The sequence below is a fragment of the Lissotriton vulgaris genome, chromosome 3_1, assembly GCF_964263255.1.
Source record: "Lissotriton vulgaris chromosome 3_1, aLisVul1.2, whole genome shotgun sequence".
Taxonomy (NCBI): domain Eukaryota; kingdom Metazoa; phylum Chordata; class Amphibia; order Caudata; family Salamandridae; genus Lissotriton; species Lissotriton vulgaris.
The window spans coordinates 60,630,702-60,774,880 of record NC_141689.1 but is presented as its reverse complement, the minus strand read 5'-3'; the positions used below and the strand labels follow the sequence as shown (position 1 = coordinate 60,774,880).

Sequence of the window (144,179 nt, the reverse complement as noted above, 5' to 3'; positions counted from 1 at the left end):
GAAAACAATGATGTGTTTGCCACCAAATAACACATCATATTCAGTTTTAAGTACTTCTTGCATTCTCAAATGCACAAAGGCAAGCATGACATTGGAAACCATGCTTACTTCGTCAATGATAAGTAGCTTCATTTTCCTCAAGACTCTTGAAACTTCACAGCAAGCATCCCCAGATAACTTGTTGTATTGTAATTTGTTGTCATGCTCCACCGGCAGCATCAGTAGACGATGCAAAGTAATACCTTTAATGTTATGTGCTGCAAGTCCAGTAGGAGCGGTGACAACACAAGACAGCGATGACTCAGTCCTTTCCTGCAGATAGCATGAAATTGCTTTAATGAGGAAACTTTTTCCAGTTCCCGCTTCTCCACTCACATACAGTCGGACAGGCTTCAACGATGTACATGAGCACTCTTTCTTCTCATGACTTAATCCATGCTCAATTTGCTTGGTAACTTCATCATATATTTTCCTCTGCTCAACGTTGAGTTGTTTTTCCAAGTCTTCTAACTTAACTGAATCCTCCTGAGCATGTGCCATGGCTCTTTCCACTTCATTCATAGCAGTGGCAGCTTCATTTTCGATAATAGGTCCTCCAAGTGGATCTTGACTCAATGAAACAGAACTCTGACTGTCCTGAGAACTATCTCTGGCAATCTCGGCTGCAATCGTTGCTTCCTGCTCAATTTCCAAAGTTAGCATTTCTTGATATTTGTGAAAAGCAGGACATTCTATGGTCTCCTTAGCAGCAGTGAAAGAGTCTTCGTAACAGAGGAAATCTCCAAGCAGTTCCTCTTCTGCACGCCAAGGCTTGAAAAGTTGCAAAAGTGCTAAATAGAAAAACTCCTTTTTTTCTGGAGATTCGCCACTCAATTTTCGATGGTTTACTAATTGGCATTTTCTTTGCTTGACCAGGCATCCCTCACTTCCAATTACAGCATACACTCCTTTCTCAATATCTTCTTTGATGTTCCTCTTGAATATATAATTTTGTAGAACCTCATATAGACAAACATTCTCAAGGTGACTGCTTCGATTTGGAAAATATGTATCCAACATGTTGGTCTTCAAAATGTCGGTACTGTTTGGTTCCTTTTCTGCCAAATATTCAATTTCCCGGACAGGTTTTAGAACCCGATTTCGCGTTGCAGCAAGACCAAGACTCGCCCAAACAATACTCCTGGATTTGGCATAGAGACTTGCTGAAGACAATCGATCTGAACATTCGTAAGCTCCGATTTCTCGATGCGACAACATCTTCAGACTGAAACTGTACAACTTCTTGCTGAGGCTCTTTTCATGGGAAATGTCCTCCCACATATCCTTCAGTTCTGTCTTTTCTTTTTTGGTGATGTAAGATGTCACATACCGAGCCACAGCCATACAGTTGTCACCCACAAACTGTATATCCATGTTAGCATTCCACATGGACAAAATCACTGGGTTATAGTCGTTGATGTACTTGGACTCTTCGTTCCTTTTCAAATTGTATGTATTTTTGGGTGATTTCCTCGTCACATTATGTCGTAGTGAAGACATCAAACTGTTCACTTTTCCTTTAGAAATCACCGGTCGTGGAAAGTTGAAACGACATTTGGTGTAGAACTTGTCCTTGTTTCTGAATTTACGACGACCGTACTTTCCACAACGATGGCTTTGGAAACGTAGAACTTGTTCTCTTAGGCTTTTCTTCTCCGTTGCGTTTGGAACAGCACACGTAGAATACTGTTCTATGAAATTCATCACTAAGTGATCCGGATCTGTTCCAAATTTAGGTGCATCCTTGATCCACAACAACATATGTATATGAGGAGCACCTCTTGCTTGGTACTCCTTTCTCCAGAAGAAATCCAACACCTCTCCAAGAGGTGGATTCTTCTTATTTGTGATGAAAGACATCATAGCTTCAAATTTATGATTGAAGTACCTGCATACATTCACAGGATCCAAAGAACACAGTTCTCCAGGTGTCTTGAATTCAATGTTTTCAATATTTCCATTTGCTTCTCGTAGAAATTCAAGTAAGTCTTCCCAGCCATACTTGGCACAGCTCAGAGTGAGGAACCATGTCGGAGTTCCTAAGTTCCTCAGCATACATTTTAAATCACCATGACGACGGTACCAGTACTCATTAGTACCACGCTGACACGCCATGAGATTAATTAAGTGAGAATCCAAAATACTATCTTGGACATTGACTTTATGCATAAAGTCCCTTGCCGAGATATTTCGCATCTGTATACCACTTTTTAAGATGTGGTTCACTGCATATGACAGTCCAGACAGATCGCTTTCAAACAGGAGATGAAACAAATAGGGAATGCATTGACGAAACCTAGGATCTTCTGCATACAATCGTAAAGTCCGGTATTCAGACGCAGGAATTTGATGAGATCGCTCATCATATCTTCCTCCTCGACCTGTGGGAAATAGCTGTGGGAAACACCGAGCTTCCAAACTTTCCTCCCAAACACTAATGGGACTCCCTTTGGCTTGTTTCATTTGAAACAACTCAATAGCATTCCCCATGACTTCCTTGGAATGCAAAGGATGAACACTATAATGTTCATATATTTCTTCACTTTTAGAGGCCTCTACTTTCTCAATTTGGCCAGCACACAAATCGCTATCCTCTTCATCACTTACTTCCTCTTCTGCAACATACACATTCTTATAATACTTATTATTTTTCTTCAAATACACTGTTGCCTTTTTCACTTTCCTAACATCCACTAAATCTTGCCATATTTTCTTATTCTTTGTCGGAACCCCATTAACCAAGATAACCAGAGGTTCCTCTTCCACTTCTTCTACTCCAATTGTGTTAATGTTTTTATTCAAATCTAGAGGCAAATAAACAACTCTTCCCTTTAATCCTCTCTGTAAATCTGCTGGAGGCAACTTCCCTGTCTTTGGCTCCATTCTTACAATAGCCTGAAAGGGATGGATACTTTGAATCAAAATAGATTCATAAGTATTTAAATCCTTCAATTCAGAAGGAATCTCAACCAATTCCAGATTATTATGAACTGCCCTAGCAGGCATCTGGTTTTGGTTTAATTTATTACAACAATAAGTACACACACGTTGATCCGATCCCAAATCAAAATAATTTTCTACCATCAAGTATGTGGCAAAATCCTTCCATTCACTATTATTTTCCCTTTCACTTTTTGCATATAAATCCACTACCTTAGTCTGATTCTTATAGTAAGTGCGTCGACAACATACACAAGTGAAATTAGGCCTCTCACTTGATTTCATCTGAAACGTGGCAATTTCTTTCTGAAAATTATCTGTACTGTAAACCTGTACATTATCTTCAACATTACTCTCTACTTCAGGGTCAATTTGAACATTCTCATCTTTACTACTAAAGTAACAAAACTCAATTTCTTCACAAATATTCTTCACATCTATTTCAGAACCATGCAAAAGAGCAGCACATAATTGTTTAAGCATAATTGCTGGACTCTTTGCATAATACAACATTCTCACTAATTTTCTCACTTTATTATGATGCACTGCTAGCATCCTGAAATGATGAAAAACACTCTGGCATACTCTCCTGGAAAGACAAGCCAGTGAATGACCACGCAAACCTGTCATTTGTCTCACTCTGCAAGGATCTAAATCTTGCAACAACTTCATTTTCTGCTTCAAACTTTTCTTATTAAATGTCCGTATAAAATCGCAAAGCAAATTGATGGAAACCTGTCGCACACTGCAAATAGAACTACACTTCCAAATGTACACAGGACCCTTAGGACGTCTTCCTAAAACCTCATCACTTAGCGCCTCTTCTGTCTCTGTTGTCACAAGTTTTTCTTTTTCAACTGCACAACCATCCTTAACTTCATAAGCTCGACCACTGGTGTCAACTGCATGCACCAAATCATTATCCTGAAAATAACTCTCCTCATTAAAAAATGCCTCAGAACTTGAACTATGCATCCATTCTCCGGAAAAAACTTCACAAAAGTTGCTACGATTTACTACTCTCTTCCATCTACTGTTTGTTTTGAAATCAGAAATTACCTTGCTTAGTTTCCTAATTCTATTGATTACCAAAATAAACAACTTTCGCTTAATTTCAAAAGCATGATCAATAATTTTCTCTACATTTTTCTTCTTCTTATAAAATGCCGCTTTCTGTTTGCATTTCTTAATATTTTTTATTAAATTAACTATTATCCTATTACGGAACATTCGTTTTCGAATCTCCCTAAACTGTTCTTTCCTTCTACTATCATGCACAGAGTTATCTCTTCCTCTACCAGTAACATTTTTCATGGGTCTTTCCTTTGCATTTAAATTACTCTTCTTTTTCTGAACTGAAACATTTTGGCGATAAATACTTTTTTTACTACAAATATTTTTTAAGAAAGATTTTGTGCTCTTACCCGGAGCTTTCTTGGTGTTTTGATAAGTATTTAGGGAAGAGGACTGCTGAAATAAAACATCACCGTGCTGTCTTTGACGTTTTCTAGCCTTTCTAATTCTATTTTTTGTAGGCATTTTCCAAACTATGAAAGAATCTGCAGTTGAATCTGTTGAAAAATATAATAAAAAATGTTAATAACCACTATTACCAAACAGTAAATGAATAACAGTCATCAAAAACTTAATACCCTACTTATTATTTAACATAGCAAATCTTTTGCACCAGCACTGCATCACAAAAATGACACACAGTGCTACAAAACAGGCATACAACAGTCATAAATCTCTCCCTAATATTTTAAATGATTAATTCAGAATAACGATAAGGTGTGGCCTATCTACAGGTTTATTTAGGCCCAGATCTTTTGACTGGGGTGAAAGTGTATCATTGATCCTCATTCAGTCCATCGCCTGTTTTGTTTATTTGAGGTAAGGCCAACACATGGTTGCAGATAAGATTTTCACTTAAGAAAACAAAGGAAATAATACATGTGAAGGCCTATCAATGAAGTAAGTCATTATTTGAAATCAATTACATTTCTGGATATGTACTGCTAAAGCTTCTTAGGTTGTTTTTGGTCATATTTATAAGGCATATGAGTGTGTATGATGTTATTTTTCTTTTTTAAATGGAAAGCGTTCTTCATGGTGCAAGTTTCTTGTAAATACGCTCCCACCTGCGAAACGGAACTTTGCAATGCGAAGCTGATTGGGTCCCCGGTGTCTGTCAACATTCTGAACAGTCCGGAGCGGCCGCCATCTTATCTCTCGGTAGGATCGAGAGAGAAGAAGAGGTGAAAAACGAAGGGGGAATTTAATGAAAGGGGGCAAGGTATACCCCTGTTGACCCCCTAGGAATGTTGTTGGGATTTTTAAAGGGTCCCCTGGGGAAAATAAAAAAAATATATTTTTCACGGTAGAAGCGCTTCCCAAACACCGAACTGGGCCGCAAACTGCACGGGAATACGCCATTTTGTGCTTCGTTTTAATTAAATTACTAGGTATAAGGAGGTGCGGGAGACGTATCCTAATCCCTTATATTTTCTGAGGGTGGCTGAGGAGTCTCATATATGTTGATACATGTGTTCCAGCGGCTGTGCGTGAGCTTTTTTTTTTTTTTGCTGCGTGACGTCTGTTAACGTTCGATTCGAAGGAAATCAGGAAGTGTTGACCACCAATTTCTCAGTGCGATAAAATATTTTGGGGCATATTATCAAGCCTGTGCGCTAAAATTATCGCCGCTTTATCGGCCGAAAACGGCCGATAAAGCGGCGATAATGGGCTTGATAATATGCTCTGTGGAATTCCAATCGAAGCCCATTTTAGATGTCTTCACATCTAGCATGTGCTTCGATTGGAAATCCATAGAGCATATTATCAAGCCCATTATCGCCGCTTTATCGGCCGTTTTCGGCCGATAAAGCGGCGATAATTTTAGCGCACAGGCTTGATAATATGCCCCATTGTTATAAATGAATCCTTATTGATAAACAATGTCTGCGCCAACTTGCCTTTTTTACAATGCCACAATTTTGTCGTGCACGGCAGCCATTTTACATGCCAGGCTGGTCCCAGCCTATCACCTAGCCCAGCGAATGTAGGGAAATATTATCAAGCCTGTGCACTAAAATTATCGTCCCTTTATCGGCCGAAAAACGGCCGATAAAGCGGCGATAATGGGCTTCATAATATGCTCTGTGGAATTCCAATCGAAGCCCATGTTAGATGTCTTCACATCTAACATGGGCTTCGATTGGAATTCCACAGACCATATTATGAAGCCCATTATCGCCGCTTTATCAGCCGTTTTCGGCCGATAAAGCGACGATAATTTTAGTGCACAGGCTTGATAATATGCCCCGTAGTTTATGGCCCTAGCTGTAGAGAATCAAGACATGCCAACCCTCCCGATTCAGGCGTCAGACTACTGATTTCAGTGCTACTCTCCCGCATCCCGATTCCTGCAAACAAAAACCCGGGGCATATTACCAACAACTAGCGATAACTTGTTTAGAGACAAAATTTATCGCCGCACATCTGCGATTTTTATCGTAGATAAACATTGCTATTAGCAAGGTTTATCGCAAATGCGATAAAAAACGGCCACAATGCATGAATATCGCTGAAAAGTCAGCGATATTCATGCATTATCCAGCAAATGCTCTTAACCATGTTATCCACCTCCCATTGGATAACATGGCTAAGAACTCCTCAGCACCATTTTTTGGACATTATTAACATGGCTATGTAACTCCCATAATCAAAATCTAAATTTGCCAAGCACACTTGTGTTACTGCATGCCAGAATGCTACACCGAATATGCAATTACAATTTCGCAAAGTAACAAAATCTATTTCTATATCACTACAGACAAAGCCACAGTTTAAAAACACAGCTTTCTTCATCATTTTCTCCTTAGCAAAGTTTATCGCAAATGCGATAAAAAACGGCCGCAATGGATGAATATCACGCTGAAAAGTCAGCGATATTCATGCATTATCCAGCAAATGCTCTTAGCCATGTTATCCACCTCCCATTGGATAACATAGCTAAGAACTGCTCGCAAATGCGAAAAAAAACGGCCGCAATGCATGAATATCGCTGAAAAGTCAACGATATTCATGCATTATGCAGCAAATGCTCTTAGCCATGTTATCCACCTCCCATTAAATAACATGACTAAGAACTGCTCAGGGCCCCATGAGGAACGCTTTCCATTTAAAAAGGAAAAAATAACATCATAGAAAAGAATCGATTTTAAACACAGCATATAAATCAATTGTATACCTGCATTCAAGAGGAAATGACTGAAAATGTCCTTGAGAGACATGAAAGCGTTTTCTGGAATGCCCTAGCACCATTTTTTCGACATTATTAACATGGCTATGTAACTCCCATAATCAAAATCTAAATTTGCCAAGCGCAGGTGGGAGCGTATTTACAAGACACTTGCCCCATGAGGAATGCTTTCCATTTAAAAAGGAAAAAATAACATCAAAGACACTCAAATGCCTTATAAATATGACCCAAAACAACCTATGAAGCTCTAGCAGTACATATCCAGAAATGTAATTGATTTCAAAAATGGTTTTTAAAAACAACATATCTGTTTCAGCTTACATAAGAGACCATGGAATGGGCTTCATATACAACAATAACTTGAGTTACTGCATACCAGAATGCTACACCGAATATGCAATTACAATTTCTCAAAGTAACAAAATCTATTTCTATATCACTACAGACAAAGCCACAGTTTTAAAACACAGCTTTCTTCATCATTTTCTCCTTAAATCATACTATTCTCTATCTAAAATAAATAAATCTTTTCTCACCTTAGCAAATACTTTTTGAGTTTTGAAAACAGTCTCAGAAATACACCAAATTGTCTTCAGCAGAAGAAAAAGGATGCACTCCAGAGGCTGCAGCTATTGAAAGCACAGAAATACAGATATTCATTTCACATATCTCTCATATTAGCCAATCATAACTCTTCCCTCACTTTTTTTCAAATCAAAACCCTTCCCCCCTCTGCCCTCTCTGCCTTTTTTCCATAGCAACGACCTCCTGGAAGACCTCTCATGTTTGCAAATTCACACAACAATGTTTCAATTGAACTCTGAACTCTCAGTGCACCTGCGTATCCAGTGCAATCTTTCATTAAAAGTTTCTTCCTTGACCATTCAAATTACATCTTTCAAAGAACACATCCATGCACCCTAACTTTCTGTTTTCAGAAATGGAAATGCACCAATCACTGCTAATTAATCATTAGCATTGGAAATCCACAGTTTTTTTTCTTTACAAACTCCTACTGTTTCAACTGCCCTTTCATTACCACACTTCATCTGACTGCAGCCCAACCTTCTCCCACCATGTTTAAGGTCTGGATTGTTGGACATAGTTACATCCACTGGGCTCAAAGGTATGCTAATCAAAAAAATGACCCAGTCCTCAAGGCAACACAAAAATAAGTGAGGCTGTAAACAGTTCTAGATCGTCCATAGAGCACTCTAATTATATCTCTATTCATAGAGATTATAACACTGTTTCAGTCAATTGCCAACGTTAAAAAATGAGCCCATCTCTGATAAACAAAAAACCGTCCAACACAGTACAGACATTCACTAGAGGGACAACATTTAGAAAAAAGTGTGAATAGCTAGATGACACCTCACGGGCGCACCACCAATGGGGCCCCTGGTTGGTACTCACCAGGTCGGCCCTGTTCTCATCATCGGTGTCAAATAGCTTAACGAAAACGTGTCCAAACCCAAAGTAAGGAAAGTAACAGTGAATGGTGCAGTGTACAAACAACATATATGTGACACGGACTAACAACGTTCAACATATAACACACACAGAACTGCGCAACAAGATATTACTCTTACTTTATTTATATCTTCTTGTTGCATTGCAGTTTAACATGTAATATAAAAGGGTGAGTTATGAATACTACCTATCGCTTCATACTCAGCCCACAGCCAAAGGTATGCTGACAACAGAAATTTACACAACCTCAATTTACAAGATGTGGAAATTAAATGGTTGGGCCAAAGAGGATTAAAATGTCACCAATTGATACCATTGGTGAAAACCTTTATGCATTTGCCAAAACCTGACCTGTTAATAGTGCATTGTGGAGGTAATGATTTGGGCACTTTAACAGGAGTAGGTCTGGAAATGCTTTTAAAGGACACCTTTGAGCAATTAATGGCACTTTTTCCTCAAACTGCCTTGGTATATTCCAATATATGCCAAAGACAGAAATGGAGGTGGTCCAACCAATTTTGTCCACAAATTGAGAAAGCGAGGAAGCATGTAAACAAATCTGTTTCAGCTTTCATGAGAGACCATGGAATGGGCTCCCTGTACAATAATAACTTGCGTTACTACATGCAAGATATCTACAGAGGAGATGGAGTTCACTTCTCAGATGAGGGCAACAGAATTTTCATTCTGAATTTAAGACTGTGCATTGGTACCTACTTATAAGTACCTAAATGTACCATAAACCCAAAAGCTCTTCTCAGAGCTACCCTTCATCTGATCACTCACAATTAATACTTTTCTCTAACTTATTTCTGTAATTTTCAACAAACTACGCTCAAAGAGCGCTACCCGGTACGCGAACTGGAAGCTAACCGCCCAAAATTATTTAAAAAATGTTTTTTCTCCGCACATATGGTCCTCCTCAGCCACCCTCAGAAAACCTGGGGGGTCAAAATACTTGTACCGTGTCCCCTTCTACCCTTTCTGAACATTATTTAACCTCCATTTTATATCTTAATTCGACCGAAACACAAAATGGTGGACTCCCGTTACGCTTCTAGTTCGCGGACTAAACCGCTTCCCGGGAAGCGGTCCAAAAAAAAGGTGGGAAAGTAATTCACAGAAAAAGGACCGGAGACACTCTCACCAAATATAGATTAGCTTATACTACATAACAATCCCTTTCATTTTCACAAATTTGATTGAAATTCCATTTAGCCATTAAGCCTGTAGACCTCTCTAAATACCTTGAGGTAAATTACTTCACAAAACACATCTGAAGTGTTGGAATTGACAACCAATGAAAATGTTACTTTCATTTTCTACTTTTATTACCTGATATTTGATTGGTTATATACCTGAATATATATAAAGGAAGAGAAGAAAACACAGCCATTTTGACTACTACTTCTTGTTGTACATCACATTTCAATACTTACCTAAGACTTCAACTTGTTTCTGAAGGTAAGTTGTTATTTTTAAAACTGAAGTATATTGTGTACTATAACTTGATATGGTAGACTTTTTCTGATAGATATACACTATCCCTCTGTAGTAGTTATGGATTTAGATAGACTTCTCTGTTATAGTTATGAATGGAATTAGGCTTCTCTTCGTTAAATTACATACACTTTTTTATAGTCATATTTCCACTCTGATACTATACACTGCCAAAAGAAAAATTCACTGATAAAAACTGCCTATCTAAAATTAATCCCAACAGTACCCAATCTCTACTAATATATATTTTTTTATTCAAAATTTCAGGCAAAATGGAAGGCGAACAACAAGTTACATTTTCAATTGAACTGAAGGAGAGCAGCCAAGACAAAATTGATGACTTTATGGATGAAAGTAGAGACTACAAACTTCTACAATGTGTTGAAGCAGTGGACAACCTGCTTCAAAATGAAAAAAAGTTACACCCTATATTCAATTTTGACATTTCTGACAATGAAATATTAGAAAGTTTAATAAAGTATGAAACACAATCATAATAAAAAAAAATTACAAATAAAGAAAACAAAAAAAAACCAACAAAAACAACAAATAATTAACATACAGTATTAGAAAAGTCTATCATTCTTTTATCCTTATAGTACGCTGCCCAGAACGCTTCCCGGTTCGCGTACTAGGCGCTCACCACGCAAAAATATATATCTATATTTTTTTTTTTTTGCCCTGCAGGGACCTTTTACAACCTCCACATAAAACCTAGGGGGTCAGGGAGGATCTACTATGCCCCCTTATCGAAATTTCCCCCTTTGTTTTGGCCTCCTCTTGTCTCTCGATCCTACCGAGAGACAAGATGGTGGCCGCACCGGACTGTTTAGAATGTTGACAGACACCGAAAAGCCAATCAGCTTTCCGTGCGCAAAGTTCCGAAACGCGAAAAGTACGCGAACCGGATCGCTGCCCGGAGCGCTGTTACAGATATATATCTTGATTTAAACGTTAATTTCTCAAAATCCACTGAAGCACATATATTGAGACCTAGCAAAGGCACATCGGGCTAACAGTCCCTACAATTTTGCCAAGTTTCGTGGAAATCCATTCAGCCGTTCGGGCTAAAAGTGAGTCCAACCGCCCTATGGAAATTAACATGAGAAAAACGCGTTTTGGGACCCCCCTTTTTTCTCGGCCCCCCCTTGACGAACCCCCCCCAAATTTCCAGGAGCTGCTCAGAAACAAAATGTGCCATTTTCCTGAAAATTTCAGCCGATTCCGTCCACAAACGCCAAAGTTATTAGACATAGAATTTTAAGAAATCCCATAGGGAAAAAATCCTAACTATATATACCTACTGGCGACCGCCAGTAGGTAATATATATATATATATATATATATATATATATATATATATATATATATATATATATATATATATATATATATATATATATATATATATATATATATATATATATATTTTTTTTTTTCAACATTTGACAGTGTCTCAAGAACATACGATTATATCGTTTCACTGAGTGACAATTATTAAAAGTAATCAAGTACATCGATGGGCTGCGGATCACACAGTTTGGTCAAGTAGAAGCCGGGATATGAGTTCAGTACAGCATATTGTGCAGTTCAGAGACTGTAGGGTTAAATCCTTCTCGCTTACAGTGAGTGCAGAGTGAGTGCAGAGTGACAGTGAGTGCAGAGTGACAGTGAGTGCAGAGTGAGTGCAGAGTGACAGTGAGTGCAGAGTGAGTGCAGAGTGACAGTGAGTGCAGAGTGAGTTCTGAGACAGTGACTGCAGAGTGAGTGCAGAGTGACAGTGACTGCAGAGTGAGTGCAGAGACAGTGAGTGCAGAGTGAGTGCAGAGACAGTGAGTGCAGAGTGGGTGCAGAGTGACAGTGTGTGCAGAGTGAGTGCAGAGTGAGTGCAGAGTGACAGTGAATGGAGAGTGAGTGCAAAGTGACAGTGAATGCAGAGTGACAGTGAGTGCAGAGTGAGTGCAGAGTGACAGTGAGTGCAGAGTGACAGTGAGTGCAGAGTGAGTGCAGAGTGACAGTGAGTGCAGAGTGAGTGCAGAGTGACAGTCAGGGCCGGACTGGCCATAGCGGGCACCGGGCGTTTCCCCGGTAGGCCGCTAGGGTGGGGGCCAGTTTTCGGCCCCTGGGGGGCCGTTTTTGTTACCGGGGTCGGCAATGTCGGCCCCCGGTAACAAAATCGGCCGAAACCGGCCGTCGCAAACTGCTCGCCTGCACTCCCCCTGACCCCAGGGGGCCCAGCTAAGCAGTTTGCCAAGGCCGGTTTCTGTTCTCAGTCCGGCCCTGGTGACAGTGAGTGCAGAGTGAGTGCAGAGTGACAGTGAGTGCAGAGTGAGTGCAGAGACAGTGAGTGCAGAGTGAGTGCAGAGTGACAGTGAGTGCAGAGTGACAGTGAGTGCAGAGTGAGTGCAGAGTGACAGTGAGTGCAGAGTGAGTTCTGAGACAGTGAGTGAAGAGTGAGTGCAGAGTGACAGTGAGTGCAGAGTGAGTGCAGAGTAACAGTGAGTGCAGAGTGACAGTGAGTGCAGAGTGAGTGCAGAGACAGTGCAGAGTGAGTTCTGAGACAGTGAGTGCAGAGTGACAGTGAGTGGCAGTGAATGCAGAGACAGTGAGTGCAGAGACAGTGAGTGCAGAGTGAGTGCAGAGTGACAGTGAGTGCAGAGTGAGTGCAGAGTGACAGTGAGTGCAGATGAACAGTGAGTGCAGAGTGAGTGCAGAGTGACAGTGAGTGCAGATGAACAGTGAGTGCAGAGTGAGTGCAGAGTGACAGTGAGTGCAGAGTGAGTGCAAAGTGACAGTGAGTGCAGAGTGAGTGCAGAGTGACAGTGAGTGCAGAGTGACAGTGAGTGCAGAGTGAGTGCAGAGTGACAGTGAGTGCAGAGTGACAGTGAGTGCAGAGTGACAGTGAGTGCAGAGTGACAGCAAGTGACAGTGAGTGCAGAGTGAGTGCAGAGTGACAGTGAGTGCAGAGTGAGTGCAGAGTGACAGTGAGTGCAGAGTGAGTGCAGAGTGACAGTGAGTGCAGAGTGACAGTGAGTGTGGAGTGACAGTGAGTGCAGAGTGACTGCAGAGACAGTGTGTAAGGGTGCAGGTTGCACATTGTGTGAGTGTGCAGAATGAGTGCCCAATCCCTGGGATTACCCACCTGTGTACCCATGATGTGGACACTGGAGACAGCCTCCCTGTCAAGTCCAAGTCTTACAGGCTGTCAGACAAGGTGAAGGCCAGCATCCAGAGTGAAGTCACTAAGATGCTGGAGTTGCAGGTGATAGAGCCCTCCAACAGCCCCTGGTCCAGTCCGGTCGTTCTGGTACCAAAAGCTGCCCTACCGGGCACCACCCCTGAACTTAGGGTCTGTGTGGACTAAAGAGGGCTGAATTCTGTGACCAAGACTGATGCTCATCCCATCCCTAAGGCGGGTGAGCTCATTGACCAGCTGGGGGCTGCCCAATACCCGAGTACCTTTGACCTCTCATCAGGGTACTGGCAGATCGCCCTAACGGATGGAGCCAAGGAAAGGTCCGCCTTTTCGACCCCAGAGGGCCACTACCAATTTAGAGTTATACCTTTTGGACAGAAAGATGCTCCTGCCACCTTCCAGCGGCTGGTGAACCCGGACCTCTCCGGTTTAGAGGCCTTCTCTGCTGCCTACCTGGACGACACAGCTGACTTCAGTAGCAGCTGGGAGGACCATCTGTGTCACCTCCGGGAAGTGCTTCAAGCCCTGCAGCAGGCAGGCCTCAATATCAAAGCCAGCAAATGCCAGATAGGGCAAGGGTCGGTAGTCTACCTAGGACACTTGGTGGGCGGGGGTAAGGTGCAGCCCCTACAGGCCAAGATAGAAACCATCCTGGCTTGGGAGCCCCCCCCAAATCACAAACTGAGGTCAGGGCTTTCCTTGGACTCACAGGACACCACCACAGATATGTCAAGGGTTATGGCACCATTGTGGCCCCCTTAACTGAGCTAACCTCTAAGAAACACCCTAGAAAAGTGATTTGGACAGAGGCTTGCCAAAAAGCCTTTGACTCTCTAAAGCAGGCCATGTTCACAGCTCATGTGCTCAGGGCCCCTGACTTCTCCAAAGAGTTCATTGTCCAAACGCACGCCTCAGAGCATGGCATAGGGGCAGTACTTTCGCAACTCAATGAGGAGGGCCTGGACCAACCAGTGGCTTTCATCTTCCGGAGGTTACTCCCCCAGGAACAGCGGTGGAGTGCTATAGAGAGAGAAGCTTTCGCGGTGGTCTGGGCTGTTAAGAAGCTGAGGCCATACTTGTTTGGCTTCCACTTCCTAATTCAGACTGACCACCAGCCCCTCAGATGGCTTATGCAAATGAGGGGCGAAAATCCCAAATTGTTAAGGCGGCCCATTTCTCTACAGGGGATGGACTTCAGGGTGGAACACAGACCCGGAATAGACCACGCCAATGCTGACGGTCTCTCTACGTTTTTCCGCCTTAGTGATGAGAACTCCCTGGAAGTTGGGTAGTTCTCCCCACTTTCAGCTGGGGGGGACACATGTTGGACCTGTCAGCTTTAGGGTGGTCTTCCCCTACATTTTTGCCCTTTTGCCTCCCATTTTTACCTTACAATTCTGTTGGACTTAAGACTCTGGGCGCCTTACCACTGCTAAATAGTGCTGAGGTGCAGGTGCTCTCCCCTAAAACATTGTGACATTGGCACACCTGCCACAGGCCCCTGCTACCGCAGTGAGGCCTAACCCTCTATAGGTTAACATTAGGGACCCCCTTATGGGATAATTTCTTACTGTGACCTAATAAGTATGTCATGTTTGGTCGTGTTGGAATGGGGGCGGGGAGCCCTTTCCAATGATATATGGGGTTTGGGCACTACTACTTTAAAAAATACCACTTTTAGAAAGTGGACCTTTTCCTGCCTACACTTAGTCTGGGCACTGTAGACTCCATCCCTCCCCTCTGCATACTGATAGCCTGCCTGGGTTGGGAGATAGGAGTGGTAATACACACCTTCTCCCCTAGAATGGGCTGTGACCAGCTGCCCACTGTAGCCTTAACGGACCTGTTTTTCGCCACTGTGACAGCCAGGTCAGGGAAGGCACGGAACATCCCAGAACTCTTCCAGAAGCCCCTGCCCCCAGACCGTCCCAGAGACTTCTGGACACTTCAAGCAACTGGACTGTAGGGTATATGAGGGAGGGTCCTGGCCTCACATCCTTGGTACAGTGCTGGACCATGAGGGAACTCTGCTGGAGTGAAGACTGCTGCGCCGAGAGGATTGCCACTTTTGCTGGGACTGACTGCTCCAAGGAACTGCTGCCCCAGCTTGCTGCGGTGCCCTTCTGCCTGCTGATCTTGCCCTGCTAAGAGAGGACCTGTAAAACATCTCCAGAGTGTCTCCATAGGAGGAAGGACTGATCCCCTGGGCACTGGGATCACCAGGACAGTAAAAACACCAAGGACTGTCCCTGCAGCGTTGTGGAACTGCTCGGCTGCAGAACGGGACAAGAAGGATAATAACAACCTTTACTCCTTTTATAAATCACCCTGCAGCCCTGGAAATCACAGCCGCCGCCTGGGGACCCCAATTGAACTGTGAGGCACTGTGAGAGACAAGCGCTGTGACAAGGAAGGACTGGGCGGCTGTGGAATCACCGCCACCGGCCGGACTGTGTACCTTATTCAAATCACATTATTTCCTAACCTAGTAACCATCGGGTGTAATTTACTGTTATGTTAGCGAATATGAAATACGGAAGTGGTGTTTTAGTATCTTTCATATATTATGATTCATCATTATTTTGTTAACCTTCCATGTAGCTTAACACGGTCATCTATCAATTGCCATTGACCTGACTTTGGTTGTCTTTGATGTAATTATATCACATCATAGATGGGCATAGACCCGTTATTAACTGGAGGCATTATTAATTCATCCTCTTGTTTCATGTGATTCTGACAGACCATGGTCATCATTTACCATCTGGTCAGTGTGGCTAGATGTCCATGTCCCACATGTCTGTGTCATCACGTAATATGTCCACCTGTTATTTAATTATCTCTTGCTCGATCAGCCCAGAAACTACACTCCAATTGATTGTTTGACGATTTGTACGCTTTAGGAACATATTCAGTTTGGTGACCTTTGTATCCATTGATTGCTCAAGAGACTGATCGCTTCCCCAGTTTATACAGTTTGGGCCATTTTACAGAGAATAGTGAGTATATATGTATTTAAAAGTGTATGAATTGAATAAATGTATACATATAAAGGGAACAGTCCCTATTACCATCATGATTGTATGTTTACTGTATATTGTATTCTCTCATACAAAGAATCCTTTATCAGCTTCTTTTGATTTCATGAATTGGGGTAATATGTTTCTAAGTGCTTTGTAAATACGTCTGTTTACTCTTGAAACGACAACATATATAAAAAATTCCTTTTCACCCCACCTAATTCTTGAGTACGGCACAATCTTGTCTATTATTATATCAAATTGTTGTGGCAACAATATTACATTTTCTTTTGACAGTGACTACTTAGGTTTAAGATTCAACGTGGGATTGTTTTTGATGTTTTTATATACTTTTTATATGAAGAAATAAGAGGTATAATAAATCGTCTTGATAATTTTCAATGTATGTTTCAGATATCATCACTTTTGTGTGGCTCCTGAAGAAGGCGTCTTTACGCCGAAACGCGTCGCCACAGTGTGATTTTTATAAATGTAATGATGTTGATTTTCATATGTATGTTTATAGACTAATGAAATGTATGTTTTTTAAGCCTTATGTTTATATTGTATGGTTATGACTATGTCATCTTTGTATATGATTTTTAACTGTCCACATTAAAGTTCTGATTAATTTTAAAAGTTTTTTCTTTACCTATAGTTCTTACTGTCAATTGATATTACTTGTTTTGCCACTGCCATTGACTGCCTAGGGTGTTTGTTCACACCTTATTCAAATCACCCCATGGGGGTGAGTGGGAGCGTCTGCACTTCCTTGGGGCATCAGGAACACTGTGCCCATCACCGCTGCGAGCCCGAGTGGGCAAACTCAACTGAAGTGCTCCTGAAGTCACCGCCGCAGCCCGGGCAGAAAGTGCACAAGGACCGCTTTTAAAACTTCCCCCGATAACACAGCCGTGAGCCTCTGAAACCCAGCACACGTCACCGCGGACGTTGGAGGTAAAGCAGCCCTGGGATTGGCCCCGGCGCCCGGTTGCTCTGCAACAAGGGGCGTCCTAAGCAAGGCTGTGCCCAACACCGGAAGGACTTTTCCGCTCCTCCGCCATGCCGCCGCACCTGGAACCGAGTGCCCAGGGGACAGAGGAGCTCCCCGACAGTGCCTGCCTCACCCCAACCCCAGGTAACACATAGTAGTGTGCGCTAGGCCGCTGTGTGCTTTGGCACCTCAGGCGGGTTGCAGGCTAGCCGGGCGGTGGTGTGAGGACGGGGACTGTGTGTTGATTTTGTCTGCTGGGAAGTGGCCTACCGGTGACCGAGACTGATTGACTGCAGACTGGGGACTGCGTAGAGCCACACACGGAGTGCGGGGTCTGCTCAGAAAGAGCTTGTTGTGGCTGGAGCAGGTGCCAAGGTATAATTGCTGGGGTTGGCCCTGCGCAAGGCTGTTTTCCCGTCCATTGGAAACGGAACCATCTTCTTCTTGGCAACCCTGCTGTTCAAAGCGTTGCCTCCTTCTACCGTAAAGTGCTCACATGGGCATGCTTTCTTTGTAGTCGGCCTTGGGAAGAGTTTGGTGGCTGCCGAGGGAGCACCATTCACAGTATTAAGGCGACACGCATTCCTAGCCGAGGTATCGTTCGCCAGTGTGAAAGTGACACTCTAATCTGGCATCCCTTGCGCTTTGAACTGGGCATACTGCCGCCTGAGGTTTGAGGAATTGTTTTGCCCTGATTGCTAGCTAGAAGTCAGCCCCCACTAGAAACTGTGTATCCATCACACAAAAGGACATCTGATTGACGCCTGTTTATTACGGATGGTGAATTCTTACTATTTTTTTAACCTTGCACAATTTCTACATAAAGATAAATTTACTTTCTTTATATGAAACTGGATTTATCTGATTGTTGATATTGCCTGGAGACTGGATTTATCTGCTTTTGGATCTTGCACAATTTTAGATAAAGATTCTTTTATTTTTATATAAAACCGGTGTGGTGTCCCTTTTGTATGGGTTTTATTGTGTTACTATTGGTGTGTGTTGCACAGATACTTTACACATTGCCTCTGAAGTCAAGCCTTCGTGCTCTGCGCCAAGCTACCCTGTCGGAAGAGGTGGTCCCAACTTGGACTAGGGGGCATACCCGGCCAACTAGAGACCCCGGTTCTAACACAGGGGAACTGTTCCCTTGGGAAGCCTGGGAGCAAGCCAACCACCCCATGACATCTCAGCATCTTCATTTTGGTGCCCCCATTGTTTCTGGGTTTCGTCTCCTCCCACTTCTCTCTAGCTAGGTCTAACTTCCTCTTTTTCTGAATTATAGAAGCTAACTGAGCCTCAAGCTTTTTCTCTGGATGTGAGTGCTCTGGTTCCAGTGTATTGGAGCCTCCCCTTCCCTCCACTAACTGGAAGTATGAACCTGGTGTTTGAAGAAATGGACGAGTTGTCATCATCCTCCAACTGGAGGTTGTTGAAGGGATCATTGTCCCCTTCCCTTCACTCCGTGGAGCTGTCTTTTTGTGCAGAATCTCACAGATTACCATAGAATGCAAGGGCTATTGGAGTTTGAAGAGTTGCAGTATGGCAATCCTTATAATTTTATATTGTTTTGACAACTGTAATTTTGCAGGTATTTGCATTTTATTACAGCCTGATGGTTGCCATGTGGGAAAGCTTATACCCAACACTGTAGCATCTATATTGGGTATGGTGACAAGCCAATGGTAGGGGTTATGTACTGATAATGAAAAGTTACACTAAAGGCACTAAGCCTGACATATTGATTCTGTAAGCGTATGTTAAAGTTAATAGGCATTTCAGGGTTGATGGTCCTGACTCCGTATAAATGCCTACAGATAGGTATTTTACTAAATGGAATCTCACAGATTACCATAGAGGCAAGTGGTTTGGTTTTGGTTACACTTTCTGACAAACCTTGCATTATAGAAGATTTCTACTTAGAGATTGTTAGATCCTCTTAGGGGATATAGTATTTTGCTTTCCCAAACATAATTTTGGATTTTGATGCCAAATCTCACTCGCACTCACCAGCTCACATTTCTGGAGACTTGTGGGATACAAATTCCACCATGCAGTGATTGGTGGAATTTGGCTGTAGTCACCAAAGTCCATAAGTGGATTGCAATGGTTGGTTATGGCACAATGATGATAAAAAAATCATTAAATAATGCACACATCAATTTGTATATGTATGTATATATATACAACACAACCAAAGGTGCAACAATGAATACTATGAACTGGTCAAAAAAATTAAAAAGGATGGAAACATGATAGTCAGACAATCTGACCAAGGTGGAAATGTCGTGCTCTGGCCTAGGAATCTTTACATGGAGGAGGCGCTCTTGCAACTGAATGATTTAAACTGTTACAAACACTGTGATGTAGGTGTGATGAGAAAAGAGCAATCTTATTTTTATTCCATGTTGATGGGTTGGCGGTCGAGTGGGCTCATCAGCATGGATGAGTTGAAATTTTTAAAAAATGACCACCCAATCACGCCTGTTTTGTATCTCATCCCCAAAGTGCTTAAGAATGCAGTCAAACCGCCTGGAAGACCTATATTTTCTGCGTGTGGGGGGTTGTTATAGAATGCTACGACCTACATTGACTCATTTCTACAGGAATATGTTGCAGCACTCCCATCGTACATCCAGGATTCAAGTGACTTTTTGAGAAAAATCAATGATGTAAAATGGGAAAAAGAATACTGGTTAATAACACTTGATGTAACATCACTTTACACCAGTATTATGCACACAGACGGAATGAGAGCTATTCAATTTTACCTGGGCCAGCGCCCGATTGAGTTTGTTGAACATAATAAGATGTTGTTAACCATGACCAGTTTCTGTTTAAACCATAATTATTTTATGTTCCTCAAACAACATTATCAGCAGGTCAGGGGTGTAGCCATGGGGGCCTGTTTCTCTCCTAGTTATGCCTGTCTGCACATGGGCTACTGGGAGAGACAGGTCCTCCATGGTGATCACCATGAAATCTGCTCCCGCCATATCATAAGATGGTACAGGTACATCGATGATGTCCTGATGATTTGGCGAGGGTCATATGAGGAGGCAACCAAATTCATTGAAACCTTGAATTGCAATACTTTTAACCTGGCATTCACATCGCATCTTAGTCAGTCTCAGGCACATTTTCTGGACATTACGATTGAGTTTAGAGACTCACAGAAGCCAAGGTATCTCAACCAACAAGACTCATCTGGACCTACAATAGACAACACGGTGCACTAAGGAAGATAGTTAATAAACACTGGAACCTGATTAGGTTAGATCCAGTGATAGGTGAACAAATGCCTAGCAAACCAGCGATCACTTTCAGGAAGGCGTATTCCATGCAGGATGCCTTGGTCAAATCAAGTCCTGAGGTGATCCCCCCTAAAAATTGGATGGCCGCTAGTAAAGGGTTCAGAAAATGTTCCAGCTGCAAGGCATGTTTGCACAGAATCAATAAAACCGAGTTCCTAACTGCATTTTCCATGGTGCCCCGTAAAATCAATAAACAACTTACGTGCAAGAGTGAGTACGTGCTATATGTGCTGGAGTGTCCGTGTGGCCTGCAATACATTGGATGTACCAAATTGCAGGTCCACAAGAGGATACTCCAGCACATAAGGGCCATCAACACAAATGATGCCCCGTACCCAGTTGCCTGGCATTTTAAGGAGCACCACAATAACAACAGTGGACTCCTCAGGTATTATGCCATAGATACGGTAGGTCCCTTGAGGAGAGGTGACAATAGGGAAGGCATTTTAAGAGCTTTGGAGACTAGATACATTTTAGAAATGGACAGCAAGACCCCTCATGACCTCAATTCCACAGAGGATTTCTACACTTGTCTCTAGTAAATATCAAATATCTCCGAATGAGTTGCTACCTCTCACAATGTATGAGATATCCTTCATAGTCGCTTACTACGAGAATATTTGTATCTTTCCACTTTTACAACTATATTTGTATCAACAGCTAGGTTGGTTAGTGGGGTACAAATCAAATGAATATGCCTGGTTCTTATTTGTCGGAATATGTATCACTTAGTAGAGGTTACGCATTACCTAAATGTAAGATTTTACCATATTTGATTTCTTCTATATATATAATTTCACAATATTTCTGTTTTTTCAATCACATACCTACAAACAATTGGCTATTGGGGTTAAATAAACGTGGCAGTCAAACCCTATGTTTAATATGGGGTCTATATATATATATATATATATATATATATATATATATATATATATATATATATATATAAACGAGCAAACGCACAAGTGCTTTCAGAGAGGCTCACCATCGGCACTCCTACCATCCGGTTTTGCTTGGCCCCCATGCAGCTTCACAGCCTCCCATCTAATTTCTTAAAACAAAGTCCGACGCGTTTCGGGGCCACAGCGCCCCTTCTTCATGGACTGACATAGAGGCAGGTAAGGCTCGCTTTCGTTGTTCAAAAACATTTTATTCCTTTTGAACTGATCCGCCCTAACTGGGTGTGGCTTCATTATATTTTCACTGCCAGGATTGCTGGTAGTTGTAGTCCGTGAAAGCGAGTGAGAATTATAACCTTAAGTAGGTAACATGCCTCTTGTCACCGTTTGTCAATTGTACATTAAACACCTTGAGTAGGCGATGAAAGCAGGTTTAGAAGCCGCTCTTTCTCATGGAGTGTCGCGCTGTTTAGGCAAGAAAGGGTAGTCTCGCCACAGTCTTCTCCCACGAAGTGCATGCTGACAGCCAGATTACTGCGTGCAGAAGCGGAGCTCCCTCCCATGGTCTTAGCAAGCCGTGTAATGAATAAACGAGCAAACGCACAAGTGCTTTCAGAGAGGCTCACCATCGGCACTCCTACCATCCGGTTTTGCTTGGCCCCCATGCAGCTTCACAGCCTCCCATCTAATTTCTTAAAACAAAGTCCGACGCGTTTCGGGGCCACAGCGCCCCTTCTTCATGGACTGACATAGAGGCAGGTAAGGCTCGCTTTCGTTGTTCAAAAACATTTTATTCCTTTTGAACTGATCCGCCCTAACTGGGTGTGGCTTCATTATATTTTCACTGCCAGGATTGCTGGTAGTTGTAGTCTGTGAAAGCGAGTGAGAATTATAACCTTAAGTAGGTAACATGCCTCTTGTCACCGTTTGTCAATTGTACATTAAACACCTTGAGTAGGCGATGAAAGCAGGCCTTTTATGCATATATATATATATATATATATATATATATATATATATATATATATATATGCATAAAAGGCCTTTGGGTCAGCCTCTACTGTAATTAGGCTGTCTGAGTCTCATTTACACTCTGATTTCACCCATGACAGCGCACTGGATATGGTAGTGGTTCAGTCAAGATCAGTATTGGCACTTGTGCAGTGGGAATGACAGAATTTTCGAAAATAAGTGTGTTACAGCGTCTGGGCTAGAGGCCAGTCCATACATTTTCAGCTTTCTCCTTTTATAGTTCCCCTTTAATGTATTTACTTTTTATTTAAACTTTTTTTAAGAGCATACTATAGCTCAGACAGTGCTAACCGGCTGCTTGATTGCCATTCATTTCATATGCAGTGTACCACCTACCGCCCGGCCACTTCCCGGTGACCATTATGGAATGCTGTTGTCCATTGTGTATCATTGTTCTGGCTCTCCATGATGGTTCTAAACATGGCAGCCATGCTTGAAATTAAAGAAATTATATAGGTTCAATACCACAAAGACAGACAACCGCTGCTATGTTTAGTTTTGTTATTAAGCAAGTATTTGCTCACTGTGTTTAAGCATTCTTTTTATTTACCTTCAATATGTGTGTTTCTTTGTTGTTGGGTCAGAGAGGGGATGCAAGAATGAGCCAGTGGATGGATGACTGGATGCCTGAGTGGAAAAAAGAGTGACAGAGTGCATGTGTAATGACTTATTGAGTGCTTAAGTTCTTCAGTGACACAAAATACTTCCAATACATCTGCCAGCCTGAATCCATACCACACCTACTTCTATCTGTATCACATCTGCTAGCCAGCATGCATACCTACCTCTCTCTTTATCAGTGCTTTTCCATACATCTACCAGTCAGCATGCATACCTACCTCTGTCTTTATCAATCCTTTTCCATACATATGCCAGTCTGCATCCACCCCACACCTACTTCTGCCTGCATCACTCCTTTCCCATACATCTGCCAGCCTGCCTCTACCCCTACCTCTGTGTGCACCTCTCCCTAGCTGTACATTTCTCAGCCTGCACCTGTTTCAGTCCACAGTTAACTCTACTCATTCCGCTTCCTGCCCTCCCCCAGCTCTCCACAACTGCACCCCTCCTTGCCCTCACCGTCTCTGTATTTCTCTCTGGATACACCTCAACCTGCCCACACTACTATGTGCACACACTTCTCCCAGCCTGCTCCATTTCTGTACCTCTGTCTGCAGAACTTCTCCCTACCCAACATCCTCCCAAAAACAATCTACTTGAAGCTCTAAGTCACTCCCCATGTAGTAACAAGAGCAGCCTATTTGCCAAGTTCGAGGCATGTGGGCTGCTGAATTCATATCTGTGCATAGATGTGTTGGGTCCGGATGATTGCACATTGTTGTCCTGGAAGAGTCTTCGAAGTATCACAAGATGGGTGGCTCCTCCCCTGGACTACAGTGCGCATGGGCATCGACTCCATCCTCAGATTGTTTTTTTCCGCCATTGGGTTCGGATGCATATTTGTTAACTCAAGTTCGGAATCGATAAGAAACTTTCTTTTTGGCCAAAAGGCCTTTAGTTATCGTCGGTATTGTCTTACGATCGGTGCCCAGTTCTGTTCCAGCTCAGTTCCCGAGCCGTACATCCAGAGGAGCCGCGTGGCTTTCGGCACTGAAGGCCCGGTCGACGCCAGAGGCCTTATCGACGAACCATCACGGAACAGAGCCCGTTCAAGCGATGTCCCGTGTGCAACTCGAAATATCCTCACATCGACGACCACCCGGTGTGCAACAAGTGCCTGTCGCCGGATCACGATGAAGCCAGCTGTATGGCTTGTTCTCGTTTCTGCTCCAAGAAGACAATTCGACTTCGACGCGCAGCGCGCAAGGAGGCCCAGCAGACGGCACCTGACCCGGTGAATATTTTCAATACCGAGGAGGATGAGGGAGTCGAGCAGGAAGTTCGAGAGAACCTGTCTGATCCTGCATCGGAGATCGACTCCAGCTACGACGCTGATGTTGAAATGGTTGATAATGAAGAAGTCGTCAACGAGGTAGTAGACGATGATGGGGCCTTTGGGGCCGTGGAAGATAGCTCGAGCGAGGAGCTAGGCCCAACCGTTGGTACGGGGGCCCAGACCGAGACACTTAATAAGGCTCAGGTCGAGGGATCGCCACATGGCCTTACCCAAGATCTTACACTTAGTTCATCAGCCTCGCCTCAGGGCCCGGCTTCGGACACTTCTAAAAAGCCACAGGTTGACCGATCGAAAACAAAAGTGAAAGCATCGGTGTCTACGCAACCAAAAGCACTGGAGGAGAAATCGAAACCAAAAGTGCGTATTGCTTTGGTCGGCTCGAAGTCCTCTGAACTATCGGCGCCGACGAAGGATAAAGGTGTTATCGACCTGGTGAAGTCGCTAAAGGCTGTCGAGCCGAAGACTGGGACACCTAAAAAACTGGTCAAGGACGTCGACCGGAAAAAAATCGGGAGCTGAAGGCCGTAGACCCAGACAAAGGACTCGGAGCTCAGAAGGTTCTCGATCCTACGCGTCGACCAGACAAGGCTAAGAGCGGTACGAACCTCGAGTCCACGCCTGGCGGTGGCTCAAAGGAACCCGTCGAGTCGACGCAGCCGTCCGCCTCCTTTTCGAAGCAGGTGTCGGAATCGCTGAAATGAATTAAGGAGAAGGCGTCAACTGACGGACCGAAGGATCCTCCACCAACGAAGCCTACCAGTAAACCTCACAAATCGTCGGCGCCCATCCAGTTCACGCTGCCGCCGAAAGTGGTACCTAAGGCCTTCGCCCCTAAACCGGCCGTCGAAGCGTCCAAGAAAGTGTCCACCGGGCCGAAGCCCACAACTGCAGTAGTGGTCACAAAGCATCGACAACCTCCGCGTGAAGAGCAGTCGGAACAATTCATCGACGCCAACACGGGTAGACTTTCAATTTACAAACGAAAGATCGCCCCGGAACAGCCTATGGAGTCATACAAAATTCCATTAAAAAAGAAGAAGGATTCGACTACATCACCCAGTCTTGCCGAACCTATATCACCACAGGGACAGGACACTGCTCCTATCTCGCCCACTTACTCAGATGTGGAGACAGGGGAAGGTGACAATGAGGAGTATAATTACCCTATAGACACTGATCCTGAAGATCACAATGAACCCTGGGCAGACGCTGCTGACCCAGGAGATCCACACACTGCCCCAGACAGTCATGTGTATGCTGTAAAAACCTCGCCTACTGAAGATTCAGCGGCATTTAATGCACTTATTGAAAGGGCAGCCAAAAATCATGATGTCCAGCTCCAGTCAATTCAGTTTTCACCCCTGACATCTTTCCAGACAAAAAATCCCCACAGCCCACTAATAATAGCCCAGTCAATTCAGTCTCCACCCCTGTTTTTACTAATTTTGCAGAAATCTCCCATGAACGTTCTCTGACAGAACTATCAAAATGTAAGTCAGGGTCACCCACAGACCCTTGGCCGGCCAAACATTACAAATCCCTGGCCCCGCTTCTTAATCCATTTCTTAATGAGATTTGGAATGACTCCTTCCGGACAGGTATCTTCCCCGATTCCCGGAAGCACGCCCGTCTGGTCCCTATTCTTAAAAAACCCAATGCTGACCCCAATGAACCATCTAATTATAGGCCAATCTCGCTGCTACCTGCACCAGCAAAGGTACTTGAAAAACTAGCCCATCAACAACTTGCGGACTTCCTTGAATCCAACGGCTCTTTTCACAACTCCCAACATGGGTTCAGAACCGGTCATAGTACCGAGTCGGCATTAATAGAAATGGCTGACTCTATAAGATGGAGACTGGATGAAGGATCTAGAGCGGTGTTGGTGCTGCTCGACTTGTCGGCAGCATTCGACACCGTCTCCCACCCAGTCCTCCTTGACCGACTTCAATCTAAGGGCATTCAAGGTAAGGCACTGGAATGGCTTACCTCCTTTTTAAAAAACCGAACTCAAGCGGTTTTCGCCCCTCCTTATACCTCGGCTAATCATCCTCTGAAGTGGGGAGTCCCACAGGGCTCCTCACTTAGCCCTCTTTTATTTAATGTTTACTTCTCTCCATTGGCTGAGATCATTGCCCAATCAGGTATAAAATCTACCTCCTACGCTGATGACATTCAGCTACTGTTTGCTTACAATAACCCTAATCAGTCCACCTTTGACCCTTTAAAGAACTGCCTTAACAACATAGCCAGTTGGATGGATAACAATTTCCTACAGCTTAATGCCGGTAAAACTGAGGTCCTCTTCTTCTACCAATCCTCCCCCCTCGACTCCAATCTTTGGTGGCCCCACAAATTAAACACACCCCCCTTACCCAAAGAATATTTGAAGAATCTTGGAGTCAGATGGGATACCAGTCTCATTTCATAAACAAATCCAAATGGTATCGGCTGCATGCTTTTCGAAAATCAGAATGAAAAAAATGTATTAATTTTTTACCCAACAACACCAGAAGAACAATCATTCAGGCATTGATTACGTCCCATTTGGATTATGCCAACGGCCTCTATATCGGACTCTTCTCTGGCCTCTGCCATCGTCTTCAGATGGTTCAAAATGCCGCAGTCCGCCTGGTCTGTGGCATCTCCTTGCGTGATCACATCTCCCCTCACAGACGACGCCTCCATTGGCTCCCGATCAAACAAAGAGCAGAATTCATGGCCTTGACTTTGACGCACCGAGCTGTAAGGGGCAAGGGCTCTGCATATTTCTCCTCCTCCCTCCGCCCCTACAGCAACACCAGACTCCTCCGCTCCAGTTCAAAAAAATTCCGCGTCATCCCTAAATTCAAAAAAGTACGTTCAGGTGGAAGAACGTTTCCTCATTTTAAAAGTTTGTTTTTAAAACTGTTGAGTGTGTTATAACTGTATTCCCCTAAAGCCTAACCACTGCCCCCTGACAATCGACCCCTCGCGCAGCTGAGCTAGGCGCTGAGGAGGGTTGAGGACAGCCGCCGTGAAACCACAGGGACACGCCCACCGAGGTTAGGCCACGCCCCCCGCTACCCTCGCTATAAAAGCGCGCGCTCTCCTGTCAGCGCTTGATAAAAGATAGAGCTCTTGAGGCGGAAGCCGAGAGCAGGGAAACGCAATTTTTTAAGACTACTTGTAATTACTGTGTGTGTGAATACTGTTGGCTCCTCATTTTAAAAGTTTGTTTTTAAAACTGTTGAGTGTGTTATAACTGTATTCCCCTAAAGCCTAACCACTGCCCCCTGACAATCGACCCCTCGCGCAGCTGAGCTAGGCGCTGAGGAGGGTTGAGGACAGCCGCCGTGAAACCACAGGGACACGCCCACCGAGTTAGGCCACGCCCCCTGCTACCCTCGCTATAAAAGCGCGCGCTCTCCTGTCAGCGCTTGATAAAAGATAGAGCTCTTGAGGCGGAAGCCGAGAGCAGGGAAACGCGATTTTTTAAGACTACTTGTAATTACTGTGTGTGTGAATACTGTTGGCTCCTCATTTTAAAAGTTTGTTTTAAAACTGTTGAGTGTGTTATAACTGTATTCCCCTAAAGCCTAACCACTGCCCCCTGACAATTGACCCCTCGCGCAGCTGAGCTAGGCGCTGAGGAGGGTTGAGGACAGCCGCCGTGAAACCACAGGGACACGCCCACCGAGTTAGGCCACGCCCCCGCTACCCTCGCTATAAAAGCGCGCGCTCTCCTGTCAGCGCTTGATAAAAGATAGAGCTCTTGAGGCGGAAGCCGAGAGCAGGGAAACGCAATTTTTTAAGACTACTTGTAATTACTGTGTGTGTGAATACTGTTGGCTCCTCATTTTAAAAGTTTGTTTTTAAAACTGTTGAGTGTGTTATAACTGTATTCCCCTAAAGCCTAACCACTGCCCCCTGACAATCGACCCCTCGCGCAGCTGAGCTAGGCGCTGAGGAGGGTTGAGGACAGCCGCCGTGAAACCACAGGGACACGCCCACCGAGTTAGGCCACGCCCCCCGCTACCCTCGCTATAAAAGCGCGCGCTCTCCTGTCAGCGCTTGATAAAAGATAGAGCTCTTGAGGCGGAAGCCGAGAGCAGGGAAACGCAATTTTTTTAAGACTACTTGTAATTACTGTGTGTGTGAATACTGTTGGCTCCTCATTTTAAAAGTTTGTTTTAAAACTGTTGAGTGTGTTATAACTGTATTCCCCTAAAGCCTAACCACTGCCCCCTGACAATCGACCCCTCGCGCAGCTGAGCTAGGCGCTGAGGAGGGTTGAGGACAGCCGCCGTGAAACCACAGGGACACGCCCACTGAGTTAGGCCACGCCCGCTACCCTCGCTATAAAAGCGCGCGCTCTCCTGTCAGCGCTTGATAAAAGATAGAGCTCTTGAGGCGGAAGCCGAGAGCAGGGAAACGCAATTTTTTAAGACTACTTGTAATTACTGTGTGTGTGAATACTGTTGGCTCCTCATTTTAAAAGTTTGTTTTTAAAACTGTTGAGTGTGTTATAACTGTATTCCCCTAAAGCCTAACCACTGCCCCTGACAATCGACCCCTCGCGCAGCTGAGCTAGGCGCTGAGGAGGGTTGAGGACAGCCGCCGTGAAACCACAGGGACACGCCCACCGAGTTAGGCCACACCCCCCCCTTCCCCCTCATTTAAGAATGTGCTGTTTCCGGAGGCGCAGCGGACGGGCGCAGCGGGCGCGCCGGCGGTGCGCCGAAGGCGCGCCAAAGGCAAGCCCGTCTGCGCCCGTCCGCGACCTGACGGGGCCAGGGGCCACAACCCCTGCCCCCCACACCATCCAGGTCAGGACATACAGCCCAGCCGCCTTAAAAAAGATAAGACCTTCTATTATGGCGCAATGCTCGCACTCCTTCCCTCCAGCCGACCTCCCTATTCAATGCCCTGGCTGCAAACACTCCTTTGACACCAGCGAGGCACCAGCCACGCCACAGTACCACCAGATGTACCTGTTAAACTGCCGATCTCTTCCTCGGCATAGCACACAGATATGCCTACTCTTAGAGAATCACAACCCGGATGCCATCTTCTTGACGGATTTACAAAAGGGGGTGGTGATGAACAGAGTGTCTGAATTGAGCAGACCACTCTTACCCAGTCCAAAGATCAGGGCTTGATCCATCACCGTTATTTATCTCACTGCCCCATCCCAGCTCAGAACCTGGCTATATGCAAATCAGTCTGTCCCTGGCCCAGTGCATCATGGGAACAGGGCAGACTAAAGTACCAAGCCAATTCTTTACCAGAAAGGAGACAAGCTACCGGGGACCGGTTTCTGGCATTTCAGCCTCTTCGGCCCGGCTTGCTTGAATCCTGATGGAGCAGTGAGAAAGGGACTCATGTCTGAGTATACCCTGCCACACCTATAGTGGCCAAAATCGATTTACAAAAGGGGGTGGTGATGAACAGAGTGTCTGAATTGAGCAGACCACTCTTACCCAGTCCAAAGATCAGGGCTTGATCCATCACCGTTATTTATCTCACTGCCCCATCCCAGCTCAGAACCTGGCTATATGCAAATCAGTCTGTCCCTGGCCCAGTGCATCATGGGAACAGGGCAGACTAAACTACCAAGCCAATTCTTTACCAGAAAGGAGACAAGCTACCGGGGACCGGTTTCTGGCATTTCAGCCTCTTCGGCCCGGCTTGCTTGAATCCTGATGGAGCAGTGAGAAAGGGACTCATGTCTGAGTATACCCTGCCACACCTATAGTGGCCAAAATTGATTTACAAAAGGGGGTGGTGATGAACAGAGTGTCTGAATTGAGCAGACCACTCTTACCCAGTCCAAAGATCAGGGCTTGATCCATCACCGTTATTTATCTCACTGCCCCATCCCAGCTCAGAACCTGGCTATATGCAAATCAGTCTGTCCCTGGCCCAGTGCATCATGGGAACAGGGCAGACTAAACTACCAAGCCAATTCTTTACCAGAAAGGAGACAAGCTACCGGGGACCGGTTTCTGGCATTTCAGCCTCTTCGGCCCGGCTTGCTTGAATCCTGATGGAGCAGTGAGAAAGGGACTCATGTCTGAGTATACCCTGCCACACCTATAGTGGCCAAAATCGATTTACAAAAGGGGGTGGTGATGAACAGAGTGTCTGAATTGAGCAGACCACTCTTACCCAGTCCAAAGATCAGGGCTTGATCCATCACCGTTATTTATCTCACTGCCCCATCCCAGCTCAGAACCTGGCTATATGCAAATCAGTCAGGAACAGACTAATTTGCATACAGCCAGGTTCTGAAACTGGGATGGTGCAGTGAGCTAAAAAACGGTGTTGGATCTAGCCCTGATCTCTTGACTGGGTGAGAGCTTTCTGCTTAATTCAGAGACTCTGTCCCTCACCACCCCGTTTTGTAAATATTTTTGTCCACCCTAAGCGTGGAAGGGTATTCTCAGATGTGAGACCCTTGCTCATTGCACCATCAGGATTCAAGCAAACCGGGCCGAAGACGGCTGTAATGCCAGAAACCGGTCCCCGGGAGCTTGTTTCCTTCCCAGTGTAAGAATTGGCTTTTGTAGTTTGGTTTGCCCTGTTCCCATCATGCACTGGGACAGGAACAGACTAATTTGCATACAGCCAGGTTCTGAAACTGGGATGGTGCAGTGAGCTAAAAAACGGTGTTGGATCTAGCCCTGATCTCTTGACTGGGTGAGAGCTTTCTGCTTAATTCAGAGACTCTGTCCCTCACCACCCCGTTTTGTAAATATTTTTGTCCACCCTAAGCGTGGAAGGGTATTCTCAGATGTGAGACCCTTGCTCATTGCACCATCAGGATTCAAGCAAACCGGGCCGAAGACGGCTGTAATGCCAGAAACCGGTCCCCGGGAGCTTGTTTCCTTCCCAGTGTAAGAATTGGCTTTTGTAGTTTGGTTTGCCCTGTTCCCATCATGCACTGGGACAGGAACAGACTAATTTGCATACAGCCAGGTTCTGAAACTGGGATGGTGCAGTGAGCTAAAAAACGGTGTTGGATCTAGCCCTGATCTCTTGACTGGGTGAGAGCTTTCTGCTTAATTCAGAGACTCTGTCCCTCACCACCCCGTTTTGTAAATATTTTTGTCCACCTTAAGCGTGGAAGGGTATTCTCAGATGTGAGACCCTTGCTCATTGCACCATCAGGATTCAAGCAAACCGGGCCGAAGACGGCTGTAATGCCAGAAACCGGTCCCCGGGAGCTTGTTTCCTTCCCAGTGTAAGAATTGGCTTTTTTAGTTTGGTTTGCCCTGTTCCCATCATGCACTGGGACAGGAACAGACTAATTTGCATACAGCCAGGTTCTGAAACTGGGATGGTGCAGTGAGCTAAAAAACGGTGTTGGATCTAGCCCTGATCTCTTGACTGGGTGAGAGCTTTCTGCTTAATTCAGAGACTCTGTCCCTCACCACCCCGTTTTGTAAATATTTGTGTCCACCCTAAGCGTGGAAGGGTATTCTCAGATGTGAGACCCTTGCTCATTGCACCATCAGGATTCAAGCAAACCGGGCCGAAGACGGCTGTAATGCCAGAAACCGGTCCCCGGGAGCTTGTTTCCTTCCCAGTGTAAGAATTGGCTTTTGTAGTTTGGTTTGCCCTGTTCCCATCATGCACTGGGACAGGAACAGACTAATTTGCATACAGCCAGGTTCTGAAACTGGGATGGTGCAGTGAGCTAAAAAACGGTGTTGGATCTAGCCCTGATCTCTTGACTGGGTGAGAGCTTTCTGCTTAATTCAGAGACTCTGTCCCTCACCACCCCGTTTTGTAAATATTTTTGTCCACCCTAAGCGTGGAAGGGTATTCTCAGATGTGAGACCCTTGCTCATTGCACCATCAGGATTCAAGCAAACCGGGCCGAAGACGGCTGTAATGCCAGAAACCGGTCCCCGGGAGCTTGTTTCCTTCCCAGTGTAAGAATTGGCTTTTGTAGTTTGGTTTGCCCTGTTCCCATCATGCACTGGGACAGGAACAGACTAATTTGCATACAGCCAGGTTCTGAAACTGGGATGGTGCAGTGAGCTAAAAAACGGTGTTGGATCTAGCCCTGATCTCTTGACTGGGTGAGAGCTTTCTGCTTAATTCAGAGACTCTGTCCCTCACCACCCCGTTTTGTAAATATTTTTGTCCACCCTAAGCGTGGAAGGGTATTCTCAGATGTGAGACCCTTGCTCATTGCACAATCAGGATTCAAGCAAACCGGGCCGAAGACGGCTGTAATGCCAGAAACCGGTCCCCGGGAGCTTGTTTCCTTCCCAGTGTAAGAATTGGCTTTTGTAGTTTGGTTTGCCCTGTTCCCATCATGCACTGGGACAGAAACAGACTAATTTGCATACAGCCAGGTTCTGAAACTGGGATGGTGCAGTGAGCTAAAAAACGGTGTTGGATCTAGCCCTGATCTCTTGACTGGGTGAGAGCTTTCTGCTTAATTCAGAGACTCTGTCCCTCACCACCCCGTTTTGTAAATATTTTTGTCCACCCTAAGCGTGGAAGGGTATTCTCAGATGTGAGACCCTTGCTCATTGCACCATCAGGATTCAAGCAAACCGGGCCGAAGACGGCTGTAATGCCAGAAACCGGTCCCCGGGAGCTTGTTTCCTTCCCAGTGTTAGAATTGGCTTTTGTAGTTTGGTTTGCCCTGTTCCCATCATGCACTGGGACAGGAACAGACTAATTTGCATACAGCCAGGTTCTGAAACTGGGATGGTGCAGTGAGCTAAAAAACGGTGTTGGATCTAGCCCTGATCTCTTGACTGGGTGAGAGCTTTCTGCTTAATTCAGAGACTCTGTCCCTCACCACCCCGTTTTGTAAATATTTTTGTCCACCCTAAGCGTGGAAGGGTATTCTCAGATGTGAGACCCTTGCTCATTGCACCATCAGGATTCAAGCAAACCGGGCCGAAGACGGCTGTAATGCCAGAAACCGGTCCCCGGGAGCTTGTTTCCTTCCCAGTGTAAGAATTGGCTTTTGTAGTTTGGTTTGCCCTGTTCCCATCATGCACTGGGACAGGAACAGACTAATTTGCATACAGCCAGGTTCTGAAACTGGGATGGTGCAGTGAGCTAAAAAACGGTGTTGGATCTAGCCCTGATCTCTTGACTGGGTGAGAGCTTTCTGCTTAATTCAGAGACTCTGTCCCTCACCACCCCGTTTTGTAAATATTTTTGTCCACCCTAAGCGTGGAAGGGTATTCTCAGATGTGAGACCCTTGCTCATTGCACCATCAGGATTCAAGCAAACCGGGCCGAAGACGGCTGTAATGCCAGAAACCGGTCCCCGGGAGCTTGTTTCCTTCCCAGTGTAAGAATTGGCTTTTGTAGTTTGGTTTGCTCTGTTCCCATCATGCACTGGGACAGGAACAGACTAATTTGCATACAGCCAGGTTCTGAAACTGGGATGGTGCAGTGAGCTAAAAAACGGTGTTGGATCTAGCCCTGATCTCTTGACTGGGTGAGAGCTTTCTGCTTAATTCAGAGACTCTGTCCCTCACCACCCCGTTTTGTAAATATTTTTGTCCACCCTAAGCGTGGAAGGGTATTCTCAGATGTGAGACCCTTGCTCATTGCACCATCAGGATTCAAGCAAACCGGGCCGAAGACGGCTGTAATGCCAGAAACCGGTCCCCGGGAGCTTGTTTCCTTCCCAGTGTAAGAATTGGCTTTTGTAGTTTGGTTTGCCCTGTTCCCATCATGCACTGGGACAGGAACAGACTAATTTGCATACAGCCAGGTTCTGAAACTGGGATGGTGCAGTGAGCTAAAAAACGGTGTTGGATCTAGCCCTGATCTCTTGACTGGGTGAGAGCTTTCTGCTTAATTCAGAGACTCTGTCCCTCACCACCCCGTTTTGTAAATATCTTCTTGACGGAGACATGGCTCACGCCCCATTCAGAGCCAGACATAGTCACCGCCCTTCTCCCTGGGTTCCAAATCCATAGAATGGACCGGACCAAGGGAAGAGGGGGAGGCCTGGCTATCATTCTAAAAGAGAAATACTGCTGCCGCATTTCGACCGAAGCCATTCCCGAATGCGAAAGCATTGTAAATGTAAATGTAAATGTATTGGCATTTATATAGCGCACTACTTACCCATAGGGTCCCAAGGCGCTTCGACCGCTGCGAAACCCTTCCTGGCTTCCCTGAGAGATGGTCCCTTAATGGGTATCTCCAGGGTGAGACCAGGCATCCCCGGCGGTCTGGTGGGGCCGTTAGTGAAGATGAGGCAAGCTAATGCCCAGAGTTGCCGAGTGTGATCGCTGATCAGAGTGGGCACCGAGGCGAGAGAATTATCGAGTCCGCTGACCCTGGTCCAGAAACCTGCCGCGCCCGGAATCGAACCCTGGTCCCGGGCCGTCCTCTGCTCTCGGGTCTGCCGCCTCTAACCAGTGAGCCACACTACTTCATTGCATTCAGAATAGACTTCTCTGCGAACAGCTCCCTTTCTGGTACCCTGATATACCGCCCCCCAGATTCAGGAAAACTGTTCATTAGGTCTTTACCAGATATCATCGCGAATCGGCTTCTAACCCCGGCTAACTATACAGTTCTAGGAGATTTTAACTTCCAATTTTGACTCCCCTACAGACCTTGTTGCTAGGGAACTAACAGAGGACCTGTCAGCTCTGCAATTGACTCAGTTGGTTAGGTCCCCCACCCATGAAAAGGGAAACCTGCTCGACCCAATCTTTAGTAACTGCACCAGACTAACGGTCGGGCAACCCACTCGCCTCCCATGGACAGACCATTTTCTTATCCCATTTACCTGGTCTACCATCAAACTTCCCTCTTTGCCTCCCCGTTCTATAACTAGGAGGAATTGGAAAAAACTTTCCATAGAGTCATGGACAACTATCCTTGAAGACTCCCGTCCACCTCCCTGTACTAACCCCAACCAAGCAAATAACAACTATGAGGGTTGGATCAGGAAATCACTGGACACGATCCTTCCTCTACGGAAATCCGCTCCCAAGAGAGTACACAAGTCTGCTCCCTGGTTTTCAGATTCCTTGAGAGACCTGAAACGCCTCTGCAGGAAAAAAGAGAGAGCCTGGAGAATAGATTTCCTTCCAGAAAACAAAAAACACTACAAAGAAGCTATTAAGGCCTACAGAAATGGGGTGAGAACAGCTCAGTCCGCCTATTTTGCAGACCAAATAATGGCAGCAAAATCAAAACCCAAGGAGATCTTCCATCTGGTAAAAAAATGCATTACTGTCAATACTGCCCCCCCAGTCCCGAAATCACTAGAGCAATGCAATGAACTTGCAGACTTTTTCCACAATAAAGTCACGCAGATTTATTCTGCTTTCCCGGTAACAGCCAACAATTCAATTAATCAAAGCCCCCTGAATAATTCCCCCCTGCAAGGACAACCTATGCTGGATCATTTTTCCCCACTAAACCTGGAGACACTGCAACAACTGGCAGCCCAAGTTAAATCGGGGTCCCCCCTTGACCCTGCCCCACCAGAAATACTGCTCCAGGCAGGCCAAGCCATCTTTCCAGTGGTGCTAGAGCTCCTTAATTCATCCATTTCCTCCTGTACAGTACCAACTGGGTGGAAGAGAGCCATGGTACGGGCTCTGCTAAAGAAACCCACCCTCAATCCAGAAGATCACTCTAGCTACCGACCAATTTCATTACTCCCCTGGGTAAGTAAAGTGCTAGAGAAACACATAAATACCCAGTTGACACAATTTCTGGAAAGCCATGCACTCCTGGACCCATCCCAGACAGGTTTCAGGCCAAAACATGGTACTGAAACTGCGTTGCTGGCAGTCGTCGAAGAGTCTCGAAGGATACTGGATCAAGGGGGATCAGTGGCAGTGATCCTCCTTGATCTAAGTGCAGCCTTCGACACGGTCAGCCATGTCACTCTGCTGAACCGTCTGTATAACATCGGTGTCGGAGGCGACGCTTTAAAATGGCTGGAATCATTCCTGCATAACAGATCCTTCCAGATCTTTGATGGGGACATAACATCAGTCAGAAAACCCCTAGACTGTGGAGTACCACAGGGCTCCTCTCTGAGCCCTGTGCTCTTCAATATCTATATGAAACCATTGGCTGGGCTCGTCGAACCATCAGGCATAAAAATTGTATCATATGCCGACGATACCCAGCTAGTGGTTTCACTGACGCAGGAAAGCACCGGCTACACCTCAGGAAACCTGATGAACTGCCTAGAGGATATAAAAAAGTGGATGACAGGCTCTTCATTAAAGCTGAATGGAGACAAAACGGAGCTCATGCTCCTAGGCTCTGTTTCACCCACTTTACTTCCTTCCTTGTGGCCTGGATGTTTGGGCACACCTCCCATCCCCAAAGAGAGTGTAAAAAGCCTGGGAGTATGGCTGGATAAAAACCTCTCCTTCTCCACCCAGGCCACTAAACTCTCCGCCATCTGTTTTGGCTTACTTAGAACACTAAGGAAGGTCCTCCCCCTCCTCCCAATGGAAGCAAAACAAGTGGCAGTTAAGGCCCTGATCCAGTCCCGGCTGGACTCAAATAACGCCCTGTATGTGGGGGCCCCAGAGCTGTCCATGCGAAAACTGCAGGTCGTCCAAAACTGCGCAGCCCGCACGTTGCTGCAGATTCAGAGGACGCAGTCTGCAAAACCCGCCCTGGTCGCCCTACACTGGCTCCCAGTAAAGCAGAGAGTGGCATTTAAGGCACTATGCATCGCCCATCGAGCTTTCTGGGGGTCTGGCCCAAGGATCCTCAACAAACTGGTTACTCAATACCATCCCAACAGAAACCTCCGATCTACGGAAGCCTTTCTAGCCGTAGTCCCAAGAGTGCGGAGAGCCAGGACCGGAGGAAGGATGTTCTCCTTAAACGCTGCGAAGATGTGGAACACACTCCCGCTACAAATCAGGTCCAATCCCAACTTACTCTCATTCCGAAAGCAGCTGAAAACGTACTTGTTTACTAGATCCACCTAAGCTCGTCTCCATCACTCATCAGTTCTGTTTTTTATGCCTCAGTGCTTGGACGCCCATTGGGCAGCAATCGCGCTTTACAAATCACAATACAATACAATACAAGTTGGTGCCACCACTCTCTGGAATAACCTCCCCCAACCCATTCGACTTATCCAAGAAGAACTACCGTTCCAAAAAGCTGTAAAATCATTCTTATTCTGTTAAACTCCATCAAGAGCCAGTAAATCTATATACTCACATACAACGAGCGCCAGGACACCCCGTTGGGGTAGCGGTGCGCTATATAAGATACACTAAATAAATAAATAAAATGCTGACCCTATTGAAGTGGACTTTTTATTTGACACCTTTTCCACCTCAGAAAGAACTGTCAAGACTCTGCCAATGCTAAAGGGTGTCTTAAAACATGCTGGAGACATTTTTCAAGAGACCACAAGGGCCAGGGTAATAAACCCCAGAATTGAGAAAAAGTACAAACGGGCGCCTGGGGACCCTGCCTACATCAGGGGGCAGTTGCCGTTGGACTCTCTGGTTGTCTCCAATGCCCGGAAGAGGACAAACTCGCAAACAACGGGTGATGCTCCTCCCCCTGACAAAGAATCTAAGGTGCTAGAAGCATCGGGGAAAAGGGTGGCAGCTCAAGCGGCCAATATCTGGCGCATTTCCAACACTCAGGCACTCCTAGCCAGATATGATAGGGCCCATTATGATACACTTGAGGCCCTGTTACAACACTTGCCAGATGAATATAAGGAGGCAGCGGAGATGCTCATACAGGAAGGGAAGCTTATATCAAATGCATCTATCAAGTGTGCACTGGACGCAGCGGACACCGCGGCAAGAGCCATTAACACAAGTGTGATGTTACGGCGACATGCCTGGCTACGAATCTCTGGTTTCAAGCCAGAGATACAAACCGCCATACTGTAAACCCTGATCACCTATTTGGACCAGAGATGGACACCACCTTGGAAAAGATCAAAAAGGACACTGAGACTGCAAAGGCTATGGGGGCTCTCCAGTCCCAGCAGTTCAGGGGTGGTTCTTTTTGTCGTTCAAACAATAGAGGAGTTTCCAGAGGCCAGCTGTCCCAGCAAACACAGTACAGTAAAGGTGGCGCGCAAACCACCTACACCAAACGAAGTAGAGGTGGCTATCGTGGAAACGGCGCCAAGGGCAGAGGTCGTGGAAACAACAGCTCCCGATCCTCCGCCACTAACAAACAGTGACGCCTTGTCACTGCCCCCCGACCATACAACACCGGTCGGGGGGAGACTACAGCGGTTCCTGCCAGTCTGGAAATCCATCACTACAGACAGGTGGGTCAGGAAGCTTATCCAGTACGGTTATTGTCTGGAGTTAACATCCATTCCACCCAACATACCCCCAAAACACCGTCCTATGTCCACAGAGCATTTGCACTTATTGCAGCAGGAGGTAGTCCTCATGCTGCAAAAAGGAGCAATCGAGCTCGTACCTGTGGAAAAAAGAGGTACAGGAGTGTACTTGCTGTACTTCTTGATCCCAAAGAAGGACGGGTCCCTCAGACCTATACTGGACCTCAGACCCCTAAACCAGTACATTCTATCAGAACACTTTCACATGCTAACATTGCAGCAGGTTCTGCCGTTACTCAGTCAGGGAGATTTCCTCGCAACATTAGATCTAAAGGATGCATATTTTCATATTCCGTTACACCCGTCACACAGAAAATACCTCAGGTTCACCATTCAGAATCAGCATCATCAATTCAAGGTCTTCCCTTTCGGAGTGACAACGGCACCCAGGGTGTTTACAAAGTGCCTGGCAACAGTGGCTGCACACCTACGGAGACAAAATGTTCACGTCTACCCTTACCTGGACGACTGGCTTATCCAAGCAAAGTTGGCCAAGCAGTGTGCCGTCCACATGTCCCACACCATTCACCTTCTTCACGATCTGGGATTCTCACTGAATTATCCAAAGTCCCACCTTCAGCCCGCCCAAGTATGGCAGTATCTGGGCGCGACAATAGATACTCTGGCAGCCAAAGCACAGCCAAATTCAGTGAGGATAAACAGCATTCAATCGCTGATACAAAAATTCAGACCGCAGCACTCGCTTCCAGCACGAGTGTTCATGCAGTTGATAGGCATGATGGCCCCCTGCATCTTCATAGTCCCTCACGCGGGACTACATATGCGTCCGCTTCAGGAGTGCTTGGACGTCAGTGGAATCAGGCTCACGGACAGTTGAAAGATCTAGTGTTGGTGACCGGTCGTGCATACAACTCTCTGCATTGGTGGAATCCACAAAACCTTTGCAGGGGCTGACCGTTCCAGGAGCCTGTGCCACAGATCATTCTGACAACGGACGCATCTCTCCAGGGATGGGGGGGTCATGTACTCCACTACACAGTGCAGGGACTATGGACAACGCAGCAAAAGAAGATGCACATCAACCTTCTAGAACTGATGGCTATCTTCATGGCGATGAAAGCATTCAAAGTACATCTGTGCAACAAGGTCGTGTTGATCCGGACGGACAACATGACGGCCATGTACTACATTCAGAAGCAGGGAGGTACACACTCTCCACAGTTGTCTCATCTGGCTCAGAGCATGTGGAAGTGGGCCATTCAGAGGAACATCTTCCTCATGGCGGAACACCTCCCGGGCAAGGACAATCAGATGGCAGACCTGCTCAGCAGGTAGAGCCACCAAATGCACGAGTGGGAGATACATCCATCAGTACTCCACCCGTACTTCCAGCAGTGGGGTCATCCAGAGATAGACCTGTTCGCCACAAAGGAAAATGCCAAATGCCAAAGCTTTGCCGCCAGGTTTCCACACCCACAGTCGCAGGGCAATGCGATATGGATGAACTGGTCAGGCAGATTTGCGTACGCTTTTCCCCCAGCACCTCTAATACCGCTGGTGGCACGCAAGCTGAAGCAACACTCGATGACACTCATCCTGGTTGCTCCGGCGTGGGCACGCCAACCATGGTACACCACGTTTCTAGAACTATCCGTGGTACCGCATCAAAGGCTGCACCTCACACCCAGGCTTTTGACGCAGAGCCATGGCGACATTCAGCATCCAGATCCGCAACAGCTCAATCTGGCGATCTGGCTCCTGAGGTCTTAGAATTTGGCTACCTCAACTTGCCTCCCGACTGTATGGATATCATAAGAGAGGCAAGAAAGCCCACCACCAGAGCATGCTATGCGGCAAAATGGAAGCGGTTTGTCATTTATTGTGCAGACCACATCAACCCGCTAGACGCATCTACTCAAAACATCATTTGTTATCTGTTACATCTATACAAATACAATCTGGCCTATGCGTCCATTTGTATACATTTGTCCGCAATAGCAGCTTATCTACAAAACAGACAGCACCTCTCACTTTTCAGAGTGCCTGCCATCAAAGCTTTTCTGGAGGGACTCAAACGAGTTATTCCTCCACGACACCCACCAGCACCTGTATGGAACCTGAATGTGGTCCTCACCAGACTGATGGGTCCACCTTTTGAACCTCTACACTCATGCGAGATACAATTCTTGACATGGAAAGTGGCTTTCCTAATAGCAATCACATCACTGCGACGCGTTAGTGAACTTCAGGCACTAACTATCCAGGAGCCATTCATACAGATTCACTCCAACAGGGTGGTACTCCGCACTAACCCTAAGTTTCTGCCTAAAGTGGTTTCACAGTTCCATATCAATCAGACGATAGCACTGCCAGTGTTCTTCCAAAATCCTGAGTCAGTGGCGGAGAGAATGCTCCACACACTAGACGTCAAAAGAGCTCTAATGTACTACATAGATAGGACCAAAGATTTTCGGAAGACAAAACAACTATTCTTTGCCTTTCGCCACAACAAAAAGGCAACCCCATTTCCAAGGCAGGTATAGCCAGGTGGATCGTTAAGTGCATTCAGATTTGCTATCAAAAAGCCAAGCGCACATTAACCGTTCCCCCAAGGGCCCACTCCACACGAAAGTTGGGGCCTCCATGGCTTTCCTTGGAAATATTCCTTTAGAAGACATATGGTCTACCACACACACATTTACAAAACACTACTGCGTAGATGTGCACTCCAAACAGCAAGCAGCTGTAGGGCAGGCTGTTCTAAAAACACTTTTTCAAACTGCTGCAGCTGGCACAGGCAGCCGCCGCTAATGGAGGGACTGCTATGTATTCTATGCACAGATATGAATTCAGCAGCCCACATGCCTCGAACCGAATATGCTACTTACCAGTATGCATCTGTTCTTGGCATGTAGAGCTGCTGACATTCATACCGCCCGGCGCCTGTAGCGGCTGCATCACTTAGAATTACTCTTAGCATGGTCATCACTTACGGTGTTACACTCCATCCTCGCCAAAATGGCTAAAAACAATCTGAGGATGGAGTCGATGCCCATGCGCACTGTAGTTCAGGGGAGGATCCACCTATCACGTGATACTTCGAAGACTCTTCCAGGACAACAATGTGCAATCATCCGGACCCAACACTAGGCGGCGATCTATGCACAGATATGAATGTCAGCAGCCCTACATGCCAAGAACAGATGCATACTAGTAAGTAGCATATTCGTTAGTAGATAATCTTTCCAACATTGATTGAGTGAGCACCTTTGAGTTTGGGGAATAACATGAACTAGAACATGTTGAGAGCTTGATTGAAGGCAATGAAGTGGCTCAGGGCTAGTAATGGCTAGAGCAGACCTCCTGCTCCACATTGCAATGGTTGCCCCAGTGGGTGTGATCGCATAGCCTTATAGCCCTTCTGCCTCCTGCTACAACAGTTGTTAAAGGCCATCACCCACGTTATTGGTCCTTGCCGGTGGATAAGACCTGTACCTCCGGCTCTGGACCTTTAACAACGTTAATGCCTCCGCAAAAGTCTGCATTTCTTAAGTATACAACATACAGCTGACCCGACACCTCGAAGACAACAACATCCTAGACCCTTCTCAGTCTGGATTCAGAAGAAACCACAGCACTGAGACAGCCCTTATGGCCGCCACAGACGACATCAGGTGCCAACTAGACAACGGCGAAACCTCAGCCCTCATCCTACTGGACCTGTCAGCCGCCTTTGACACCGTCTGCCACCGAACTCTAAGAACACGCCTCCAAGAAGCAGGAATCCAGAAGAAGGCCCTGGACTGGACCACGTCCTTCCTCTCCGGCAGAACCCAGCGAGTCCGCCTCCCACCCTTCCGATCCGAAGCCACCCACATCATCTGCGGCGAACCCCAGGGCTCATCCTTCAGCCCGACCCTGTTCAACGTCTACATGGCCCCCCTCGCACAAGTGGCCTGCCAGCACAACCTGAACATCATCTCTTACGCCGACGACACCCAACTCATCCTCTTCCTCACCAAAGACCCTCACACCGCCATACAGGAACTCTTTGAACGACCAGCCCAGTCGAATCGTTTTTTAGGCAACCGCAGAGGGAATTTTCGCCCGAGAAACCGGAACCCCCATCAGGGGAATTACCATCAGGTTCAGGGCCAACCCCAAATGTATATCCAGACCAGACAACATCAATACTGGAAAACATAAAAAACATCCCGGTTTTCAATCTTTCTCAGGCGGACATTGATCCTGGGACGGTCTGTCTGCTATCTAGGGGATTATCATTTGTCCCCACTACCAATTTTAATAAGTTTGAGTTTTAGAGAGACCTATACTTATTTTTCCGCAAAATAAGGTTAAATAAATGATTCCTTAATAGGTCTGCAATTGAAACCCTGGAAAATAGATCGGGTCTTAAACCCCTTCTGATTTCACCCCGTCCTTGGATGATATTGGAAGTGAAGTTGGTATTTTTGAGAAGGCTGTTACTTCCAAAATCAACAAGATTCTCAAATATGTTCCAAAACCTCCTTCAAATCTTCCTAGAAGTGAAGAGATGACCCTAACCTCATTGAAATCTAACAAACTTTTAACCATCAAGCCCTGTGACAAAGGCGGGTGTATCGGGATTTTCGACACCCCCACCTATGTGGAAAAAATGAATGAATTGTTATCATCTACCGACCATTACAAAAGAATTTAATCTAACCCAGAACCTGCCTTGAAACGGCGCATTCTGCAGTTGTTTGAGGATGCAGTTGATATGGGTTATATATGCCAAAAGGAAGCAGAGTTCTTAACCCCTAGCTTCACGCGGATGCCCATAATCTATGGGGTCCCCAAGACCCATACAAACATCTCAAATCCACCTCTGATGCCCATTGTGTCAACCATAGGATCGGCCACTGAACCCCTCTCCAAATATGTTTACCAATTTTTAAAACCCTTGGTCACTGATTTGGAATCCTTTGTGAAAGACACTGGCCATTTTATCGCCAACATTGAGGGAACCACTTACCTGGAAGATGGAGAACTCCTGGTCACCCTAGACCTGGAATCTCTATATACTAATATACCGCAGGAAGGAGCCCTCAGGTTGGTGGAGGATGTCTTATCATCCAAACCTGAGATTAGTAATGCGCTGTTCATCGTTCAATGTCTTGAAGTGGTTCTTGGCGAGAACTACTTCGAATTCAATCATGATTTTTTCCAACAAATCCGGGGCGTTAGCATGGGGGCAGCGTGTGCACCCAGTATAGCGTGTCTATACATGGGGCACTTTGAACGCGTTAACATCTTTCATGAGATGGCCCCCTTCCATGAAAATTTCCGGGCCTGGTCCCGGTTCATTGATGACATCTTCTTCATATGGGAGGGGGACCAGGAGTCTCTTAATGAGTTCCTTTTATGGATTAATGCTGCAGATAACAATCTGAAGTTTACTGCCTATTCCAGCAATAACAGGATTGAATTTCTTGATATTTGGATTGAACATCGCAACCATGAGATTTATGTATCCCTCTTCACCAAACCTACTGCCAAGAATACCCTTTTGCAGTATGGCAGTTTCCACCTTCGCTGCCAGAGGGATAGTATCCCCTTTAGCCAATTCCTCCTAATCCGGAGGAATTGTTCGGATATCGAGGATTTCCTTCTTCACGCCGATATCCTTAAAGAGAAACTGACACTTCGCGGCTATCCCTACAAACTGATAAAAGATTCTTTCAAACGTACTAGATATTTTAACAGAGAGTCCATGTTTGAGCCCAAAGTAAAAAAAAACGTTGGACCAAATTGTCTGTGCCACTCGACATTCCAATTTGAACCACAAGATAAGACAGGCGGTTAATTCATGTTGGTACCTCCTGAACTTAGATAATGATAAAGAACATCTTCAAAGACCAATCTTTGCCTTCAGGAGAAATAAGAACTTGAAGAACCATTTGGTGAGAGGAAAACTCCAGGAACCCTGCAAACTGTCTCAGAAGTCCATTTGCGGTGCTGGCCCTGTCCGGGGCAACCATTGCTGTGGCAATTGTCAGTCGTGCCCATATGCCCTTATCGGGGAAACCATCATTACCCCGGCGCGCACCATCACCCTGACTAAAATGACCAACTGCTGCACTGCCTAAGTGGTTTACATAATTCTATGTCCATGCGATCTTCCATATGTTGGTGAAACCGGGCGAGAGGTTCACCTCAGAATAGGGGAGCACAGATCGAATATTCAAATGAATAGATTTGGGGCCCCTCTAGTGGCCCATTGGCAGGAAAAGAAATATGTGGAAAAAGACCTCAAATGGTCTATATTGGAGAAGATCCAAGCCTACCCAGGTACTAACCCCACCTCTGTAAGCAAGAAAAGAGAGGTTTTCTGGATCTATCTTCTCAATTCTGTTCAAAGTGGCCTTAATGTAGAGTGCCCGTGGGCCAATGCGATCCTGTAATGGGACCCCCGGCTGGGGGGATATGGCCCCTTCCGTCATCAGCCACGGTTGGGCTGTGCTCATGACGGAGCGGTTCCGTCATGGCCCTGCCTGCTCAATAGAACGCCCAGCGCAGGCGCGGAATTTGCGCCGCGCAGGCGCGGCGGCAGGGCCATGACGGAACCGCTCCGTCATCAGCACAGCGCCACCGCAGCTGATGATGGAGCGGTTCCGTCATCAGCATAGAAAAGGTTAATGGTCCTATTCGCAGTACATCCTTTGACCATATTTAACGTTATAAGATGGCCGCCCGTCTTTTACAATATTTCCATGCAGACTCCTGCCGCGAGTCCCTTTTCACTTTTTATGCCACGCACGCTCCGTGACGCCGTAGTACGAATCCCTTGGATATTTACATCTGATGCAAATGTGTTTCCGCCATTTGCTCCTGAGTCGCGAACATCCCTGTGATTAATACGGCCGCTGGCTGGAATTCGTGTCAACCGCAGCAGACTTAATGGGCTAGTAGTAAGCGAATATCTTTATGTATGTGTACGGACGTCATGGGGGCATGCCCTTTGAGAACTTTGACATGTCCATCTTTGCGGCCGCGTTCTGCTGAGTTTTTAGAGGAGTTTTAAAGAAACAAGGGAACCCTCTAGGTAGTCAAGGACCAGGGGTGACAGTAGTATAAGGCAACAAGGGTCCTTAACTTAATTAGATACTTCAGAACTAGTTAATAATTTATAGACAACAATGTGTACTATAAGTCAAAAGGTATCCAGCCGGATACTAATTTAATCAATGTAAGAAAATCAAAAGGAATAAGGTGAACAAATATACAGTGCGATACAACCTGTATCCAATACATATCCATCCATTTTCCATATTCCATACTAATATAATAAAGAGAGAGCCCAAACCTTTGAGGCGGGTAATCGCGGGAACCACAGCACCAATCACAACACCCAATACAGCGTTAGAAAGGGCAGTTGCAGCAGAAGGACATAGGCTATGCAGACGCCCACCATATACATTTAAAAGGTAAAAGAACAGTGCCAGCAAAGTAGTCCCTTGTGGGTGTGTCTGCGTTGGGCTGTGGGCGTGTGCTAGGGGCGTGACAAACGCTGGGGCCGTGTGGTACGTTCCGCCCTTCATGCCATATCTCATATTGTGTGCTAATCCCACCCTGCTCCCTTTAAATACCCCTGCACCCCATAATCATAACCCACCCATACTCCTTAAAATACCCAACACCCTTAAACACTAACCCATCTTAACCCTATAAATATACCCTGTACCCCAAAACCCAAACCTATCCCTAAACCCTAAAAATACCCCAAAACCCAAACCTTGCCCTGAACCCTATAAATACCCCTGTACCTCAAAACCCACACATACCCCTGAACCCTAAAGATACCCATGTACCCCAAAACCCAAACCTAGCCCTGAACCCTAAAAATACCACTGTACCCCAAAACCCAAACCTACCACTGAACCCTAAAAATACCCCTATTCCCCAAAACCCAAACCTAGCCCTGAACCCTAAAAATGCCCCTGTACCCCAAAACCCATACCTATCCCTAAACCCTAAAACTACCCCTGTACCCCATAACCCAAAACTATATCTGAACCCTTAAAATACCCAAACACCCCAACACATATACCTCAGTACCCCAAAACATATACCCCTATACCCATACTTACCTTATCCAAACATTACAGAGAAAACATGCTTTTACCATTCATGCATTTACAACGAATTTCGTTGTAAATGTATGCGCGGTAAAAGCATATAAAATGTAATGCCATGCGTTATAATGGCATTGCGGAGTCATGGTACTTTCATAATGAAAGTATGAGGAGTGATGGTATGCAGAAAGAAAGTTGCGGAATAATGGGTGTTTACCCTCACCTGGTAAGTACATTGGTGGCACGGCGGCCCACATCTCCAGCAACATACTCATATTTTTTCACCACCCATTTGAAAAATGCACAGGTTTCTCTCATTGATGGCCAGCACCGACATACACTTTTAGACACACCACCCGCCACAAGTTCTAGAGTTGCGAACTTTAGAGCTGGGGAGCTACGTTTGATTCTCGACATCAGCTCAACATCCTGTGATTCCAGGCAAATCGCTTTGTCTCCCCGTGCCTACCACAAATGAATGTGTTCTTCTGTAATGTAAATTGTGCTCATGCCATATTGTCGAGTTCGCGCTATATAATAATGCAAGGAAAAATAAAGTAGGGATACTCGAGTTCACACACTACTGAACGCGCACTCTTAAGTGCATCAGCAGTGCACTGTGAATCGGAGCATTTCACAGGCCTGTCACAGATAAGAAATGCTATCAAAACGAAATCCTACAAAACAATATACTACTGGCCGGCAGCAATTCATACCCGGACAACGTTCGGGACGGGCTGCTAGTATAACATAAAGAACAAGCATTTGCAATGCAATAGGTCTCGCATTAGGAAAGTTTGAGCTGTCTTGTAAATGAAATTTTTTTTATTTATGTGTTGGTTTTGAAAATAGCGAAAGTAATAGCTTTGTCATTTCCAATGCCAATACTTTTAACTTTTGCAAATGTGACACCTATAGCATTTGTAATACAACCTGTTTTGTATTTACGTGACTTAGATGTATTGATATTACAAATAACAATGGCTTTTAATTTTTTTAAATAATTAATACTTAAATAAAAGTTATTGTAATTTATAATGGCAATAGCTTAAACTTTTGGAAATAACTTTTGTGAAGATTATGTTCAGTGTATTTTATTGTGACGAAAATCCAAGAACAGAAGTGAAATATTAAAATTTTTTGTGACATTTGTGATAAAGCTTGAAACATTGAGAGAACATATTTGAACCAGTTGTTGTTGAATGGCTCCACAGATTGATGCTGTGGTGGCGCTGAGTGATGTTGTGGTGGCGACGAGTGAGGCTGTGGCGTTCAGTGATGCTGTGGTAGCGCATAGAGATGTTGTTGTGCCCCTGAGTGCGGTGGTGGTGCGATAGGTAGAGTGAGGGCGATAGATAGCTAGAGGGAGGACGAAAGGTAGATAGAGTGAGGGCGATAGATAGATAGATAAATAGAGTGAGGGCGGTAGATAGATAGCGAGATAGATAGCTAGATAGCGATAGATAGATAGATAGCGATAGATAGCTAGATAGCAATAGATAGATAGATAGCTAGATAGCAATAGATAGATAGCGATAGATAGATAGTGATCGGTAGATAGCGATAGATAGATAGATGGCGATAGATAGATAGATGGTGATAGATAGATGGAGGGCAATAGATAGATAGAGGGCGATAGATAGATAGAGGGCGATAGATAGATAGATGCTGACTGGCTCAAGGCACTGCATTGGATTGCCATGGGATAAATCACGGAAGGAGCTACGTTGGGGCTAAAAAGGCAATGCTAACTAAGGGAAGGAATTAAGAAAGAGTAAGCAGAATATAGGACAGAAAGGTTTGTGAAGGGGCAATTAAGCAAAGGCAAAACTGGAGTAAAGCAGCTTGGGCAAGAGAAAAGGAACTGCAATGGGCATGGTTGAGCAGCAAAAGGGTGAAAGTGAAGATCGCATTACTTTCACTGGAGCACAGCAAAGAGCGGCAGGGTATCAGTAATGGTGCAGCAGACAAGAGAGGCTCCGAAGCTGTCTTACGTTCCAGCACAAGCCCATCTCCATCAGGCTGCTGAAACATGAGGTCATAAGATTATGATGAAACACTCTGGATGGACCCTTGGGGCTCACAAGAGCACGTAGCCACCAAGCCTTGGCCTGCTATATGCAATAATGAGCTCTCGGTGTGGGCAACTCCTAGTGGTGGTTGTTTTCACGGGCATTCATTAACAAAGCTGAAACAAGGCCAGCTCAGCAGGCCACGAGGATATTGGAGCACCACAAAACAAAATAACACAACAGGCAGGCTGCAAACTCTGACTATCATGGACGTGGTGCCTTCTATTGTTTTCAGGGCCTGTATTGTTGATTAGCACTGTCTGGCAGCAAACTGTATTTCCTGCTGCTGCGCCCACCTAAACGACCCCTTAACACTCCAATGCTTGCTGACTGTGTGGCTGTCCACTGCAACAACGGTACAAGACGTTTTCACCATTGCGGAATTTGCTTCCCATCTAGATTACCAACGGCCAGCCCAATGGACAGTTTGGGTGATGCAGAGTCATTTTTGACTCGAGTGTCAGTTCTCAAAGCGCCCCACCCTGCCCTCTAGTTAAGAGAACCACACCTATGTGGGTAGAATGCCCCATTTGGTCCGGCATATTTCATAGCTGCACATGTAACAAGCGGTGTCCTCTCGTTCTCCATCTATTACTCTGGCAGCTTGGTGATAAACTCGAAATAGCTCCCATTTACGATGCGATTCTAAAGCCTTTGGTTGCTGCTTGGACTGGAAAGCAGACAACGTGCAGGCACTGCTGAATGCGTCCCAGTGTTAAATCATTCCTACCGTTATGAAGCCTTGCAGACTGCGCAACCGAACATCAATACCCAGAATGGAGTGCGGGGTTGCGCCGGTGAATGCGGAAGTAAGAGGCGGTCTTTGAAATAGACCTGTTTATGTAAATAGCTTCCTAACTATAATCCCTAAGAGGAACTAAGGAAGGAGGGTTAGAGATAGACAGGGCATTGAGAGGCAGTGACCTAGAGGAGAGTGAGTCGGGGGAGAGACTGACAGCGAGAGGAAGGGCTGAGAGAAGAGAGGGCAAGGGGGATAGAATTAGATGAAAGACACAGGAGAAGGGCGTGGAAGTGCTGGGGAGGGAGGGGGAAGAGAAGGTAGACTAGAAAAGAGTGGCAGAGGTTAAAGGAGCAGTACGGGCAAGCGTAATAATTGAAAAGTGATTGACAGGATAATACGAACACTCTGAAGACTAACGGTAGAAATTTAACGGTGGAAGCACTGGCAGTGGGAATACGTGCAGGCATGGCAGCGAGCTAGGAAGAGACAGGGACTGCCAAGGAGGAATAGAGATGCCCCGACTCGAGTTCCTTGGACTCATCGGTGACAGCAAGAGAAACTGTGAGATCAGATCAGCGCTTCAAAGGAAATAAGGTGAACACCATGTCCTTCTAATCGGGAACACTTCCTTGCAAACACACACTCTGCACTACCACTCGCACTCTCAATCTGCACTCTGCACTACCACTCTGCACTACCAATCTGCACTCTGCACAACCAATCTGCACTCTGCACTGTCAATCTGAACTCTCAATCTGCACTCTGCACTACCACTCTGCACTCTGCAATACCACTCTGCACTACCACTCTGCAATACCACTCTGCACTCTGCACTACCACTCTGCACTACCACTCTGCACTCTTCACTACCACTCTGCACTACGACTCTGCACTACCACTCTGCACTACCATTCTGCACTCTGCACTACCAATCTGCACTCTGCATTCTCAATCTGCACTCTGCACTACCACTCGCACTCTCAATCTGCACTCTGCACTCTCACTCTGCACTACCACTCTGCACTCTGCACTACCACTCTGCACTCTGCACTACCACTCTGCACTACCACTCTGCACTCTGCACTACCACTCTGCACTCTGCACTACCACTCTGCACTACCACTCTGCACTACCAATCTGCACTCTGCACTACCAATCTGCACTCTGCACTACCACTCGCACTCTCAATCTGCACTCTGCACTACTACTCTGCACTCTGCACTACCACTCTGCACTCTGCACTACCACTCTGCACTCTGCACTACCACTCTGCACTCTGCACTACCACTCTGCACTCTGCACTACCACTCAGCACTCTGCACTACCACTCTGCACTTTGCACTACCACTCTGCACTCTGCACTACCAAACTGCACTCTGCACTCTGCACTACCACTCTGCACTCTGCACTACCACTCTGCACTCTGCACTACCACTCTGCACTCTGCACTACCACTCAGCACTCTGCACTACCACTCTGCACTTTGCACTACCACTCTGCACTCTGCACTCTCAATCTACACTACCACTCTGCACTACCAATCTGCACTCTGCACTCTCAATCTGCACTCTGCACTACCACTCTGCACTCTGCACTACCAATCTGCACTACCACTCTGCACTCTGCACTACCACTCTGCACTCTGCACTACCACTCTGCACTCTGCACTACCACTCTGCACTCTGCTTACCACTCTGCACTACCACTCTGCACTCTGCACTACCACTCTGCACTCTGCACTACCACTCCGCACTCTGCACTACCACTCTGCACTCTGCACTACCACTCTGCACTCTGCACTACCACTCTGCACTCTGCACTACCACTCTGCACTACCACTCTGCACTACCAATCTGCACTCTGCACTACCACTCTGCACTACCACTCTGCACTACCACTCTGCACTACCAATCTGCACTCTGCACTACCACTCTGCACTACCACTCTGCACTACCAATCTGCACTCTGCACTCTCAATCTGCACTCTGCACTACCACTCTGCACTACCACTCTGCACTACCACTCTGCACTACCACTCTGCACTACCACTCTGCACTCTGCACTCTCAATCTGCACTCTGCACTCTCAATCTGCACTCTGCACTAGCACTCTGCACTACCACTCTGCACTACCACTCTGCACTCTGCACTACCACTCTGCACTACCACTCTGCACTCTGCACTACCACTCTGCACTCTGCACTACCACTCTGCACTCTGCACTACCACTCTGCACTACCACTCTGCACTCTGCACTACCACTCTGCACTCTCACTCTGCACTACCACTCTGCACTACCACTCTGCACTCTGCACTACCAATCTGCACTCTGCACTACCAATCTGTACTCCGCACTACCACTCTGCACTACCACTCTGCACTACCACTCTGCACTACCATTCTGCACTACCACTCTGCACTACCACTCTGCACTCTGCACTACCACTCTGCACTCTGCACTACAACTCTGCACTCTGCACTACCAATCTGCAATCTGCACTACCACTCTGCACTACCACTCTGCACTCTGCACTACCACTCTGCACTACCACTCTGCACTCTGCACTACTACTCTGCACTACCACTCTGCACTCTGCACTACCACTCGGCACTCTGCACTACCACTCTGCACTACCACTCTGCACTCTGCACTACCACTCTGCACTACCAATCTGCACTCTGCACTACCAATCTGCACTCTGCACTACCACTCTGCACTACCACTCTGCACTCTGCACTACCACTCTGCACTACCACTCTGCACTACCACTCTGCACTACCACTCTGCACTACCACTCTGCACTCTGCACTACCAATCTGCACTCTGCACTACCACTCTGCACTACCACTCTGCACTACCACTCTCTACTACCACTCTGCACTACCACTCTGCACTACCAATCTGCACTCTGCACTACCAAACTGCACTCTGCACTCACACTCTGCACTACCACTCTGCACTCTGCACTACCACTCGCACTCTGCACTACCACTCGCACTCTCACTCTGCACTACCACTCTGCACTCTGCACTACCACTAGCACTCTCACTCTGCACTACCACTCTGCACTCTGCACTACCACTCTGCACTCTGCACTACCACTCTGCACTCTGCACTACCAATCTGCACTCTGCAATCTCAATCTGCACTCTCAACTACCACTCTGCACTACCACTCTGCACTCTGCACTACCAATCTGCCACTGCACTACCACTCTGCACTCTGCACTACCACTCTGCACTCTCAACTACCACTCTGCACTCTGCACTACCACTCTGAACTCTGCACTCTGCACTACCACTCTGCATCCTGCACTACCACTCTGCACTACCACTCTGCACTACCACTCTGCACTCTGCACTACCAATCTGCACTCTCAATCTGCACTCTGCACTACCACTCTGCACTACCACTCTGCACTACCACTCTACACTCTGCACTACCACTCTGCACTCTGCACTAGCACTCTGCACTCTGCACTACCACTCTGCACTACCACTCTGCACTCTGCACTATCACTCTGCACTCTGCACTACCACTCTGCACTCTCCACTACCACTCTGCACTCTGCACTACCACTCTGAACTCTGCACTACCACTCTGCACTACCACTCTGCACTACCACTCTCCACTACCACTCTGCACTACCACTCTGCACTCTGCACTACCACTATGCACTCTGCACTACCACTCTCCACTCTGCACTACCACTCTGCACTCTGCACTACCACTCTGCACTCTGCACTACCACTCTGCACTACCACTCTGCACTCTGCACTACCACTCTGCACTCTGCACTACCACTCTGCACTCTGCACTACCACTCTGCACTACCATTTTGCACTCTGCACTACCACTCTGCACTCTGCACTCTGCACTACCATTCTGCACTCTGCACTACCAATCTGCACTCTGCACTACCACTCTGCACTACCACTCTGCACTACCAATCTGCACTCTGCACTACCACTCTGCACTCCCAATCTGCACTACCAAACTGCACTCTGCACTCGCACTCGCACTCTGCACTTTGCACTACCACACTGCACTCTGCACTACCACTCGCACTCTGCACTACCACTCACACTCTCACTCTGCACTACCACTCTGCACTCTGCACTACCATTAGCACTCTCACTCTAAACTACCACTCTGCACTCTGCACTACCACACTGCACTCTGCACTACCACTCGCACTCTGCACTCTGCACTACCACTCACACTCTCACTCTGCACTACCACTCTGCACTCTGCACTACCACTAGCACTCTCACTTTGCACTACCACTCTGCACTCTGCACTACCACTCTGCACTCTGAACTACCACTCTGCACTACCACTCTGCACTACCACTCTGCACTACCACTCTGCACTCTGCACTACCACTCTGCACTCTGCACTACCACTCTGCACTACCACTCTGCACTACCACTCTGCGCTACCAATCTGCACTACCAATCTGCACTCTGCACTACCACTCTGCACTACCACTCTGCACTCTGCACTACCACTCTGCACTCTCCACTACCACTCTGCACTCTGCACTACCACTAGCACTCTCACTCTGCACTACCACTCTGCACTCTGCACTACCACACTGCACTCTGCACTACCACTCGCACTCTGCACTCTGCACTACCACTCACACTCTCACTCTGCATTACCACTCTGCACTCTGCACTACCACTCTGCACTACCACTCTGCACTCTGCACTACCACTCTGCACTACTACTCTGCACTCTGCACTACCACTCTTCACTCTGCACTACCACTCTGCACTCTGCACTACCACTCTGCACTACCACTCTGCACTACCACTCTGCACTACCACTCTGCACTCTGCACTACCACTCTGCACTACCACTCTGCACTCTGCACTACCACTCTGCACTACCACTCTGCACTACCAATCTGCACTCTGCACTACCAATCTGCACTCTGCACTACCACTCACACTCTCAATCTGCACTCTGCACTCTCCACTCTCACTCTGCACTACCACTCTACACTACCACTCTGCACTCTGCACTACCACTCTGCACTCTGCACTACCACTCTGCACTACCACTCTGCACTACCACTCTGCACTACCAATCTGCACTCTGCACTACCACTCACACTCTCAATCTGCACTCTGCACTCTCCACTCTCCACTCTCACTCTGCACTACCACTCTACACTACCACTCTGCACTCTGCACTACCACTCTGCACTACCACTCTGCACTCTGCACTACCACTCTGCACTACCACTCTGCACTACCACTCTGCACTCTGCACTCTCAATCTGCACTACCACTCTGCACTCTCAATCTGCACTCTCAATCTGCACTCTGCACTACCACTCTGCACTCTGCACTACCAATCTGCATTACCACTCTGCACTCTGCACTACCACTCTGCACTCTGCACTAGCACTCTGCACTAGCACTCTGCACTCTGCACTACCACTCTGCACTCTGCACTACCACTCTGCACTACCACTCTGCACTACCAATCTGCACTCTGCACTCTCAATCTGCACTACCACTCTGCACTACCACTCTGCACTTTCACACAAGTAGCCAACATGTTTCGTCGTCATATTCTCCACGGACTTCCTCATGGCTACAAACCGAAAACAAATGCCACATATCACAAATCCAGCTCATAATCATGTATATAAAAACAATTAATAATACTCAACTGAGAATAATAAATTCACCACCCAATTACAAGAAAGGTGCGAGAATCAACATATTTAAATTAACTGTGCAGCCCACATATTGCAGTGAAATCGGAGTGCATTTAGACAACATCATGCTACCAAGCCACCGTGTAACGTGAGGCACACTAAATAAGGAAAGGACGGGTTACAAATATAGACAATCAATAGGGCATCTGATTCCTGTCAACATGCTCATGTCAAGCCTGTGACACGCCTGAGGGAAAACGTCCCCCTCTCTGGATACCGTGCGCAGACTACTCATGCTAATACAAAGTGATTCCCTGCAGTTACAGCCGAGCACAATCATTGTGTAACTCATTCAGTAATCTGTATTTAAATACTGCCTCTTTTTCAGCCCCAAACACGCTGCAGACGAACGCGCGCCCTATACATGCAATGCAGAATGGTGAACGCGCTCCCACCATCTGGATTGCATTACAAGGGCACCCTGACAGCTCCTAATTAAAATTAATGGACTGCAGTGCGCGAAACCGCACAGAAAATGCCAAAAATGGCGGGCGAAAATTACATATAGCCTATCGCGTCAAGGCTACTAAAAAGACAGCACAGCGAAGACGAATCACTATGCAGATGCCATAAAAAAAGCTCGCGCACTAAGGAATGTTTCTGGCCCGAGCCCTAAAGAAACTTTTTTTTTTTGTTAACAATAGGAGCTCCTAGCTCCGCCCCACTTCGTGGTGACGTAGGCCGAGCCCTAATAATTCCAGGCAATTTTAAGCGGGGGGACGCTTACTTAAAGAAATTGAGAATAGTCTAGCTATCCCCATGTAGTAAACACACGTTAGTGACACAATGGAAAGACTAGTGTACAACTACATAAACAGTCGACGGCGTTTCGATCCTGTAAAAATGAAGGATCATCATCAGGACTAACGTTACATTGCCTGAGTCTTGGTTATGCAAGCCTGTGGAAAAGTAAAAAGGAAGGCAAAAGGAGAGGAATAAGGGTTAAAAAGTAAGGAATTTGCATACCAGCATAGTTTTGTCGTCCTGATGGCAAACCATGCTTAAGGTGAAAACCTTCCATACGTGAGTGAAACTGTGTGTGGTGTCACTCAGTCAAAATGGGTAAGTGACAGTTGTGATCGGTGGTATAAAGGCCAGGGAGGTAGGGTGAACCTGCCTAGGAGCAGGGGGAGGATCGGGCAACAGTGCCTTCCATTGAACTAATATAGGGGATGGGCGCCTAAACAAGGTGGCATACCTTGCGAGTAGGCAGGGCTGGGACCCATGGTGAGTCACAGTGGCTGTGGCCACAAGATCAGGGTGGGGAAGGTCCTGGAGTCCCAGGTAACCAGCGGTTAAGTGAATGAGCCGGTGTTCAGCGGTGGATGGACCGGGTCTGTGGAGAGAACCGGTAGTTAAGGCATTGCGGAGGTGAGAGACAAGGTGGGCTACAAATCAGAGGGCTTACCAATGCCCGTGGCAGGTCCTGCCAATGGAGTGCGAGTTCCGCCGAGGAACGGCGGGAATTCCGTTTTCCTTGGTATCGATCTCTGGACAAAGGGGAAAGGGATAAGAACCGGTCATAAGAGGAAGCGCGCAGAGGGGGCTCTTTAACAGCATATCCTCCGGGAAGTAATGGTGGGCCTGCGGGCATGTGATTCTCTTGGTTTTATAACGTAAGCCTTCAACAAACGATCGCTTATACCGAGATTGTTCACATTTAATGTTATCATGTTTGCGGGGATCGAGCTCTGATATGTGCCTGTCCCTTGTGGCTCATCCATCTCGACCACTCCTTCATCATCTTCGGGGTCTATATCTTCTTTGAACCCATCTAAGCATCCACTAAGGTCATCTTGATGTAATTGGCAGATGACATCCTGTTACTTTGGCCCTCCATACCCCGTATTTCTTCTTGAGCAGGTTGTTGTTTTTTAACTATCTGAATGGGTAGACTGGACTGCCTCTATCTCGCTAATATTCTTAGATGGGATGAAGTGGATGTTTTGTCATCATCTGCCACTCTGCCACCTATCTTACAGTTAGTCCCCTCAGAGGCTGGTTTCAGAAAGGGCTTGAAAACCTGGCTTTTTACCCATTAGATCAGAGCCATGGACTTCCCCTCACTACTTCCATCTCTCGTACTGCACGCTTAGCGCCGGGACACTTCCGGTTGAGGTAACCGCAGGCGCTTTACAAAACTCTGTATTATTATTATTATCTTTGTTTGAATTGCGTGTGAGTGTACATGTTATTTTCTTCTAGAGACTCTACATTGTGATGCGGGCCCGACATATTACGGGCAAGTGCCCCTAGCCCCTCGCTCTCCGCTTTCAAGCTCTATTACCAGATAACCAAGTGCGTGATATATCCTCCTAACACGGCCATTGGATTTGAAACCTTGGTAGGTATTAATAATCCTGACCATGGATTCTATGAAACGGACTTCTATAGTCCCCTATGCTCGTAGGGAGCTTGGCCTATTTTAATTTCTCCCCAGTTTCTTATAGAATTACCCTGAAGTACCACCTGAAGGGCCACTAGTTAGGTGACACCTTGGGGGCTCATTCCTTCCTGATAAGTGACCCATCACTTTTCTGAAGTGGTAAGAAACCCCTTCCCTGACCTAGTGATAACTTTTGTTATGGGCTGTGGTCACATGGTTAAAAAATTCCTTGTAACGTTTAATATAGTGCAATTTTTCTTACTAAAGTAACTTTATAGGCACACTTTTTTTGTCTTAAGTCTCGTTCTGTTTTCTCACTATTTTCCCCTATACTGTATATTCCAGGTTGTTTTGTTTGTCTGTGATCATTTGATTTATGTCTTCCTTGTCCCCCTGACAGCTTTGTATCCCAAATCCATTGCTAAATTTTAAAATATGTCTTTGTTCGCAGATTCTGTGTCCCACATGATTTGTACATCTCTGTTTATTCACTGAGGATATTGCGACTGATCTTCTTTCCACCTCCCCAATGATTTGTTTTCATTTGTCATCTTGTGATCAGTCCAAGGCTGTTATGTATATTTTTTGACATGTAGTGTGTATTTGATATGGTGTGTATCTTACTCCTTTGTATGAATGATAGTATGATAGTTGACATTTCATGTGTGGGACTGTTTTTGACTATCTCTCTGATATTTCGATCTTTATAACTCAGCATGTGATGGATATTTATGTATTTAAAAAAAAAAAGAGATCAATATGACTTAATAAAATGTTTATATATTGTTAAATGAAAGATTCCTTGTCTGTCTTGGGGGCTGTTGTTTTGTTTATTAATTGACCTCTGAGTGAGCAATATGATTAAATGTCTATAGGCAGGTATCTTTTCTGATTTAGTACTATATATTTTCCCTGCTTACCTGCCTGTTAAACAATTGGGGTTCCCCCTTCTTTCTAGTATTTGTCCTCACACCGCCAAAACCAACCTTCACGAGGGAATGAAGGCCGCCGCCTGCTGGATGAGGAACAGCCGCCAGAAGCTGAACTCGGACAAGACGGAGGTCCTAATCCTCGGCCCCAACCCCTTTGCGTGGGACGACTCCTGGTGGCCGACCACACTGGGAGCAGCTCCAACATCCACGGACCATGCACGCAACCTAGGATTCATCCTCGACTCCTCCCTCTCCATGTCAAAACAGGTCAACGCCTTCTCCTCCTCCTGCTACAACACCCTCCGCATGCTCCGCAGGATCTACAAGTGGATCCCGACCGAAACCAGAAGAACGGTGACCCAAGCCCTCGTCAGCAGCAGGCTGGACTATGGCAACGCTCTCTACTCAGGAATCCCGGCCAAACACCTGCAATGACTACAACGCATCCAAAACTTCTCCGCCCGACTGATCCTCAACGTTCCCCGCCACAGCCACATCACCTCCCACCTGAGAGACCTTCACTGGCTCCCCGTCAACAAGAGGATCACCTTCAAATTCCTCACCCACGCACACAAAGCACTCCACAATACCGGACCAGCCTAGCTGAATAACATACTCAACCTCTATACCCCCCCGCCAGCTCCGCTCCGCCAGCCTCGCCCTTGCCGCCGTCCCACGTATCCAACGAACATCTTCCGGTGGCAGATCCTTCTCCTTCCTCGCCCCCAAGACCTGGAACACCCTCCCTACCCATCTGCGGCAGACCCAAGACCTGCTCACCTTCAGAAGGCTCCTCAAGACCTGGCTTTTCGAGCAGTAGCAGCACCCCTCCCAACCCCCCTCCCAGCGCCTTGGGACCCTCACGGGTAGGTATTGCGCTTAACAAGTTCAGTGATTGATTGATTGATTGATTATTATTCACAAGCTCTTGAAGGTTCAACCTTCCGAAAGTTAATGCAATAAAACAATGAAATAAATAAACTGACATTATCTTACATAGATGCTTATCTCAAATACATGTTAAAACAGTAAAGAATAGAATACCTGTGAGCATTTAAGATCATTTTTATTTTGCATCAGTTAATCTGGGTACACGTGTTGTAAGCAGTTAATTTCACTTCCAACCATCTCCTTTTGACAATCTGGTTTCCATTGCAGTTGCTTCACTTTAAGGTGACGTGTATCCATGGGTACAAGGCATGCTGCATACACATGGATGTTGTAGGTGTATCTAGGCATCTTCTTGCCTAATTTGGATGTCAAACAAACAGGCCCCCTTCCAAGTGCCCGATATTGTGGTCTCACAACCGAAGATGGTGATGATGTTGGCGCGGTATGGAACATCAACCGTGGCTTTCGTGGCCTTGGCGATTTGACGGACAGCCTTTCCCGGCTCTACTTCAAACTCAGATTTGAGAACGAAATGTGTCTGCAAAACAAAGTGATGGAGCAAAAGTGACCTTCAGTGGAAAGACCTAAACACAGCACATTTCACATCATGGCATATGCAGTGCAGGTAGAAACTACTCCATGATCCCCTTTCCTAGGTACCCGAAGAACATTGTTACACAGTCAATTTGTTGATGTGACCAAAGTGAAATCGAGTATTTCAATCATTTTACAAAGCTATTGTTCAATATATATTTTTTAATATTATTATTATTGTTGGAACATAATGTTGTTTTTGCACTTGTGGAAAAACAGCATTTTATCTTTCTATAGTTACGTTATTGTAAAAACATCTATTGCCTTTTACAAATCATAGGATTTGTGATATAAAGTTCTTAGCAAAGATACTTTGGTAAATTAAAAATTGAATTATCCTTCCTTGCCTTTCTAGTTCTTTCTTACTTGCTGCCTTCCTTGCTGGGTTCCATATTTTCTTCCTTGCAGTTATTTTCTTTCATTTATTCTTTCTTTCTTTTTTTTCAGACTCGGGGAGGTGGACATTAGGCGTCTTGCTTTATCATGGAGACTGCGCTTTAGTTCAGATAGTTTTCATTCGGTCGAACAGAGAGCTATCCAAGCTCCCCTTCTGGATGAGTCCATCAAGGAACCCACATGGTCTCACTTCTCTTGCACATAAGTCACTTCACCAAAAATCAGACCAGGCTTAACTTAGGGTGCCTTCATGATGTTATAGCGCAAGCAGATACTGGGGGTGAACTCTGGGAATTGTTATCCCTGGATGTCAATAAGGCATTTGATTTGGTTAAATGGCCTTATCTGTTTCTGCTTCTTCCAAGAATGGGATTTGGGCCCTCTTGCATTAATTGGATTAGACTGCTATTGCAGAACCCTTGTGCCAGAATAAAGAATAATGTCGGCATGTCCGGGAGTTTCCCTATTGGGAGGAGAACCAGACAGGCATTCATTCTCTTCTCGATGCTCTTCGCCCTTGCAATAGAGCCATTGGTGCACCTCATGAGGATAGATGCCCGAATATGGGGCTGGACGTGAACCACGGGATAGGAAGAACGTATATCCCTATATGCAGATGACATCCTACTTTACCTGACCTGCACGGATCAATAGCTCGCCCAAGTTAGTGAAATATTCCAAATATTTGTAGAGATCTCAGACTTTTCCATTAATTGGGAAAAGTCACTCCTGTTTCCCATGGGGGGATGGAGACGAATGGGCCCGATGTTCCTACCAGTATGGGTGGAACACCATACTTGTAAGTTCCTGGGCACATCGATAACTAAAATCGCAGACTCTCGGATTCGACCTAATCTTAAATTGCTGCTTCAAAGTCTAGAAAGGGACGTCAGACACTGGGGCACTCTGCCCTGTTGCTGATGGGCAGTGCTGTTGCAGTACGGTCTGCAGAATTGCACTTATAAATTACTGAAGACATTTGTGCTGCACATAGATAAACTTACAGAGAATGCAGCTCTTGGTGGGGGACAACCCTGTATTGCACTACAGACCCTGCAATGAGCAAAATGTGACCGAGGTATTGCATTACCAAACCTGCAGAAATTATGAGGCAGCGCAGGTTGCAGTGATAAATGACTGGGTGTATTTGTAAAGAGAAGATCCAGCAGTGCAGATAGACAGATGGCGAGTGGGAGATCATAGCCATATGCATGTGTTGTATGACGGCCGTCTACATGAGCGAGCATGTCTGGCTACAATTACGATGCTGGACACATGGAACAGGCTCTGTAGAGAGATGAAGTGGTACAAGAGACTCAAACCAGATATGCCCCACTGGGAGGGAATTAGACTGAGATGGATGTCTAGTCTTCAGGGCTTCTCAGGGAGGGACAGAATAAGCCTCTGTACACTGGCCAAGGTATGGGATGCTAATGACACTCTGCTCATCACCTTCCCCAATGATGAGAACACCAGAAGAACTAACTTCCCCTCCTGCATGACCAACATGGCCAAATTAGTGACGAAAAACTGCCTGAATCTCAAAAAGAACAAAATTGAGCTCCTGATCTTCAGAAACAAGAGCTCCCCATTTATTATTTTTATTTGTGGGATATGAAAAGCGCACAGCAAACCCCTGCGGGGGTGTCCCTGCGCTGAGGCTAAACTGAAGGTGGCAGAACTAGTAGGGGCAGAAAATGTCAGATAGGACTAGGTGCTCATGGGACTTCTCCAGGTGGCCATCCAAACTAGTACCCACATCCACCCCACAGACCACACCTGAAACTTCAGCATCATCCTAGACGACAAACTGTGACGCATCCTTCTGCCTCATTCTTAGAATGCTTTGCCAGATTTTCAACGGATTCGCCATGCACATGAGACACACATTCACCCAGGCCCTTATAACTCGCAGTCCTGACTACAGCAACACACTCTATGTTAGCATCTCCAACCAGGTCAAGCAATGACTGTAGACCATCCAAAACACAGCTGCTAGACTCTTCTTAGATGTGCCTAGGAGCACTCCCCTCCCTACCTCACTGAGCTACACTGGCCACCCATCCAGAAACGTTGCCAATTCAAACTGATCGCCAACACCTACAAAGAACTCCATATTGCAGAACCGCAATACCTCAGCGGCCAAATTCAAATGTTCCATCCATCTAGAAAGCTACGCTAAACCTCGATCACCTTTCCATGGGTCCTCGCATCTGCAGAAGGACCTAGGACCTAGGAACTAGGAGTTCCGCCTTGCCTACGTTCCAGCACCTGGATATCCTCACGGGTGATAAGTCATGCCATACAAATCGACCTAGCATAACAATGTGTATTGATACAGTGTAATTTTGAGATATGAAATTGTCACTCACGCATTGCAATGCAAGTACTTAGTAGGAGGCAGAATGGAGAAACAAATAGATTATGGCATGAGTTGACTGCAACAAAGTATATCGGTAAGTGGCAAAACCGCAAAAGAAATACACAAAGACACAAATATCTTACCTCAGTTGTATTAACCCCAGTAAAACTCCAACGATTAGTTGTGGTGGCGGTTGCAGCCATACGGATGCTTCCTCTGCCCACAATGGGGAGACCAGATTCAAAAGTTGTTTCAGCTTCAACACTGAAGTCAAAACCATGTTCATGGGTAAATGAGCTCTCCACACATTCTACCTTGTTAACCCTAAAAAGATAAAAGGGAAGCATGGACTTTTAGTTCATGTACGGAGGGCGATTCAGAACTTCAGATGTACGTATTGGAAGGCATAGGGCAAGATATACATTTTACATTTAATTTGATGTCAATTGGGTAGTAGAGAACTTTAGAAAATATACAATGCAAAAACAAGTAGATAACTGATAACATTCCTAAAAGTCTTACACACATTATTGTATACTGTGGGATTGAGACTGACAAACCTGATGGCGGGATAACATTATCCTTCAGTGACATCTCTATAACTTTTCAATCAAATTCTACTCACGAATTCTTTCCACCAGCCAACAACAGCAGCCAGTTGACCCTCATAACCAGAGTCCTGCAATTGACACACGCTGGTTTATCAAGGTGGTCTCAGACTCTGTGAAAGCTCACACAATATGTGAATACCTGATCTACACAAGAGCTTCATTAGGGCTAGGCTAGCAAAGTAAGGCAAGGCCAGGCAAGGGGCCCGGTGCAGCATGCACCTTTGCAATCACCATGGCTTTTCACACTCCTGTAGTTCTCACTCCTATCCCCAAGCCACTCAGTAGCAAAAATATAAGGCTGAGGATTAGATTTGTGCTGGCATCAGGGGGCACAATCAGGGCTTGAAAAAGCAGCACATTTCCACACACCTGAGGTCAAAATATACAAGAGCCTTTCGGAAGTGATCCGAGATGCTTGTCTCCACAAGACATTGACTCATAACTAGTTCTACTAAGATATGCCCCATGCATCTCTACTAAGAATTCCTGCCCTATAAGATATCCCTACCATGCCTCTGCACTGGTGCACTAGTGCCTGTCAAGCACAAGTGCTGGGACCCTTGCACCATGTTGCAGGGACACCTTCCTGCACAAAATGTATCCTCTGAGGCTTTTTTCTCCTTGTAACGGCTCCTCTGGAAAGGTGCAGCATTTTGAAGAATTCCCAGGGTTACTACTGGTAGTAAATCTGGGCATGCACCAAAAACCAAGGGTGGATGCGGGAGAAAATCCACACTCCACCCTTGGAATGCCATCCCAATGCAGAGTAATGCCAAGCAGCAACTTGCTCTGCCGTGGGTTACTCCAGATTTACAGTGTCGCGCAGAGCCATGACCGCCGACTCTGCATGGTAAAGCTAATTTCACTTAACCCCTTCAATGCTTGTGACGGAACCATTCCGTCATGCCTCACGGTTCAGCTGTGCGGATGACGGAATGGTTCTGTCACGACCACACCCACGAATGGAATGGAATGTTCAGCACCGGGGGGGAATCGGCGCCGCACGCAAGGTGTTAAGGGCTTGCGCTGCCCTTGCATTACCTTGCGTGATGCAAGGGCTATGCAAGCCCTTAGTGATTCTTAGCCTTAGTTTCTATTCATGGACAGATTAAATGCATTGATATCACAAGCAGAAGAGGCTGGCACAGGTCACTGATCGTTTGCTCTTCACATCTGCAGGCCTGCAGTTTCCAAAAGTTCACAAGGACATAATTACTGGCCAAGTAGTTTACTTACCACTTGGGTTTAGAGAAGAAATCAGGCAAACTAGACTCTGACTAGACTCTGACGAATTTCTAGTAACAAATACGAGACGGTGAGGAGAAATCTTCAGGATTTAAAGGGCACTCTTTCACTTTCACTACCCAGGGCGTATTGGTGAATCGTCCATGCAGTAGGCTTATGTATTTGCATATTCAGGACACACTTGCTTTACCTATTATCCATCTTGATTGTTTTTGAACAATAGACGTTATAGAACTCACCTTTTGGTTAGCTTATTTTGAACTTCAAATTGGTGGGTCCTGAAGGAATTTTGTTTTTTTGGATGTTTCGGGTCCATTCAAAGCGGCAGTTTATGTATTTTGGTTGGGATACTCCCTCAATTTGAAACCCTTTTCAATGCACAAGCCTCTTTTTAGGTATGGCCTAAAGACACAGTTAGCTGTCGTGTTTCCCAAAAATATCATACAAAAACACATACATATATGGGGCTCTCAGTCAATAGTCTTACACCATTGGTCTTTTCATTCTTACACAAAAAAGGTTCCTTTCCAACAGAGGCTCAAATAAAGGTCAATGGACCAGCTTACTCTAGTCATTGAATATCCTCACCTTGAGGGGCTGAATTGTCTACCTAAACCTAAACCTTAGGGTAAACCTAAAAAAGAGTTACCCATGAATAAAACATTTTAGACACACACTCCCCAGTAAATGCTAGTCTGATTTGAAGCCATGCCCCTCACTTTCTGATTTACAAATGGTTGACCACAAATTCAACTTTTTAAACACTTGTTTACCTCAGTGACTGCTAGTCCTATTGTGAAGGACGGTGTCATCAACTATTTCCATAGCACTCAACACATTTATTGTAAGCTGCAATGTTGATTCATCAGTGTCAACCAGCTTTGTATTATCTATTGATCCTTTTCAGAAACAAACACAAGACATTAGAGTGGCAAGATTCTATATGCAAATTTCTCGGTTGCAGCCACACCCCTTTCCATCACTATTGCACTCTTCTGTGACGATCTTTTTTGGCACAATAGAACAACTACAGCTTTCCATTTTCAGTGAGGGCTTCTGTTGGTAGTAGAGTATAACAACTTTTCTATTTACTTTGTACTCTTGAGTGAGGACATCTGCTGGCGGAATTGTGCAACAAGCTTTCATTGCAGTCTTTTCTGAAGACCTCAATTGTTAGTATAGCATAACTGCAGCTTTCAATCTTTATTGTGCTCTTCTGTGGGACCTCTATTGGTAGTATAACACAACTGCAGCTTTCGATCTTTATTGTACTCTTCTGTGGGACCTCTATTGGTGGTATAGTACTACTGCAGCTTTCAATCTTTATTGTGCTCTTCTGTGGGACCTCTATTGGTGGTATAGCACAATTGCAGCTTTCTATTTCTATTGTGCTAGTCTTTGAGCTCTTCTGTTGGTAGTATATCAATTCAAATACTTTATTCGATTTTCACCAAGTAAAAAATCATAAAAGCAGTACATAGTAAACAAATTACACATTATAGATACACACAATAAATAGTTATAAAAACAGCATTAAATCCAAGTATGGTGATAAATCGATAATTAATAATTTCATAATAGATTCCGTGATTTTACGACGCTTTTTAAAAACATCGACATAGAACTAATACATAGGGGGTTTCCTAATTGTTGGAGATGTAAATAAGCTGGCCTACATTGCCTCCAAGCCCCATCTCTAAGATAAGATTTCAACCATCTCGCCCGTTCTTTTTTATACAGTTTACAAAATAGTACCAAATGGAAGGTAGACTGGATATATATGTTGTCGCATGGGCATGGGGCCAGAGTTCTATTCCAGTCATTTTTCTCCGGATATGAGACCAGACGGTGAAATATATTGAACCTGAATCTGGTCAGGACAAAGCGCTCAAATCCCAAAGTGATCAGAGTTAGGTAGGGTTGCATTTTGAAGGTAATCAGCAGCGGCTGATGTTCAAGAACAGTTCTTTTGCTGACTTCATTCCCAAGCCTTAAGGTATTAAAATGTTCCATACACAGGTTTTTTTAAGGCTTTTTTAGGAATTTTCCCAATTGATTCAGGTTTATCATACCATTCTGGCTTGTCTATGTCCGTCAGGGCTTTCCTCACACACTCAAGCCATTTGATTCTTTTTGCGTTGGCTAATTTCTTAACATCCAGGATAATTTCTCGATTGAGAGCCAGTTCTTGCGTTGCCCAAATTCTCCTCCAGAGTAGGATTGGCTGGATTTTAATCAGATCTGTCAAATAGTCCATGCCTAGTTCTACATGGCAATTATAATTTGACATGCTTTTCGGAAGGGACAAAAGGTAGCGAAAAAAATCATTTTCAATAATCTGGAGCATCGTCACATCATGATATCCCCATATCCCTGCCCCATACAGGGCGATGCTTCTACATTTGGCCACATATATGTTAAGCATTATACCAGGTTGTTTTCTGCCCAATTTACTGGCAAAATGCTTTATCGCCGCAACTGAGCGTTTAAATGCTAGCGCTCTGTTTTTTACTTCGGGGCCCCATCCCCCTGTTGCCTCGATTGTGACTCCTAAATATGGAAATGTTTTTGTGGCTTGTAGTAGGGTGCCTGCCGCCTTAAGTTGTTTACATCTGGCTCCTCCTTTGCCAGAAGCCATCACATAGGACTTTTTTGCATTCAGTTGGAGGCCCCTCTCTTCCATGTATGTTATATATCTATGCAATACTTTTTGCGCGCCAACCTTTGTTCTTGCCATCAACACAGCGTCATCCGCATACAAAAGGGAGCTGATCTGCGTATTCCCGGCCTTAGGAGAGTCAATGTTGCTGGCACCCAATTCCCTCTCCAAGCTGTTAGTGTAAAGAGAGAAAAGGAATAGGGCCAGCACACACCCTTGCCTCACCCCCTTCTGTATGCGAAAAGACCCTGTGCATTCCCCCCCCAGCCCATACCTTACTCTGGCAGAGGCATTCGAATATAATTGTCTTAGGAAGAGGACTATCGAAGAATCCACTTTCATCTCTTCTAATGTCAACCACAGTTTATCATGTATAACACAATCAAACGCCGACGAAAGGTCGACGAAGATTGCGTAGAAACACCCCTCTTTTGCACTGGTATATTTCCCCTGTAAAAGAACAAAGTTTAGCACTTGTTCCACAGTACCCATCCCTAGGCGGAAACCATATTGTACTGGGGTCAAGATATTTTGATCTTCAGCCCAGTCCTGGAGTCTAGTCAGGATAACTCTTCCTGCAATTTTTACTATTGAGTCCAGTAGTGATATTGGTCTATAGTTGGATGGGCTGTCCCTATAGCCCTTTTTGTATATAGGGATAATCAGTGATTCTGCCCAGGTTTTAATGAACCCAATATCACAACATGCCCCCATTACACGTAAACATACAGGTGCCCAGAGATCTATGTTCATTTTGTAAAGATCACTTGGGATCCCATCTGGGCCCGGGGCTTTATTGTTTTGAGAAGATTTAATCGCAACCTTGACCTCCTCTAATTCGAACTCTAGTGGGATTGGGTGATGCTTACTTGTTAATTGTGGCTCGGTTAACGTGTCACAATACAATTTAGAGAAAAACTCTACCCATGCATTTTCATCGATAGCTATATCTATTTTAGCTGTCGCCTTGTTATTAATAAATGGTGAATTAACTACCTGCCAAAATAGCTTAGGGTCTCTACTTTCCGCTGCCTCCAATAAATCTTGCCAAGCCTTCTCCTTGATTGCTTTCTTCCTTTGATCTCTTGTTACCTTATACGCTTTCCTTAATACTCTGATGGTCTCGGGATCCCTTACTGGGTCTTTTAGGGCCTTTTTTAGCGCATTGTGTGCCTTAGTGCATTCAGTGTTAAACCACCCCGTAGGAGTGTTTTGCTTTTTTAGGCACTTTCTGGTCAGAGCACCCTTTATAGTTTCCGTAATGTTAAGAAAGGCCTCCAGTATTTCTCCACTTGTGGGATTATCCTCTAAACATACAAGTAGCGATGGGAGAGCCTCATGGACTATTCTTTGCATAATTTTTTCCGGGTCTGCCATGCTCCATTTTAAAGCAATACCATTTCGGCGTGCTACCTCTAAGTTCTGGGTCCATGTTAAAATCTCAGTTAGTGTATTTATATTAACATCCTGTATGTTAAGTACCATCTTTAACGGCAGGTGATCGCTCAGACCCATAGCAAGGGTTTCAAAATTCATAACACTATTTGGTAGAATTATGAAATCAATAGTTGACTGTAGTCCTCTTGCCATAAAGGTTGAAGTAAATTCAACCTTAGGGTAACATAGCCTATTTGCAAACCCTAGATCAAGCTTGGCCATAATATCATTTAGGATTTCCCCTTTAGAATGATGAGCGAAATGACTGCTCTCCCCTTGATCCCCCCCCCCCCATATTCTGCAAAACCTCATGTGTCGCTAGTACATATATTTACGTTAAAATCACCAGCCCATATCCAGATTAATTCCTTCCCTTTCAAGGGTTTTACCTCCCTCATTTCTTTGTACACTTCCATTAGTACTTCCCTGAAGTGTGCATTTTCGATGTTGTTATAGAAATTAATAACTATCAGCACACTCCTACCATTTAAATCAATTGTGACAAATTGGAAGTAGGGTGACGTGGATCTACCTATACTAGTACTAGTGTTTAAACGATTGGACACGTAGACACATCGACCCCCTTTATTCCTGCCATGGTTGGAAATTACTGCGGGAACATAAAAAGTTTTAAAACCCTCTATATGCACCTCCTTTAAAGCCCAGGTTTCCTGGACACAGAGTATGTCTATGCTGGTTACAAACTCACCCCAAAGAGTTTCTGTCACTTTGTTGGCAATCCCACACACATTCCACGTTACTACGTTTATTAACTGTTCTTTTGTTCTAGTTATCAGATTTGCCTCTCCCCCAGCATTCTTCCTAGCTTCCCTTTCTGTTGAGATTTCATTGCCCTTATCCTTTATACTGTTTGCCTTTGTAATTTTATTCATCATCCCTATTTCAGTGTCTAGGGTCGTGTTTCTTTTTCTTCCTGAACCTTTGTCAGATGTTGGACTCTTATGCGTAGTTTCCTTATCCCTCACCTTATTTTCTTTTGTTTTAATTTTTGATTTAGTAAGTCAATCATTTGAATCTAGGCCCGAAAGTGGTTCAAAGAGATTATGAAGAGGAATATTCCAATAAGAATTTGGGTTAGTATGGTGATATTTATTACCTAAACCATACTCAAACTCATTGGAATGATGAGGCAAGAAGGTGGATGGGAGATCTTGGTACCTGTAATGGTTATTACCTGGGCCATACTCAAACGTGTTGGGATATTGCGGCAAGGGGGTAAGTGGCCGATCGTAGTACCTGTCCCTACTTAGGCTGTGTCCAAGTCTATTGGGGTGATGTGGTAAAAAGCCAGGTGGCGGCTCATAGTACCTGTGCCTATCTAGGCTGGGTTGTTGTCTATAGTTAGCTGGTGCACGGGAGTTATGGTGACTCCATTTTGGGGGATGGGTACGGGGCTTCATCATACCTTGAGGATAAAAATAACTCAAATTTCGGGTGGTTACAGAGCCATCCTGCCTTCCCGAGAACCAATCAGAGATATGGTTGACTACCCTGTGATCCCTGAAATTTATGATGATTACATCACCTTCGATTTCTTTTGGTCTCACGCCCACCCAGTGACAGCGTCTAACAGATATAATCTCCCCATTTAAATGTGGTGGGAGTGGTCTGTTAGCCCTCAGCCAGTAGTTTACTTTGTTTTTTAGGGATGTGTCAGGCTCTATACTACCCTCTGTTAACTTGGGGACCCCAGTCAATATAATGACGTAGTTTAGTGACTCAGGGGGTAGATCTACATTTTTAATATGTTTTGTTTTGTATAGAGTTTGAGGTGGGTTAGTTACTTCCCTTGTCTCTACCACTGCGGGGACCTTTTTTGTCATAGTCATAGCTTTTCCCACCTGGGGTGCCAGAGTTCCCGTCGGTGTCACCCTTTTGTCATTATGAGTTAAGGTTGTTTGTGGCTGAGCCTTAGTGTGCGTCACTGTGTTCTGTGTTAAATGCGTGTTTGCTTGACCATTTTCTCCCCCTTTGCTCTGTCCCCTTGCTTCGGTTGTTTGGATCTCCAATATACGATCCACGGTTTTACCCAGCATTTTTACCCTCTCCAAGATAGGGAGCATAAAGGATCTAAGAAGATGTTCAATGTCCTCTATAAGCCCTCCGTGCGTCTTGCTAAATGAAGGCGCACACTCCCCTGTTTGTGTCTTACTTGGTACTTCTTTCACAGTGGCCTTGGGAGTTTTATTATTGGAGTTCTTTGAAGGCAGTGGCGCTTTTATAGATTCAGGCTTTTTTCTGTTCCCAGCCTTTCGCGCCTTTTTCCTTGGCGGGGAATGACATACTTCGCGACTTCTCTTACTCTGTATAGTTCCAGCTGCTGGTTTATCTGTGTGTTTATTCCCTTGTTTCCCATCTTCAAAAGGGGATGTGGCTACGGGCAAGGTATGACATGCCGCATCTGCATCCAGATCTATTAATGAGTGCGATACAATAACCTCGGCTGAAGTCCGTGAATTTTGGGTGATAATAATTGGGCTAACATGCTCCTTTTGTGTTATCTCAGGTGGACCTTCTTTAAAAATTAGAGGGATGTCATTTGTATTGAATAGGTCTAAATCTGTCTCACCCACTATAGAGTTATTTGGCGTTGAAGTAACCTCAGTTACGACGGATTGTAAGGGTGTCTGTTTAAGTAGTTCGATAGAAAGGCGTCGCTCTGCTCTCCGCTCAGCCAACTCTAACTCTCTATCTATATCCCTTTTTGTCCGTGCAAAAAACTTATCAAGAGGGCCCAATATACTCATTCCTAGAGTAGCAGGTAGCGAGGAGTTCAATAAATTGCCAGCCATTATACCACTCCTATTTGAGTGTTTTACAGTAAAGTGACTTCTAATACCCCTATCCACCAGGTTAGTCCAATGTACAGCCCGTGTGGCTAAACAGTCAATACTCGATTACCGGGGCAGTGAATAAATACCTGTAGACAATTTTCAGGTCCGACGTAAGAGGGAGGGCCCTGCCCTGCCTCCTCCTGCCCCGGATGGCCACAGACGGCCCGCCCTTTGCCCGGGCTTCGCCCGGCGTCCCGCGAGGGAGGGTGGGCGCGCCTCTTATGCGCCTCCTGTCGCTCCTCCAAGGTGTTGTGGCGCAGGGGTTCTTGGGGATTGTAGTTTGCCGGCCCCCGCTCTCCGCTCGGCGGCAGTCTCCTCAGCCAGCGGGAGTCGTGCAGCGGGAGGCGGGGGTAGTCCTGTGTCGCAATAAGGGCAAAACAGCATGCAGGGTCAGCTTTTCGGCAAGAAAGATTTTCCCCGCTCTGCAGGGTGGGCGCGCCTCTTATGCGCCTCCTGTCGCTCCTCCAAGGTGTTGCTGGCACAGGGGTTCTTGGGGATTGTAGTTTGCCGGCCCCCGCTCTCCGCTCGGCGGCAGTCTCCTCAGCCAGCGGGAGTCGTGCAGCGGGAGGCGGGGGTAGTCCTGTGTCGCAATAAGGGCAAAACAGCATGCAGGGTCAGCTTTTCGGCAAGAAAGATTTCCCCCGCTCTGCAGGGTGGGCGCGCCTCTTATGCGCCTCCTGTCGCTCCTCCAAGGTGTTGCTGGCGCAGGGGTTCTTGGGGATTGTAGTTTGCCGGCCCCCGCTCTCCGCTCGGCGGCAGTCTCCTCAGCCAGTAGGCAGTCTATAAGGAGCACTCACCAGCAGACGCCTAACAATTCCCTGCTAGAGAAAAAAGAAAAAAAAAAAAAATAATAATTTCCCCCCACAGCTGGTGATATGGCTCTATCGCAAGGAGTTATGGGATACATAGTCCACCTCACATGGAAGAGCTAGAAATGCTGGAAATGCTGTCTCCACTTATTATCAGCCAAAGTTTTCGCCGTTTTGGAGAAAAGGTATGCGCACGGCCTCATGGAAATGTGAAAAACGTTGTCCTTTCCAGCTTACATCCACATAAGGCAAGCTGAGCAAACATGAACTGCTGCTGATACATACACCTCGGAGGAGCCAAACCAAGCTTAATTAGGGCAGTGAGACACCATTGTATCAAGTCTTCAAGCAGAGAGTGGTTTGGCAGAGGCAGGCTGACAAAGAAAAAAGAACCAGAAGCGGCTCCAGTGCCTCAGAAGCGGGCCGCCACCACAGCGGAACACCCGCGAGAGGAAAGAGAAAACTGCAGAAAAAAACACTGCTTCAGAGCTACAACGACTCCGAGCTCTCAGCTCCCAGTTACCACCGAATGTCAGCCTGTAACTGTCACCGCCGGTTTAGATGCTGCAGTTCTCCGATTCACAGACTTCAGAGCTCGGAGAGGCCAGTGCAGGAACCGCCCAGGAGAGGAACCATTAGAAGCCGTCGACTTTCACCAAACAGGGACTGGTAGTATATCACTACTGCTGCTTTCCATGTTCATGTCCATCTCCCTCTCCATCTCTAATGCATTCTTCTGTGAGGACCTCTATTCATAGTATGCAGCTAATGCAGCTGCTTCTCCATCTCTATTGCATTCTTCTGTGTGGACCTCTGTTCGTAGTATGCACCTAATGCAGCTGCTTCTCCATCTCCATTGCATTCTTCTGTGAGGACCTCTGTTGGTAGTATGCACCTAATGCAGCTGCTTCTCCATCTCCATTGCATTCTTCTATGAGGACCTCTGTTCGTAGTATGCAGCTAATGCAGCTGCTTCTCCATCTCCATTGCATTCTTCTGCGAGGACCTCTCTTGGTAGTATGCACCTAATGCAGCTGCTTCTCCATCTCCATTACATTCTTCTATGAGGACCTCTGTTTTTAGTATGCACCTAATGCAGCTGCTTCTCCATCTCCATTGCATTCTTCTGTGAGGACCTCTGTTGGTAGTATGCACCTAATGCAGCTGCTTCTCCATCTCCATTACATTCTTCTATGAGGACCTCTGTTTTTAGTATGCACCTAATGCAGCTGCTTCTCCATCTCCATTGCATTCTTCTGTGAGGACCTCTGTTCGTAGTATGCAGCTAATGCAGCTGCTTCTCCATCTCCATTGCATTCTTCTGCGAGGACCTCTCTTGGTAGTATGCACCTAATGCAGCTGCTTCTCCATCTCCATTGCATTCTTCTATGAGGACCTCTGTTCGTAGTATGCAGCTAATGCAGCTTTGCATCTCCATCTTCATTGCATTCTTCTGCGAGGACCTCTCTTGGTAGTATAGAGAAATTGCTGCTTTCCATCTTAATCTGTCTCCATCTCTGTCTCCTTCCACTTCTTCATGACCATCTCCGTTTCAGTCTCCATCTCCATCTCTATTTTACTCTTCTGTGAGGACCTCTCTTGGTAGTAGAGTGCAACACGTTTTCCATCTACATTTTCCAGCAGTTCTGTGAAGACTTCAGTTGGCAGTGTAGGATAAATACACCTAAAAATACCTGCCAACAATAAAACTTTGAGACACTTTTGTCCTCACTGACTGCTAATTCCTAAGTATAGTAGCTTTTCATAAATGATTTTCATAACAAACATTTACATTTAATAAAAGTTGCAGTGTTGACTTGTCACAAATCAATACATTTTGGTATATTTTCTTCTTTTTAAAATAACGAAAGTAGCAAAAGTGGATTGGCACAGTTTGAAGCCACACACCTCAGCGACTGACGAATAGTTCCCCACAAACTATACTTTAGGACAATTGTACTCCTCAGGGATTGCTAGTCACTATTGGGTAGATGCATCAACGTTGTCATTTGCGATTCCTTATTTGCGAAAAATAAGGAATCGCAAATAAGGAATCGCAAATGGTAATGCATCATTTATTTCGCAATTTTATTGAGATTCGGTAAAAATCGCAATTTTTACGAATCGCAATAAAATTGCGAGTTTCAAATAGCGAATTCGCAATTCCCATTCATTCCTATGGGCTGAAATGCCCATAGGAATGAATGGGAATTGCGAATTCGCAATTTGAAATTCGGAATTCAACAAAGCATTTCAAGGGTGGAGAGGGGGGTCCAAAGGACCCCCCCCTGCACCCATGAAATGCACTTGTACATGTAAGTTACATACACACATGTCCTAAGGACATGTGTGTCTGTAACTGAACAGTTTAAAAAATGCATTTTTGTGCTTTTTTAAACAATTGTGCAAATTACCACGAGGTTCAAACTCGTGGTAATTTGCACTTGCAATTTTAAAATTCGCTATTTTTTTTACAATGATGCATTCCATTTAAGGAATCGCACAATTGCGATTCCTTAAATGCAATCGCATTTAAGAAATTCGCAAAATTAGCGAATTTTAACAAAAAGTAATGATGCATATCAAAAAGCATTTTTGGAGTCGCAAACGGCCGATTTTAAGGAATCGCACCGTTTGCGACTCCAAAAATGCTTGATGCATCTGGGCATATGTATAGTAAGGTGCCATCAACTATTGCCATAACATTTAAGGCAGTTACTGGTAAGTTGCAATATTGACACATCACTACCAACCAGCTTTGGTATCATTTGTATCCTTGAGAACAATTAGAACAAGCCATTGGAGTAGTATGAGTGCATATACAATTTTTTCAATTCAATCCACACCACTTCAGCTTTGTGATTAACATTTTAAGCAACTGTATCTCACTTGAGAAAGATCTCAAGTAACAACTTGAGCAACTACAGTGGATTGAATCCTTTGCGCGTATGCCAATACACTGGTGTTGCTGTTAGGAGTGTGCGCATTGTGTGCATAAATTCCAGGATGTTACAGTTCTCCCAGAAAAGTTGTGCAGTTGCCATTTTCCATAGGGGGGCACATCTCAATCCCTAAAAAGAAAGGACAAGTTTAATGGAGGAAGTCTGTTCATGGGAAATCAGAAAAGTGATCTTTCTGAAGTTAACATGTTTGTTTATTGCACTTCTGATAAGAAAACTTGAACCTAGTTGTAAAGCTGTTCTGGAAATATTTTCTCAAGATATCACTGTTGTGTGCCCTTTGCGTAACTTGCACTTCCAATGTGTAAATTGAAAGCAAGGAAGGGCTGTGAAGCCATTATGCTTTCTAGGAGGACTTCTGTTGGCAGTATAGTGCAAAAGCTTTCCTTCTCCATTGTAGTAATCTCTGATAATCTCTAATCTTCATCGGGAAAAAGTACGGCTTGCCTTTTACATCTTTAGATTAAATGGAGACCCATCTCCTAGTCCACCGATGACAAAAGCACCTAAGAGATTTCTTCTGAAGTGCAAAGCAAAAATATTGCTTTGCACTATCTTCAAAATAGCCTTATTCGATTATTAAAAACAATCATAAAAGCATCAGATGCAACAAATAATAACATTGTACAAGTTGACAAACTTTAAAAGAAATATAAAAATTCGATTTTGCACAGCTTTTTCTTTTTTTTAGAAAACTTTTAACACTATTACAACAAAATTAATTTACAGAGCCGGTTTGTACGGTTTTAAACCATAAAGTTTAAGAATCGGTTTTAAAAATGCCCTTGTGAAAGGTTTATAAAAAGAGCAGAAAAAGACACAAATGCTTTAGCATTTGCACTAAAGTCTCATCGCAGGGACAAATTAAGAAGGAAGCAGTAACATATTTCCCAAGCAAAGATTAATATCTTATATGCCCCCACTAAAATGTTAACAAGAACTGCCTTCCCCAGGGATTTTTAGTCCAGGCCAAATACAGTTCCAGGGTTAATGATGTTTTAACAGTAGCATAGTTCCCCAATTCCTCCTGTTACCGGGATAATTCAAAACAGGACAGAAATAGCTTTTTTACCTGAACAATATATGTCTTAGTTAGCCTGTGAGGCAAGGTAAACAAGTCATGGCTGCGGATGGCTTTGGTGGAAGCTTTGATGTGCTTGAACCAAGGATTCAGATATATCTTATCCTAGGCCACAAATCTCAGATAATTGGCTCGTTAAAGCAAGAACATTTGTTTGTCCAGACAAAAACTCATAGCAACAGAGGAGCAGCTTTAATTAAATCTATTTGCAGAGCAAGCCGACCAAATAGTAAGTGAGTCAAAAATAATTCAGAATTATTGTTGCGTGCTTATCTAGGTTCCTGATCGATACTGTGACCTTATGCCCCTATTCGGCTATAAATCCATTAATTCCCTATATTGGCATAACCGTTCAAGTGCGATTTTCTGAAAAGTCATCTCTGGCCTCACACGAACAGAGCCACATTCCAGCATGACTCTCTGCTACTTCCTTTGCGACCAATTAGTGCAATGACAGAGCAGCAGTCACTATCTGATATTCCTAGATAACACTCCGAGTTCTTCAACAAGATAAAAACTTAGCAAACCTGGAAATCCCCGCTTGCTATGTTTTGATTAGTAATGGAACTCTAATGAGCAACTGATAACTGTCACTTCCTAGTGACATCTTTAATTGACGTCTTATGTCCAGCAAACTTGCGTCAAACCCGGCACCTGTCAGGTATAAATATTACCAACGTTGCCTTAAAGCAATGAGAGCTGTGAGCTGCAAGCTACTGTTGCTGATGCTGGCTGCCTGCATGACCCTGTGTTGGTAAATCTAGCACTCTGTCGCTGCAGCCTGCTATCCTGTGGTGGTGAAGCTGCTGATTACCATTATCGCCGCTACAGCGCGAACTATGGTGCAGTACGCTTAAGGAGCTGAACAGCCGTCCTCTGCGAAGACATCCAGCAGATTCCAGCTGCCCGCGGACGCTGTCCCCCCTCCTTCCTCGACGCGCTGAAGAGAGCCGCTGCCTTTCTCGTGCAGAGAAATCCAGTCCCGGCGCTTCCGGTTTACCCTCGCGGGTGACTGGGATATCGAGAGAGACCCCTGAAGGAGATACCAATCCTCCATCATTCTATTCAGAGGTATGGTGTTGACTAAACCCTTAGACGAGAATTCTTGAAACAAACCTTGGCAAAACCAACTTAACTTAAAGCTACTTACTTACTCCCCTTTCACGTGTTAGGCTTAGGTCAGGCACACTGGGGTAGGCTTAGTTAGAAGCACCAGTTGAGTATGTTAGCCTAATGTATATATGACTGTATATATGCTTTATTACTTTTAAACCATTGTATGGCTAAGAAACCATATCAATGCTTTTACAGTTCTATTTCGCAATACTTATCTTACTGTACGTACTTTTTATAATAACAGTTATTGCAATTGTGGCAATACATTTCTCTTGTACGAGAAGAAAGACTGTTCAATAAATGTTAACCCTTTATTGACAAACGCCCGTCTCTCTATTCTCTACATCTTGTGAAAGTAAACTGCACTAGACTGACTGAGTGAAATACATATCTATTGTTTCACACGACCCTAGAGATCGACTCTTGATCTGAGGAGCAAAGTTGTCATGTTGCACGGTTGTTGGAAAACTGAATCCCTTCTTGTCTGTGCCAGGGAAGCTGATCACTTCCTATGCAGAGAAGAAAGTTTCCAGTGACCTCTGAGCTAGTTGGTAACACAACCCAATTAAGTTTAGCATAGTCAGTGGAGGCCTGGAATATAAGCAGTTCCACGTCGATACTACTGTTTATGTTATTCCAATGCGCAGGGCCTAGTGGGAAACTAGGAACTACACTACATGGCGCCCAACGTTTGGTAAGGCGATAAACTAACGTAAGACTTATAGAGTAACTCAGTCGTGCATATTTCACAGACCCCTTTCGCCCGTAAATACTCCAATAGACGTCTGGAGTGGGTGAAAGGTTAAAATCCGCCCGACCTTAGTAGGAAGAGATTCCTATGTAAAGCTCCGGTTTATTCAACGTTGAAGGATACAGTGTTCCAAAATATTGTGCACCTAATCTTTGTCTCCTTGGAGACCTACTCTGAAAAACCTGCATTTATACAATGTCAGTAGAAAACAACGGCACCACTGGGGCCGCAGTAGACGCGACTCAGCAAGGTCCCGAACAAGCAGACCCGGATGCTATTATCATCCCGGTTCACTTAAGAAGATCTATAACTTTAAAACTTATAGAAAACGGACTGACACCTCAGGGTGGTACAGTAATTTTCGTGATAGAGGCTCACGAGTATCGGCAGACAGAGGTATTCTATTCATGGATAAACTTTCCAGCGGCAAACGCTGCAACACAAGAGTTTCACTATTACAAAATAGAGGAACCTCCGGGAGAGTACGCTCCTTTCGAGGAGATTGAAATCCCACTTAAATTTCAAGAGCACCTGCTCTGGTTTAATGGCGCCCTAAAACACAATAATCACATAACTAGGCTCGGTCCTCTAGGTAGACCAGGAGCCACGTGGCCGGTTCTAGCCAGCTACACACCACATCCTGACATTGCAAGAATGTCAAGAGAAGAGCTGTTAGTACAGCTAAACACATTAATAAAAATACATAGGGAATTAGTCCAATATGTAATGCGGACTGCAACAGTCCAGCAAGCTGTTAATTCACACCAGCTGACCCCTCATCAGGGGAACACAAATAAAATTACACCACAGAACATACAGTCATGTCTTGGTAAAACACCCGTAAAACTGGAACAAATTCCTTTCTGGTTAGCCCAGAAAATCACTCAAATAGAGGCAGTATTTCCTGATACTACCCCTATTGAGAAACACAGAATCTTGACCATCTGCCTTCCTATGGGAATCGCACCACACGTGGAGGACTGTGACACTTGGGGTACAGTCTTTGCTTCCATTTACACAAAAACACACGGTGTTCCGTCTATGGCGGTAATACCAGAAGTGCTAAAACAGATTCAAAATGAATTTGGTCCAGAGCCCGCTTTAAATCTAGGTATGAAATTACTGAAAGACTTCAAGCAGGTCACGGCTATATTATTAGCCAACGTAAAGGGAGAAGCAGCATCTGTGGCGATCCGCCAGAAGTTGAGGGAAACAGATATAAAAGATCCTGTTGAGCTTGCAAAAATCATAGAAAAATGCTATGAAGAATTAGGTAGAGACAGCTTGGGTGGAAAACCAGTTAAACCCCAACTGCTCGAAAATCCTGAAAACCTATTTATTAAAAATAATTTAAACACTCCTAAGAAGAGCTGGGATGGAAATAAACAATCCACTCCCAAGGAAAAAGTTTTCCAGACCAGAGGAAGGTCTCCTCGACGGAGGGAAAGAACTCCGACTCGAGAACGCCAGTCTCCCCAACGGGAGCCCTCTGAGAAAAGATATAACCTTAGAAATAGGGATAATCTGAAAAAACCTGATAGATATCAAAGTATTGATACACGTCCCTCTCGATCTCTTCCACAGAATTCGGAAAGAAGAGGACGGTCAGACCCAGGAGAGCACACCAAGTCCAAAGACAAGGAACCTGCTCAGAGTAAAAAATCTCAATTTCCTAAAAAGAAGGTAGCCAGTATTAGAGTAATCAACCATGCCGAGAATACTGAGGACACAGTTGAAAAACGGGGCGTGGGCATTGACAATGTTGGACAGTGCAGCAGAAATCAGTATAGCGCGCAAGAACTTGATGAGTCATCTGGAGACAGTGGACACGAATGAGTACATTCAGGTTGAAACTGCCGACACCAGACTTAGCGAGCCCCATAAAATATACGAAATAACATTGCGTATAGAGGGTGATAAGACTAGGAAAATTAAGGGTCTATTTTGGGATAAGCTCTCAAAAGGCTATGATATTCTGTTAGCTGAAAAAGATTGGCCCCCGGAGTTTGTCAGGGAGTGCCCTCGTGGCGAAGAAGTGATTATGCCTGCCTTCTCGAATCACATTCCGATTCACAAAAAATACACATATGCAAGGAAATGGGCAGTGGCCCAGGCACCTGCATTGTATAAAAATCATGTAGGATGGGATGAGGACTCTCCTCCTCACAAAATCCAATTAAAAAGTGAACCAACTGCCCAACGGCAGTATCCCATAAAGCAAGAAGCTAAAAAACAGGTCAGGGAGATCTTAGATCAACTTGAGTACCAGGGGGTGATTGAAACATGCACCTCTCAAATGAACAATCCTTTGTTTCCTGTCTCCAAGCCAGACAATTCATATCGTCTAGTTTTGGACTACAGACATCTTAATACATGTTGCAAAACTTTTGCAGTACAAAACTCGCATAGTGCAGCCCTAATGAATAATATAGTTAGGAAAAAATATAAAACGACATTAGACATTTCTAATGGTTTCTTTTGTCAAAACATTGCACCGGAAAGCAGATATTTGACCGCTTTCTCCGCATTTGGGTCACAGAAAAAATTCTGTCGACTCCCACAGGGGTTCAAGAACAGCCCAGGACTATTCTCAGCTAGGGTAACAGAGTTACTACAAATCTATGATGATGAAGCATTATCTTACGTAGATGATATTTATCTCACAGATGATGACTTGGATACTCACTTGAAAAGAGTGAACACCATTATACTTGGGTTCGCAGCAGAGGGTTACAAATTCAACTTTAAAAAGTCCCGAATTGCCCATCTGACAGTACTGTTTTTAGGGTACAAATTATCAAGTGAAGGGAAAAGCCTAGCGGACAACTTCTTAGAGAAGTGCGCTGTACTCAAAGCTCCAAAAACGCTGAAGAATTTACAATCGATACTAGGTTTTCTGAATTTCGGAAGAACTTACATTCTAAATTACGCAGAGAGGGTTAAACCTCTCTACGAACTAATTAAACCTGATTTCAAACAAATCAATTGGACTCAAAAACACACAGAAATTTTGAGATCGCTGCAAACAGACATGTTAGCAAAAACGAAATTAGATACACGTGACAACACACGTGATCTTGTAATCCGAGTCATCCCAGGAAGATGCGGATTCACATACCTAACCTCTAATGAGGGAGAAAAGGTACCAATAGCTTACAAATCACATTTGTACACAAAGGCTGAAATAAAATTCAGTTCAACGGAGAAAATTCTAACTGCGGTTCAGACTGCTGTAGCAAAAGAAAGGCCCCTAGCACAAGGTAAACGAATAATAATCGTAACACCCATACCGGCTTTAGAAGCGGTAACTAAAGCAAGCATTCCTAATGCTAAAGCTTTGCATCCGAGATGGATTCAGTGGGTTAATTCTCTTGCTGCAACAGACTTAGTTTACGAATTTGATCCTAACTTAAAAACACAGGAATTTTTACAATATGAATACGAATGTCCTCTGCCAATTGAAATTTTGCCTCTCGAAGAATACGGAAGTATTATATATACTGACGGATCAGCACAACCCGCAGTTGGGGGTAAGCAAGCTTACAGTGCTGCGTGCGCGATTGTTAAAGGTCGCTGGCACAAAGGAAAATTTAGACCGTTGGTCACTAAAACACAATCTCTAGGAGATTGCTCGGCTCAACGAGCTGAATTAGTAGCATTTAAGATGGCGCTAGAAAATACCGATCGCGAATTCCCCACACTAATAGTGTGCGATTCTTTTTATTGCGTACAATCTTATAATGAATACTTGCAGAATTGGGTGGAAAATGGTTTCAAAGATGCAAAAGGTGGCACAATAAAGCATAAAATGCTTTGGGAACAGGTAGTGCTTTTACAGAAAGAACTACAAAAGACTCACGTGATACATACACTGAGTCATCAACGTGATGGCGTTCACGTTGCAGGGAATTCATTGGCTGATGAAGCCGCGAAGGCAGCTGTGCAAACGGCTTCCGTAGCTGCGATAACTCGGTCACAAACAAAAATAGACAGCGATATTCTACAAGCTGTCAGTACGTCGGTAAAAAATGATAAGAAAACACTCCCAAAAGGCTTTCCTAAAAAGTACTTGTACTTAACGGATACAAATAATGTTCCTTTTGCTCGAATCCCTGGAGTGGGGGATAGAGTAATTCCAAACAGGGAACACAGACTAGGACTAATCAAAGCGGCACATGAAGGGCTTGCTTCTGAACACGCTGGCGTTTCCGCAACAGTATCACTATTAAAACAGAGATATTGGTGGCCTCGCTTGAGAATACAAACTAAAAAGTATGTATTAGAATGCGACATATGCCAAAGGATAAAAGTATCAACAGTGAAACGACCATCGCAGACACCCCTTCTCATCTCGGATAAACCATTTGCATGCGTTTACCTGGACCACTGTGGTCCCCTACAAAGGGACGGTAACTATAGATATATCATGGTAGCAGTGGATTCCTGTACGAGGTTCATATGGATGTGGCCCCAGCGCTCGGCTGACGCTAGAACGGTTATAAAAGATTTGCGAGTCTTTATCGGCACATACGCAATTACCACGTTCCATTCTGACCAGGGTCCTGCTTTCAGCTCTCGAGCTTATAAGGAGGCCATGGCCAGCATGGGAATTGGGTTGCTGTATTCTTGTCCGTCGCATCCCGAAGGGAATAGTGTGGTAGAAAGAAAAAACCGTGACATAAAGCAATCTATTACAGCGAAGGTATTAGGTTCAGGCGCTGGGTGGGTCAAACATTTAATAAGTGTCCAGACTAGTCTTAACAACATGCCAAGAAATTCTCTAAAAGGTTTCAGCCCATACGAACTATTGTTCGGAATTAGAATGCGCGTTCAGGACCTCGATAGTCAGATGTCAGTGGTACAAGAAGAAACAACGCACTTTGATGTAAAGGATCGTTTGGCTGTTTTACAGGAACTGAATGAAACAAGAAAATCATTAAGCAACATAAAGTTAAAGCAACAGCCAAGTACCACTGATGAGGCACCACCCGCAACAGCCCCAGCAAGGCCTGTCTGGATTCCAAAGATTGGGGATCTAGTCAGAGAAAAGATCGCGGTTAAGAAGGAATTTGGGCCTTCTTACAGAAAAGCAGTACCTGTCTTGGCAGTCACCGGAACAAGATCAGTTGTGCTACCGCCCCTTGCTGGTAAAAAGGAGAACAGAATCGTGTCTATCGATCTGGTAAAACCACAAGCATGTGGCCTATAATCAACAGTAGGCCCAGTGGACTCCCAAGAAACAACAGAATACCCAAACTTGCAACAATCCAAGAGGTTCAAACTGAAAGACTCATCACATTTGATCAGCCTGCAGTGCACAATGAAGGACTATGCAATAATGCCATGGAACTCGTGCCTCTTGAAACACAGATTGAAACAGTTCGTCAAGAAACAGCACCAGTCTACAATGAGGTGGCATCAGAAAGTGCTACCGAGAGACAGATTGAAAGAACAATCCCATCAATTGACAGAACTGCCTCTGGTTATTTCATCAACTTCGACAACTTCTCTGAAGATTTAAATGACCCCGAAGTGATGCCAGAAACAAAAAAGTATTCTAAAGAAAATACAACAGGACTCCTTCAACAAATCAAAGAACTATATCTGGATTCACCGTTGATTGAGCATTGGATTATCTCAGGGGTATTCATACTCCTACTATGCCTAATTTTAGTTTTAATTTTAGGAAAGTTCATTACAATTGAATGGACAGAGCAAGTCAGAACATCAACCTAGTCCTGAAACCACACAGATCATCCCACGTGAGGAAAAGAGAACTGTCAACAGTAAATGTCACAGCAATTCCAATACCTGGTGGGGTAGTATGGGAGAAAACAGACTATGAGATCTATGGTCCGGTCGAAATCCTGAAGTATCCTCATCAACTAAAGGTTTCCTTAAGTGACTTTGTAAAACCGAGTACATTCTCTGATGATTGGGACTTTAACAGTATTAATGACATGATGTCTGATTTAGTAATGTCAGCTAGATTCACAGATCATGATTATTTACAAGGTTCATCTAGTTATGAGCAGTTATTCTGTTACACCCACTATGGGGATCATTACTTGCATAAATCTGCACAGCCTAGAAATGTTTTTATGTATAATCAATGGGAACATTGTTCTACACCACCTAAAAGCAGTTCTAAAGCATTTTTTGAGAAATTCAAATATTTTTCAGGGTTTAACACCAGTGATGCAGAAACGTTTTATTACAAACTGTTAGATAAAACAGGAATGAAAACAATGCTGACAAATTCTAAATTGATATATTCAGAAGCATTTTATGACAAAATGATGACATTTGGTTTTGATTATTGGAAAAATAATATTGAAACGAAAACAATTTGGGGTACAAAAGATTGGCAGGTGCAAGGCATAGAAGCACTATTTAGAACCTGCATGATACCAGAACAAATGTTATTTTTAAATGACACAGTACACCAAACATCTTGTCTTGGCCTAGCTAAGAACAAAGACCTTAAAACTCCGTCTATACCAAAGCCAATAGCTGAGAATACAACCACAGATATTGAGTTAGACGTGTCACAAATTTTACATTTCAACAGAACACATCCTGATTGGAAAAAGTGGTTAATCTGGCCTACAGACACAAATAGCTGTCAAGATAGATTCCTGAATAAAACACAGGGTTTAAAAATGACCAGATTAGACTCTAGATACTCCCAGAGACAACATCCAGGGATTATAACAACATACAGTGTAGGGAAACTCTGCCTAGAATGGCTAACTTCATCCACACTGGCTGAAATGAAGCAACACTTGTCTTTATTAAAAGATGGTGCTGATTTGCGCGATTTCATTCTTGGACCACGCAAACAGCGTCAAAAGCGTTTCATAGCGACCAGCATCTATGCGGCTTACAACGAGGCTTGGAAAGTAAAGCAAATTGAAACTGCTGAAAAAATACGAGAAATTGGAAAAATCACTTTCTGTGGTAGACAATGGGTTAATAACTCTGTCTTCCAGAATATATTCTTTGGACAATATTGTATCCTCTGCCTTTGATGTGATAGACAGAGATTTGCTGATGTTACAACATGGCCAATCTCAATTACGCTCTATTATAGAATTAGGCTGGACGCTGCAAAATCTTCGTTCAGGCTATGTGCCTTGGCGTTTAATCAACACAACGTCATTATTTTCCAGTTTTAACCTTACTGATAAACAGATCAGTTTGGCACATAAGGGAGCAGACTATACAATCCTGAGCATCGAAAGACTCGAGAGATTACCATTGACAATGTCAGAGAGTCCTGTCATTGAATGGATAATACACGGAATTATCACAATTCCGATAACCACTTTCCGATTTAAAAAGTGCCTTGAGTACATACCTGCTGGCCAGTATGAACAATTGGGTAAAGGATATGTAAAATACGAATGGAAATTACCATACACTCATTCTTGCTATAGTGACAGCGACAAAAATGTATTTCTTAGTGGTGAGAACTGTAACCATTCACTAAGCGGTATACTTTTGTGTCAGGGTATTAATTTACACGGAGCATGTGATGGAAATTCAAACAACCTTTCATGCCACCAGCTAGTCACACCTGCAACTCAGATAGAGCCTTTCTTTATGCAACTCGCAAACGGGAGTTACATTCTTAGAACGGATCACAGGTGTTGTGGCCTCGCGCCAGGGACAAGTTATCTAGTACAAGTAACGTCCATGGTCAAATGTTGTATGCAAGCATTGTTCCCGAGCGGGCCTCCAGACATAGTGACTCCCCTCTGGCCTCGTCTGAATCTCTATTCTATACGAATTGATACATTAAGCAAAATGAAATCTGTGCTTTTACAGACAACAGTGCCTATAACGTCATCTAAAGAGACGTATGATCTTCTAGTCGCAAGGACGGCTACTGAAGTCCATGACCTTTTATCAACAAATTGCCCCGTGCATTTCGTAGAAATGTTCAGCCAACTCCTTAACATGTCTAGTGCGACAAGCATCCCAGGCATATTTAAGACAGTTTTTACGGGACTGCTAACACCCTTCCAGGCAATTTTGGGAATCTTTCCTAATTTTGTGCACTCCATTTTTGGCGGCATACCACTATTTTTGGGACTCGTTGCAGGGATTCTATTTTTGACCCTCCTGCTACGTTATGGCAAGCCTCGGCTCAGACATAGCTCCCATGGGAATGGAAGAGACAATCCTAGCAATGCGCTACAGGGACAGGATAACTAACGTCCTTGGATTGGCCAGGCTGAGAGATCTAAACATGACCTGGTTCCTTTCATTCAGACTGATATGGCAAAATTGCATTTTACCTGTGCTACGGTGTATGCTTTGCGGAGATGAATGCGTGTTGGACATCTGTCTTTCACTTCCATCAGCAGTACCAATGGACGTCGATACTTTGCTCAGTCCAATAACGGCTCACGCATTGTGTTGTCCCCAGCGGCTACCAATCCTGATGACGGCATTCGTGGAGACTCCTGTACTACAGCCAAGTGGTAACAGTGGAGCGAGTGACAAAAGCAACATCATCCAGGTACAACGTTCTGTGAGCATTGCTGGTCCTGCCTTCGATGACAGCAATCATTCTCACACCTGCCAAGTTACAGCGCTATCTAATTTGGTTGAACTATCACCTGAATTTGTAGACCAATTCTTTGAGAGCCTGTCTGATACGATGTTCTCACCCACGGAGAAACAATAACTTTTTGAGAAGCTTTCCGACACACAGCGTTCTCATGAACTCTGAATTCGGCCTTCAGTTTTGATCAACAAAAACTGCCAGGAGCTTTGGAAATCTATTTTTTTTTAATTGGACAATTTTTCTAATATTGACCTTTTTTGGCACGAACAATTCTTTGCTTAACGTAAAAACTATTCTTAGAGAACAGAAGCTTCACACTTCTATTTCTAAACACATCTAGAGACATAACAACATAACACCAGCCTCTAGCACACATGTTATTACAATGCATTTTTATGTGATGATTTATCTCGCATTTCTTCTGTCAGAGATACTTCATGTGTAATTCTTTATGCATAATCGTTCATTGATTTCATATGCAATAATTTTTGAATGATTACTATGCTTTAAAAAACGTACAGTACCTAAATTCCATGTATTACAAGTACGCCTATTTCGAATGCATTTATGTATTTTGGGGTGGGCAATGTTACACATGCATCTAATTGCTTAGTTTTAGTGATTTTGATGGACATGAAAACGTGGAGTGGGTGTTGCGTGCTTATCTAGGTTCCTGATCGATACTGGGACCTTATGCCCCTATTCGGCTATAAATCCATTTATTCCCTATATTGGCATAACCGTTCAAGTGCGATTTTCTGAAAAGTCATCTCTGGCCTCACACGAACAGAGCCACATTCCAGCATGACTCTCTGCTACTTCCTTTGCGACCAATTAGTGCAATGACAGAGCAGCAGTCACTATCTGATATTCCTAGATAACACTCCGAGTTCTTCAACAAGATAAAAACTTAGCAAACCTGGAAATCCCCGCTTGCTATGTTTTGATTAGTAATGGAACTCTAATGAGCAACTGATAACTGTCACTTCCTAGTGACATCTTTAATTGACGTCTTATGTCCAGCAAACTTGCGTCAAACCCGGCACCTGTCAGGTATAAATATTACCAACGTTGCCTTAAAGCAATGAGAGCTGTGAGCTGCAAGCTACTGTTGCTGATGCTGGCTGCCTGCATGACCCTGTGTTGGTAAATCTAGCACTCTGTCGCTGCAGCCTGCTATCCTGTGGTGGTGAAGGTGCTGATTACCATTATCGCCGCTACAGCGCGAACTATGGTGCAGTACGCTTAAGGAGCTGAACAGCCGTCCTCTGCGAAGACATCTAGCAGATTCCAGCTGCCCGCGGACGCTGTCCCCCCTCCTTCCTCGACGCGCTGAAGAGAGCCGCTGCCTTTCTCGTGCAGAGAAATCCAGTCCCGGCGCTTCCGGTTTACCCTCGCGGGTGACTGGGATATCGAGAGAGACCCCTGAAGGAGATACCAATCCTCCATCATTCTATTCAGAGGTATGGTGTTGACTAAACCCTTAGACGAGAATTCTTGAAACAAACCTTGGCAAAACCAACTTAACTTAAAGCTACTTACTTACTCCCCTTTCACGTGTTAGGCTTAGGTCAGGCACACTGGGGTAGGCTTAGTTAGAAGCACCAGTTGAGTATGTTAGCCTAATGTATATATGACTGTATATATGTTTTATTACTTTTAAACCATTGTATGGCTAAGAAACCATATCAATGCTTTTACAGTTCTATTTCGCAATACTTATCTTACTGTACGTACTTTTTATAATAACAGTTATTGCAATTGTGGCAATACATTTCTCTTGTACGAGAAGAAAGACTGTTCAATAAATGTTAACCCTTTATTGACAAACGCCCGTCTCTCTATTCTCTACATCTTGTGAAAGTAAACTGCACTAGACTGACTGAGTGAAATACATATCTATTGTTTCACACAACCCTAGAGATCGACTCTTGATCTGAGGAGCAAAGTTGTCATGTTGCACGGTTGTTGGAAAACTGAATCCCTTCTTGTCTGTGCCAGGGAAGCTGATCACTTCCTATGCAGAGAAGAAAGTTTCCAGTGACCTCTGAGCTAGTTGGTAACACAACCCAATTAAGTTTAGCATAGTCAGTGGAGGCCTGGAATATAAGCAGTTCCACGTCGATACTACTGTTTATGTTATTCCAATGCGCAGGGCCTAGTGGGAAACTAGGAACTACACTACATTATGAGTAATGATTGACCGTCTCAATACATTTCCGCTTGGTCCTGATAATTCCTGTTTTACTGTTTGGGTCCATAAACCATGAGCTTGATTTTTGAAGTGTTAATCTCAAGATATACATTTTCCATTAGTGACATAAAACTTTCAACTAAAGCTCTCAGTCCGTTAGATGTATTAGAAAGCAAGACGTAATTGTCTGCATTAAGCAAGGCAGGCACAAGGACAGAATTAAACTTTGACAGGCCTTTTCTAGAGCTTTGCAAACAAGTATTTAACCTTTTATACAATAGAAACAAAATTGGATCAAGGACACAGCCATGTTGAGCACCCCACTGTAACACAAAAGGTCAAGGGCAATCTCCGGCTGGACCAAACCTTACTGAGGCACTGACCCCGCAGTGACGTCAACTAGATTTTGGTTTGACCTAATTCTAACACAAATAGTTTGTGTACACTTAAACTTCTTCGTAGGTATATTAAGAAGGCCTTTGAACATCTGTACAAGAACTAGGTACACCGCACAAAATGTTATTTGTTGTTGTCTGTTTGGCGACAGCTCTGGGTGGGTAGAATCAACAATGGTAGCCGGAGCAGAGCCCAGTCACAGAACAAATTGGCCCAATTCATTATACAAACTGCACCAAGCCCTTGTTTAGAGAGAGGAGCATGTTGATGGGTTGTCAAGGTCACCCCATGTAGAAATTCTGGCCCAGCTGAGTCTATCACTATCCTGAGAATGACATTGTGCCGTACACCAAGACTGGCCATGAGATGACATACACCCACAGGCAAATGAGGAGTTAGACCACTCTAAGGTATTCTGGCAGACCTGCACACCCTATGCTTCATTGGATAGGCAGCGCTAGGTAGGAGTACAATTATAACTATTCATATATTTAAATGCAAATGCACAAAGGTTGAATTATTAATTCTGTTCATCATTCTTGTAACACTGGTAATATTGTTTTGCTTCATTCTATTAATCATTGCAGCACATGTATTTTACACAAAAGTCCAGTTGCTTCAATAAACATTTGAAGTGTCAATGTGTGCATTTCTTGTGTCTCCATTTGGGCATGCCTGAGTTAACAACAAAAGGGTGGGTCGGTTTCCCCTATTTCCCTGAGGACTCAGGGTTGTCATGTTCTAAAGCTGCAGACACCATCCGGTACCTTGTAAGGCTTAGAGGTCCAAATGATGCACTGTGATCATGGTCATCATGTTCTGATGGTGTGCTCGGACTCAGTCCCACATAGTTTTGACAATTAAGTTGCCCAAATGCACAGCCTTACTGAAATACTAGGAACCGTATGCCAAGGTATCACCAAAGTTTTAGGTCACTTAACCAGAGACGTTTGTTGTGTAAGGGAAAAATCCTCCTCAGCAAAATAGGGCACCCTTATTTCTGCCTGTACGTTGTTCAAGCTTAAACCTTTCAAAGGATCACCTCTCTATAGTTACCCTCTCTGAATTCCACATATTCAAAGACTAATCCAGTTCTAGTAGACATACTACTAAACTGCATACATGTAGTAACACAGATGTTGCAAAACATGGGCTCCCACTAGCAGGAGGGGATGTTACCTTCATGGTAGAGCCATCTGAAGCGTATAAAACAGAGGTATTCTATTCATGGGTAACATTTCCGGTAGCTGATGCCAACACAGGAAACTTTCACGCATACACTATAGCAGTAGTGCCGAGCAATTACAGACCATATACAATTTTTGAAAAAGCACTAATGTATCAGGATCACATAAACTGGTTTCAAGGTACTCTTCCATATTCATTAGCTATTGTTGGACTGGGTCCTGTGCGCAATGACAGGGCAACATGGCCAGTCTTAGCCGGCTACACACAATATCCTTAACACCATCGGTGCTTTGAGGATTCCTCCCTTGCGCTGAAGTTTTTAAAAACCCATTGTTCATGACGAGCTCAGCTCGTCATGAGTGTACGAGAGGTGTACCTCATGACGAGCTGAGCTCGTCATGAGCTTCGAAAGGGTTAATTAGCAACCCACACAGCAGCAGAACAACGTATACTTTACAACACTCCTCTGACTTCAAAGTAAACAAGGAAGAAAAGATTCCATAACAAAAGCCTCAATTTAAAAAGAAGAAAGAGGCTGGAATCTTACATAAACATGCCACACATATTGAGGACTCTGCTTCTGAACAAGGAGTGGGCTCTAACTCTGCCAGACAGCATGGCAGATGTCACAATAGTTCACCTGAATCTTCAAGAGTTTCTGTTGGCAAGAGCAACTAATGAGTTTGTTCAGGTGGAAACACTAGATTAGAGAGTTTGTTTTTCAGGCAGAGTATATGAATTTACAACTCCAAATAGCAGGTTATATAACTTGCACCATTAACGTTCTCTTTTGGGAGAACCAAACATTTGGTTATGACATTCTCTAGGCTGAAGAAAATTGCCCACCAGATTTTGTACAAAATGTCCTACAAGGAGAAACCATGCCTCCCTTTACAGTTGTGTATTTGTTGATAAACAGATTTAGATTAAGACATTGTTCTAATCATCTTACACAATTAATGCAATATCCCTGGGATTGCTATTGAACGCCTTCCACAACCTGATCTTAGCCACACTGCAGTCCTTAGTGAATCACCCATGTTTACATTTCTTATGAGCTTATACTGGACTCAGAATACAGTTTTTCATTTTATCGTTCAGTGTTACAACAGTTTCAATTATCAAATCACTTGGCTGACGTACATATAAAAGGTAAATCATAGCAAACTTGGAATGCACCATGTTGGTCAGCAAGGAACGGATGTCCACACTACGCCATCTAATCCTAAACCCTCCCATCAGCCATTGTTAGGTTGGTTGAACCACTTGCTGGGATAGGATTAGCAGGAATGGGGAAAAAGAAAACCAGTTCAGTAGCATTATGATAACTATAGGCAGTGTGTACGACAGAAAGTGATTGCACATATTCACCTATTAGGGGAAGACAAAAACATAGTTAATTATCATGCTTCTCTGTCATCCAATAAAGGTAATAGGCTCGAAACCGGTATCACCAAATAACTCTATGGCATGGGCATTAACCCTCCCATTAGAATATTTAATCCACCTAACAAAAGGAAGGACCTACCCCTTCAACACTGTACAACAGTAAATAAAGCATCTACATTGGGACCAATGTCTGTTGAAAAACAGCACTGTAGAAATTAATAATAAAAAAAATTACATTTGACTGAAAAGAAATGTTATTAACTCAGAATGCCACGAAGGGTGATGGGTACAGGAGCAATATCATAATCACTAGATACACAGCCAAATGGTTAGCATACCACCCTAGCCCTGCCAATTCCAACCTGTGAGCAGAGATGCAGAAGCTCTGAAATCAATCCCAAGCTATTATTCCAGTAGCCAGGTTTCTTGTGACAGTTTGGCTGGAGAGACTGAGGTGATGGTGGTGCCCATATTGGTACTCCCCAGAAGAGGGATTTTCTTGAAGAGGTTGTCCTGCACAACCTGCAAAAAGACACCCACTATAGATCCCTGGGACCATTCGTGTAAATCCAATTCATACAGATCTGTTAAAGGTATACAACGCTTACAACGCACGCGTTACCACGACCTACTATTACCACGCGGTTGTAACAACGAAAGTTGTTACAACGCATTGCGCTGAGGGGCGCTCGAGGATAGTAAATCATTTAATTTACTATCCCAACACCTTCCCTGCTATCCACGGGGACTGGTGTTGGAATAGTAATTTAAATGTTTTAAATTTGTGCCCCCTCAACGCAAGTCGTTGTAACGACTTGCGTTGTTACAACCGCGTTGTAATGGTAGGTCGTTGTAACGCACGCGTTGTAACGACATATATCCCTGTTAAAGGTTCAAACAATTGTTACCAAAATGCAGCCCCCCGCCCAGGAGTGCTCAGACTGGTAATGGGCCATGATTAACTGGAGCTTGCCTCAGTGGCGTAACAAAACTTGGGGGCTCCCCCAGCCCACCACCTACCACGTGGGTCCTAGACCCAGTCAGTGTACTGTGCTGTGGGGGCCCCCTGGAGTTCGGGCCACCCACACCCTCAGGTGGTGCAGGGGCTTATGTTACGCCACTGGTTTGCCTGGGGTATAGATGTCTACAGAAGAAACCAAGGGGCATGAGTATGATGCTCTCCTTCTCATTCACTTACAGAGGTTGCTGAGGAAGTACACGCCTAGCTATTCCTGGATATCTGAAATTAAGATTAACAGAGTTGCCCTGAACCCATTTGATAAGAGACCAATCCAATCAACTCTCCACACAAAGAGAATACTGTCATAATCCCGGCTAACCTTGTGTTTAAGTAGCGAAGTTGTCTCAAGTGGCGTACCAGCTAGCTCCAGCAGGTTGGCCATAATCAAAATGAATAGGCAGCTTTCATTCAGGTGGACCAAAGTGAAAGTGAATATTATTAGACCCACCAGCACAAGGAGATATTGGATTAGATTGCCCTGGCTCGTGAGATGGTACAGCTGGAACACAGGTTGGATTGCAGTAGGATAATGACCTTGTAGGAGTTGTATGGGTAGTGCCAGATGACAAGGCAATAACGGCTGGAGGTTTGCTGGGCACAGTGACTGGTGTACCTAAAAGTGGCTGTGCTGCTAATGGTAAGAGCACAGAGCAAGTTGGAGTGGCTGATGGTTGGATACACTTTGAAAGTAAAAAAATGTCAGTTTCTAGAAACTCAATATTTATAACGCAAGGGGTGATACATGCATTATAATTTTATCATATCACTTAAAATATCCTAGGAGTCATCACTTAACCTGCCTAAGGGTTTCAGGGCCAAAGTTGATGAGGAAACAAGATTAATGAGGGAAGAAGCTCTGGGTAATAGGAAGCACACTTAGTCCTCCTTTTGCCTGTGGCTGACGGCTTGCCAGGATGTGCCCTTGTAAGTCCCGCAGGCTCTTGGGCAGAATTCCTATTCACACAGATGGAATCTATTAGAACAAATTTCGGCCAAGGTAGAAAACAGGGAGAGGCAGATTGCCTATATCTAGTGAGAGGCATCTCTCTGCCAGGTCAATATCTTCACTAATAACTCCAACTGCATGGGCTAAGAATGTGTGCAAGATTAGTGTGTACGGTCCCGTCCCACCCTTGGAGCTGGCAGCTTTCTCCATACCTCCCCTTTAAATATAGGCAGACCCTAGTAGTAGGCATCAATAATTAGAACAAAGTAAATGTATCTCTGGAGGCGCAGAATCAAGTAGGCCTTGTGCAAGTTATATATCGCCACCTAAATGACCAATCACAAAAAGAAAGCAGAAAAACCAAAAAGGACCAATCAAACAATACCTTGGAAATGCATGAAAGCTGCAATCAAAAAACCAAGAAGGATGTGGATTTGTGAAACTCACATTTATCTCAATTGAGTGTGAGGTTGGCTTCTAGGAGAGCATGACACACTAAATTCAGGGATTTTTCATGTTCCTTGAGGGTGTCACCGAACACCAGGATGTCATCACTGTAATTGAATGAGTTGGGAATGTGATGAATGACTCGCCTCACTGCTTCTTGGAATATTTCTGCGGCTGATGATATCCCAAAGTTGAGGCGTTTGTATCAGAAGAGGCCTTGAGTTGAGAATGTGGTCATGTAGCGGGATCTCTCATGAAGCTCGAGCTGATGATGTCCTTTGTTTCAATACAATTTAGAAAAGACTATCGCCCCATTAAGCCGGGTAATCATGTCGCTAATGTGGGTGCCTGGATGCCGTTCTCCTTCTATTGCCCTGTTTGGGGCTCTCATATCCACGCAGAGGTGCACTTTGTTGTTTGACCCCCGTTTGGGTACGACTACCACTGGTGATTCCCAAGGAGTTGGTCCAGTTGACCTCTCGATGATGTCAGCTCGTAATAGATCTTGTAACTCTTCATCTACAGCTTGTTGAAGGTGAAATGGCACTTTGCAGTGATGTTGGGCCACGGGTGTTACCTGTCCATTGATGTCTAACTCGACTTTAAAGAGGGGTAAATTTTCTAGTACGGTAAATAGTTTTGGAAATTTTCTGATTATGTCTGGTGAGTCATCTAATTTGTATAGTATCTCTACAAGGTTTAGGCATTCTGCGGTGGGCAAGCTTAGAAGGCAATCAGCTGCTTCAGGTCCTTCTATGACATGGATTTGGGAATAGACCGCTAAGTCTTTGTATGTCAAAGATGTGCAAAATTATCCTAGGCTTGGTAGGGGTTCTTAGGGTATCTGGGTGAAGATGCGCACAGCAGCCTTCTGCAGTTTGGGTTTTGGGTTAATTTATTTGTATTCAGTGGCATATATGTAGTTGAGGGATGCTCCAGTGTCAAGTACAAATTGTTCCGGGTGGTTTCCCATTTTAATGTGCAGCCTTTGATATTTCTTTAGTCTGTCGGGGTCAGCCACCATGCGCACATATTTATTGTTCTCCTGAGAGATAGGAGTGAGTCCCTCGATGACGAGCGTCGAGATTGGTGCATGAGATGGGATTGTACGCTGGATCTTGATGAGCTGGTTGAGTGTTCTCGCCTGTCACATTCTGCTTTCACATTGTGGGGAGATACGAAGTTCTTTTGGTGTTGTGCTAATTCCTTGCGAGATGCTCTGCGCACCATTTCAAAGTGATTTTCTTTTCTACAGCAATAACATTGCTGCCCCATGGCAGGGCAGGGGCCCGCAGGAGGGTATTTTTGACCACAGCAGTAGCATTCTAGTTTTTGGCTGCTTCCATTCCTGGTCGTACTGTGTGTCTGGCTTGTGGGCTTGGAAGTTCGTCTTTGAACTGACTGATGTCTTGTTTTCATCTGAGACTGAAGTCAGAATGCTTGTTTGCTTTTTTCTGTTTTTCCTGCTTCTATCTTCTTGGCATGTTCTTTGGCCTGATCATTGAGCCTTGGCAGTTCTTCTATGTTGTCTAGTGAGTAATGTTAATTCAGTAAATTACGGCGTGGTGATTCTGACTGCCATCCCTCTATGATTCTTAGACTAAGGGCATCTTCCCTGGTGAAGTTGTCAAATTTGCAGTATCGGGCTAGGCATTTGAGACTTGTAATAAAGTCGCCCATCAATTCGTCCTTTTCTTGGGATGCCAGATTGAAGGTATAGTTTTCATAGTAGGTTGCATTTGTGGAGACATTTTCTGTTTAGTATAGCTCTCATGTCCTGATATGAGGTAGACATGGCGACTGGCAGTTCTTTGATGAGTGGACCAACGTCTTTGCCAATCAGATTGCGCAGGGCGAAGAGTTACTGGTCGGGTCGGTGATTCGCGACCCCTTAAAAAAGTCTTTGAAGCCATCCAGCCAGCCTGGCCATAGAGGACCCATCCCTCTGCCAGATGTGAGAACCAGAGGCTCTGGGGGGCATATGAAAGACATGGCTAGCATCACTGGTCCTAGTCATGTTATGTTATTTTAATTTACTACACGCTCGAATTACCCCCAGAGGGGTATCTCGGTACGGGGCGGGATGATGGACAACGGGCAAAGAAGGCAGTTCTTAAAATAAGTAGGCCAAATTAGGAGCAAGGTGTAACAGTACTCTGGGTGGGGAGACATCTATTGGAGAGCCCGATTTTACAGACATCAGAAGATTGTGAGTGATTTCTGGAGAGATATACTTCAAATTTGTATATGTTGATAGTGACATTAGGGAAAGGAGCAGGGGCTTCCAGGCTCTCCTCCGACTGGACAGCGATGGTGGGGAACTTTTGGTAAATCGCTTTGATTTTTCCTTCAAAGTGGTTGGCCAAAGCATTCCACAGAGATTGCGATGGGTTTAGTACCAGGGAGCAAGCCGCTGGATTTGAGAAGGATTTGAGTATTTTAAAAAGAGTTTTGGAATAGTTCCTCTCCTCATCTATTTGCTTTCCTAGGTAAGCTTTACGAGCATTCTTGATGTTATGATGGTACGTTGTTAGAGCCAATTTATAGGTATTTGTGTCCCCAAGAAGATAGGTCAGACGCCATCTCCTTTCAAGTCTTTTGCAGGAAGCTTTCTCTGACTTTAAATCTAATGAGTACCAGGGTGCGTGAGGTCTGTGTGGACTCTTTTTAAAGTGTTAAGAGGGGCTATTTTATCAAATACAGAGTTCAGAGCCCTATTAAAATTACAAAGTGCTAGGTCTACATCTGCATGTTCAGAGTGAAAGGGAGGCAGTTTTTCCTTGGACCAGGTGAGTGTGTTAATTTTCTGCCATTGTCTGGAGGGATTATTTTGGTAGGTAAGTGCTTGGCATTTCGACTTGTAGAAGGCGATATGAAAACCAATAAGTGAATGATCGGTCCAAAGTACAGGTTTAGGTGGGTCACAACTGATTTTTGGAGTGTTCGTAAAAATTAAGTTCAGGGCATGGCCTGCAGTATGGGTTGGTCCTGAAACTAGTTGACATAATCCCAATGTTTCTAAATCGGATAGTAGGTGGTAAGTTTCTACCTTCAGGTGGTCTTCCCCTTGGTAGGTGAAATCACCCAAAAAGAGAAAATGTTCAGTTTAATGTACATTGGGGGCTATAAATTCAATTAAGCGCTGGCTGAAATCCCTTTTTGAGGCGGGCGGGTGTTTGACTAGAACGCCTTTCCAGCAGAGGTTAGGGGAAAAGTCAAGTCCCAATTCCAGAGAAGGGAAAGCAGGATTATGGGCCTTGCAGGTCCCCCAACAGGCAGAGTCCAAAAATCATCCCCACGCTGCAGTACCGGCCAAGTGCTTTTCAAGCATGATGTTGCCCTACCTCCAGAGAAGGTAAAGCATGATTATTATTAATTTGTTTTCATTGGAGAGTTTCATATAGTACTCGCTGGACCTGAAGGCATCATAACACTGTACGAGACAAGTAATATGCAGATTTAAGATTGACATAAGCCCCCGGAGCCCAGCAAACACCCCATGCTGTGGGACAGACAAAGCGCTTTGAGCACCCGTGTGCTGCGGGACAGGCAAAGCGCTTTTAGCACCCCCATGCTGCGGGACAGGTGAAGCGCTTTTGAAGTGTGATGTGGTACGATCTCCAGAGAACGCAAAGCGGGATTATGGACCTTGCAGTTCCTTCAGGCCACAGAGTACAACAAACACCCCTTGTATATGCAATCAATGAATAAGATAAACAAAGATGTGATGGCAGAATCTGCTTTTTTAGGTATAAAATAGCTCCTTATGCCTTCCACAACAAACAAAAGGACACACCTAAGCCAATAGAGAGGTTTAAGACCCCCAACATTACTACCAGGACATATGTGTCCCACCAGTGTTTATACAGCAACCATTCACAAAGAAAATGAACATTGGTAAAGTTAGGAAAGCGGAGACCCTATGCCAGATCTACTGGCTTTGCCAATGCTTGTCCTGTTAAGTTGCAGAACCTTCATGACAGCATCCCAAGCACTGGACGATGTCTTAGACTCCATCTTTCAGAACTGAACTAACATTTTAAGATGCAAGGTTCATGTGTAAGAACCTTGCCAAAAGGACCTGTAACTGAGGCGTCGATTTAGAGTTTGTGGGACGGGTTACTGCATCACAGACAAGGAGGAGACTGCATCACAGACAAGGAGGAGATCCTCTCCGCCTTGGAGTATATAACATAATGTGTATTTGTAAGGTGCACATTCACCCAAGAGTATCCTGCCGCTGAATCACAGATGTTTATTGTTACAAAACTCAATTGTACTCATTTGTTTCCCTTCGGGATTTTATATGGCGCGAACATGACCCAAAGGTATCAGAGCGCTTTACATTGGCACCAGTTGCATTACAGATAGACACATTCATTTTTTTAGGCACGGGGAGGTTAAGTGATTTGCTCAGAATCACAGGATGTTGATCGTCCCTTGCCGACACTCAAACCTGGTTCCCCAGCATCGAGGTCGACCGCTCTAGCCATTAGGCTACATCCTCTCATTTTATCGACCTCAGAGGGATGAAAGGCTGAGTGGACCTTTGGCCATGAGGCTGAACACAGGTCCCTACAGAGAACGCATTATTCCACTAGGCGACCAAACCCAGCTCTTGTACGTCACTTGTAATAAGGTGGGCAGAATAGTCACTATTTTTGTGACAGAGTAACCCACTAGCCAAACTCTGATTCAGGCTCTAAGCCTTCAAAAGGACTTTCAATGAAGGGGGACATAGATGAGTTTGTTGCAGTGTCTATCTAAGTCAATACAACTGTAAGGGGATTTGCAACTGGGGCTGGACCTAACCACGATGTTCGCGCGTTTGCCAGGTTGAAGTGATTGGACCAGAGGACGCGATGGCAAGAGAGCACTTGGAGGGAATGGACCTGGCTACAATGGTACCTGTCCTCCTGCAAGTCGTCTGTGCAGTGGGAGTGGGGGTGGGGGGACCTTGAGTTGGAGCAGAGGCATCTGGGCTCAATGTGCAATATAGGGATTCAGGGGTGAGTGGGTAGTCAAACCTTGTCCCACTGGACTACCTCAGTGGGGTAGGCTTGGACCTTTACCCACTGCGAAAGTTTACCTGTTGTTTCCAAAGACATTCTTGAGATGCTGGAAATAGGATCACACTTCATCAGTTCAGCACATATCATTTCATGCACAATATCTGCAGGTAGTGTACCCAGAGGCCTGGAATATCTCCATTCAAACAGATGCCCCTCTTTAAAGATTTCTTGGGTGCCCTAAATCAGAGACACTGACATATCTTCTCCCTACTCCATTACCGCCCTGTAGATCTCCAGATATATTGTTGATCAACCTTGGTCAAGATCTATATATGTATGAGGTACCATGCACCTTCTGAAGAGAAATAAGCACAGGGGGTGGGCCAAGAAATTTAAAGCAAAAACAACCCCAATAGAGTGGTGTAGGGTAAAGGGGGTTGAACATGGTAATGCTTCTAACTTAATTGCTGTAGGATGCCTACAATTCTGAAACAGTATGAGCTATGTGAAATTTGTGTATGAATCTACCCAGCAGGTGCATAAAACTAGCTATTCATATGCAAATTAATAATTCAAACAGCTAAGAACTTTAAGGGTAAAGGAGAGGATTAAAGGAAGATTATGTGATGTTTAACATATATGATGTTCAAATCCCTCAGTACAGAGCGCCATGGCTGTGCTGCAAAATGAAGGAATTGGAAGGTGAAGTATGTGGGTGTAAAGGATCAGCCCTATGGAGATCAGGCTTTACACCTGAGACTTGTGAGTGTGTAGGACAATAGAAGCTGGCGAGTCGGCCATAAGAAACAGTGTGAGAGATCTTAGGGCTGCTTGTGGGGAGAGCTAGAAGAGCTGCTGTGTGACGACATTGGACCATCTGCAGAAGAAAGCAGCAATCTTTTGCAGATGGATGCCACTTTGATGGCCAATGATACTGACAGGTGAAGTGAGATACTTACTCAAAGGTGGATTTCAGTGGAGTGGAGCTGCCCTTGTTGTCGTAGACTTTCTCGCTCACAAAGTAGGGCTCCATGGCGAGAATCTTGCCAATGTCAACCAGGAATTCAACGCTCTTTATCTTCTTGATGGTCTTATCATGGGTGAATGCCAGACACTTATAGATAGTGTAGTTGCGGCCCATGGTCCTGGCTCTCGACAACCAAGCATCCGACTTGCTGGTGGGCGGTGGTGCTGTTAAGACGACTCCGTCCCCATGCTGGACACACCACAGGTCGCCGTTATGACTGAAATTGATGAAGTAGGTCAGTGAATTCCACAGCCCTTGTCCAATTACAATGCTCTTGGCGTACCAAGCTCCATCTGTTGTCGAGAAAGGGTGGCCTTTCACCAGCTTATCTTCTATAACCCCGTGCATTATATTTTCATGGTCAAAAAACAGTGCCAGAAAGAGCTGCCAGTCGCTGCCGCCTATCTTAGTAGCTTGCTTGTAGAGCCAGGGCACATGCTCATTGTATGGTTCTGGGCCTCTGTACCATGCACCCGCCTTGGTCACAGCAAACAACTTCCCGGAGCGACTGAAATAAAGGAACTTGAACTGGTCCCAGTTCACCCTCCCTACACATGTTGCACTCGCGAACCAGTCCTTCCAGGGGGACGAAGGGGTGGGTCCTTTGTACAGATCCGTCCCCCGCACAACAAACATGTCTCCTTTTGGGTTGAAAAAGACGTGGCTGGCATTGTCCAGCCGGCCCAAGGACATGGATCTTGCTGTGTAGTTGTCTTGAACATTTGCTGGAGGCAAGCCAATCCTGCAGTTGTTGGCTTTGTCAATAGTGAACAGGAGGGTTTCTAGGGTGCAAGAGAAAAGACACATCTTAATTCCTGGTCCCTCTAGGATCTTTAAAAGATAAATTCTTATAGAAATGACAGATACTTCATTAGTTTTAGGAGGAAGCAGGAATTTGCATTAGGAGTATCATCATTCCATAAACCATGGCTTTATGGTTAAGTCCAAAGCAGCCACATTTACACCCAAAGCTCATGAGGACATTCAGATCCATTTGATTTATCGACAAGACCAGGAGGTCTCCACAATGACACGTTTTTCAGAGAGTTTTTGCAAGCTTCAGTAGGTTATTTTCGCTCTGTGTAGTAACACCTTTTCCCTATTTTGTGTGGTAAATGTGTGTGAGTGCAGATGGCACGCAGAAACATTGTCTGGAGCAGTGGCAAACAGTGCATTGTAGCCAAGCCCACAAGAAGGAGTTGGCACCAACTGTCTTGCCCAATATAACACCCCAAAAACCAACAAATGTGATTGACAAAGCATCCATGCACGAAAAAAACAGATTGAACAACACGTGTCATGTAATAAGCACCATTTCACAATGTTATTGAACAGTGTTTTCTTCTCACATCCTCTACGAACAACAAAGCACTTACCAAATACCCCACATAATAGAACGAAGACTAACCCACAAAAATAATACCCAGAGCCCACCCCCAATCACACACCACTATTCCCGTGCTCATGCCATACAAACACGAATTCTAACTTTGTTAAAACTACAATATCTGACTTTCACACAATCTTTAATTTAACCTAATCCCTGGCATCAGCGTTGGACCCCCTAAAACAACCCCACTAAATGTGTAAACAAAACTTACGCTTCATATGGAGCTACATTTTCTAACCACGCCACAGTGATTATCAGGGCGGCTATGGTGCATTTGCTTTTGGCTGGAGAGGCTGCTGGATGAGGTCACTGGAGGCCCAGAGGAATGAATGTGAATTACTGAATCGGTAAATACTGATTCGGTAAAATACAGAAACATTCAATGGTGGCAGGGTGTCACATTGACACCCTGTTGCACCCCTGAAAAGTGCTTGTGTGCACATGTGGCACACATACGTGCCCTAAGAGCATGAATGTCTGCCACATGGCACTGCTGGAAATGCACAGATTTGCATTTTCAAAGGTATTCGTTATTTACCACCAACTAATAGTTGGTGGTAAATAACGAATCCCTAAATGTAAAAAGCACTCACTTGAGTGCTCTCTACATTAAGCATTCGGTAATTTACCGAATCGGTATGCTAATTTACAGATTCCTTAATTACCGATTCGGTAAATTACCGAATCCTACTATTTGGCCACCTACATCTGAAAAGCCTAATTCCGGTCGGTAATGGCCGAAATTCTGTAATTTTGGCCGTTACCGACCGGAATTAGGCTTCCTATATCTGGCCCCATAACTGTTTTCCACAAAAGGATCCAGGCCAAATTTACATCCTTAGTTTCACACATTTTGCAGAACCTAAAGGTACCCAGGGTTTGTCTCCTAGAGGGAACTGAGAAAATAGTCTAAATGTAACAACATTTTGTGGTTTTATTTTTTGAAGTGCTGTGCAAGAACCTATATTTTCCATTAACATCACCATCCTCCCAGCTTTCAGGAACAAGCAAAGTTGTAAAACAAATGATTTGAACCACAGTTTTTTCTTTTTTTTAGTGATAATCATTTTTTCCTATTTATTGTGGTTTCAACCTACATGCAGTTTATGATGTACACAGGTGTGAAGCTCATGGATGAACACAGAAAGCTATACATGTTTGAAAACTAGACAAAATTCAGAATTTCACAATGGTCATTTGTGTAGGTCGCTAACAGTTTTTCCAAAGCGACTAATTGTTGAATTAAAAGTAGGAAAGAGTTGAAATAGCTGTTTTTCTTTGCCCTGATGTCTGATTTATAAAAGCAATACACCGTCACTTCTGTCAGACTGTTCTGTGCACAGGGATATATAGGTTGTTTGTTGCTTAGAATCATATGGGACAATCACTGAACTGCAGCTTATAATGATTTTTCATTGTTTACTGGCCATGCATGCAGTGGCTAAGAAGAAAACCTATGCAGTAAATACTGAGGTCAAGACACTATTACGAGATTCAGCGAGCATTTTATAAAATGTGCTCTTTCGTGCACACTTCCTTACATTTGGAAGCCAAAACTGGAGAACAATTCAACCGGTATTAACATTTGATTAATTATTCTGTGTTCCCACATAAAAAACTGCCCAGCCACACAACCACACACGTTTGCATAGTATATATGTGGATGTGCTGGATGTAGGAATTTTGTGGAACACTGCAGTTCCGTAATGTTCTCTCACGGAAATGTGAGGAAAATTAGTAATTTTAGACAAAGAATGAGGTATGCTGGTCATTCTAGGTAAGAAAATGTAGTGGGCTCCATGCATATCATCCCACTCTGAACTCCTGAATTGTTTTCTGAAAATGGGTTTAGTGTGGCTCCCTGGTTGCTGGCTGATGCAGAGCTCAAAAAGTGAAGCCATTTACCATGGCAAGTGAGAGAAATTGGGATTTACCTGCTCTCTGCCACCTATTTGTCAAAACTATAATAATAATAATACTGAAGTTTTATAAAGCGCGAACCGCTACCTCAACAACAAAGGTGTCCCGGCGCTCAAACAGCAAGCAGCACATGCAGAATGGTATCAGAAAAAAACAGGGGCATACCTAATTGTTGTTAAAAAGCCATGTCTTTAGTGATTTTCTAAAGCAGGACTCTGTATTTGCGTGACGGAGGAACATCGGCAAGGCCTTCCACATTTTTGCTGTTCTAGCAGAGTATGCTCTACCCCCCAGCCGGGCTTTCACGAAGCGGGGGACATAAAGCAGGTTCTGAGTGTTTGAACGCAAAGACCGAACCTGCTTGTAGCAGCAAGGTCTTAGTTTGAGATAGCTGGGGCACTTTCTCTTCAGTGCGCAGTAGGCCAAAGTAAGAGCTTTTAATTTTATTCTTTTTGCTATTGGAAGCCAGTGCAGATCTTGCAGGTGCGGAGAGACATGATGCCTAAAGGGGATGAGTCTGATCAGCCTCGCAGCTGAATTCTGCACCATCTGCAATCGTCTAATCGCATAATTAGGTAGGCCAAGATATAAGCTGCTTGCGTAATCCAGCCTGGATGTCACTGTGGCACGGACTACAGATTTACGGCAATCTTCTGGTAGCAAGTGCAAGACTTTACAAAGGGTTTTTAGTTTGCTAAAACAACTGGCGTAGACATGTTGAATTTGGGCCGAGAAAGAGAGGTCGGCTTCCCATCTCACTCTCAGATTTTTGATGCTAGAATAGGGGGAAGGTGGAGGACCAATTTCTAAAGGCCACCACAAGTCTGGCGCAGGCATTGGGCACTTTCCAAAAAAAGATCACCTAGGTTTTTCCCGCATTAAGTTTTAATTTATTTGTGTTCATCCAGAGGGCGATATCACGCAGACATCCTTTAAAATTCTTGAAAGTCTCTACCATCTGTTCCTGGTATGAGAAAACCACCTGGGTGTCATCAGCGTAAGAAATTGCCTTAACACCCCAGTTGGCAATCAAGGAGAAGAGAGGCGCTAGGTACACATTAAAAAGTAGAGGGCTCAGCGCAGAGCCCTGATAGACGCCACACCAGAGAGGTTTAGGTTTCGATGAAAATGGGCATAGAGCGACTCTTTGCCAGCGGCCGCTAAGGTAAGATTGCAACCAGGTCAGCACCTTCCCCTCTAGGCCTATATCTTTTAATCTCTGAACCAGCCTAGCGTGAGCGACAGTGTCAAATGCTGTGGACAGATCCAGGAGCATCAGCAATGCTGATGCCCCTGAATCTAATGCCCATCTCACAGACTCTGCCACCTCAAGGAGGGCAGTCTCCATGCTAGAGCCTGACCGGAAACCAGATTGTGTTTCATGCAGAATGGCATTACACTCAATGAAGTTGATCAGTTGTCTCTGGACCAACTTCTCCAGCATTTCACCTGGTGCGAGCAGTAGAGAGATTGGCCTGAGATTGTTAAGGTCTCCTGGATCTCCTGTAGCTTTCTTTCTCAAGGGGAGGAGGGTAGCAGGCCTCCAATTGTCAGGAAAGACACCAGTATCAAGGGATGTGTTCCAGACATGGGTGAGTGTATTGGTAAGGGAATGGGATAATATTTTCCAAAGTTTAGGGAGCAAGGATCATCTGGGACCCCTGATCTACATTATTGAATTTCTAACGATGCATCCAGATTGGTAGAAAGTTAGAAAACAGAGGAACCTCCACCCCTCTCAAAGGAGAGTCCGGTTTCTCTGTTGCCTTAGGTACTGAAAATGAGTCATAGACCTTTGGAATCTTATTTAAAAGAAAACTAGAAATGTCTGCGCACAGAGTTGGTGAAGGTTTCACTTCAGTCTCTATTGCTTTAGGCTTGAAGAAGGTCTGAACTATCTTAAACACATCTTTACTGAAATTATCTGCCTTTTGAATACAGGCAAAAACCACAGTTGATGGACAGAATGCAGAACAATGTCATACATTCACCCCAGTACAGAGATCTGGGCCTAAATCCATCGTTTTTTTGCACTCCACACCACCCCAGTTCAGACATGGCCATATGCAAATCAGTCTGACCCTGTGCCTCATGGGAACAGTCTAGCCCGAACTGCCAAGCCATGCCTTCCCTGGACCGGAAACAAGCTTAGTTTGGTGGCAGAGTGGGCTAAAGAACTGCGGCTGAAGACGGCTGGAATGCCAGAAACCGGTCCTCGGAAGCTTGTTTCCGGTCCAGGGAAGACATGGCTTGGCAGTTCGGGCTGGACTGTTCCCATGAGGCACAGGGTCAGACTGATTTGCATATGATTGAGTGAGGGGTGGGTAACCCAATAAACCCTTGTGGGCTTGGGCAGTCGTACTGTTATAGGGAAGATGCCTACAAGGGATTTGTTTAGAAGTACAGATTTACTGCAGTGAGACACAGCCTTTACTATTAAGACTTGAGGATCGATTGAATCAGATACTACTCTACTTGGATTATTCAATAAGTCAACATTCCATGAAAGCTACCACACTAGCCCCATAGAGATTATGCAGTTATGTTGATTAATCTAGTTTTGTTCACCAAATGAATCAGGGAAAAACAACGGAAAGCAACACAAACAGATATTTTTCATGGAAAAATTATTATTTATATTTTGTATTCAAATGTAAGGGTACATAATCAAAAATCAGAAATGATTGCATACAAATCTTAGGTATGTGGAAACAGCAAAACAATCCATTTGTACATAAGAAACAATCCAGTCTTTAGACAAATATGTATAAAATTGACTTCTTTTAAAATAAAATAGAAAGTCAAAAAATAGAATGAAGACTTGGATAGATGTGTCGACGTTTCGGTCTCACTGGTAGTATCCGAAGACCATCATCAGGACAAAAAGTTTTATGCAATATAGCCAGTGAAACTGACGCTGTCGATTGTGTACGGAACCTTCGCCAGCATTTCACTTCTGTGAACTATTCAATCCTGAGACTAAATACAAGAACATCGCCTATTTTGAATTAAACTACAGGCGAGATCTGGTGTTCGCCCAAGGCTATGACCCACTGATAGTGAATACTATTCACCAGGCTGAGTTGCAGCCATCATCATTTATAGGCTTTTCCTATACTCACTACAAGGGACATCTATATTGCATAAAACTTTTTGTCCTGATGATGGTCTTCGGATACTACCAGTGAGACCGAAACGTCGACACATCTATCCAAGTCTTCATTCTATTTTTTGACTTTCTATTTTATTTTAAAAGAAGTCAATTTTATACATATTTGTCTAAAGACTGGATTGTTTCTTATGTACAAATGGATTGTTTTGCTGTTTCCACGTACCTAAGATTTGTATGCAATCATTTCTGATTTTTGATTATGTACCCTTACATTTGAATACAAAATATAAATAATAATTTTTCCATGAAAAATATCTGTTCGTGTTGCTTTCCGTTGTTTTTCCCTGATTCATTTGGTGAACAAAACTAGATTAATCAACATAACTGCATAATCTCTATGGGGCTAGTGTGGTAGCTTTCATGGAATGTTGACTTATTGAATAATCCAAGTAGAGCAGTATCTGATTCAATCGATCCTCAAGTCTTAATAGTAAAGGCTGTGTCTCACTGATTTGCATATGGCCATGGCTGAACTGGGGTGGCAGAGTGGGCTAAAGAACGGTGATGGATTAAACCCAGATCTTTTGACTGGGTGTGAGTGTTTGATTGATTCAGATGCTCCGTCCATCACCACCCCCTTTTGTACCGCTTTTGAATACAGGCAGCAATATAGTTTCTCCTGACCATTTTTAATGATTTATGTAACTTTTTCAAGGCATTTTTGTAAATTCCTTTAGCCAGGTCGCAGTAATTTATTCTCCACGGGCATTCTAATCTCTTACAGCTCATTTTTTCTGAACCAAGGGGCCGATGGGGATAGTCTAACATCATTTTTGCAGGGGTGACGATCTCCATCGCCGAGGAGATCCATTGATTAATGCCAAGGCATCTATATTAGGGTCTGAAGAAAGAGAGGGGAGATTGTTCTCTAAAATAGGACCCAAGGCTTCAGCAGTCAGACTTTTCCACTTTCTCTTCATGATGGACCGCTTACCCCTGGCCTGGTCGGTATTAGACGGCATCACTGAGAAAGGAATCAGATTATGATTCGGCCAGACCGGGGGGGGGGGGAACTTTCATAACCATTGAGGGGTTGTTAGAGAAAACTAAATCTAAAGTGTGGCCTGCCTTGTGCGTAGGAGCAGAAACCATTTGCAATAAATTGGCAGCCGCTAGAGAAGAGATCAGCTGGGCTGCTTGAGAACAATTGGGATCATTTACATGAAAATTAAAATTGCAGAGGGCCATATAGTTGGCATAGGTTAGCGATTTTTGGACATTATAGTTACAAAGATCGTGGCAGATCTTTGCGGCACAAACAGGTGGTCTATAGATTAGGGTGCCTGCTAGGGATACCATAGGATTTATCTAAAAGCCAAAATTAAGGACTTCGATGCCTTGTAGATCGAGTGGGCTAGAAGAGACCAATTCCCATGAATCCCTGAAAATAATAGCAATCCCACCCCGTCTTTTGTTGCCCTCCCTATTAGTGAAACACATTTTGAAACCTGGTGGGATGGCTAGGGGAATAGCTGCCACTGTATCCGCATTGAGCCAGGTTTCTGTTAAAAACATGGTGTCCCAAGAGGACTCCATTAGGGCCAGCCAAATATCTTCAGCATGTTTAGCGAGAGATCTACAGTTGGCTAGACATGCCCGAAAAGTGTCAGTGTGCTTTGGCAAGATGCCCTGTGGGCTAGATGTCCCTGAATAGATCATTTTATGCAGTCTTGCCACACCGTTTAGCACTTGCCCACACGAGTGGCAGCTATCTGACATTCGAGTTGCAGCAGGATCTATCTGGTGAAGCTCAGGACAACTTGCATTACTATAGGACTACAGTTCCTCTCGGTTCCAGCGTATCGTCTTCACCTCCCCACCTCCACCAGCAGCATAGCTGGCGTTGGCCGCGTTCGTGTCGCGGACGGGCGCAGACGGGCTTGCCTTTGGCGCGCCTTCAATGCGCCGGCGGCGCGCCCGCTGCGCGGCCGGGCCTCCATCTGATTTTACCTGAAATAATCCAAATTTTCTCTTGCTTGTAAATAGATGGGGGTACTCTAGATCCTAGAGTGGCAGAATGATGTTGGGCCTTTAGGGTGATGATGCGACCTGATGCCAGAAGTGGCCATACATCATCCCATCATCCCTTTCTTTTTTATTAACTAATGTCCTCAGCATCCATTTGGATATCTGCCCCCACCAGGGGGAGACTAGAGGGCAAATCCGGCAATCTTCTCTAGGGTGAGCTAAAAGACTTTCCGGGCCCATTCTGGGGTCATGGCCCTATGTCTCTGAGTGCCACTCCTAGCCCTACCTTTTTCTGATCTTTTTTGCCTTGTATCTAGTTGGCCTTCTGGCCCCTCTCCAGGGTTCAGATTAGAAGTAAAGCCTGGGAAGGCAAAAAACGGTTGGACCCATTTTGGGGAGGGACACTGCTAGTGCCTGGGTGGAACTCCCTCCTCTACCCTTGATTTTACCTTCTACCCTGGTTTCCATCGGGTGTTTTGATCTCCCAGGGAGGTGTAAATGGAAAATGAACCTCCCAATCTTCCCTCTACGGGGGCGAGAAATACTTCAGGCCCCATATTGGGGTGGGGGCATAAGCCATTGCTGGGTGGGCAGACCTACTCATTCTTTATTTACTTCTTCCTCTATTGTTTAGTGCACCTTCTTTCACACCCAGGGACATGTTCGGTGTAAACATCCCAATCTGATGTTGGGTTCATGATAAGGTGGGGGCATGGTTCGATTCCTGGATGGGCCTCAGCCTTCTGCTCCTCCCCAGGGAGGGAGGAAATACTGAGAGCAAGCTCCCCTTATCTGCAAAGGTTGTTGTGCCCTGGGTGGAGGGGGTGCCAAATTACAGATGGTTGCCAATTGTTTCCTAACCCTGTGTGTTTGACATGCACAAACTCAGGCCTGTTCTAACTCTCCTCACGCCTGAAGGCAGGAGATCCACCATCTCTGCATCAATAGAGCTACATCTTGATTACTGTAAAAACAAGTTACTTATCTGTACATTGTGGTTCTACAGTGACATCTTTTATAGATTCACATGCTTAAATCTTCCCCGTCATTATGGTGGGAGTCCCTTAGTAACAGTAAAACAGCAGTACTATGCTTTAAACTTAATTCCCTCTGAAAATCAATAGTGTTCAGTAACCAGTTATCATCATTTTAGAACATCCAAACTTCAGCCAATTAGAGCATAGACCCAGAGTATCCATCTCCTGCAGGGCCACCATACCTCAGATTTCTAGCACAAGTGCAATTAGAAGAATAATAGAGGTATGTATTGGTGAACCTGACAGGGGAGGACGGCAGGCCACATGTGAATCTATAAAAGATATCAATACTGGAGAACCACAGTTTACATGTTAGTAACTTATTTTTTCTCCAGTATTGTATTTTTTATAGATTCATATGCTTGAATCAGAATAGTAAGCAGTTTGCAAGTAACAAAGAAAGCGGGAAAAGGAGAACCATCCTACCATGCTACCCAAAACCGAGAATAAAAATCAAAGGCAGACAATGTAAATGCAGAAAAAGAGACAACCACAAAAAAGTACTATAGGAAAAAGAATAGACCTTAGCGAAAACATGCATACCATATGCAAATAGTCATCACAGGGCCGCGTATCCAACCGTTATATCTGCCTTCCGCCATGTTTCCAGACAAAGACAATGTTCAGCTGCCAGAGAACTGGAGGAGGTCTTATCGGTGGGTAGACCCTGAAGAAGCCCTTCATAAATGTCTTCACCAGCATGTTGGACCTCTGGTGGAGACCGAGGTCATAGACAGAGAGTGTCTCGTCGGCGGGCAGATTTTACCTGAAGAAGCCTCTTTGAATGGAGTATGCGGCACAGGTGGAGGAGCAGAGCCAACTCTTTGAAGTGCATGAGAGGGAGCAGGATGCTCTTTATTAGCCCTCTTTACTTTCCTTACTCTGAGATCTGAAATTTTTAGGATCTCTTTGGGAAAAAGAAGATCTTTCTTCCTTTCTCTTCTTGGAGGAAGTATGTGTCTTCTCCTCACTCTCAGAGTCTGATTCCTTAGCAGACTTCCTATTTTGTAGCAAGAGAAGCAGCCTTCCCTCATGGTCTTTGAGGGTTTTTGGGGAGAAAGTATGACAGTATTTGCAGTTTCTGGGCTCATGTTCTGGATACAGACACTGCAGACATGCCTTATGTGGGTCCTCAGAATAAAGTCTGGACCTTCCACAAGTCTTACAGGGCCTAAACAGCCCTTTTTAAGACTCAGACATTTTGAAGAAAACCAGAAAGGTACACTCACTCCCGAACTGTACATAACATAACATGTGTATTTGTAAAGCGCACGTTCACCCGGAGGTATCTTGGTGCAGAATAGCAGATGTTTCGAGTTACCCAACTCAATGGTACTCATTTTATCAACCTTAGATGTATGAAAGACTGAGTGGACCCGCCGGGATTTGAACATGTGACCATGAGGAAAAACACAGGCCCCCGCAGTGGAGGAATTATTCCACTGAGGCACCAGACCCGGCTGAAGAGATAGACGTAGAAATTAACTGCAGTTCAAAAGGGTAAGAGTAGAAACACTGTGACTGAGCAGAGCTCAGGGAGACTCCCTAACACACAACATGCGGTAAGAAATCTGAGGTATGGTGGCCCTGCAGGGGATGGATACTCTGGGTCTATGCTCTGATTGACTAACGTTTGGACCTGTAATTTCTGAAGGTGAACTCCCCATCCCTCCATAGAAGAGTCTGACTGCAATACCATATACAGCTTCGCTGAGACGAAGGACAGACCTTGAGATAGATCATCCCCAATCGCCCACCAGGACATTGCTAAGGTCATTTCCGGTGTGACTGAAACAATGTTGTCGAAGGAGGAAGCTAGAAGGCCCCTTGGAAATGTACATAAACAAGTAGAACAAGCATAGAGCTATGCTTCTAGAAAACCTTTTTTTGGTTTCAGTGAAATGATGCACTATCAAATTTTGTTCTGCATTTATTTGGCTATAGTCTCCTTGGTGGGGAAACCCTTAGTTTTTTTATCCTACCCCAGGGACCATATATTGGAGGACTAGGTTTCCTGTAGGTAGTTTTAACTTTCCACAACTACAAAATTCACCCCACACACAAAAAAGGGAAAACAACAGTGCCGCTGTAATCAGGTGTCGAAGAACACCTGGTAGGCATTCAGCCTTCCGGATGGGAACCCAATGATGAAGCATGCCACCAATAGGTTGGTGGGTGAGGGTTCTTCTAAAAACCCTAAGGGTTCCCCCACCAAGGAGACTTTAACCAAATAAATGCATAACTAAATTTGATAGTGCATCATTTGCAAGAGATTTGCAACTTCTGGCTTAGCTCCACGGTCTCCTCATCTGTTATAGAGTATTTCATGTATTTTTAAGTCACTATTTGACTTTCTAGCCACAGCATCTCTAGACATGTCCGAGATCACTCTTTACTCTCCTCTCATCTTTCTCTTCCTCATGATCTTTATTTTTGATAAACACCTTCAGGAGGTGGTTTATTTTTTGTCCTAGAGTCTCAACCATGGCATCACCTAATGAATCTAAAACTAATGCTTCCTATATTGAATTTAGGAAGAAGTTGAACTGTTTATATTTGATTAACTTATTACGTCCTGACTCTTCCCTCCTAACTAGCCCAGGACCATGAGAGATTCAGGTGAGCACTTTAAAAATCTCAGTTCACATAAACAATTAACATAAATCACACCGCATCGGACCCATCAAAATGGTCTGTGTTCCACCAAGTCCATCATATTGCCTTTGGGAAGAGTGCATGAAGCAGCACATTTGGATCCAGTGCCACATAACAGACCTAAATTCTCTTTGCTGGCGTGACCAACTGTCCAATGTTGTAGGACAGAGTATGCAGATAATTTCCCATCTCCAGAATGATCTCCATGCCCTCTCAGGAGCTGAACAATAGGTGCACATGACCAGGTTCCAATGCAGTGATCCTGTAGGAAAAGAAAAGTGTTCTAGGGTCTGTGTGTGGTGCTGTGGGGGTTAAGCCTCTTCCTCTGCTTGTGGGATGTAGCAGACAGATGGATCAGGTTATGGTCTGACATTGGTGTATCCTCTTCTTCCTAATCACCTCATTGCTCTATGGTTTTATGCGTAGATGGTAGTGGAAGAAAAGCTGAGATAATTGAAAATGTAAGGGTTTTAGTGCCTGTCAATAGAATTCTGCGTTCTGCTGCAAGGGCTGGTTGGGTCACAGCAGCTGCAGCTATTGCTGTAGCAGTTATGCCCTATTCTGTTGTTGTACTTGCATGTGTGGGAGCTACAATTGCCACAGGAACCGAGGTAGGCAGGCTGCAAGTTCTGGTGTGACCTGCAATGTTGGTTAAATCATGGCTCTGTGGTGGTCTTGACATGGGGAGGGATTCCTGTTGTGTGAGTTCTTGTTGTGTCTGACAAACAAATGTCAGCAGTGATTTGCATGAAAATTCCTTCTCTTAGATTTTCTTGCAGGTGGTGGTCCACGGTTTGGAAAGGGCTGTTCTGCATCCTTCTGAGCTGTGTCACTTGCAAGTTGTAGTGCATTCTTTAGTGATGCCACAGTAGCAACTTTAGAGATGCATGACGTGATTTCTAGGGACCCCAGCTTATCAACCACTGGAACTCAGGGACACTGACTGAATCATTACTGGAAGCCCGGGACCCCAGCTTAAGTATTGTTGATGATGTGAACCCCAAAACAGTACAAAAAAATAGAGACAAAACATTCATCAAACAAATACACAAATGATGACACATTTTGTTTAATTTGCAAACACATATAAATAAAAAATTATCTAAATCTAAATTTAATACAAAGGTTGGAGGTTTTCTAAATTCAACTGAGGCCACTCATCGTCCATAGCATATTCTGTTTGATGCAGCTGCACTGCTCCTACAAATCAATCTGAGGAAACTAATTAAATTTTTAGCCTCCGATTTTGAATAACTTTACATTTGCAGTAAGTTTAAAAAAATGTAATTGTGCATTTAGCTTCTTTGTTTATATGCATTTTATTAATCAGTTAATATTCAGTTTTGTAAGTAGTCGTGGACCCCTTAGGATGCTTTGCGGACCCCCAGAGGTCCCTGGACCACAGGTGGGAACCACTCACATAGGTGCTATATCCAAGGACGTATATTAAAATGTGCACCTTCGAATGGAAGATGAAGTCTTTTGGGGACTAATAGGAAAGGGATCTGCTTTCTATTATGCTATGGTTCGCGTCTTCACAGGCTGCACATACCCCAGGCAATCTTGTGAAATTTCGGGGAACTTCCATATTCCTTGGAATTCACCACAGAAATATACAACCTATTCTGGGCAGATGGTAAATGTCTGCTGGGACCCTATAGGGCATTTTTACAAGGGTCACTTTTAACAAAATGCCCTGCTCCATATTTACAAAATGACTTTAAGCCCCTTTTTGTGGCTTAAAGCCACGTTGTAAATATGGTACCCTTTCACGTAGATATCTGCATGAAAAGGGCATGCAATGGGTGATGCTGTGGGCGTTCCGCTGCAACACCCACTGGTTTTTGACTCTGCCCCAGATTTACAGAGATCTTTAAATCTGAGGCGGTGCTAAAAACTAACGCCCTTAAAGAGCAGGTGTTAGAATAGTGACACGAGGAGAAATACTTTTAGTTCTCCTATTTATTGCTTTTTCTATGTGAGCTGCATTCTGTAGCAAACTTAGAAAGAGCAAAACGCCATTATGGATTATTTATGTGCAGGAAGGGACACCTACCTGCAAATAAACAATCATGCCCTGCAATGCAGGCGCTCTTGCACTATTGTTGGCGCTAGGCATCTAATTTTAGAGCCAGCGCTAGGGAAAACACAGGGGTGCGCTGTATTGTTGTAAATAAGGCAAATCCCTGCATTTTGGAAATGTCATAGCACAGTGCTGCCAAATTTGGCGCAGCTCCGCACTCCGACATTCCCTTGCACATATTACCCTATGTGGGGTGGAGCGAGAGAGACAGAACAATAAGGGTGTACTAGGGGAAATTGTTGCATAACTGGAGGTGCGTTAAATACTCCCCTTTGCTTTGAGTCAGGGTGTGGAGGGAATGGAGCTTAGGGAATGGGCTGCAGTCCAATCCCTAAGCCCATTTTAGGGGCAGAAATTTCCAGCTGTTGAAATGGGGCCCAATGTTGCAGCACCTGTTAAGCCCAGATATGGAGCACTAATTGTATTATAATTGGGCAGAGCAGAGTGGCACAAAGGAATTTTGCTCTGCACAACTTGTAATTGGGCCAATAGCTTGATGTGTATTAAAATGAGGGTAATCTACATGTAATGTCCCTCAATCATTTTATTACATATGTCCAATGGTCATTGATGTGACATGCATTCCTCAAGAATAGCCACGTCACATCATTTTGTCTTTGCCTTATGCATAAGTGGCACTGGATCACCTGCTCCACCCCTGCGCTTATGCGGTGATGAAACTCCTGATCTGCTCTTCCCATGGACTCAGGCTGAAATGTGGTGCTCGGCCACATCTAGTGACTAGATTGTCACATCTGTGTTTTTAACAGAAGTTACTGGACATGACGTTTAATGTTTTGTAATCTGCCCCAGGCCAAGATCTCCTGTGCTGCTGCACCACTCTAATACTTCCCAACTTTTCTGATGCTTTTTCCTGTTTTTATTTTTACTGTTTCCCCTTCCTTTGTCCCTGTTTTTCTGAGCACTTTCTCTTGCTTTTGTTTCATATTGTACTGCTTTTTCCTTCCTCTTACCTGTTTTTCTGAGTGCTTTCTCATGCTTTTGTCTAATTTTTCACTAGTAACTCAAGCGTCTTGAGACCCTCATGGGTGATTTGCTGTGCTTTATAAATCCTGATTGATTGATTATTGTTATTACTGTTGTCCGCTGCCCAGGGGGTGAAGATACTGCCTTGATATTTTGGGTAACGGGCTGACATATCCTAGCTCCCACATGATTACTAGTTTGTGCACCAAATACCCTATGCACCTCCGCTCATCTTTTCTTTCATGACATCTTCTTGTGCAACAACTAGCACTAAATGTAACCTTTCTGATTCGCGAAGCGGCCATGTTTGAAGAAAGCCTTGTTTCCTAGTAAGGACAACTATTATTGACAAAAGATAGGAATTAATTATAACTTCAGACATAGATGCCAAAGAAGTAGAAGCAAGCTTTCTGCAGTGAATAATGTGTTCAGAAGGCTACGCAAGGAACACTTATATTTTGTATTATGGATCTAGATGGCAGTGGCAACTGAATATTGTACTTATCCTGTTTTTGAATGTCATTTCCATGTTCTGTACTTGCACACAATGTATACTACCAGATATTGCCACATAAAAAAAAGAACTCTGTGCAAACAGACAACATGCAGAGTTTCTGGCTGGTAAATCCAACACCACAGGTTCCATTCTTGAATTTGCCGGTCAGACATAGCATCCTTTCAGAGTTGGTACACACGGGGTACCCCATAATTCTCAATCAGGGCAAAACAGCAGTGGAATCATAAAGAGATAGTGAAGTCAAGATTGCAATCAGTCTTACACACCTCCTCAGGGCTTTATTTAATTGATGGAGGGTGGCTGCATGGAATCCCCTCCTGGGACTGTTTGAAGCCCCCAGGACCACCCCCTACCCGGGGCTCAAATAAATCTAGTGCGGGCCGCAAAGATTCCCCGGCCCAAATAACTTCAGAAACTGGGGGGCCATCACCTCACCGGGGCTGGCCTGTGCCAATTAAAGGAGGGGGCGTGCTGCCAGCCTCCTTGTGCCAGTAATAGCTCTTGGGACCGCCCCCTCAGGGCCGGCTCCTGCTATTTCACAAGGTGCCCAGCCATGGGAGATAGCAGGTTGCTTTTGTTTGGCGGGAGAACTGACAGCTCCCACCAGGCAGAAGCAAGCACTCCACTTCCAGAAAATGGGAGCTGTAAAAATGCTCCAGCTCCCTGGAAGTGGAGTTTTCAATTCTTTCCTTGCCCACCGACATGAGGGCAGGGAAAGAGATTAAAGCATTGCTTCTACATGCAGAGAGCTGCATTTAGAGAAGCTCTCTGTGTGCAAGAGCAGTGCCAGGTCCCTCAGGAGGTGGGGAGCCTGCTAGGACCACGGGGCCTGTAAGCTTACCCTGCGGTCCCTAATATGCAAACCGAGTGTCCTGGATGGGGCCAGGGCACCCAGAAAGATGTGGTGAGGCCACGGGGATGGGGTCCCTGGTGCCGAAATTGCATTGCTGAAATGCACACAATGTCACTAGAGAGATTTCCTTGTGGCCAATTAAATAGATATATTACGCACTGGACATTTACTCAATGAGGTGGCTGTTAAAAATTAACCAGAACAAATCACTCCACTTGAGTAGATTTCTTGTGCTAAATTGTGGACTCTTGTTTGATAAAGGGGCAGGTGTGATTCCCTGTGGCCTAGTCGCTCACACAGCTACTGATACACCCACACAGACACCCACTCATACACTCAGGCACTCACACACCCACTGATAGGCCCACTCAGACACTGATACACCCACTCATAGACACACTCAGACACTCACACACCCACTCACAGACCTACTCAGACACTCTCACACACACTGAAAGACCCACTCAGACACTCATACCCCCACTCATAGATCCACTCTGACACTCTCACACCTACTCAAAACCCCACTCAGGCACTTATGCACTCACTAACATACCCACTCAACCTCTCTCACACCCACTCACAGACCTAATAAGAGACTCATGCATCAACTCCTGAACCCACTCTGAGACTCACACACCCACCCCAACTGAGAGACTCACTCACGCACCCACTCGCAGACTCAATCAAACACCCATGCACTCACTCACAGATGACTCGCACATTCATGGAGGCACTCACAAACCGACTCTGACACTCTCACACCCACTCACAGACCAACTTAGACACTCACTCAGGCATCCACTCAGACACCCACACAGACACTTGTGTACTCACTCAGACTCCAACTTAGACACTCATGCACCAACTCATAGACCCTCTCAGATACCCACACATCCACATACAGCCACTTACACAGCCACTCACAGACCCATTCAGCCACTCACACACACAAAACCCCTCACATACCTAGTCACAGACCTATTATTATTATTATTATTATTATTATTATTATTATTGGAGATTTATTAAGCGCCTGGTTACGCCACTGGCGTGTCCCCGCGCTATGGCAAGCGGAGTAACTGTCCCCCCTACTCCCAACCAAGCTACCTACTGAAACAGATAAGTTTTAAGTTTTTTCCTAAACTGAGTTTCGGAAGATTCAAGCCGAAGTTCCAGCGGCAGATTGTTCCAACATTTGGGGGCAAGGTATCTGAAGGATCTGCTTCCCATGCGAGCTTTAGAAATTCTGGGTACTTTTAGCAGCCCGGTCTGCGAGGACCGGAGGCTGCGTGTAGGCTCATAGTAAGCTATAAGACTTTGCAGCGGGAGAGGTGCCTTGCCATTCAAAATACGGTGGCAGGTGGCAAGGGCCTTAAACTGCACTCTCCTCTCAATAGGGAGCCAATGGAGCGCTCGCAGGGCTGGCTTGGCAGATGCCCTCCCAGGCAGCCACTCACACACCCACTCACCAACCTACACAGCCACTCACACTTTTAAAGATTACGGGTTACAGTTAGGAAATATATATTGTTTTTAAACTTCTAAATTCATATAAAAATTAAGTTTTCAGGGACATTATAGTTAGAAGGTTTTTTTTTAAAGATTCTATTACCTAACTATAACATCCCTGTAACCTTTGATTTTTTCCAGTAGACCAAAAGCTTCAGGCACCCCACTAAATACCCAATATTGCTATATTTTATTTATAAACAGGTAACCACAAGTGCAGTTATCTAGCAGCAACTAGGCCAAAATATGTCAGAATTCCTCTAAACACCACATAATGCTATATTTAACGTACTCCTCTAAACACATATTATTGCTATTACATTAATTAATTTTAGTAATTCCTTCTTCAGTTTTGTTTTTCAAAATGTTACCATTAATTACCCACACAATACCACTAGTACCAGCACAATATATGGCCTTTTTGTACATAAACAAGATATAACACCTTAACAGACTTTCAGTAACGTAAATTGTGCAACTACTCAGCAAACTTCAACTTACAACACAAGCAGCTCAATAATAATCACAAGACGAGACCTAATGCATTTACCAATGCTTGTTTTGCTTCTTTCAGCTCTATAGGTAACCTATCAATACATGGGCCCTGAAGAACTCGGGGGTTTCTGGACCAAACTCCGATTTGCCAACATGCACAAGTATTCGTGAAGGCAGGGAGGGAAGGGTAGTTACTTGCCCGCTTCAGCCAGTTGTCAGGAGGCATCTCAAATTCAAGCGCCCCGCATTCAGATGGTTACATCATCCACACCTTGGAGGCTTTAAAGCATCATGGGACACGAAGCTTCCTATTTTGTTCTGTTTGGTCAGGTGGCCCCATGTGGCAAATATCACAGGGTGAGTCTGAGAGGATTAGGGGAGTGCAGACATAATGAAGGTGGTACCCTGGTTGGTGCAATTTTGTATGTGTACGAATTCCTGGGTGGCAATTCCCGGCATCTCTAGAAAGCCTGGGTAGGAAGCTTTGTTTTTTATCCTCAATGCCTGTGCCCGGTGAATCCCTGCAGACCATATTCGCGGCGAATTGTTTCTGCCTTACATTAATATACTGTACTAGTAGATACAGGGTCGCAACTAGACCTGAACTTTGGAGGGACCAACAAGTCAACCAATGGAGGCTGGGCAAACATTTGAAGCAATGGGGCGGAGCTATCCTTGGAGCCAATGCAAGAAAATAGAAAGGTAAATTGTGCATTTTAAATATATTGATCAAATGTGGTCGGATTATAACAAACTTGTTTTAGTGGATTTGGCAATGATTATAGGCTACAGAAAGAGGTCTATAAAAAAAGGGGCCTGAGTAAAACAACCTAAAAGCATCTTTCATAAATTTCAATCCAAAACACTTTAGAGCCAATTTTTGCAAAGATATTTCAACCCTTTATGCCAATTTTCAATGTCTTCCTTCAAGCTCCAGAACATATAGAAAGTTTGGCAGATGGGTAACGTCCAACAGAGGTAATTCCAACAGAAACAGAAATCGTGCCACTTAAACTAATGTTCTAATTTTGTTCTAAAGCCCTAGTGCAAAGTGTGAAACCCACTAACCATCAATATTGTTCAGAGGCAATGAGCATCATAAAATGTAACATTTATTACAAAGTTCTTCAAAATTATTTTGAAAAGATTGACCCTATTCATATTCTCTATAATGGTTGTCCATAAAGTATATATTCATTATAGCAATCAGCCCTGCCTTACCCCGAAACCGATCCCAGGATGCTTGTTTCCGGTTCAGGGAAGACCTGGCTTGACAGTTTGGGCTGGACTGTTCCCATGAGGCACAGGGTCAAGACTGATTTGCATATGGCTGGGTCTGCAATTGGGTGGCGAAGTGAGTGTCTGAAAAGTTTCAGCGCTCCGTCCATCATCTCCTTGCGTTTGCTTTGTTCTCTCTAAGTTGGTAGGGTATGCCCAGATGTGGGTCCCTTGCTCACTTTACCACTAGATTCCAGCTAGCCTGGCTGATTAGGGGTTTTATCCAGAAACCAGTCCCAGGAAGCTTGTTTCCGGTTCAGGGAAGAACTGGCTTGGCTGTTCAGGCTGGACTGTTCCCATGAGGCACAGGGTCAAGACTGATTTGCATATAGCTGGGACTGAACTGAGGTGGCGAAGTGAGCTAAGGAACGATGATGGATTCAACCCAGATCTGTGACTGGGGGTGAATGTCTGAAAAGTTTCAGCGCTCCGTCCATCATCTCCTTGTGTTTGTTTGGAAGAAAAGACAACCTTGAATGGCCCACAATAGGTAAATCAAGTAGACCACATGGCTACCAGTTTTTTATGGTAACACAGGAACAAGCAGTGCGCAAAGTAGTGTTTTAATTGTGCAGCGGTTTTGTTCTGGTAACATATTACACCGAATATCAAAGTTATGCTGCTTTAAAAGTACCTAGGCTTAGTTTGGCAGCAGAATATGGTTTCACAAGCATTTTGCTGGCAAGCTACATTAGTTTAAAGAGGCAGTACCCAGCTATGCCAAGCCTGCACATGAGGAGTGCTGGTGCTCTGGCACCATCCTGGTAAACAGACATAGTGGAGTCTTGGAAAAATTGGAGCAATATTGAAAGTCCGGCAGGCCCCTCACAAAGTTATAGGGAGAAATATGTAATCTATGACCACCTAAGTGATGTAGAATAGGTTAAGGGGCAGCCACGGAGCACATGCATGGTCTCTTGGAACATAAATGGGATGGGTACCCAAATAAAACGGGAAGCTTTGAATGATCTCGCAAAAAAGTGTGAAATTATTTGTATACAAGAGACCTGGCTCTGTGGTGAACCCCCGGTTGTGGAAGGGTTTAAACAAATTTATCGCCCAGCAGAAAAATCTACTTCGGGCCGCCCAGCCGGTGGCTTGCTGACTTTGATCTCAACTTGTTTATTACGTACGGCCCTTCAGATACCCGTGACATCCAAGTGGCTCTTGGCTTGTAGAATTCAAACATCAATTATTGATAAAAAATATGAAAATATGTTGATTCTAAATGTGTATATACAGTGGAGTTCACGGAAAGAATATGGAGTCGAATTGTCATATTTTAAGAATGATATGGATACACTATGTGATAAGTATGGAAATGACTTGATGTTGTTATTGGGAGATTTTAACCATAAACTAAACCCAAAATTGTCAGATCAGTTGTATACAGAAATCCTAGAGGCATGTGAAGTAAAAAAAGCCGTATTTCTGGAAAATAAAATACCACCTAACGCGGCCAACTTGGGCAATTTTTTGGCAACAAAAAGTTTATTTTGTCTAAATGGAAGGACAACTCAGGACTGCCCGGCGAAGAAAACATTTAAATATGGGTCACAAAATTGCCCGATAGATTTTTTTTTTATGTTGGCTTGGAATTTTGAGTTGGTAAAAGATTTTAGGATTGACCCCGCGGATTGCAGCGATCACAAAATGTTAAAATTAGAGCTTGTAAGTGCCCAACATATAGTATGCGATAGAGTTATGCCCCAAGAGATGGATTATCCTAAGCGGATAGCCACTCGGTTAACAGAAAAATATATCGAGAGGCTAACTAGTCTGCAACATAAGCTGCAACTAGGTCACTTGTGCGGCCAAAATTTATGTTGGTACGTGGAGAAAATAACTCAAGTAGTGAAAAGCATAAGTGTAGAATTAAGGCATGGTGAATGCCCCAATAAGAACAATGGAAGGGCACAAGCAAAGCAAGGATCTTGGATTAACCAGGACTGCTTACTAAAGAAAAAAGAAGTTAGGAGAGAAGAACGTAGCCTACGGAAAAAATTTGAGAAATCGAGGGCAGATAACCTAGTAAAAATAAAAAGAGATTATATTGCCCTAATTCGCAATGCTAAAAGATCCTATAACGAAATGTGTTGGAGCAAGCTATTAGAAGCAATCGAAACCAAGAACACACAGCAGTTCTGGAAGCTAATCCAGTCAGCAACGGGACTTTCGGTTGTTCCTATGTCTTGCGTAGTGGAAGAAGAGGCATGGGCAGAATACATAGAGCAATTATACGCCCCTGGGAGGGGGACTGGAAATGAGGTACCAGGGGATTGGAAAGGCCTAGTAGAGGACCTAAAACAAGAATGCTCAATAATAAATGTCCATAAGATAATAAGGACATTAAATCTAACTAGAGCTGCAGGCCCAGATAATTTACCAGCCCTAATACTAAACTCAAACCAGACCTGGTGGACGGAATTCTTTGCGAAAATGTTTGCCTTAATTTTAGACCAAGGGATTATGCCTCCAAACTGGAAGGGAGAAATAATAAGACCACTACATGTGAAAAGGGGATGTATATGCCCCGAAGAATTATAGGCTAATAAACGTATTGGATATAGGTGAAAAAAATTTTTCTAAAATAATCCTAGGAAAGCTAAAAGTTTAGGTGGAACATAGGTCTATCGTCCCCGTCGAACAAGGTGGCTTCAAAGAAGGCCACTCGACGATAGATCATTGTTTTGCACTGTGGGCATTGGCTAGGAAATCGATGGAACAAAATGGCAAATTATTTTGCTGTTTCGTCGATTTCCGGGCGGCGTTCGACACAGTGGACCGAAGTAGTCTCTGTGAAGTATTACAAAATTATGGAATGCCACAGGGTATATTAAACATCTTAAAAGACTTACATAGTGGCAATTGGGCCCAGGTCATTACAGACACAAAGGGCTCACTAACACAAAAAATCCCAGTAAGGAACGGTTTGAGACAAGGGTGCGTTCTGGCACCCTTGCTTTTTTCAATTTTCTTGGCAGATCTCCCCGCTGCCTTGGAAGTTGAAAGAAGTGCGAGTCCACGAATGAATTGCAATAAAGTGTCATGCCTTTTATATGCCGATGACCTTGTGATCTTGGATCAAACCGAAATGGGCCTCCAAAGGAAATTAAATGTTTTTAAAGAATATTGTGATAAAAAGTTTTTAACTGTAAATATGGAAAAAACTAAGATCCTATGCTTTGGAAAGAGGGTAAATAATTTTAATTGGTGTTTAGGACAGGATAAACTAGACGTAGTAGGTGAATACAAATATTTAGGCCTCTGGTTTAATAGCACACTAAAGTGGAATACCCAAATGGAGGCACAAACGGCTAAGGCTTATTCCTCGGTCTGTGGTCTGAAAAAACTTAATAAAGATTACGTTGACATGTCACACAGACCGCTTTTAAAGGCATTTGAAGTGATGATCCCCCCACAAGTACTTTATGGTGCAGAGGTGCTTTACCTGAGTGGTAAAAGAGGGTGGGACAGGGAAGAAGGTAACATTTTGAAAATGTTGTTGGCCTTACCAAATAGCTCCATGATACAAGCTATCAGAATGGAGGTGGGATTGACATCATGGGATGTAAAGACTCAAACGTCCTTAATAAGATTTTGGAACCGAAAGGAGTCTGATGGTGAAGAGAAGGTATCGATTTGGTGTAGAGAGGAAATTCAAGCGAGCAGCTTACACTGGGCGCGAGATGTGAAGAAAACTCTCCAGACTGTAGCCGCGCGCTTGAAATTGAGCCTCTCTCCACCATGTGGAATATAGTCTGCACTAAAAAAATGCTTAGAGACAAAGGGCTTGAATTTTCCAGATCACAAGACATGGACTATCTGAGGTTAAAAAAATCAGGGAATTGGGTAAAGAATGAATGGGAAAAGGAGGTCTGATTCCCATATTTGGATTTACTGCCCAATAGATGGCTAATACAGGAAATCTTGAAGGTTCGGGTGGGCCTAAATCCATGGAAGATTGAAAGAAAAATAAGAATGGTCTGATCCACCCGGACGGAACCTGTAAATGTGGCCTAGGAGTAAGAAATGATATTTTACATATACTGTTTGATTGTACATGGATTTTAGCAATTCGGAAAGCCTTTTTACGTCCAATTTTTATAAAATATGAGGTGACCTCCCGTGCAGATGCCATTGACCTCCTTACAGAAATGACTTTTTTGGATATTACAATTGCATTGGGGAAATTTCTGAAAGCAACAAGCGAATATATAACGGAGGTAACAAAGGAGGGCGGGAGAGATTAAAAAGTACAGTGTTTCCCAATTTTATGCTATGGTTTTACAAGTGTTGTAAATGTGTAAAATGAATTGTGGTTTTAAATATCTTTTATCACTATGTGTAATCCATTGCTCTATGTATGGTTTATAGAATATTGTCTAAATAAACTTTGTTATCAACTCAACTCATCCTGGTAAAAAAATGCACAAACCATACTTTAAAGCAAATTCTACATCTGTCTTACCATGTAGCCTGAGAAACTGCTCATGGAGGTGTGTTCTTTAGGGGGTAGTGGTATGCCTCTCATTAGACATACATGATATGTTGAGGATTCCCATAGCTGAGCTATCTCCCAGTTTACCTATAGGTCAGGCACCCGTCACCTGAGGATTTCCTCAGATGAGAAAGCGCTATCTCCAAGGAAAATAGCCACAACTCCTCATTTTTGATCAATTTCTTCTCAAATGTAGCACCTGCCATGTGTATAGTGCCTGACGGCACCCACTAAAAATTCTGAAACACTACACGCAAGATATGATTGACATTCTCTGTCTTTTTGTTGAAGTTAACATGTGATGGATTATCCTACTATGTATTTGTAGATGTGGTGGGATGTGATAACTAGGCCTTTTAACACTGATGATCCATCCCAGGCAATTTAAGTACCAACATAGTCCCAATTACAAGTTGGAATGCACTATGGTCTGCAAACTCTGTGTCAGTAATTATCAGTTCTGGGCGGTAACAACCCACCCATATCATGCAAGTTAAACCCAACAGAATAGGAAACTACTATTAGGACCCAAACTTATCTATAAGTATTGCACATTGTATCTCCTTTTCAGTTGGGTTTAATGCACATATTTACCAACTGCCTCCAGCTAGTGGTAAAAGCGTGCAGGGTGCAGGAAGGATTGGAGAATGCTGGCTGGCAGGAGAGCACCTTGTGCCTTGTCTGAGGTTTGGGAAGAAGGCATAAAAAGGGCCCTCACTACAATGCATCCTTTTCTGACAGTGCTTGTAGCTGCTGCATTTTCCTGTTAGTAAACCTGGATTTGCTGTTCCTCCACCCAGTAAATCTGGGAGCTGGAACACTGGACCTTAAATAATTGTGTGGAAAGGGTTTCCACATGGGAATTCTGCTCTTCAGATTCCAGTTAGGGTCCATGCCTTTTATGGGCATCTTGTAGGTAGGCTGAGTAGACAGAGAGAATGCAACACCATGAGCCATGAGAGGCATGACATCAAACAACTCCTCCTCTACCAGTAGGATTTCGGGTGAACTCATTGGATGAAGTGGGCGGAATCTATTGGGAACCTCTTTCCCAATCTTATATGATGTTTGCAATCAGTTTCCATACTTTTTTTTGTAAAAGAAAACCCCACCACTATTGCAGAACGAATACCACCTTCAGGTGCCCCCGACTGAAAGCAAAGGTGTGGGGGCATCGGTCTCCTGTTCTATGAAGCAACGTGAGAGCCATGCAGGAAAAGAAGAATCAAATCTACTTGCCCTGGTGCTAGCAACCTGAAAGAAATGTACAGATGGGTAATCAGTTAATCTAAAGGGTACTTAGGAGGCAGTATATGGCTTTAATTGATGGAGTCATCTGAGGCTTCATGGTGACAAAGGTGTATTGTTTCTGAGATCTAATGGAGGGTATCATCAGCTGCGTTCTTGAGTGCATCCTTCTAATGGAAACGAATTAAAAAAGGTTTGTGCAGGGTACAGTCTGTGTATTATTAAAAATATATACTTTTTAACACACTTGCTTTTTATTTTAAACACATTAGGCAGATTTACTAACAATTTGCTCTGGGTTGGCGTCATAAAAGTGCTGAAAGCCAATAAAAACAATTGATTTGGAATTTACTTTCTAGTGTAGAACTTTATTTGCACTGGAAAGTAGGCATAAAGTAACACCAGTAGTGCAGTGCTGCTTTGCGTCAAGGCGGCCTAGCATGGGTGATACATGGGCGTTCTCATGCACTCACCCATTGTTTGTAACACAAAGGCCTATATTAAAATTTGTGGACAGGGCTTTGCACAGGAGAATTACACAATTTTGAGGCTGGCTTTGACTTGGTGAAATGTTTTTTTTTCTCCAAGTTCTTCCCACTTTACATACATGCTGCACTGTACAACACATATATAAAGTGTGAAAAGTGTTAAACTATGTCTAAGCTGAATATCTTTCAGTGGAAGAGTACCTTCCTTGTGCAAAGCCTATGCTTGCCAGAACACAGACACCCTTGTTCAAGGGCCAGTGTGTGTGTTGGCTCATGTTAGCGTAAAGTGTGGAAACACAATGAGAGAAGAAAAATGCGCCAAATCTATGTAGATATGGCGATATTCGCCATAATTTATTAGATGTTGTGCTGTTCTTATCTCTACTTTTCACGCAACACAGCACAACTTTGGTTGCTCGCTACATTACATGAACAGTGAGTAAATTTGCCTCATAATCTCTGCACATTTTGCAGCAGCCTTTCTTATACTGTGTGCGATATATATATATATACAGAATCTTGCATATTCCCAGCGCTTTCAGTCGCAGGCTGGGACAGCGGAGCGCTATAAATACAGACAGGGCACAAGTCCTAAAAAAAGAAGTGGGTGGGAACTAACCAGGTTAGGCTGTATGAAAGTGAAATCATGACGCGTGGCATCACAACGCATAATGTCACAACGCGTGATATTGTACCTCACTGGATGTGACATCACAAGAAGTGACATCAGATATTAAGACCTCATACATGTTTATCAGGTATATAATTAATACATTTCAGCACATTACGAGCTCTGGCGTTGGGGTTGTGCAAATAAAGTGGCGCAACACAGATGCAAAATCTGGGCCTCAACTAATATATTTATATATTTTTTAACCCTAGCACAAAGAAATTGGTAACAAGGAAAAGCATGGCAGTAGATCAATTCTCCTTTATTGGTTGCAATGTCTGCATTTTAAAATATGTGATTGGGTTAAGGCATTTGCTTTAAAGGTGCCCAGTAAATTTCAGGGAATAGTAATAATGTTGAGATAACTCTGGGGGTAAACGCGTTTGTTAGAGATATCTGTGTTTTGTGAAGTCCCAGGCTTAAATCAAAGTAGCATAGCTGGTTAATTTGTCTTCTGCAAAGCACATCAGTAACATACAGATGACAGATTTTAATTTTATGTAGGTAGTAAAGTGGGTTACTGCTTTTAACACAGAGATACTTTTGTTACCTGCAGTTCATAAATTGTAATCCTTCTAATAGACTACAGTGAGGTATGAAGGACATGTGACTCCTACACCTTGTAACCCTCACTGTCTCGTGTAACTCATATTGTACATTGACTAACAAATGTACATGATTTATTGTCAATCTATAATGTGTATCTCATGTAAAGAGCTCTGACACCCTGCATTGTGCTATGTAGCGATATAAAAGAAATTAAATTGTGCTATTGGAATTGTTATTTGTGTAAATACTGGGACAGACAAACACACCTGACATTCTTACGGTGCATGCATCTCTTATATCCAGGGACTGAAGAAAGGCAAAACTGCCTCTCTTAAGTATCTGCGAAGAGATAACAAGCTGTGTGCCTTTGTTTCCCCTGTGTCGCATTTACATTTAAGTGTGAGGTTCCAGGGCACCTCCAGTCAGGATATACAAACTAAAGGAGGCCTGATGGCCCCTTAACTTTGGCCCAGCTGGAGGTGGAGAAAAAGACCCCTCGCTGCCTGCACATCGCTGCTGGGAATGGAAAGCAGGCAACGTGCAGGCGCTGCTGAACCTGTCCCGGTGTCTGAAAATTACCCAGGGACACCAACATATTTGTGTGGGGCCCAACTTCTTGGGAGGGGGGACGGTGTCCACCCTGTGAAAATAGCGGGTGGATGCTGTGTACCTGTGTGTACCCTCGACTCGTGCCCTGACTGCAGATCACTATACTAGCATGCCCAAACCAGGATTCAGTTATGTGGCTGTCTGGTTACACACACAGACATCTGCAGTGACTCTATTACCAAAGCCAGCTTTCATAGCCTAAAAGAATGCATTTATTCACAGATTATTTTGATATTTCTTTTTAAATTAAGGTATGCTGTATCTTTTGCCTGAAGACGAAAGAGCCGCAAAACAGTTGCAGAATATTTTGTGTCACTGTCCACAGGGACATTACACTGGGGATCATAGTTCCCACAATGTTTTAAATGCACTTCAAATACTTTCCACATATTATGGGGCTGTCATTTAGGCCCATATCTCCATTGCAGTCCAGTCCAGTATAGATCGGATAAAGATTTGAGTGTGTCATGGAAGCTACAGCAGCTAGGGCCAAGACACACAACGGAGGGGCTGTAGCACTTTTAGCCCAACGGGCTTTTTCCCTGAGTGGATAGTTGTAGTACTTGCACGAAATGTAACTTTTATTAGTAACACCACATTGTACCACATGGTACAGTACCACACAGAGCCAGCAGAGGGGGCTGGAGGATGTGGAATGCGCAAAGAAAATTTGCAGCGAAGGATCGCTAGTTGGCAAACCTGGGCAGTGCCTTTTTTGCGCTGTGCTCCGAAGGGGAAGCCCTGGGCAGCCTCTTTCCCACCTAATGGGCCTCCTAGTTGGGGGTGGAGGCACGGCTGGACTGGCCGTGCGGGCACCGGGCGTTTTCCCAGTGGGAGGGCCAGTTTTAGGCCCCTGGGGGCCGTTTTTGTTTCCAGGGGTCGGCAATATCGGCCCACTGTAACAAAATCAGCCGAAACCGGCCCAAGCAAACAGCTCGGCTGCATCCCCCTCCCTCCAAGGGGGCCCGACCGAGCAGGTTGCCAGGGCGGTTTTGGTTCCCAGTCCGACCCTGGGTGGAGGGCGGGCAGTTGTGCAATGCAGTCAGTTTCAGAATACGATGAATTCTGTGTTGAATGGGATCAGCCCAATGTGTTTTGTAAAGGGGGATCCTTCGTGCTCGGTTGGTGGGTGCTTCGAATTCTGCACTCCCTGGAGCCCACAGTAAGTTGCCTTGCTGATCTTAGCCTTGCCGGGACTAATGCTAACAGCCTTTCTTTTATCATTTACTTGGGATCCAGAGCGATTTTGTTGTTGTTGCAGTTTTATATAGCGCAATCTCCACCCAAAGGTATCAGAGCGCTTTACACGAGCACCAGTTGCGTTACAGGCGGAAACCTTCATTTTTAGGCTCAGGAGATTAAAATTGGCCCAGAATCACAGAACGTTTGAAAAAAAAAGCTGCCTGGTTGCAATACAAGCGAGAGGCACGTGTTGTATCGTTGTAGCACCCAAGAACACTGAGGGGCTTATTTACAAGCCCAGTGCGCCGCCGGAACGTCACTTTTTATGACGTTCTAGCGGTGCACGGGGCTTACCCATATCTACGAGGCCAAGTAAAGCCACCCTGAGTGTCTTTGCATGGCTGCATAGATATATTTTGTAATGGGGAGGCGTTACGGTGAGTGTTCCATGTAACCCCCATGGGTTTTGACGCATTCTCAGATTTACAACAAGCAGCATGCCTGGGAATGCGTCAAAAGCTTACTTCTCCCCAGGGGTGGAGTAAGGGTGTGAGGGAAGGTGCCCCCTCCCCACAAAAAGAATCTGATTTCATAGCACACACGCTTGTACCATGGTGCAAGGGTACCTGCGTTGGCACATGGCAGTCATTTTGTTACCAGCGCTGTGGAAGAGGACAGGAACGCTCCGCATCTCATAGATACGGAGCGTTCTATTGAGCGTTCTGCCCTTTTCTTTTGATGTAAGATGGCGCAGCAGGAAGGGTGGTGGTGCTGCCCTACACCACAATATAGTACATGAGGCCATTAGGGGTTTATTTACAAGCCCAGTGAGCTGCTGGAACAACACATTTTTTGCAGTTCCTGCGGCGCCCAGTGCAGACCCATATCTACGAGGCCAAGGAAGGCCACACTGCGTGGCTTTTCAAGGCGTTGTAGATATGGTGCAAGGCAACGCAGTGCAAGTCGCTGCGTTGCCTCACACTGCCCCTGGGAGGCATGCCATGGGCGTTGCTGTGGGTTTTCCCACTCAACACCCACCGTTTTTGGCACATTCTCAGATTTACAAGAACGGTAAATCTGGGAACGCGTCAAAACCCTGTGCCACCCAGAGATGGTGCGAGGGTTGTGTCATCCAGGGATGGTGCGAGGGTTGTGCCACCCAGAGATGGTGTGAGGGTTGTGTCATCCAGGGATGGTGCGAGGGTTGTGTCATCCAGGGATGGTGCGAGGGTTGTGTCATCCAGGGATGGTGCGAGGGTTGTGTCATCCAGGGATGGTGCGAGGGTTGTGCCATCCAGGGATGGTGCGAGGGTTGTGCCACCCAGGGATGGTGTGAGGGTTGTGTCATCCAGGGATGGTGCGAGGGTTGTGTCATCCAGGGATGGTGCGAGGGTTGTGCCACCCAGGGATGGTGTGAGGGTTGTGTCATCCAGCGATGGTGCGAGGGTTGTGTCATCCAGGGATGGTGCGAGGGTTGTGTCATCCAGGGATGGTGCGAGGGTTGTGCCACCCAGGGATGGTGTGAGGGTTGTGTCATCCAGGGATGGTGCGAGGGTTGTGTCATCCAGGGATGGTGCGAGGGTTGTGTCATTCAGGGATGGTGCGAGGGTTGTGTCATCCAGGGATGGTGCGAGGGTTGTGCCACCCAGGGATGGTGCGAGGGTTGTGTCATCCAGGGATGGTGCGAGGGTTGTGCCACCCAGGGATGGTGTGAGGGTTGTGTCATCCAGGGATGGTGCGAGGGTTGTGCCACCCAGGGATGGTGTGAGGGTTGTGTCATCCAGGGATGGTGCGAGGGTTGTGTCATCCAGGGATGGTGCGAGGGTTGTGTCATCCAGGGATGGTGCGAGGGTTGTGTCATCCAGGGATGGTGCGAGGGTTGTGTCACCCAGGGATGGTGCAAGGGTTGTGTCACCCCAGGGATGGTGCGAGGGTTGTTTTTGTGAAGGAGGGGTCCCTTCATAATGCATTTTATAACACAGTTTTTTGGATTGTCAGTGTGACGTGGCCTTTTTTTAAATCAACCTTTATTGGGAATGTTTAAATATTGTTTATCCGGGTACCTGAAAACATAAAAGCATTGTTGTTTGAATGATGAGTATTATATTGTGCAAATTAAGGTGCTGCGAGAACACTCAATGGGTAATTACCTCTGAAATGTGAATGTTCTTGTCCTGACACTTGAAGCCAGTCCAGGGTCACATTGGCACTTTACCTTGTCCAACTTCTATTTTCAGGTTTCCCACTAATCACAGGTTTAATTATCAATATACTTATCATTCCTGGTGGATTACAGTTTAACCTCAGGGAGCCTGAGTTATTAGTCTTTTTAGGAACTAAAAGAGGGGAGAGACGAGAGACCAAAGAAGGAGATGGAGGGATAGTAGAGAAGGAGGCTGAATAGAAAAGATGAGAAGAGGAGGGGTGAGAACGTAGAGTGAAAAGAAGACAAAGGAGACAAAGGAAAGTAAAATTAGAGTCGCAAAGATGGAGTAAGATTGTAGGTTGAAGGGGAAGTCTCAAGAGAGGGGTCATAAAGAGAGGAAAGGTAGGATGAGAGACGAGAGAGACATAAGAGAGAGATAAAAGGATAAAAGGAAAAATGGTGGAAATCAAAATGGAGAAGAGGAAGACAACAAATCAAGAAGAATATCTGTCAGAAAGAAGGCGTTGTGAGCAGTGGAGTGCGTCACTGGTTTCCTGGTCTGTAACAGCAAAGGAAGTGCAGCTCTTCTGTACGAAGCAGTATCTCGGCTGCCCTGCAGCCCAGCCTGATTCAGAGGCGAGTGGCATTGGAGACTCGTCTGATTTCTGGATGAAGTGCTAACTCCTGGAGAAAATCCACCAGTGGAGTTTCCATCACCATTGGGATAGTATGAAATGCAGTGGCGGCTACTCCGATAAGGTGGAGGAGCGTCCCCCCACTGTTAAAGGCAGAACATGACAAATAAAACAATATTAAAACACTTTTATTATCATTTTATTTTTCATTGACTTGGCCGAATTTGCCGAGTTCACGACTCTGGGGCGTGTGCGGGGCCAGGTTGCAGAGACACCAGCAGGGGGAGGAGGAGTAGTGGGCACTGAAACTGGCTGGCCGTATTCGGCTGGCCAAACCGACATGCGCACTTGGATATCTCCGGGCTATTCATTGGAGATATCTGCAGGGCTCAGGAGCCCCGTCTCCCAGTCCTTGGGGGAACGTGAAACCGCCCGCTTCACCCAATCCCTGTGCTTCTCTCATGCTGGGAGTAATAGCATGAGAGAAGATCTGGGACTGGGTGGTGAGCTGGGAGTCTGTGCTCATGGAACTACATTGCCGGGAGTAGAGGCGCAGCGCGAGAGCAGAAGGTAAGTGTATATATACATTATTCCAAGATGCACGCCCAAGGAAAAAAAGAAATATCATTGTGGTATTTAAGCCTTCTTGAAGCAGAAGATCACGAGGTCCCCCCTTGTTCAGGATATAGAAAGCTTTTTTAAATCTCCCTTAAGCTACTGTATAAATATATTAAGCCTGCTAGGCTAAAGAAAAATCACTTTTTCGTATTAAACAGGCTTTACTACACCCTGCCAAAATAGCCAAATTTGCACCTGTTCCTGCTCCAGTATGCCCGAGGTGTTCTATTAGTAAGGTGGAGGACATCCATATGTTTTTTGAATGTGCAGAATTAGCCATATTTTGGAAAAATGTGGGGGACTCCTTGACAGCCATTTTTCAAACGCATTTAGAGATGGATCTCCACCTGGCGATTTTTGGTATAAATAATCATGTAAAAAGGTCGCTTCCACAGTCACATATTGGTTTGCTTCTCTACCTTGTGATCCTGGCTAGAAGGGAGATATGTATCAGATGGAAGGATCCGGCTCCCCCCACTAGAGAAAGCTGGTTGAAAGCTGCACTGCTCATGGCTAGTTTAGACCAAGAGGAACCGCTTGATAACATCTGGTCTCCCCTGTTAATCTGGGGTCGCCGCCTGCGCTTGATAAACTGTTAACAAATCTGGCTTTGTGGATCCGTCCAATGATTACACCAGTCATCGGGATCAAGAGGAAGGCCGTGGTAGGCTAGACAAACGCAGTGAGTCGAGTGGCACCCAGTTAAGTGTAAGTCGACTTGTCAAAACTGCCAGAGTCTTTGGTGAGATGAGGACATTTTTTTTTTTTTTTTATTATAAATAAATAAAACGCTTGCCAGAAGACAACAATCCCAACAGAGACAAGAGAAGCACTTTAGGCGAAGTCCACAGAGAGAAGAGCCAAGTTTTAAGATGTTTTCTAAACAGAGAAAAATAAGCTGCTTCTAAAATATGAGCAGGCAGAGCGGTGAAGGAAATACCGCTGACGGATTCTCCCCTGGTTTTAGTGTTACCTGCAGAAATGCGATGGTGTGTCATTACATTCCGCAGATGGGGTCATGTCAGATAATTAAATTACTTGTTTGTTCTACAGGCTAAAATGTGTCACTCAGTGTCACGCATAAGGTCCTGAAGTGTCACTCATAAGTGCCAGCACTAAAAATATGAAAATGTCACACATATATAAACACAAAACTTGGCAGCTATGAGCATGTGTAATGGAGAATTTGGATCTTGAATCACTGCTGTATTTATCTATGTTGCAGCATTTTGAAATGACCACTTGCTGTGCGGTTTTGTGCCTCCATTTCCCTTGTGCATGTAACTGCCCTGCCGTGCTTTGATCTTTCATTGGATGAAAGGGCTCCGTCGTGGTTTGACCACACCACGGGAGTCAGACTCTCGCTCGTGGTTGCTCCTGAATATGGGGAGTGGACATCCGGGTTGTGGTCGTAGGTGTCGGCGACTTGCACGTTGTGAGTGCACTAAATATGTTTCACTACAAAAAAAGGGGCAGATTTGCAAGCCCCTTGCGCTGCCAGTATGTCACTTTTTGTGACGTACAGGTAGCAAATTGCCCTGCCCCATATTTACAAGGACAGGAAAATCCACCATGCGTGGCTTTTCCTGTCCTTGTAAATGCGTCCCCTTCACACGCAGCACTTTGCATTGAAGGGAAGTTCCATGGTTGTTGCTGGGGGTGTTCCCACTCAGCATCCATGGAACCAGACACATTTCCAGATTTACGAGGAATCATAAACTTGGAAATGCGTCAGTATGCTACGTCTACCCAGGGGAGGCGTAGGGAGGCGCAACAAGGAGAAATGTTTTCATTTCTCCTTTGTTTTTTTCCTCTTTCAAAGCGTGCTGCATTATCCAGCACACATTGAAAGAGGACAATGCCTGTAGTGATTGTTTTCTTGCAAGAAGGTCCCCCTTCCTGCAGAAGGAACATCTCCCCACGGCGCAGACACCCTTGCACCATGGTGCAAGGGTGCCCGCACCGGCGCATGGCAGCTGTTTGTGCACCAGCGCAGGGGAGAGCACAGGAATGCAACATATCATTGTAAATATGCCGCATTCCTGTGCTCCGAAAGTGCTGCAGCGTGGCGCAACCAAAGGGCTTGCAGTTCCACGCTGCAGCACCTTCTTGTAAATCTGCCCCACTGCCTTTTGCACAAATGTCCCTGCAGATCAGCCATAGTAAAAATGCCAGATTTCGATCAATCTTGGTAGCTTTTTCTATTAGGGTTAGGAAGGGGGAATCGATCAGTAAAACCTGCAACTTCCTAGGAAAACCGATATTTAATAGGCAATGTTTTGGTTAGCTTTCGTGCACCGAGTGGATTATGAAGCAGTATGCAACACAAAGTGAACTTTAATTTCCAAGGCTTCATGAAAAAGAAGTAAACATCAGAAAAGAGATGGTGAATGTATAGGTTTACCTTGTCTTGCCATGTTGCGCGTGGAGCTGGCAGGCTTCTTTCTCAGACCTTTCTTTCCAGGCAGGCGCAGGGCAGTTACCGAGAGGAGGCAACGGAGGAGGAAAGGTGCCGATTAGACCGGGGAGGCTGCATTTAAGAAGAATTATCTGAGCCTGTGCAAATAATCCATTTATTAAAAATGTCAATAACATGAGCTGAACAGCCCACAGCCCAGGGGCAGACGCATGTGGTTAGATCCTCCTAACATGAGCCAAGTCACTGAGGACTGTAAGCTTCCGCCACTGGGTGTCGCTCGCAGCACTTTCCAGTGCGCCTCTGAATGGGCCTGAAAATTAGTAAATCAGGGCCATGGTAACAAAATGTGGCAAAGATAAAAAAAACATGGCAACGTTAACAAGAGTGACATTAGCTGCTACCATTTTAATTTCAACAATGCTTGTTTTGTCATAGTTTTTGTAAAACTTTATTTTTAGGAGAGTTCCCAGGCCCTCGACAATTTAAAGAATTTTTTTTGTGGCTAAAATCAAATATATTTTCTGGTCTACAAAAGTATACATAGCGCTAGTGGCCCTCGGCACTGAGGCAAACTACTTGGTAGTTGGCTGTGCACCTTGTAAAGAGCAGCCTGACCACTCACACTAAAGTCAGCCAATGGCCGAAGCCGGTCGACCCTGTGCCCAGGGTCGGATTGGGATCACAATTTGGCCCGGGCACTGACGAAAAAAGTGACACACATTCAAGGGGCAGGGCCCACAATTAAGGGGCGTGGCCCACATTCAAGGGGCGTGGCCCACATTCAAGGGACGTGCCCTTTCATGAAACACCATTTGGTTACACAAGTCAATGTCCTTGAATATTAGATGTAAATACATGTTGTTAGTGGAGAAGTGTGGCTCACTCGTTAGAGGATGCAGACCTGGAAGCAGAGGTCAGCCCGGGACCAGGGTTCAATTCCCAGCTCGGTGGGGTCTTGAGTCCTAAAATGTCCATGGACTCGACAATTCTCGCTCCGGTGCCTACTCGATTCACGGGTTCACACTCTGTGACTCTGGGCAATAGCTTGCTTAATCTCCACAACGGCCCCTCGCGTCGGGATGCCTGGCTTTCACCTTGCGGATACCCTGCCGGGGTTATCTCACAGGGGAATACCAGGATGGGTTCCCTAAGCAAGCGCTTAGAATCCGCTCGGTGATTTGCGCTATATAAATTCCTGTACATTTACATTTACATTAGGAATTTGGACAAGTATGGTAGTGCACTGTCCAGTGACCAGCTGAAAGAGGGCATCAAAGATCAGAAATTGGATTATAAATTCAAATCTGTTCCGAACAGGGGCCCAAAAATAGTTTTGGCCCAGGGCCCCCAAAATCCTTAAGATGTTTGGCACAGAAATGAATTAAAGTGAGAGGATACTGTTCTTGCACAGGAGACACACGGGAAAGGTGACAATGGCGCCATGCTGAGCAACTAAGAAAACAGCAAGGCCCCTTTCTGTCACAAAATTATTCGAGCCCTTCAGGGAAGGAGCACCTAATAAGCAGCGAAGCCCCTGCTATTACTAACCTACTCAGCCTTCCCCAGACCTTCAGCTCAGGAGCACATGAACAGCAGTAAGGCCCTGCAATTAGTAAATTAATCAGCCCTCTCCAGCCCTCCAGGCCTCAGGGCAATGTCCTGGCAGGGGAGCACAAAACACAGCTGCTGGGTCATCCATGGTAGCCAGGGGGAGGCTGAGGTGAAGATGGTGCAAGTTGCAAAGATCAACTGGCCCCCACAGCGAGACCCATTCTTCCTCGCCCACTATTCCCTCAGCCGTTTTTCTCTGGACCCCGACCCGCCATCTTGTCCATTCCCTCGTCTTGTACCCTTCTCCCTCGTTTCCCCCTTGACGATCCTCAAATGTTTCTTCCCTTTTCTGTTTTGCCTTTTTTCCATACCCTTGTATCCCTCCCACCCTCGGTGCTGTGACTGCATCCCCCCTCCAACCCCACTTAATGGAACTCTGCCTGAGAAAATCTACTATGTGTGTATATATATGTATATAGAGAACTCTAATCACTAGTATATGAAGTAGACCTTTGTACTATCTACCATTCCTATGTTACTCTTAGAGTATATCCATTCGTATCCCTTCCTTAGGTATTTAGAGATAACTCTAATCACTAGTATATGCAGTAGACCTTTGTACTCTCTACCATTCCTATGTGACTCTTAGAGTATATCCATTTGTTTCTCTTCCTTGAGTGACTTTACTACTTGTACATGTGCAATTTTTCATTCTGTTTGTATCTCTTCCTTGTGTGACTTTACATCTTGTACATTTGCAATTTTTTCTGCTTGCATCTTTTATGTAACGCATGTAATCCTAAGTCCTTATGTTTCGCAACTGATTCTTATGTAAAGCGCTCTGACACCTTCTGGTAAAGTTCGCGCTATATAAAATCGCATTAAATTAAAAACCAAAAAAAATAACACTGTTTATGTGCTGCGTGGGCCCCAGGGGGGCCGAGGTGAAAATGGCTCAAAGGCCTGAGCAAAACCTGGCTCCCAGGGAGGCCGATTTTTGCAAACAGTCACCCCCTCCCCAGCCACCCTCAGCCTGATTGCTTTGCTGGGCAGCCTGATTGCTTTGCTGGGCAGCCTGATTGCTTTGCTGGGCAGGGGGTGAAGGAGAGGCCACAGCGGATAATCACTGCACAGTGAAGATGCATTCATTTCTCTGTCTCTGTCTCCGTGCCCTCTGTGGGCTGGTTTTTTTTCTCCCCTTTCCTAGTCCACAGAGATCACGGAGACAGAGACAGAGAAATTAATGCAGCTTCACTGTGCGGCTGGGAAAGGGGAGAAAAAAAACGTCCCACAGAGGGCACGGAGATACCGGCCCTTCGACCGATGCCCGAATGCCCGCATTGCCAATCCGCCCCTGCCTGTGCCCCATGCTGGAGCGGGCAGAGGGAACAACAGGAGAAGAGGGCAAGCAATAAGCCCCTATATTTACCTATAATTAAGGCTCCCTGTTTCCCGTTTTTACTGATTTTTACAGATAAAGAAAGACTGAAAACCATTTAATTTCTTGTCTGTATTTACTTTTAAATTTAGATAAAAAAAGGAAATTTGGTGCTTTTTGAATGATTCTAAATACACTTTGTCATGACTGCCAGGCCAATAACTGTGTGGATTGATAGTTAAGGGGGTTACACAATAAATACATTTTAGTAAAGAAGCTTAAACAGCCGTAGATATGCACAAGGCTGACACTGAAATGTGCATATTTTCATATAAGTCCCATGATTTATCTTCTGCAGTTGTTCCTATCATTGAAGTCTGCCAGGCATTCATGTATGACTTCATATTTATTGGTTAAATAAATGTGGAAATATACTATTTTCATCTTTACTTTTTTCACAAAACCCATATTAAATATGGATAAATACTGACGGAAGCGGAAATGATAAAAACATTATATATATATATGAAAAACAAACAGTCTGAGGCTGGTGCGCTCATTCAGCGGGTGCCGGTCTCGAGGCCAGACAAAGCCTCGTATTAAATTCAGCAACACATTTTTGAAAAGACCGCATTCCAGAAAACAGGAACTCTTGTGATGCTTGTATTTTTTCAAGCATGATGAACCCTGCCACCATCCACCACCCACCACCCACCAACGTTTGGAACAAGAAATGTTCTTTCTCACGGTGCAGTGAGTCCGTTTTTTGTGTCACCCTTTTGTAGTGCAGTGTTTAAACCAGCGCGATGTCTTCTGGTAATTGTGGCTTCACAGTTTTCAACTTTCTTGCACATTTCAATTAAAACTTTATCAAGCGGCAGTTCACATTAATGCTCTTTACTAAGGGTCTATGCTTTCCTTTGGGTGATGTGTTTGACCGAAAGACTATTTAAATCTCAGTGATATGTTGGTATATATGAGACTGCACTTCCGGTCGGAATTTTTGAGGTATAGTACCTCAGTTGTCATTTTGAGACCCATCATGTAATGCATGAGGACAGTCCTTTGAGATCATAAAGGGTTTAGTACCCAATTCATGGTTGCTGTCATGTGTTCATAGGTGAATGTACTTTTCTTCGTCCCCATTCAGGCCGAACGGGGTCTTGGTTTTAAATCGAGTTAGGTAACCGCTACAAACAACTTACCTTCCATCCCCGTTATTTTCACCGACCAACCTTGCTGCCACACGGCATTGTGGGAGTTGCAGTTCCAAGATGTGAAAAAACTGCAACAGGTAAATGCGATCATAAGCAAGCAGTTGAGGTAATTTACCTCTCTTGGACAATTTGCATTGCGCATTCCAGTCCCTGCCTTATTGACTCTTGACACTGGGGGCTGTGGTAGTAAAGGGGACTCGAGGGGAGACCGGACGTGGGAGGATTCAGCAGATGGTGTCATTGTGCCTGCCAGCTACTGGGAACCGCTACAAACAACTTACCTTCCATCCCCATTATTTTCACCGACCAACCTTGCTGCCACACAGCATTGTGGGAGTTGCAGTTCCAAGATGTGAAAAAACTGCAATAGGTGAATGCGATCATCAAGGGGGAGGATCGGACCTGTTGGAACTATTCTTAACTGCAGCAGGATACTCACGGTGATTCTTGGGTCCGGTGCAGGGCGCTGAAGAAGGAAATGTCCGAAATGCATTCGCCGCCACTGGAGCAGTTTCCTCATCATTAAAGTCTCTTCTACCTGTCCCCCTGGGTTCCTGATTCTTCCTTTACAGGCAGAATTTACCTTCATATATTTCCTGCGTTTGCCAGCAGCGCAGTTCAGGACACCCCTGCCACGTTTTGGGTTCAGGCTTCTACTGGCACGCCTCACAGCTTTTCTACTTGTCCAGATACGGAGTTTCCTGGCACCCACCCTGGTTGAAGGAGTAAGCAAGCAGTTGAGGTAATTTACCTCTCTTGGACAATTTGCATTGCGCATTCTAGTCCCTGCCTTATTGACTCTTGACACTGGGGGCTGTGGTAGTAAAGGGGACTCGAGGGGAGACCGGACGTGGGAGGATTCAGCAGATGGTGTCATTGTGCCTGCCAGCTACTGGGAACCGCTACAAACAACTTGCCTTCCATCCCTGTTATTTTCACCGACCAACCTTGCTGCCACACGGCATTGTGGGAGTTGCAGTTCCAAGATGTGAAAAAACTGCAACAGGTGAATGCGATCATCAACGGGGAGGAGCGGACCTGTTGGAACTATTCTTAACTGCAGCAGGATACTCACGGGGATTCTTGGGTCCGGTGCAGGGCGCTGAAGAAGGAAATGTCCGAAATGCATTTGCCGCCACTGGAGCAGTTTCCTCATCATTAAAGTCTCTTCTACCTGTCCCTCTGGGTTCCTGCTTCTTCCTTTACAGGCAGAATTTACCATCATATATTTCCTGCGTTTGCCAGCAGCGCAGTTCAGGACACCCCTGCCACGTTTTGGGTTCAGGCTTCTACTGGCACGCCTCACGGCTTTTCTACTTGTCCGGATACGGAGTTTCCTGGCACCCGCCCTGGTTGAAGGAGTAAGCAAGCAGTTGAGGTAATTTACCTCTCTTGGACAATTTGCATTGCGCATTCTAGTCCCTGCCTTATTGACTCTTGACACTGGGGGCTGTGGTAGTAAAGGGGACTCGAGGGGAGACCGGACGTGGGAGGATTCAGCAGATGGTGTCATTGTGCCTGCCAGCTACTGGGAACCGCTACACACAACTTACCTTCCATCCCCGTTATTTTCACCGGCCAACCTTGCTGCCACACGGCATTGTGGGAGTTGCAGTTCCAAGATGTGAAAAAACTGTAACAGGTGAATGCGATCATCAAGGGGGAGGAGCGGACCTGTTGGAACTATTCTTAACTGCAGCAGGATACTCACAGGGATTCTTGGGTCCGGTGCAGGGCGCTGAAGAAGGAAATGTCCGAAATGCATTCGCCGCCACTGGAGCAGTTTCCTCATCATTAAAGTCTCTTCTACCTGTCCCTCTTGGTTCCTGCTTCTTCCTTTACAGGCAGAATTTACCTTCATATATTTCCTAGGTTTGCCAGCAGCGCAGTTCAGGACACCCCTCCCACGTTTTGGGTTCAGGCTTCTACTGGCATGCCTCACGGCTTTTCTACTTGTCCAGATACGGAGTTTCCTGGCACCCGCCCTGGTTGAAAGAGTAAGCAAGCAGTTGAGGTAATTTTCCTCTCTTGGACAATTTGCATTGCGCATTCTAGTCCCTGCCTTATTGACTCTTGACACTGGGGGCTGTGGTAGTAAAGGGGAATCGAGGGGAGACCGGACGTGGGAGGATTCAGCAGATGGTGTCATTGTGCCTGCCAGCTACTGGGAACCGCTACAAACAACTTACCTTCCATCCCCGTTATTTTCACCGACCAACCTAGCTGCCACATGGCATTGTGGGAGTTGCAGTTCCAAGATGTGAAAAAACTGCAACAGGTGAATGCGATCATCAAGGGGGAGGAGCGGACCTGTTGGAACTATTCTTAACTGCAGCAGGATACTCACGGTGATTCTTGGGTTCGGGGCAGGGCGCGGAAGAAGGAAATGTCCGAAATGCATTCGCCGCCACTGGAGCAGTTTCCTCATCATTAAAGTCTCTTCTACCTGTCCCCCTGGGTTCCTGCTTCTTCCTTTACAGACAGAATTTACCTTTATATATATATATATATATATATATATATATATATATATATATATATATATATATATATATATATATATATATATATATATATATATATATATATATATATATATATATATATATATATATATATATATATATATATATATATATATATATATATATATATATAATAGGAGTTGGCCTAACGGCTAGGTCAGTCGACCTCGAATCTGGGGGACTGGGTTCCAGTCTCGGCAATGACGCTGAACATCCTGTGATTCTGAGCAACTCACTCAGTCTCCCTGTGCCTAACAAAACTGAATGTGTCCTCATATAATGCAACTGGTGCTATATACAGCCCTCTCATACCCGATACCGGGTCAAGTGCGCGCTATATAAAACTCTGTAAAAAAAAAAAAAAAAAAAGATATATATATATATATGTCATCTTAGTAAAATCAAAAGGTCTTGCTAAACACCAGACCTAGAAATAAACCTGCACTGTTCTTGCAGTTTACATTCTAGCAAATGTGAGAGCTCTGTACCTATTCCTTGCCCACGTGCAACTGTGCAAGGCCAGATTTCTCAGGTTCTGTTCTAGAATAAATTAGTGTGTTTACCGGGTGGATATTGTCCACAAGTGAACTATCTCGCCTCACATCAGTTTTGTATTCACCTAAATTCCATTCACGGCCAAGCAACTGTGAATCGGACCCTCAATTATTATGGAGCTCTCCGCGCACACAGCATGTGGTATTTCAATCTGCAGGGATGGTTCTGCCCCACTGCGTTATTCTGAAGTGTGCCAGACCAGCTTTCAACAAATGATTTGCCTTCATAGTACTGGCCTCTCAAGTTTCGGTGTCTGTGCTAGCCGGGTCTGGTGGCTCAGTGGACTATTGCATCAACTTCAGGGGCCTGTGTTCGACCTCACGGTTACAGGTTCAAATCCTGGCGGGTCCACTCAGCCTTTCATCCATCTGAGGTCGATAAAATGAGTACCATTGAGTTGGGTGACAATAGACATCTGTTATTCAGCGCCAAGAGACCACATTGGAGTAAACGTGTGCTTTACAAATACACATGTTATGGTGTGTTTTGTGACTGCAGCATGTATTTCTGATTGCCTGTAAGTGAGAGAGAGAGAGAGAACTTGTGAAGGTGTGAGGAGGTGAGTGTTTGTGTACGCCATGGCCTTTGGAATTATGTGGCAGAGGAGGATCAAATTATGCAGCACAATGTGACCAAGTTATGAGGCAAAAAAAACAGGCAAAATATGAAGTGAAATCAGCACGTTGTGGGATGCAGGCGTAACATGACGTCATTGCAGTGACCCTGGTCAGAGAAATGGCGGGAGCGTGAGAGTAAAGAAATTAGAGAGCCAGCCTGAGAGGGCGAGGTAGCGTCAGGGAGACTGACTCAGGGAGTGATGACCAAACAGGGAATGTGAGACAGACAGGCAGAGTGAGCTAGTGTGACCGCTAGAGGGAAAGATAGTGTAAAAGAGAGTTCTGTTGAAGCAGATTTCTTCTGCTTTAAGCACCTCAAATCGCTGTAAAAACACATGAAATGTATAATTACGAAGCGCCTGGTCATCCCTGTTACTTGGCCCATCAGAATTTACAGGTCACTTGTAATAAGGGCCGAAGAGTGAGTCTGAGCACAGGTCTGGGAAGTTTGGAGACGCGGAGATGGCGTTAGAAAGAGAGGCAAAAACAACAGTTGATGGACAGAATGTAGAACAATGTCATACATTCACCCCAGTACAGGTATCTGGGCCTAAATCCA

At 44.8% G+C, this 144,179-nt stretch overlaps 1 protein-coding gene across 1 annotated transcript; it reads right to left on the bottom strand.

Annotated features, from left to right (window-relative positions):
- Positions 1–59,930: 59,930 nt before the first annotated feature.
- On the bottom strand, positions 59,931–135,881 carry LOC147725949 (uncharacterized). Its single transcript, XM_086960075.1, has 4 exons — positions 135,763–135,881; positions 100,778–101,627; positions 63,270–63,450; positions 59,931–60,312 (listed from the first exon to the last, which is right to left on the bottom strand). Exons 1-4 carry the CDS (start codon positions 135,773–135,775, stop codon positions 60,115–60,117), a joined length of 1,242 nt encoding a protein of 413 aa, XP_086816201.1. The 5' UTR covers positions 135,776–135,881; the 3' UTR covers positions 59,931–60,114.
- Between the last annotated feature and the right edge of the window lie 8,298 nt (positions 135,882–144,179).

Excerpts from the sequence above, each read along its gene's own strand:
- LOC147725949 (XM_086960075.1), bottom strand. Across the intron at positions 63,451-100,777 it reads CCACTGAAATCCACCTTTGA|GGTTAACAAGGTAGAATGTG; the intron begins GTAAGTATCTCA and ends TTATCTTTTTAG. Across the intron at positions 60,313-63,269 it reads CTGGGGTTAATACAACTGAG|ACACATTTCGTTCTCAAATC; the intron begins GTAAGATATTTG and ends TTTGTTTTGCAG.